We start from the raw sequence: 144,179 nt of genomic DNA, 5'->3' as shown, positions 1-144,179 counted from the left end.
CAGGCCCTTCAGCCCACAAAGTTGTGCCGAACATATCCCTACCTTAGCGATTACTAGGCTTACCTGTAACCCTCTATCTTACTAAGTTCCATTTACTTATCCAAAAGTCTCTGAAAAGACCCTATCGAATCCGCCTCCACCACCGTTGCCGGCAGCCCATTCCACACACCCACCACCCTCTGAGTGAAAAACTTACCCCTGACATCTCCTCTGTAGCTACTCTCCAGCACCTTAAACCTGTGTCCTCTTGTGGCAACCATTTCAGCCCTGGGAAAAAGCCTCTGACTATCCACTCGATCAATACCTCTCAACATCTCATACACCTCTATGAGGTCACCTCTCATCCTTCACCTCTCCAAGGAGAAAAGACCAAGCTCTCTCAACCTATCCTCATAAGGCATGCCACCGAATCCAGGCAACATCCTTGTAAATCTCCTCTGCACCCTTTCTTTGGCTTCCACATCCTTCCTGTAATGAGGCGACCAGAACTGAGCACAGCACTCCAAGTGTGGTCTGACCAGGGTCTTAAATAGCTGCAACATTATCTCACGACTCCTAAACTCAATTCCTTGATTGATGAAGGCTAGTACACCATACACCTTCTTAACCACAGCCTCAACCTGCACAGCTGCTTTGAGCGTCCTATGAACTCGGACCCCAAGATCCTTCTGACCTTCCACTCTGCCAAGAGTCCTACCATTAATTTTATATTCCGCCATCCTACTTGACCTGCCAAAATGAACCACCTCACACTTATCTGGGTTGAACTCCATCTGCCACTTCTCCGCCCAGTCTTGCATCCTATCAATGTCTCGCTGCAACTTCTGACATCCCTCCACACTATCCACAACACCTCCAACCTTTGTGTCATCAGCAAACTTACCAACCCATCCCTCCACTTCCTCATCCAGGTCATTTATAAAAATCACTGGGCACTCCACTGGTGACCGACCTTCATGCAGAATATGACCCATCTATAACCACTCTTTGCCTTCTGTGGGCAAGCCAGTTCTGGATCCACAAAGCAATGTCCCCTTGGATCCCATTCCCCCTCACTTTCTCAATAAGCCTTGCATGGGGCACCTTATCAAATGCCTTACTGAAGTACATATATACTACATCTACTGCTCTTCCTTCATCAATGTGTTTAGTCACATCCTCAAAACATTCAATCAGGCTCGTAAGGCATGATCTGCCTTTGATAAAGCCATGCTGACTATTCTTAATCATATTATACCTCTCCAAATGTCCATAAATCCTGCCTCTCAGGATCTTCTCCATCAGCTTACCAACCACTGAGGTTAGACTCACTGGTCTATAATTTCCAGGGCTATCTCTACTCCCTTTCTTGAATAAAGGAACAACATCTGCAATCCTCCAATCCTCCGGAACCTCTCCCGTCTCCATTGATGATGCAAAGATCATCGCCAGAGGCTCAGCAATCTCCTCCCTCACCTCCCACGGTAGCCTGGGGTACATCTCATCCAGTCCCGGCGACTTATCTAACTTGATGCTTTTCAAAAGCTCCAACACATCCTCTTTCTTAATATCTACATGCTCAAACTTTTCAGTCCACTGCAAGTCTGCACTACAACCACCAAGATCCTTTTCCATAGTGAATACTGAAGTAAAGTATTCATTAAGTACCTCTGTTATTTCTTCCGGTTCCATACAAACTTTCCCACCGTCACACTTGATAGGTGCTATACTTTCACGTCTTATCCTCTTGCTCTTCACATACTTGTAGAATGCCTTGGGGTTTTCCTTAATCCTGCCTGCCAAGGCCTTCTCATGACCCCTTCTGGCTCTCCTAATTTCCTTCTTAAGATCCTTCCTATTAGCCGTATACTCTTCAAGATCTCTAACATCACCTAGCTCCCTGAACCTTTTGTAAGCTTTTCTTTTCTTCTTGACTAGATTAATTTCATTACAGCCTTTGTACACCATGGTTCCTGTAAACTACCATAACTTCCCTGTCTCATTGGAACATTGCTATGCAGAACTCCAGACAAATATTCCCTGAAAATTTGCCACATTTCTTCCGTACATTTCCCTGAGAAAACCTCTTTCCAATTTAAGCCTCCAATTTCCTGCCTGATAGCCTCATAATTCCCCTTACTCCAATTAAACACTTTACTAACTTGTCTGATCCTATCTCTCTCCAATGCTATTTTAAAGGAGATAGAATTATGATCACTATCTCCAAAATGCTCTCCCACTGAGAGATCTGACACCTGACCAGGTTCATTTCCCAATACCAAATCAAGTACAGCCTCTCCTCTTGTAGGCTTATCTACATACTGTGTCAAGAAACCCTCCTGAACACACCTAACAAACTCCTCCACATCTACACCCCTTACTCTAGGGAGATTCCAATCAATATTTGGGAAATTAAAATCTCCCATCACAACAACTCTGTTATTATTACACCTTTCCAGGATCTGTTTCCCTATCTGCTCCTCAACATCCCTGTTACCATTGGGCGGCCTATAGAAAACACCCAGTAAAGTTATTGACCCCTTCCTGTTCCTAACCTCCACCCACAGAGACTCCGTAGACAATCCCTCCATGGTGTCCACCTTTTCTGCAGCCGTGACACTATCTCTGATCAACAGTGCCACTCCCCCACCTCTTTTGCCTCCCTCCCTGTCCCTTCTGAAACATCTGAAACCCGGCACTTGAAGTAACCAGTCCTGTCCCTGAGTTATCCAAGTCTCTGTAATGGCCACCACATCATATTTCCAAGTAGTGATCCACGCTCTAAGCTCATCCACTTTGTTCACAACACTCCTTGCGTTAAAATAGACACATCTCAAACCTTCGGTCTGAGCACCCCCCTTCTCTATCACCTGCCTATCCTCCCTCTCACACTGTCGACAAGCTTTCTCTATTTGTGAGCTAACCTCCTCTCTCCCAGTCACTTCAACTTGATTCCCACCCTCCAACCATTCTAGTTTAAACTCTCCCCAGTAGCCTGAGCAAACCTCCCCGCCAGGATATTGGTCCCCCTGGATTCAAGTGCAACCCGTCTTTATTGTACAGGTCACACCTGCCCCAAAAGAGGTCCCAATGATCCAGAAACCTGAATCCCTGCCCCCTGCTCCAATCCCTCAGCCACGCATTTATCCTCCGCCTCATTCCATTCCTACTCTCACTGTCGCGTGGCACAGGCAGCAATCCCGAGATTACTGCCTTTGCGGTCCTTCTTCTCAACCCCCTTCCCAACTCCCTATATTCTCCTTTCAGGACCTCTTCCCTTTTCCTACCTATGTCATTGGTACCAATATGTACCACCCCCTCTGGCTCTTCTCCCTCCCACTTCAGGATATCTTGGACGCGATCAGAAACATCCCGGATCCTGGCACCAGGGAGGCAAACTACCATCCGAGTTTCTTGACCGCTTCCACAGAATCGCCTGTCCGACCCCCTCACTATAGAGTCCCCTATCACTAATGCCTTCCCCATCCTTTCCCTACACTTCTGAGCTACAGGGCCGGACTCTGTGCCGGAGGCACGGCCACTGTTGCTCCCCCCAGGTAGGCTGTCCCCCCCAACAGCACTCAAACAGGAGTACTTATTGTTAAGGGGCACAGCCACTGGGGTACTCTCTAGTACCTGACCTTTCCCCTTCCCCTTCCTAACCGTGACCCACTTGTCTGCCTCCTGTGGCCCCGGTGTGACCACCTGCCTGTAACTCCCCTCTGTCACCTCCTCATTCTCCCTGACCAGACGAAGGTCATCGAGCTGCAGCTCCAGTTCCCTAACGTGGTCCCTTAGGAGCTGCAGCTCGACGCACCTGGCACAGATATGGACGTCCGGGAGGCTAGGAGACTCCAGGACCTCCCACATCCGACATTGAGAACAACAAACTGGCCTCACACTCATAATTCCCCCTTTCTTCAAATAACACAGGAAAAACTAAGAACTAAACCTACCTGCCTCGCCCATTTCTGCCTAAGCCCGTTGAGCCAAAGCCCTTCAGCCTTCACTCTGCTCCCTCTCACTCCGCCGCCCGCTCACAACGCTGCCCGCTGGATATCATCCCTTGAGTGGCCAAAAGATTTTGTTTCTTGTCCCATTTCCACGCTCTCTCCCTTTGCACCATGAAACCTTTTGTCATTTAATCTCTCCTGCCCTCTGTCCTATCCTTTGTTTTGTTCTTCTGCCCATCCTCCCCCTTTCACCTGCTCAAAATCTATTGCATTTCTCACTTTTCTCAGATCCAACTAAAGACCCCAGGCCTTCAACGTTGGCCCAGTTTTTCATTCCCAGGTCAGGGGAATTTAGCATGGCCAATGCACTGACCCTGCAAGTCTTTCCCACTGTGGGAGGAATCCAGAGCACCCGAAGGAAGCCCACGCAGACACAAGGAGAATGCACAGACAGTGACCCAAGCCGGGAATCAAACTTGGATCCCTGGCGCTGTGAGGCAGCAGTGCTCACCACTGTACTACCATAGTGCCCCAACATTACAGGTTAGTGAGAGAATAGATGGGTTACGATGTATTGTGGGTGCAGAATTAATTAGATATGGACAGTGGCCACAGAGATTTATTGCTATTCTGATGCAATACTGTGTTCGACTCTTTTCTTAGCAGCAAAAACCAGGACCAACGTGTTCAGGAAATTCAGACCAGTTCAATTCACAGAGGCATCTGCTTCTAGTGCCCAATGAACTGGACCATAAATCCTTGTTCCCTGATTCTTGGCACTGAAACTTGCCATCAAAGAAGACAAGGAAAGAACCCTATAAAAGTAAATATATTTCACAAACTACATAAGGAGCATTCATTATTTAGCAAATAATTTGTTCTTCCATGTTTACCATTTTCATTGCACAGAGTGGAATTACAGGAAAACGAATGCTTTCATTACTGCTCTCAGCTTAATTCCCCAAAATTGTTTCCAGTAACTCAAGGTAATTTGAACAAAGTTAAACTAACTTCGCTGCAGATAATGGAACACAATTATCAGACAGTGCTGCAGGGGTTGCTAAACCTGAAGTACTCGTGGGGTTTCTGTTGTTTTAATTATGCTTTTGGATGCTTATTCAGTTGTCAATAATAACTCAATATAAGAAAAAAAACCTGCTCTGTTTGTAACTGTCCAGTAGCAGACTCTGCCAGTGACAATTGCAATGTATTTGCTGTGTTGGGTGCTACTTGGTTTGGTGGCCTGTGTGTTTGCCAAAGACAATCCAAATTGCAGACTTCAAGGAAGATTTAATTTGCCAGAACTCGCACAAGATGGGGACATCATCATCGGTGGCATTTTTGCCATTCATTATCGAGGAGTACCTGCTGAGACTTCCTACCAAATGCGACCAGAGACACCGAGCTGCTTAGAGTGAGTGTGATCTTCTTGATGATGTTATTGAGTAAAAATGGAGAAACAGATAGAGACTCAAAGAGATTTCAGGAAAGAATTCCACAGAGTCGGTCCAAACTGGCTGAAGGCAGAGAAGGAAAGGAATGCATTGAGGTAGGAGTCAGAGCCACAGACCTGAAGCCAAAGGAGATGTTGTTATGAAGGGGAAGCAATGAATGTACATTTCAGTTGTCTCCAAATTAATCTCTCAATCAAATAGTTGGAAATTCGCATCTGACACGGTACATAATGTGTTGCACTATTTACGTATCGTTTCATTAATAGGTTGTTGTCACCCTAATACCCTTATGCCTTTATTTCTTGAGAGATTGAAAAATGTCATTGTATAAATGTATGTTCTCAGTATGTCTTGCTGGGGTAACAGTGTATGAAAGACCTTGCTGCATAAATACTTCCGAACATGTGCCTTTTTCATGTTTTATTTCTAACAGTTTTAACCTGAGAGCTTTTCGCTGGGTTCAACTGATGATCTTTGCTATTGAAGAAATTAATAATGACCCGATGCTTCTCCCCAACATCACGCTGGGCTATAAGATTTATGATTCCTGTGCCACCCCAACTTTGGCAATTCGAGCGGCCCTGACAGTTCTTAATGGTCAAGAGGAAAATGTTACATTTTTGAAATGTAATGAAGGCTCATCAGTGCATGCAGTGATTGGTGATTCTGGTTCAACGCAATCCATAGTAATTGCCAGGGCAGTGGGTATGTTTGGAATACCATTGGTAAGCAACAAAACATTTCACATGAAACTTTTTGTCAGTAGCATGGAGGTCAAGTGTAGCAGAAATATAGAACTCATTCCCCCCAAAAGGCTGTGGATACTAGGATAATTGACGCTTGAAGACTGACATTTAGCATTTTTGTTCAAGCTATGGACTAAGACAGTTAAATGCACTTGAGGTGCAGATCTATTGAATATGAGCCAGGTGGATTTAAGAAGTTTGAATGGCCTTCTCCTGAGTCTAATATTCCTCAGTCATTCTGAGCCACATCAACAAAGAGACATCAAGTTTTGATCACTTTATTCTGAGTTAGTTAAGCTGAGCTTGGGCAGAACTAGGGACTACAGCAATAGTCATGCTGGCACTGTGTGAAGAAAATAAATATTGCCAAGACTTACATTACTGAACCTGCCAGAAGGGACATGAGCTGATGTTGGGAAAGATGGGCTTGCATTCAGCTTTGATGCACTTCAGAGTCTCACAGCCTGCACTGAAGGTCAATCAAGCTGAGATATTGGAGGCCACCTTTCTGGTTTGGAATTGTATTTTCAGAATGAGGTGGAAGCGAATTTGAGAGAAGGAGAGAAAGCTATACAAATTATGAAATTAGATGCAGGCAATGTTCAGTTTAAAACAATTCTACATTCTAAATTCCTCTCATAATGTTGTTACTGGGTATCAACACTCAAATGAATTCTTAAAGTAGAGAAATGAACACGTCCAAGTCCTGCTAAATAAATTTGTGCCTTTGTGTACAAATGGACTCAGTGACAAAGTAAAGTTAATTTATTAGTCACAAGTAAGGCTTTCATTAACACCAATGAAGTTACTGTGAAATTCCCCTAGTTACCACACTCCGGCACCTGTTCAGGTCAATGCATTTAACCAGCACATCTTTCAGACTGTGGGAGGAAACCGGAGCACCCCGAGGAAACCCATGCAGGCACGGGGAGAATGTGCAAACTCCACACAGGCAGTGACCCAAGCCAGGAATTGAACCCAGGTCCCTGGCGCTGTGAGGCAGCTGTGCAAGCCAATGTGCCACCATGCCATCCAAAGTGCAGCAACGGTTGTGAAATCTGTATTCAAGCCGAATACACAGAAACAGAATTAATGTCTTCCCTCTTTTCTGGGTGTCAGCATTCTGTGTGAAATTGATTAGTTTCTTAGTTTCAGTTCTGAGTGTGATACAACCCACAGTCCACATTGACACCGATTGACATTCACGTGTAATCTGGCACTGGGAATAAAAGGGGTTAGACTGGTTTGTTGATCTTTGAAGGTTTGCACCAAGGTATAGTGTTAAGGCAAAGCAGAGTGAGCTTCAGTCCGCATTTAACCTGAGATCTTGACACTGCCAAAGCATTTCTAAAAGGAAAAGTTCATTTATTTCCACATGCCGACATCAATCTCATTGCTACCTGTAAAAAGTCCGACTATCACAGAACCATCGAGTCTGCATCGACACATTAGAAACATCTGAACTCCCACCTAATCCCATCTGCCAGCACTTGGCCAGAGCTCTGAATGTTATGATGTGCCAAGTGCTCATCCAGATACTTTTGAAAGGATGTGAGGCAAAACACTGATGCCGTGGACTGCATGACAGGACCCTGATGGATTTTACTCCCATTGAATTCAGGGGAAATTCAATGGGATGAGACCATTTATCAGCCGGCCAATCCGCAATGCCAGTTTTATGTTGTGGCAGCAAATTGAAAACCTGTTTCTTCGTGAATGAACAGTTTGAAGGCTGGGCTTTTTAGAAGATAGTATAAGTATTGAAATAAAAGTTAAATCTCTTCTTGATGTTTTCACAGATTAGCTATTTTTCTTCGTGCGTGTGCCTGAGCGATAAAAAGGAATTTCCCACTTTTTTCCGAACTGTACCCAGCGATTATTTTCAAGTCGCAGCGTTTGTGCAGCTGGTGAAACATTTTGGTTGGACCTGGCTGGCAGCGTTCGGATCCGATGATGATTATGGCCACCTGGGAATTTCAGCCTTCGTGGAACAAGTAACTAAAATTGGAGCCTGCGTTGCTTTCTCGGAATATCTTCCCAAAGTTTATGACAAGAAGAAAATCTTGCACCAAGTCGAGCTCATTAAGAAGTCAAAAGTCAAAGTTATTCTTGTCTTTTCTCCCGAGATAGACCTGAACTTCTTGGTGGAAGAACTTGTCCACCAGAATGTCACTGGATTGCAATGGTTGGCAAGTGAAGCCTGGATCACAGCAGCACTGCTCTCAACAGCAGCCAATTCTGATGTTATGGGTGGGACATTGGGCTGGGCAATTCGTAGAACTGATATTCCAGGGATTAAACAGTTCCTGGTTAGGCTCCATCCAAATAAGTATCCAGGCAATGAATTCATTAAGCAGTTTTGGGAAGCTGTGTTTCACTGCACATGGACAGCATACAACAGCACGGGGAAAGCAAGGCTTGGGCCTTTAGAACATGAGTGCACTGGACAAGAAGATTTAACAGTTGCCCAAAACGTATTTACTGATATATCACAATTGCGAGTTTCGTATAATACGTATAGAGCTGTTTATGCTGTGGCCCATTCCATACATAATATGTTACAGTGTAAAAACGGCCAAGGGCCATTTGTCAATAAAACATGTCCAGATGTTTCAAAACTTAAACCTTGGCAGGTAAGTTATATTCTATTTAAACTTACATTCACCCACTCTATCAATTACATGAGGTTAAAATTCCATTCAATGTACCTAGCAATGCCCTGTCAGATTACACAGGATTACATAGGATATAGAACACAGAAACAGACCATTCAGCCCAACCAGTCTATGCTCGTGTTTATGCTCCACATGAGCCTCCACCTATCTTTCGTCCTCTAAATCTGCCATCGTAACCATCTGTTTCCTTTGCCTGCATATTCCTGTCCAGTTTAATCTTAAATGCTTCCAAAACTTTTGCTTCAACTACTGTCTTGCAGTAGTGAGTTCCACATTCTTTTGATTTGATTTGATTTGATTTATGATTGTTAAATGTATGGGATACAGTGAAAAGTATTGTTTCTTGCCCGCTATACAGACAAAACACACCGTTCATAGACTACAAAGGCAAAAAGGAAAGGAGAGCGACTATGATGTTGTGGGCATTATGGAGACATGGTTAGAACAGGGACAGGAATGGTTGTTGGAAGTTCCAGGGTATAGATGTTTCAGTAAGAGTAGGGAAGGTGGTAAAAGAGGTGGAGGAGTAGCATTGTTAATCAAGGATAGTTTAACAGCTGCAGAAAGGCAGTTCGAAGGGGATCTGCCGACTGAGGTAATATGGGCTGAAGTTAGAAATAGGAAAGGAGTGGTCACGTTGTTAGGAGTTTTCTATAGGCCCCCAAATAGTAATAGAGATGTGGAGGAAGAAATTGCAAAGCAGATTATGGATATGTGTGGGGGTCACAGGGTAGTTGTCATGGGGGACTTTAACTTTCCAAATATTGATTGGAACCGTTATAGGTCGAATAGTTCGGATGGGGCAGTTTTTGAACAGTGTGTGCAGGAAGGTTTCCTGACACAATATGTGGATAGGCCAACAAGAGGTGGGGCTACTTTGGATTTGGTACTGGGTAATGAACCGGGCCAAGTGTTAGATTTGTTTGTGGGAGAGCACTTTGGAGATAGTGACCACAATTCAGTGTCTTTCACTATTGCATTGGAGAGGGATAGGGCCATACGGCAGGGCAAGGTTTATAATTGGGGGAGGGGTAATTATGATGCAATTAGATGGGAATTAGGGAGCATAAGATGGGAACAGAAACTGTCAGGGAAAAGCACAAATGAAAAGTGGAGCTTGTTCAAGGAACAAATACTGCGTGTCCTTGATAGGTATGTCCCTGTCAGGCAGGGAGGGAATGGACGAGTGAGGAAAGCATGGTTCACAAAAGAGGTGGAATGTCTTGTCAAGAGGAAAAGGGAAGCATATGTAAGGACGAGAAAACAAGGTTCAGTTGGGTCGCTTGAGGGTTACAAGGGAGCGAGGAATGAGCTAAAAAAAGGGCTTAGGAGAGCTAGGAGGGGGCATAAGAAGTCCTTGGCGGGTCGGATCAAGGAAAACCCCAAGGCCTTTTACTCTTATGTGAGAAGTAAAAGAATGACCAGGGTGAGGTTAGGGCTGGTCAAGGTCAGTAGTGGGATCATGTGCATGGAGTCAGAAGAGATAGGAAAGGCGATGAATGAATACTTTTCTTCAGTGTTCACCAAGGAGAGGGGCCATGTTTTTGAGGATGAGAGTGTGATATAGGCTGGAGGAGGTAGATGTTCTGAGGGAAGATGTATGAGCAATTTTGAAAAATCTGAGGGTCGATAAGTCCCCTGGGCCAGATAGGATATATCCTAGGATTCTTTGGGAGGCAAGGGATGAGATTGCAGAGCCTTTGGCTTTGATCTTTGTGTCCTCACTGTCCATGGGGATAGTGCCAGAGGACTGGAGAGTGGCGAATGTTGTTCCTCTGTTCAAGAAAGGAAATAGGAATGACCCTGGTAATTATAGGCCAGTTAATCTTACTCCGGTGGACGGTAAGTTAATGGAAAAGATCCTGAGGGATAGGATGTATGACCATTTGGAAAGATGCAGCTTAATCCGGGATAGTCAACACGGATTAGTGAAGGGTATGTCTTGCCTCACAAATTTGATTGAATTCTTTGAGGAGGTAACTAGGTGTGTAGATGAAGATAGAGCAGTTGATGTCGTATACATGGATTTTAGTAAGGCTTTTGATAAGGTTCCCCATGGTCGGCTCATGAAGAAAGTAAGGAGGTGTGGGATAGAGGAAGATTTGGCTGATTGGATAAGTAACTAGCTATCTCATAGAAGACAGAGGGTGTTGGTGGATGGAAAATTTTCAGACTGGAGACCAGTTAACAGCGGTGTACCACAGGGATCAGTGCTGGGTCCTCTGCTATTTGTGATTTTTATCAATGACTTGGAGGAGGGGGCTGAAGGGTGGGTCAGTAAATTTGCTGATGACACCAAGATTGGTGGAGTAGTGGATGAGGTGGAGGGCTGTTGTCGACTGCAAAGAGACATTGATAGGATGCAGAGCTGGGCTGAAAAATGGCAGATGGAATTTAACCCTGATAAGTGCGAGATGATTCATTTTGGTAGGACAAATTTGAATGCGGATTACAGGGTCAACGGCAGGGTTCTGAGGAATGTGGAGGAACAGAGAGAGCTTGGGGTTCATGTCCACAGATCTCTGAAGGTTGCCATTCAAGTGGATAGAGCCGTGAAGAAGGCCTATAGTGTGTTAGCGTTTATTAACAGGGGGTTTGAGTTTAAGAGCCGTGGGGTTATGATGCAACTGTACAGGACCTTGGTGAGACCACATTTGGAATATTGTGCGCAGTTCTGGTCACCTCACTATAAGAATGATGTAGAAGCATTGGAAAGAGTGCAAAGGAGATTTACCAGGATGTTGCCTGGTTTGGAGGGTAGGTCTTATGAGGAAAGGTTGAGGGAGCTAGGGCTTTTCTCTTTAGAGCAGAGGAGAATGAGAGGTGACTTAATAGAGGTTTATAAGATAATGAGGGGGATAGATAGAGTGGACGTTCAGAGACTATTTCCTTGGGTGGATGTAGCTATTACTAGGGGCCATAACTATAAGGTTCATGGTGGGAGATACAGGAAGGATGTCCGAGGAAGGTTCTTTACTCAGAGAGTGGTTGGGGTGTGGAATAGACTGCCTGCTTTGATAGTGGAGTCGGACACTTTAGGCACTTTCAAGGGGTTATTGGATAGGCACATGGAGCACACCAGAATGATAGGGAGTAGGATAGCTTGATCTTGGTTTCGGACAAAGCTCGGCACAACATCGAGGTCCGAAGGGCCTGTACTGTGCTGTATACTGTTCTGTGTTCTATGTTCTATGAGAGGCTGCAGAATTTAGTGTTACAGCCATCACTAGGGTGTGGAGAAAGATCAACTTAATGTATGGTAGATCCATTCAATAGTCTGATGGCAGCAGGGAAGAAATATTCTTGGTATGTGATCTCAGATTTTTGCATCTTTTTCCCGATGGAAGAAGGTGGAAAAGAGTATGTCTGGGGTACTTGGAGTCTTTGATTATGCTGGTACTCTTCCAACGCAGCAGGATGTATATGAGTCAATGGATGGGAGGCTGGTTTGCATGATGCACTGGGCTATGTTCACAACCCTTTGTAGTTTTTGGCGGATAGGGTTAAAGAGAATCCTAAGGCGTTCTATAGGTATGTCAAGAACAGAAGGTTGGTTAGGGCAAGTTTAGGGCCAGTTATAGATGGCAGAGGGAAGTTATGTGTGGAACCGGAGGAGATTGGTGAAGCATTGAACCAATATTTCTCTTCGGTGTTCACGCAAGGGGACATGAATATAGCTGAGGAGGACACTGGGTTGCAAGGGAGTAGAATAGACAGTATTACAGTTGATAAGGAGGATGTGCAGGATATTCTGGAGGGTCTGAAAATAGATAAATCCCCTGGTCCGGATGGGATTTATCCAAGGATTCTCTGGGAGGCAAGAGAAGTGATTGCAGAGCCTCTGGCTCTGATCTTCAGGTCGTCGTTGGCCTCTGGTATAGTACCAGAAGATTGGAGGTTAGCGAATGTTGTCCCATTGTTTAAGAAGGGGAACAGAGACTTCCCCGGGAATTATAGACCGGTGAGTCTCACTTCTGTTGTCGGCAAGATGTTGGAAAAAATTATAAGGGATAGGATTTATAGTTATTTGGAGAGTAATGAATTGATAGGTGATAGTCAGCATGGTTTTGTGGCAGGTAGGTCGTGCCTTACTAACCTTATTGAGTTTTTTGAGAAAGTGACCAAGGAGGTGGATGGGGGCAAGGCAGTGGACGTGGTATATATGGATTTTAGTAAGGCGTTTGATAAGGTTCACCATGGTAGGCTTCTGCAGAAAATGCAGATGTATGGGATTGGGGGTGATCTAGGAAATTGGATCAGGAATTGGCTAGCGGATAGGAAACAGAGGGTGGTGGTTGATAGTAAATATTCATCATGGAGTGCGGTTACAAGTGGTGTACCTCAGGGATCTGTTTTGGGGCCACTGCTGTTTGTAATATTTATTAATGATCTGGATGAGGGTATAGTTGGGTGGATTAGCAAATTTGCTGATGACACCAAAGTCGGTGGTGTGGTAGACAGTGAGGAAGGGTGTCGTAGTTTGCAGGAAGACTTAGACAGGTTGCAAAGTTGGGCCGAGAGGTGGCGGATGGAGTTTAATGCGGAGAAGTGTGAGGTAATTCACTTTGGTAGGAATAACAGATGTGTTGAGTATAGGGCTAACGGGAGGACTTTGAATAGTGTGGAGGAGCAGAGGGATCTAGGTGTATGTGTGCATAGATCCCTGAAAGTTGGGAATCAAGTAGATAAGGTTGTTAAGAAGGCATATGGTGTCTTGGCGTTTATTGGTAGGGGGATTGAATTTAGGAGTCGTAGCGTTATGTTGCAACTGTACACAACTCTGGTGCGGCCGCACTTGGAGTACTGTGTGCAGTTCTGGTCCCCACATTACAGGAAGGATGTGGAGGCTTTGGAGAGGGTGCAGAGGAGGTTTACCAGGATGTTGCCTGGTATGGAGGGGAGATCCTATGAGGAGAGGCTGAGGGATTTGGGATTGTTTTCGCTGGAAAGGCGGCGGCTAAGAGGGGATCTTATTGAAACATATAAGATGATTAGAGGTTTAGATAGGGTGGATAGTGATAGCCTTTTTCCTCTGATGGAGAAATCCAGCACGAGGGGGCATGGCTTTAAATTGAGGGGGGGTAGTTATAGAACCGATGTCAGGGGTAGGTTCTTTACCCAGAGGGTGGTGAGGGATTGGAATGCCCTGCCAGCATCAGTAGTAAATGCGCCTAGTTTGGGGGCGTTTAAGAGATCCGTAGATAGGTTCATGGACGAAAAGAAATTGGTTTAGGTTGGAGGGTCACAGTTTTTTTTTTTAACTGGTCGGTGCAACATCGTGGGCCGAAGGGCCTGTTCTGCGCTGTAATGTTCTATGTTCTATGTTCTATGTTCTATGTTTCTCACCACTCTGGGGGAAGCGGATTCTTTGCAATTCCAACCTGGATTTCTGGTGACTGTCTTTTATTGATAGCACCGAGTTATACTGAAAGATAATAAGGCGTGTAATTGGTGAATGTCACAACTAAATGCAATTCATGTTTGACTGTTGCTTTACAGAAAAGAAATGGAGATTTAAATTGAGAAGGTGAATAACTTTTACAGCAAGTTGTGGTTAATGCCATGCATTTATCTTTTGAAACTACTTGTCTATCTGGTATGATGTAGTTTACTGGAATTTGAGGATGATGCGCGATTAAATCACTCGGGAGGCTGGATCGTACCCGGGAAATAAAGGCTTTTATTAGTAACAAGAATGGAGCATACTGCTTAACAATACAATCCCAGACTAAAGGGTCACCAGGCAGTGCAGTGACCTTTATACTCCTACAGGTAGGCGGAGCCAACCGGAGTGTACCACAGAACAATACCAACAGGTAGAACACCCCAACCCTAACCCCAACAGTGACAACAGTAACATATGTACAAGTACCCATAGTGCTAACCATCTATGGTTCAGTACCCATAGTGGTAACCATCTATGGTTCACCACAGAGGATATGCTGCTTTAACAGATAAGATGTGTTTGGAGCCTGCCTCTAATACTGTAAACAGGTACATTGAGCATCAGATGAGACATTAAACCAAGGTACATCTCCCCTCTTAGGTTCACATAAACAACCCTATGGTATTATTCATCTTGGTGTCCTGGACAACATGTAACCCTTATTGAACATCGAGAACAAATAAGAACAAAACCTCAGCAGGTCAGGCAGCATTCAAGTTAAGAGACTGGTGAGAGCTCATTGACCTGAAGTGTTGGCTCTGTCTCTCTTCACAAATGCTGTCTGACCTGCTGAGTTTTTCGAGCTTTTTTCTGAATTCTTCCTTCGGCTGCGGGCATCACTGGCAAGGTCAGCATTTGTTGCCTATCCCTAATACTGCTTAAACTAAATTGGCTTGCAGGAACATTTCAGAGGGTAGCTGAGAGTCAACCAAATTGCTGAGGATCTGAAGCAATCTCCCAGAATTAGGAAAGGAGTAAATGACCTGAGCATCGCTTTCAGTTATTGGTTGAGGAATACATATTGCCATGGCATCAGGGGAAATCATCTGCTCTTAGTCAAATAGTGTCATGTGATCATTTACTTCCACTTGTGAGGATCGATGTCCATCTGAAAGATGACATCGCCAATGGTGATACATCACTGGAGTGTCAGCTGAGGTTATGTGGTCAGCCTTTGGAGTGGGACTTGAAGCAGTGAACTTGTGAGAGGCAAATATCCAAGACATACCTACAGCCACTCCAAACTCAGATGTAATTTACAGCATACTCTCAGCACTGTAGTGAATTCAAATAACACAATGTTGGTTTTAAATATTACAGGTATCGCAGTGAGAGCATAAGAATGTTCTGTGATTTCTTTGCAAAGGTCCTTCATTACTTAAAGAAGGTGGAATTCACAACTGCATTTGGAGATGAAGTGAGATTCGATGCCAATGGTGATCCTCTAGCAGTCTATGATCTCGTGAACTGGCAGCTGACAGAAAATGGGAACATAGAGTATGTGAAAGTCGGCCAGTATGATGCATCTGTCGGTGCAGGGAAAGAACTTGTTCTCGAGGAAGAACGTATAGTGTGGAGCGGAGGACAAAAAATGGTAAGGCGCAATTGTGCAACTATCTTATTGAATGCTATTAAAAGTTTGCATTGCAAAAGCTATTCTGTAATCAATATTATCAGCTTATTTTTGTACACATGACGGGTAATGAAACAAATGTCAGAATTTCTCTCCAGGTTAAACAAATCTTATTTGTAAACCAGCATAAAATACACATGTAATAAAATGGAATCTTACTGTTCATTTCACATCCAGGTCATTGAGTCAAAGTGTAGTGAAACCTGTCAACCTGGAACAAGGAAAGGAGCCAGAGCTGGGCAGCCAATTTGTTGTTACGATTGTATACCCTGTGCTGAAGGTGAAATCAGTAACCAAACTGGTGTGTATATCTATCTGTATACCTATCCATACATGATTGTCTATCTATCCATTTATCTACATCTATTTAGCTATGTATCTATATTTATCTATCTATTTCTGTCAGTCTGCCTAATCACATATCTGTGACCTTGAGGGCAAGCTATATGTTATTTGGTTTCATGATATATCTGCTTGGATCAGTGATCTTATGGTCTTAACGGCTGCTCCTTAGCAGTGTCATAATACATCATGTGGTTCTTACATTCACCCTTTTATTAAAAGATATGAGGATGAAATTACTCTTCAGAAATGGAGCAGAATAAATTGGCAGTCTGTTTTCCACATCACTCTAATCCTTTCCAATGCCTCCTTAATTGCCCTGTTACATAAGAACAAAAGAAATAAGAAATAGGAGCAAGAATCAGGGTGGCACATTGGCACAGCGGTTAGCGCCATTCCCTCACAGCACCAGGGATCTGGGTTCGGTTCCCAACTTGGGTCATTGTCTGATTGGAGTTTGCACGTTCACCCTGTGTCTGCGTGGGTTTCCTCCGGGTGTTCCGGTTTCCTCACACAATCCAAAAAATGTGCTGGTTAGTTTGATTTGCCATGCTAAATTCTCCCTCAGTGTAACCGAACAGGGGCTAGTGTGTGGTAGCTAGGGAATTTTCACGGTAACTTCATTGCAGTGTTAATGTAAGCCTACTTGTGACTAATATGTGAATAAATTTTAACTTTACTGAGAATTGGCCATATGATCCCATGAGCCTACACTACCATTCAATGACATCGTGGCTGATCTTCAATCTCAACTGGGGGAAGGGGGGGGGGGGGGGTAGGAACCAAAGCAAAGGTGAACTCACTGAAAGGGAACTAGAGAGTTGGGCCAGTAACACTCAGAGGAAGAGCAGGCAGGGTGTGGTTGCTGATAAAAGACGGTCTCATGGACTGAAATGCATTTGTTTCAATGTGAGAAATATAACAAGTAAGGCAGATGAACTTAGAGCTTGGATTAGTACTTGGAACTATGATGTTGTTGCCATTACAGAGATTTGGTTAAGGGAAGGAAGGATTGGCAGCTTAACGTTCCAGGATACAGATTTTTCAGGTGGGATAGAGGGGGATGTAAAAGGAGTGCGGGAGTTGCACCACTGGTGAAGGAGAATATCACAGCTGTGCTGTGGGAGGACACAGCGGAGGACTCATACAGTGAGGCAATATGGCTAGAGCTCAGGAATAGGAAGGATATAGTTACAGTGTTGGGGGTTGACTATAGGCCTTCCAACAGCCAGCAGGAGATAGAGGAACAAATATGTGGACAGATTTTGGCAAGGTGTAAAAGTAACAGAGTTATTGTAGTGGGTGATTTTTAACTTCCCCTATATTGGCTGGGACTTACTTAGTGCTCGGGGTGTGGATGGGTCAGAGTTTGTAAGGAGCATCCAGGAGGGCTTCTTGAAACAGTATGTAGATAGTCCAACCAGGGAAGAGGCCATACTGGACCTAGTATTGGGGAATGAGCCCAACCAGGTGGTCGACATTTCAGTAAGGCAGCAGTTGGCGAACAGTGACCATAATTCAGTAAGCTTTAAGGTACTGATAGATAAAGATAAGTGTAGTCCTCAGGTAAAGGTGCTAAATTGGGGGAAGGCTAAATACAACAATCTTAGGCAGAAACTGAAGAGTGTAGATTGGAGGCAGATGTTTGAGGGCAAATCAACATCTGGCATGTGGGAGGGTTTCAAATGTAAATTGATAGGAATTCAGGACCAGCACATTCTGGTAAGGATGAAGGATAAGTATGGCAAGTTTCGGGAACCTTGGATAACAAGAGATATTGTGAAACTATCAAAAAGAGAAAGGAAGCATTTGTCAAGACTAGGAGCCTGGAAACACACAAAGCTAGTGTGGAATACAAGAAAAGGTGGAAAGAAACTTAAGCAAGGAGTCAGGAGGGCTAAAAGGAGTCCGGAAAAGTCATTGGCCAGCAGGATTAAGGAAAATCCCAAGGTTTTTTTTATACATGTATAAAGAGCAAGAGGGTAGCCAGGGAGTGGTTGGCCTATTCAAGGACAGGGGAGGGAATCAATGCGTGGAGCCAGAAGAAATGCGTGAGGTATTAAATAAGTACTTTACGTCAGTATTCACCAAAGACAAGGACTTGGTGGATAATGAGTCTAGGGAAGGGTGTGTAGATAATTTGGGTCATGTTGAGATCAAAAAGGAGGAGGCATTGGGCGTCTTGAGAAACATTCAGGTAGAAAACTCCCCAGTACCTGATGGGATGTATCCCAGACCACTGAGAGAGGCAAGGGAAGAAATTACTGGGGCCTTGAGAGAAATCTTTGTATCCCCACTGGCTACAGGGGAGGTCCCAGAAGATTGGAGGGCCAATGTTGTTCCTTTGTTTAAGAAGGAGAGCAAGCATAATCTAGGTAATTACAGGCTGATGAGCCGTAGGAAAATTATTGGAGAGGATTCTTCAAGACAGGATTTACTCCTACTTGGAAATAAATTGACGTATTAGCGAGAGGCAACATGGCTTTGTGAAGGAGTGGTCATGTCTCACTAACTTGATCGAGTTTTTCGAGGAAGTGACAAAGATGATTGTTGAGGGTGGGACAGTGGATGCTGTCTACATAGACTTCAGTACAGCCTTTGACAAGGTCCCTCATGGCAGACTGGTACAGAGGTGAAGTTGGAGGGGATCAGAGGTGAACTGACAAGATGGATACAGAACTGACTCGGTCACAGAAGACAGAGGGTAGCAATGGAAGGGTGCATTTTTGAATGGAGGGCTGTAACTAGTGGCGTTCCTCAGGGAATTATGCTGGGACCTTTGTTGTTTGTAATATATATAAATGATTTGGAGGAAAATGTAACTGGTTAGAGAGTAGAGGCATTGGTCAGCTTCCTGAACTATAGTGTCAGCAAGGAGGGGAGCAGGACATTTTATTGGTGATCGGGACACCTAAAATGTTGAAGCTCTCGACCATTTCTACTTTGTCCCCATTGATGTAGACAGGGGCATGCCCTCCATTATGTTTCTTGAAGTCGATGACAACCTCCTTTATTTTGTTGACATTGAGGGAGAGATTATTTTAGTCACACCAGTTCACCAGATTCTCGATCTCATTCCTGTTCTCTGACTCATCATTGCTTGAGATCCGAAACACTACGGTGGTGTCATCAGCAAACTTGAAAATCAAATTGGAGGAGAATTTGGCCACACAGTCATGGTGTGTAAGGAGTACTGTAGAGGGCTGAGGATGCAGCCTTGTGGAAAATCCGGTGTTGAGGATGATCGTGGAGGAGATGTTGTTGCCTATGCTTACTGATGGCGGCCTGTGGGTGAACACCAGGGGTGGGGGAATGTAGTCGTTAAGTGGCATTAACTGCCTATTAACAGTCTCAAGAAGCAAGAAGGCAGATGGGCCTCCACCTATCCCCTCCCACGCAATTAAATAGCACCCCCCCGACCCCCCCACCACCCTTACCACCAGCAAACTGGCCTGGGAAAGGGCATTAAATTCCGCCCCTGTTTTCAGCTCCCTCATGCCACCGATTTTGCTCCAATGTATTTCATACTGAGCCATGTGGGATGGATACAAATAGGATTAATTTCATTTGTGAAACGCTCAATTGTGCGCGAAGAAACTTAGAGGAGGTTCATATCAGCTCAGAGGACAGGAAATATTGCAGAATGTAGATGAAAATGATCAATTTAAATGCCACAATACATAGATATTTCCAGATCATAGAACCCTACAGCGTAGGATGCGGACAATCAGTCCATTGTGTCTCTGCTGGTTTTTTGAAGATTTATCCAAATAATTACACACACTTGCTCTATCATCAAGCTCTGAATTTCCCCCGCTAAGTATTTACCCAAGTCTTTGGGAAGTTAATATTGAATCTAATTTCAGACAGTGCATTACCGATCATGATATATATTGTCACATTAAATAATTCAGCTGGCATGTGTTTTTGTCAAATCCATCCAGTCTGCAGATGTTGAGGAGTGTTAACTCCCAGTGGGAACAGTTTTTCCTTCTTAAATCCACCAAAACTTTTCATGATTTTGAACACCTGTATTAAATCTCCTCCTAATCTCTCTGCTTGAAGGAGAACAATCCTAGGTTTTGCAAATCTCTCCATGTAACGAAAATATTTGAGCAGATAAGCCTGTACTTTGCATTGATGAGATTTGGGGACCAGCTGAATGAGTAACCTGCCAGCATCTAAAAGCCACAAAAAGGTTTCGCAATCCCATCCGATTATGTGTAACCAGTTGAAGTTGCAGCTGATCAGTGGAAGAACAAACCAATTCCAAACTGACAAATTTGAGTAAAGTTTGTAAACTTCCAAGTGAGTCTTGGGGTGTTCTGTTTCCAAGGTAAAATGCTGGGCAAGTCAGGTGAAACAGTCAGATAAAATTGGGGAAAATTCTTTCAAGTCCTATTCATTATAGGCTTAATGGACCGAATGGCCTCCTTCTGTGCTGTAGGATCCTATACTTCTACATATCACACATCCTGATTGTTGAATCGGAAACATTGAGTAATTGGTAAAAGTTCTTCAGAAAGAATTACCAAAAGGCACGAAGGGAAGTAGGCGTTTTCAGGCAGTTTGTGTCTCCTGTTTGATAAATAGAGTTAGGTTTGTGTTGAAATTTGTTGGAAAATATTCTGTGTTGTCTTCTGCAGATTCAGTGGACTGTTTGGCATGTCACTCAGATTACTGGCCAAACCTAAAAAGAGACACATGCATTCTCAAGGAAATTGAATATTTGTCATTTGGAGGCACCATGGGAATCATATTAACAACACTATCCTCAGCTGGTACTTGTATATCACTGGCTGTTATTGCTGTTTTCTACCATTACAAGAATACACCAATTGTCAAAGCAAACAATTCTGAGTTAAGCTTCCTTCTTTTATTTTCATTGGTACTCTGCTTCCTCTGCTCCCTTCTCTTCATGGGTCAACCAAACATCTGGTCCTGCATTTTGCGACATACAGCATTTGCTATTATATTTGTCCTTTGCATATCTTGCATTCTTGGGAAAACTATGATGGTATTAATGGCATTCAATGCAAGGCGTCCAAACAATGATGTGGCGAAATGGTTTGGCCCTCTACAGCGAAGACTGTCCATATTTTCTCTGCCATCAATTCAAGTTGTGATATGTATTCTTTGGTTGACCTTATCACCCCCATATTCTGCAAAGAATACTGAACACAACAGTGCAACCATTATATTAGAATGTGATGTGGGGTCAGCAACAGCCTTCTATTCTGTGTTGGGCTACATAGGTTTACTATCTGCCATGTGCTTTGTTCTTGCATTTCTAGCGCGTGAGTTACCAGATAGCTTCAATGAAGCAAAGTTTATCACCTTCAGCATGCTGATTTTCTGTGCCGTTTGGGTCACTTTCATTCCAGTTTATATCAATTCTGGAAAGGATACAGTAGCTGTTGAGATATTTGCCATATTGTCTTCCAGTTTTGGTTTGCTTACCTGTATATTTGCTCCTAAGGTTTATATCATTCTGGTGAAACCGGAACTGAACACCAAGAAAACTTTAATGGGCAGGCCACCCTCTAACAAATTTTGAATGCGAGAAGATTAATAAACTTTGGTATGTCCAAAAACCGAATTATACAAGTGTCCTGACTTATGTACTACAATGCTAAAGTTAGTATTTGTCACTTTTACATCATGGCTGTAGAATTGAGAAGATTCCTTGGAAAATGTATGAGTGCAAATAAACAGTAATGTACACATGTGAGTGCTTGTTTAGTCTTCCCTTTATCAATCCTATTTAAGCAGTTTCCTGGCAGGGTGATTTCTGGCAGCTCTGTGACTAGCATCTTCATTCCTGTCTATAGCTGTAAAAATTTAAATTGGACTGCAAAATTAGTGGGCTGCAAAAGAAGAAGTGAGTTTGAAGAAACCACAGCTATCAATCAGGCTTAGAGTTTTTGTAAACAATGTGATTAGGAACAATGGGGTACTTGAGATGCATTCAAGCATGAAGGGAAAGGTAAATACACACAGCAAACAGACTGAACTGTTAATGAAAGCCTGTTTCAAATCACTGCGCTATGAAAATGTAAGACATTAAGGGTTTTCATTGGAGTAAAGAGGATTTCAAAGTCCAAAATTTCTAGGAAGGCTCGGAGGCATCAAATCAAAGCAGTCAGAATACATTTGGCCGAAGTGACAGCTGAGGAGAAGGGAACCTGCCCTCCCTCCTCCTCAGGGACATTAACATTTCCTCTGTGTCAGAGGACTTCAAAGGAGTCTGCTCACATCTGCAGCTTCTGACAGAGAGAAAGGGAAATCCCTGTTGCAGAATGGAGTGCTGGTGTGATCTGAAAGCCTGCTAAATGTCCAAGGGGTTTGGATATTTAAGTGACCACGTGGCAGGCAGGCAGGAATGAAGATATTAATCACAGAGCTGACTGAAATCACCATGGCATAGGTGATCATCAGGTTTGCCAGCTTTGCTTCCAGGCAGGGCAAGGGGTTCGAGTTCCCTGCTCTCCTGTATTGTTCAGGCCTAAGGATGTCCTCACTGGATATTCCACTTGTGGAAGCCAGAGATGTCGTTTCAGAGTCAACTGAGGACAGCAGTGCCTGTAGCAGTGGAAGTGACACTTATGCATCTGCCTCCTTGCAGATTGAATCAGTTGATCCCATTTTGTGATCCATTGTTGCATTAGATAAGTCACTGAATCTCTGCATTCCGAGGGTTCAAGTTTATTCACTAGTGTCACAAGTAGGCTTACATTAACACTGCAATTAATTTATTGTGAAAATCCCCTAAGGGGTTGAATAAGTTTGATTCTCCCTTGCCAGAGATAAGCAGATAGGGTGAGTGCTATGTATACAGGATGTAGCCCCTTTAACAGGATGGGTCAGGTGGCTCGGGGCATGGGGTAACCTGCTCAGGAAACCTCCCCTACAGCCACTCAGGGGATGGAGTGCGAGAAGTACAGTTCTTCAATAAACCCTATTGTTCCTGTGGCTTGACATTCCAAGTAACTTCTTTGGAGCTCCCTCCCCGGTACTGTAAGTCTTAACAGTGAGGGGACAGCTCTGTGAGGATTGCATGCTTCTCTATGATGCAAGGTGCCATTGACGGGATGCTTGTCACCTTGCGGGCATCACATATCAACTCTTCACAATACTGTACTAGAAATGGACTCCACTCCATCAACGTCCAACTGCTGTGTGAACATATCCAGTGCATCATACAGATCAGTGCCCAGTATCCTGGCAAGAGAGCTGATATACTGGATTTATCCTCAAGGCGGGTAACAGGAGTTGGGAAAATTCCCAGCTCGGCCAGCCCCCGCTCCAGAGAAAATATCGATAGATAATAGAGTAAGGGTGTGTTATGAGCCAGGTTTAATGAATCGCTAAATTTCCATTTTAAAAAGTATTTGCCTTGCAGTGGTCAACAGACAGAGCTAACTAACAGATCAGATCTAAGCTCTGCAGTCCTTCCACATCCAGTCATGAATAGTGGTGGACAATTAAACAACTCACTGGAGGAGGAGGCTCCACAAACATCCCCATCCTCAATGATGGGGGAGCCCAGCACAACAGTGCAAAAGATAAGGCTATTTGCAGCAATCTTCAGAAGGGCCGAGTGGATGATCCATCTCCTCCTCCTCCAGTGGTCCCCAGCATCTCAGATGCCAGTCTCCAGCCAATTCGATTCACTCCATGTGATATCAAGAAACGGTTGGAGTCGCTGGATACTGCAAAGGCAATGGACCCTGATAACATCCCGGCAATAGTACTGAAGACTTGTGCTCCAGAACTTGCTGCTCACCTGGCCAAGCTCTTCCAGTGCAGTTACAACACTGGCATCTACCCAACAATATGGAAAATTGCCCAGTTATGTTCTGTACACAAAAAGCAGGACAAATCCAACCTGGCCAATTACTGCTCAATCAGTCTACTCTCAATCATTAGTAAAGTGATGGAAGGGGTTATCAACAGTGCTATCAAGCAGCACCTGCTTAGTAATAACCTGCTCAGTGACACCCATTTTGGGTTTCGCCAGGGTCACTCAGCTCTTGACCTCATTACAGCCTTGGTTCAAACATGAACAAAAGGGCTGAATTCCAGAGGTGAGAGTGACTGCCCCTGACACCAAGGCCACATTTGACCGAGTGTGGCATCAATGAGCCCTAGCAAAACTGGAATCAATGGGTATCAGGAGGCAAACTCTCCGCTGGTTGGAGTCATATACTTAGTACATAGGGAGATGGTTGCGGTTGTGGAGGGTCAGTCATCTCAGCTTCATGATATCTCTGAAGGAGTCCCTCAGGGAAGTGTCCTAAGCCCAACAATCTTCAGCTGCTTCATCAAAGACTTTCCCTCCGTCATAAGGTCAGAAGTGGGGATGTTCACCAATGATTGCACAATGTTCAGCACCATTCATGACTCCTCAGATACTGAAGCAATCCATGTTCAAATGCAACAAGATCTGGTCAATATCCAGGCTTGGGCTGACAAGTGGCAAGTAACATTTATGCCACACAAATGCCAGGAAATGACCATCACCAATAAGATACACTCTAACCACCGCCCCTTAACATTCAAATCCCCCACTGTCAATATCTTTGGGGTTACCTTTGGCCAGAAACTCAACTGGACGCACCACATAAAAACAGTGGTTACAAGAGGAGGTCAGAAGCCAGGAATACTGCGGTGAATAACTCACCTCCTGATTCCCCAGAGCTTATCCACCATCTACAACGCACAAGTCAGGACTGTGATGGAATACTCCCCACTTGCCTGGATGGGTACAGCTCCAACAACACTCAAGAAGCTTGACACCATCCATATATCACCGTTTCTTCGCAGTCGCTGGGTCTAAATCCAGGAATTCCCACCCTAACGGCATTGTGGGTCAACCCACAGAACATGAACTTCAGCGATTCAAGAAGGCAGCTCATCATCACCTTCTCAAGTACAATTAGGGATGGGCAATAAATGCTGGCCAGCCAGCGGGAGTTTCAAAATGAATCTCCCACACTCATGAATCATTGGAAAGTCAGGGGGCGGGGCCCATTCCTACTGGAGAGGCCGGCTGAGTGAGCCACTGCGCATGCGCCAATCTATCAGCGCCAAGACCAGTGCATGCGCAGTAGTCTCGCACTGCCGTCATCCTGATTGCTGGACAGCTGAATCGCTGGCCAGCCTCAAGACCCCACATCGTTGCCACTCAGACCACCACAGGCTCTGATCACTGCACCCCCATGTCCGGGCCAGCCTCCACTCCCTAACACCCCCAGTCCACCTCGATCTCCCCCCTCCCAACTGTCCCGATCATCAGGCACCCCCATCACCTACCGGCAGCTCCGACCCCCCACCCCACCCATTCATGTCTCCCCCTGCCCGGCAGTCCAACCCCACCCCCGCCATGATGTCCAGCCCCGATCGCTGGCCTCCCTCCCTCTGTCACTGCAGGGTGCAGAGTGGCAACAGGGCACCCACCCCCACTGATCTACCTCCCAGAAGCCCCCCATTATGTCCCACCTCCTATTAGGCCACACCCCCTTGGCATGCCCAATGCCCGTTGGCCAGTGCCAAGATGCCCCCTTGGGCATTGCCACTTTGCCCCTTAGGCAGTACCGGGGGTGCAGGCTGGCACTGCCAGGCTGGCAATGCCCAGGGGGATTCCTCCTTACTCTCAGTGGTGTGGGAGGCCTCAATGGCCCACCTTCACTCCAGCAGAGATGAGCTGCCAACTCTCTGCATGTGGGGAGCTGTTGTAAACCCCATTGGAGCGAAACACTCCTGGCGGGTGGTAAAGGCTAGCAGGCCCGGAGATTTCAGTCCTGGGCTGATAATGGGACTCAAATTGTATTTAAATGAGAATTTGAATAATTTATGCAGGTCCACGCCAGCAATCAGCACAGAACTGACAGCAGCAGAATTCCGATACTTGGAGACTCACAGAGGCCATGGTGCCCAATGGGAAGCCCATTACACAGCCTTCGCTTGAGACTCCTGTTCCGCTGCGCTGCTAAAGCCCCCATCAATTATCTGGAAGAATTGATTCTGTGTTATCAGATCAGTTTGAAAAGGAAAGTGCTGAGTTGTGTTGTTTCTGCAGTCAGACTGCTGTTTTCTTTGGGATTACCTCGAAGAGGACATGCTGAGTCATCATTGCCAAATCAAAGAGGTAATTTTTTTAAATCCTGCCTTGAATATCTCAGTCAATTTGATGAACTTCTCAAAGAGCATTTGAAAAGTTATCAATATGGTGGCTCAGGGGAGATCAACTTTTTAATGCACCAAACCTGTGATGAATTCACGACTATACTGACAGAGCGGTTCAAAAACCAATTCACTAAAGAACTAAAAAATGCCAAGTACTATTGGTTCAACACCAGCTTTGAGGCATGTGACCAGCGATGGTGAAGCTACAATCTCACACTACTGAGTGTCTGGAGACAACTGTCTTGGAAATTATTGCAAATTTAAATTGTGGGCAAAGCTTTGATAATGCCGCAAATGTGGCAGATCTATAAGCAAGACTGAACAATGTAAGCCACAAATTATTCATTGCATGCTCCAGTCACTCCTTGAATTTAACCTGCAATGCTGCGGCTGAATCCTGTGAGTGCGCTGTACATTTTATTGACTTTGTTCAAAATGTGTGTGCCTTTTCTTTTGAATTCCACGCATTGGTGGAATATATTGCAATCACATTTGGAGTAGGCAATTGGAAAAGATTTGATTGCCAAAAGAATTTGTGACACCAGGTGGTCCACTCATGCAGATGCTGTTCAGGCTTTGAAAATGAATTTTGCTGATATAAAGGAAACATTATTAGACACAGCTGCATCAGTTCAGAAACATTATGTGTGAAAGCTGAAGCAAAATCCTTAGCAGAGAAATTTGAAAAGCATGATACTGCTGTTTTGGAGGGCCGAAGGGCCTTTTACCTGTGCTGTACTGTTCTCTTTGTTTTTACTCCTTTGTGGAACCATTTACATGAAAGAATTAATTCCCTAGAAAATCACTGCAAAATGTTGATATGACTTTTTGAATGCTGCACAATTGTTAAGCTCAGTTGAAAAGTTTTGTCATAGAAGTCCAAAGTGACTATGGCTCGGTCGAAGATGATGCACTAGCATCAACAAAAAATACATGTCCCTCTGATGATGGGAAGCCAACAAGCTGCTGGAAGTTATTTTTTAATGCAATGAGGTACAATGAAATTACTTTAAAAGGGAAAGAGAAGATCATCATTGAGACTGCCAATGTTACTAATGACACAATAATGCTGCAATTGCAGAGTAGAAATGAATCTCTGAAGAAAACAGTTGATTTATTTTACATGTTTTTTGAAAGAAGTTTGGATGAGGGTTCTAAAATACACCGTAATTAAATGTATTCTATCAAGAGAAGATAAACAAAATTGTTCTGAAGGTGAAGTGAAGCAATTCATTCATTTCATCAATAATGATTCGCTCTGAGCTTCAAGATCATCAGCGGATTTGTACAAACTAGTAAGTGATTGTTTGCTTTGCTTTGCTTTGATTTGATTTGAATTGATTTATTATTGTCACATGTATTAGTATACAGTGAAAAGTATTGTTTCTTGTACGCTATACAGACAAAGCATACCTTTTATAGAGAAGGAAAGTAGAGGGTGCAGAATGTAGTGTTCCAGTCATAGCTAGTGCATAGAGAAAGATCAACTTAATGTAGAGTTTAGAAAAGTTAGAATGAATCAGGCAACATTTCCAAATGTAGACATTTTGAAAATATTTCTCGCAATACTTATCACCGATGCTTCTGCAGAATGTTTAAAAAATTGTAAAAATTATTTGCAAAGAACGATGAGTTAGGAACATTTGGTAATGGTAATGCAATAATGGCAATGCAATTGATAATATTATGAAAAAAAGTATAGAACAAAAAGCTATCTAAGTTGCCATGCCAACATGGGATGAAGCAAGAAAATCCTAAAAGCCCTGTCCATCTTCCATATCCTCTTGTTCAGTAAGCAATCTTCTTTGGATAGCCTCCTTTTGGAGATGACAAACTGGACAATCATGAAGAGTATCTTCCAATGTCTCACCAAACTCACAGTGTTGTGCCAACCTTTTTACTTCCACTTGATTCCTTCTGTGGAATCTGAACTGTTCCGTGATGATCAATGGTCTTGGAGAGTAATGATCTTCAAGGATGCTTGTCAGTAATTGTAAGTTTTGGTTGCTGCCTTTGCTGGATGAATCAAATTCTGGAGCAAATTGAAGTTTTTACATCCTGCTGTACTGAGGAAAGCTGTTATAAGCAACTTGTTTGCAATTTTATTCACTTGTACAAAGTACTCCAAATGCTTGGCATAAGAACTCCATGATCATTTTCCTTATTGAAAGGGTCCAAGGATTCTAATTCACCTGCCATTTGTAGGTACTAGTGACTCGAGACTGCTCAGTAAGGATATATATTGGAAAATAAATGATGTTAATAGTTCATGCAAATTCACAAATAGAAGGGTTGTGAGTGGTGGTAATAATCTTTTGAGGTGTGTCTATTTCAATGCCAGGAGTACTGTGGGGAAGGCAGACGAGCTGAGGGCGTGGATTGACACATGGAATTATGACATTATAGCCATTAGTGAAACTTGGCTACAGGAGGGGCAGGACTGGCAGCTCAATGTTCCAGGGTTCCGATGTTTCAGGCAGGATAGAGGCAGAGGGAAGAAGGGTGGGGGGGGTGGCATTGCTAGTCATGGAAAATGTTACAGTAGTGCTCAGGCAGGACAGATTAGAGGGCTTGTCTACCGAGGCCATATGGGTGGAGCTGAGAAACAGGAAAGGTATGACCACATTAGTCAGCGAGAATTGGAGGAGCAAATCTGCAGAGAGATAGCAGACAACTGCAGGAAACATAAAGTTGTGATAGTAGGGGATTTTAATTTTCCACATATAGATTGGGACTCCCATACTGTTAAAGGTCTAGACGGGTTAGAGTTTGTAAAATGTGCTCAGGAAAATTTTCGAAATCAATATATAGAGGTACCAACTAGAGAGGATGCAATATTAGATCTCCTATTAGGAAACGAGTTAGGACAAGTCACAGAAGTGTGTGTAGGGGAACACTTTGGTTCCAGTGATCATAACGCCATTAGTTTCAACTTGATCATGGATAAAGATAGATCTGGTCCTCGGGTTGAGGTTCTAAACTGGAAAAAGCCAACTTTGAAGAAATGAGAAAGTATCTAAAAAGCGTGGATTGGGACAGGCTGTTCTCTGGCAAGGATGTGATTGGTAAGTGGGAGGCCTTCAAAGGAGAAATTTTGAGAGTGCAGACTTTGTATGTTCCTGTCAGGATTAAAGGCAAAGTGAATAAGAATAAGGAACCTTGGTTCTCGAGGGATATTGGAACTCTGATAAAGAAGAAGAGAGAGATGTATGACATGTATAGGCAACAGGGAGCAAATAAGATGCTTGAGGAGTATAAAAAGGGCAAGAAACTACTTAAGAAAGAAATCAGGAGGGCTAAAAGAGGACATGAGGTTGCTTTGGCAGGCAAGGTGAAGGATAATCCTAAGAGCTTCCTCAGGTATATTAAGAGCAAAAGGATAGTAAGGGATAAAATTGGTCCTCTTGAAGATCAGAGTGGTCGGCTATGTATGGAACCAAAAGAAATGGGGGAGATATTAAATGGGTTTTTTGCATCCGTATTTACTAAGGAAACTGGCATGGAGTCTATGGAAATAAGGCAAACAAGTAGGGAAGTCATGGAACCTATACAGATTAAAGGGGAGGAGGTGCTTGCTGTCTTGAGGCAAATCAGAGTAGATAAATCCCCAGGACCGGACAGGGTATTCCCTCGGACCTTGAAGGAGACTAGTGTTGAAATTGTAGGGGCCCTGGCAGATATATTTAAAATGTCGGTATCCACCGGTGAGGTGCCGGATGATTGGAAGATAGCTCATGTTGTTCTGTTGTTTAAAAAAGGATCAAAAAGTAATGCAGGAAATTATAGGCCGGTAAGTTTGACGTAAGTAGTAGGTAAATTATTGGAAGGAGTACTAAGAGATAGGATCTACAAATATTTGGATAGACAGGGACTTATTAGGGAGAGTCAACATGGTTTTGTGCATGGTAGGTCATGTTTAGCCAATCTATTAGAGTTTTTCGAGGAGGTTACCAGGAAAGTGGATGAAGGGAAGGCAGTGGATGTTGTCTACATGGACTTCAGTAAGGCCTTTGACAAGGTCCCGCATGGGAGGTTAGTTAGGAAGGTTCAGTCGCTAGGTATACATGGAGAGGTAGTAAATTGGATTAGACATTAGCTCAATGGAAGAACACAGTAAGAGTTTTAACAACACCAGGTTAAAGTCCAACAGGTTTATTTGGTAGCAAATGCCATTAGCTTTCGGAGCCCTGCTCCTTCATCAGATGGAGTGGATATCTGCTCCCAAAACCATTTGGTTTTTTCTGCTCCCAAAACCATTTATAATTACCATTAACAATTATAATTTTGTTTCTATTTACATTGCCTTCACATTTTTTTTCTTGTCCCATTCCCACACTCTCTCCCTTTGCACCATGAAACCTTTTGTCATTTAATCTCTCCTGCCCTCTGTCCTATCATTTGTTCCCACCCTCCCCTTTTCACCTGCTCAAAATCTGTTGCATTTCTCACTTTTCTCAGTTCTAATTAAAGATCCCAGACCTTAAACATTGGCCCAGTTTTTCATTCCCAGGTCGGGTGAGGAGACACAGGGGAAATCTGGGCCATTAACTCTCTTCTTCTCCCTACACATGCTGCCAGACCTGCTGGGCATTCCCAGTCTGTTCTGAATTTGAAATGTGGGCTGGAGTTTTCCAGCCATTCCGGCCCCACTGCCGCTGCAAACAAGGACATTGAACTTGACGCTCAGCCAAATCTCCGTTCACTGCAGCGGGACCAGAGAATCCCACTGGCGTGATCAGCCAGAACATTCCCACCCTGTTGTCTGTCGTTGCATTGATAAACATTTTGGGTCAACAAATAGCAGTGGGATAATCCATCAGTTTTTAGGTGATATGATCAAGGGAGGAGTGCTAAGCAGGATAGAACACCCCACAGTCTTTAATTATCTATCAACTAGCGTCAGCGATATATCCCAAGGATGGAACATACGAGGGAGCAAGCTATCCTAGATCTGGTCCTGTGTAATGAGACAGGAATAATTAATGATCTTACAGTTAGGGATCCTCTCAGAAGGAGCGATCACAGTATGGTTGAATTTAAAATATAGATGCAGCATGAGAAGGTAAAATCCAATACCAGTGTCTTGTGCTTAAACAAAGGAGACTACAATGGAATAAGAGAGGTGTTGCCTAAGATAGACTGGGAGCAAATACTTTATGGTGGGACAATTGAGGAACAGTGGAGGACTTTCAAAATGATAGTGTTCAGCAGAAGTATATACCAGTGATAAGGAAGAACAGTAGGGAAAGAGATAATCAGCCATGGATATCTAAGGAAATAAAGGAGAGTGTCAAATTGAAAGAAAAGGCATACAAAGTGGCAAAGATTAGTGGGAAACTAGAGGATTGGGAAATCTTTAAAGGTCAACAGAAAGCCACGAAAAAAGCTATAAAGAAAAGTAAGATAGATTATGTGAGTAAACTAGCTCAGAATATAAAAACAGATAGCAAAAGTTTCAACAAATATATAAAATGGAAAAGGGTGGTTAAAGTTGACAATGGTCCTTCAGAGGATGAGAAGGGGAATGCAATATGTAATAAGAATTTACACTTTGGAAACTGAGGGAGCAGACAGGAAATGGCCAAGGCATTGAACAGGTATTTTGTGTCGGTCTTCACAGTGGAAGACACAAAAAACATCCCAAAAATTGATGGCAAGAAGGCTATGGTAGGTGAGGACCGATAAACTATCATTATCACTAAAAAGGTTGTGTTGGGCAAGCTAATGGGGTTAAAAGTAGGTAAGGCTCCTGGCCCTGATGGAATGCATCCAGGGGACTAAAAGAGATGGCGGGGTAAATAGCAAATGCACTAGCGGTAATTTATCAAAATTTGCTGGACTCTGGGGTGATTCCCGCAGATTGGAAAACACCAAATGTGGCACCACTCTTTAAAAAAAGAGATGGACAAAAGGCAGGAAAATATAGGCCAGTTAGCTTAGCTTCTGTCGTAAAGAAAATGCTTGGATCTATCATCAAGGAAGAAATAGCGAGACATCTGGACATAAATTATCCCATTGGGAAGACGCAGCATAGGTTCATGAAGGTCAGGTCATGTTCGACTAATTTGGTGGAACTCTTTGAGGACATTACGTGTGCGGTGGACAATGGGGTACCTGTGGATGTGGTGTATCTGGATTTGACCAAAGGTTGCTCCATAACATAAAGGTGCACAGTGTTATGGGTGATGTATTAGCATGGATAAAGGATTGGTTAACTAACAGAAAACAAAGAGTGGGGGTAAATGGGCATTTCTCTGGCTGGTGATCAGTGGCTAGTGGTGTGCCTCAGGGATCAGTGCGGATTTGGAGTTGGGAACCACATATAGAGTGTCAAAATTGGCAGATGACGCTAAGATAAGTTGCGGAGCAATGTGTGCAGAGGAAGCTGAAAGTCTGCAAAGGGATCTAGATAATCTAAGTGAGTGGGCAAGGGTCTGGCAGATGGAGTACAATGTTGGTAAATGTGAGCTCATTGATTTTGGGAGGAATAACAGCAAAATGGACTATTATTTAAATGGTAAAAAACTGCAGCATGCTGCTGTGCAGAGGAACCTGGGTGTCCTTGTACATGAATCACAAGGAGTTGGTTTGCAGGTGCAGCAGGTAAATAAGAAGGCAAATGGAATTTTGTCCTTCATTGCTAGAGGGATGGAGTTTAAAAACAGCGAGGTTATGTTGTAGCTGTATAAGATACTGGTGAGGCCACACCTGGAGTACTGTGTACAGTTTTGTTCTCCTTACTTGAGAAAGGATATACTGACACTAGAGGGGGTGCAGAGGAGATTCACTAGGTTGATTCCGGAGTTGAGAGGGTTGGCTTATGAAGAGAGACTGAGTAGACTGGGGCTATATTCATTGGAATTCAGAAGAATGAGGGGAGATCTTATAGAAACATATAAGATTATGAAGGGAATAGATAAGATAAAAGCAGGGCGCTTGTTTCCACTGGCAGGTGAAACTAGAACTAGGGGGCATGGCCTCAAAATAAGGGGAAGCAGATTTCAGACTGAGTTGATGAGGAACTTCTTCACCTGAACGGTTGTGAATCTGTGGAATTCCCTGCCCAGTGAAGCAGTTGAGGCTACCTCATTGAATGATTTTAAGGCAAGGAGAGATAATTTTTTGAACAGTAAAGGAATTAAGGGCTATGGTGAGCGGGTGGGTAAGTGGAGCTGAGTCCACAAAAAGATCAGCCATGATCTTATTGAATGGTGGAGCAGACTCGAGGAGCCAGACGGCCTACTCCTGCTCCTAGCTCTTATGTTCTTATGGCACTTGCATCCTTTAAGCGTTGGATGGGAGTTGTGGCTACCTTCCACCCTCAAGCACAAGAATAGATTTTAAGCTCACATAATGGGATTTCCCGGCCACACTCGCCCAAGGCCAGAAATTCCCGGGTCCTCCCCGCACCCGCTAATGCCCAATGAACTAGACCTTCAATTCTTGTTCCCTGATTCTTCACGCTGAAACTTGCCATCAACGAAGAAAACAAGGGAAAAATCCTATCAAAGTAAATATACTTCACAAACTACATATGGAGCATTCATTATTTAGCAAATAATTTGTTCTTCCATGTTTACCATTCTCATTGCACAGAGTGGAATTACAGGAAAAAGAATCCTTTCATTACTGCAATCAGCTTAATTCCCCAAAATTGTTTCCATTGACTCAAGGTAATTTGAACAAAGTTAAAACTAATTTAGGTGCAGACAATGGAACACAATTATCAGACAGTGCTGCAGGGGTTGCTAAACCTGAAGGACACGTGGGATTTCTGTTGTTTTAATTATGTTTTTGATGCTTGTTCAGCTGTCAATAATAACTCAATATAAGAAAAGAAACCTGCTCTGTTTGTAACTGTCCAGCAGCTGACTCTGCCAGTGACAATTGCAATGTATTTGCTGTGGTGGGTGCTACTTGGTTTGGTGGCCTGTGTGTTTGCCAAAGACAATCCAAATTGCAGACTTCAAGGAAGATTTAATTTGCCAGAACTCGCACAAGATGGGGACATCATCATCAGTGGCATTTTTCCCATTCATTATCGAGGAGTACCTGCTGAGACTTCCTACCAAACACGACCAGAGACACCGAGCTGCTTAGAGTGAGTGTGATCTTCTTGATGATCTTATTGAGTAAAAATGAAGGGACAGATAGAGACTCAAAGAGATTTCAGGAAAAAAGTCCACAGAGTAGGTCCAAACTGGCTGAAGGCAGAGAAAGGGAAGGAGTGCATTGAGGCAGGAGTCAGAGCCACAGACCTGAAGCCAAAGGAGATGTTGTTATGAAGGGGAAGCATTTACAATGAATGTACATTTCAGTTGTCTCTAAGTTAATTTCTCGATCAAATAAATGGAAATTCATATCTGACACAGTAAAGAAATGAGCTGCACCATTTATTTTTCATTTCACTAACCGGCTTTAGTTACTCTCATACCCTTACTTCATTATTTCTTGAGAGATTGAGAAACATCATTGTGTAATTACATTGTATAATGGGCGGCACAGTGAGACAGTGGTTAGCACTGCAGCCTCACAGCGCTAGGGACCTGGGTTCAATTCCCAGCTTGGGTCACTGTCTGTGTGGAGTTTGCACGTTCTCCTCGTGTCTGCATCGGTTTCCTCCGGGTGCTCCGGTTTCCTCCCACAGTCTGAAAGACGTGCTGGTTCAGTGCATTGGCCATGCTAAGTTCACCTTTAGTGTGCCCGAACAGGCGCCGGAGTATGGCGACTAGGGATTTTCATAGTAACTTCACTGCGGTGTTAATGTAAGCCTACTTGTGATAATAATGCATAGAAAATATAAAATAAAAATTAAATGTATGTTCTCAGTATGCCTTGCTGGTGTAACAGTGTATGAAAGACCCAGATACATAAATACTTATGCGTATGTGCCTTTTCCATGCTTTTGTTTCTGACAGTTTTAACCTGAGAGCTTTTCGCTGGGTTCAACTGATGATCTTTGCTATTGAAGAAATTAATAATGACCCGATGCTTCTTCCCAACATCACGCTGGGCTATAAGATTTATGATTCCTGTGCCACCCCAACTTTGGCGATTCGAGCGGCCCTGATAATTCTTAATGGTCAAGAGGAAAATGTTACATTTTTGAAATGTAATGAAGGCTCATCAGTGCATGCAGTAATCGGCGACGCGGGCTCCACACAATCCATAGTAATTGCCAGGACAGTGGGGCTGTTTGGAATACCAATGGTAAGCAACAAAACATTTAACATGAAACTGTTTGTCAGTTTGATTTGATTTGATTTGATTTGTTTTGATTTGTTTTGACTTGATTTGATTTGATTTGATTCGATTCGATTTATTATTGTCACATGTATTAGCATGAAGTGAAAAGTATTATTTCTTGTGCGCTATACAGACAAAACATACCGTTCAATGAGAAGGAAACGAGAGAATGCAGAATATAGTGCTACAGTCATAGCTCGGGTGTAGAGAAAGATCAACTTAATGAGAGGTAGGTCCATTCATCAGTCTGCGGGCAGCAGGGATGAATCTGTTCTTGAGTCGGTTGGTATGTAATCTCAGACTTTTGTATCTTTTTCCCAATGGAAGAAGGTGGAAGAGAGAATGTCCAGGGTGCGTGGAGTCCTTAATTATTCTGGCTGCTTTGCCAAGGCAGTGGGAAGTGTAGACAGAGTCAACGGATGGGAGGCTGGTTTGCGTGATGGATTGAGCTACGTTCATGACATTTAGTAGTTGCTTGCGGTATTGGGCAGAGCAGGAGCCAAACCAAGCTGTGATACAACCAGAAAGAGTTCTTTTTATGATGCATCTGTGAAGGTTGGTGAGAGTCATAGCTGACATGCCAAATTTCCTTAGTCTTCTGAGAAAGTAGAGGCATTGGTGGGCTTTCTTAACTATAGTGTCGGCATGGGGGGAACCAGGACAGGTTGCTGGTGATCTGGGTACCTAAATCTTGACGCTCTCGACCCTTTCTACTTCACCCCCATTGATGTAGACAGGGGCATGTTCTCCTTTACACTTCCTGAAATCGATGACAATCTCCTTCATTTTGTTGAAATTGTGGGAGAGATTATTGTTACCGTACCAGTTCACCAGATTCTCTATCTCACTCCTGTACTCTGTCTCGTCATTGTTTGAGATCCGACCCACTACCGTGGTGTGGTCGGCAAACTTGAAAATCAAGTTGGAGGGGAATTTGGCCACACAGTCATAGGTGTATAAGGAGTATAGCCAGAGGCTGAGAACATCGCCTTAGGGGCACTGGTGTTGAGGATGATCCTGGAGGAAGTGTTGTTGCCTATCCTTACTGATTGTGGTCTGTGAGTTAGGAAGTTCAGGATCCAGTTACAGAGGGAGGTGCCAAGGCCCATGCCATGCAGTTTGGAGATGAGTTTCGTGGGAATAATGGTGTTGAAGGCTGAGCTGTAGTCAATAAATAGGAGTCTGATATAGGTGCCTTTGTTATCTAGGTGTTTCAGGGTTGAGTGCAGGGCCAGGGAGATGACATCTGCTATGGCCCTGTTGCAGTGGTAGGCAAACTGTAGTAGATCCAGGCAAGTTGGGGAGGCTGGAATTGATTCATGCCATGACTAGCCTTTTGAAGCACTTCATAATGACGGATGTCAGAGCCACCGGATGATATTCATTAAGGCACGCTGCTTGGCTTTTCTTAGGTACTGGGATTGATGGTCGTTGTCTTCTTGAAACAAATAGGGACGTCAGATTGTTGTAAAGAGAGATTGAAGATGACTACAAATACCCCCGTAGCATAAGATTTTTCCAGTAGCATGGAGGTCAAGTGTAGCAGAAATTTAGAACTCATTCCCCCAAAAGGTTGTGGATGCCCGGATAATTGAAGCTTGAAGACTGACATTTAACTTTTTGTTAAAGCCATGAACCAAGACAGTTAAATGCACTTGAGGTACAGATCTATTGAATATGGACCAGGTGGCTCTGAGAAGTTTGAATGGCCTCCTCCTGAGTTTAATATTCCTCAGTCCTTCTGAGCCATATCGACAAAGAAACACCAAGTTTTGATCACTTTGATCTGAGTTAATAAGAGGTATGGATAAAGTAGATGTGGAGCAGATGTTTCCTCTCGTGGGGCATTTGAGGATGAGAGGTCATAGTCTTAGGATAAGGGGTAGCAAATTTAAAACTGAGTTGAGGAGAATCTACTTCTCCCAAATAGTTGTGAATCTGTGGAATTCGCTACCCCAAAGTGCAGTGGATGCTGGGACAGTGAGTAAATTTAAGGAGGAGTTAGACAGATTTTTAATTGGTAATGAGTTGAAGGTTTATGGGGAGAAGGCATCACATGGGGATAAGGAGCATATCAGCCATGACCGAATGGCAGCGCTGACTCAATGGGCTGAATGGCCTACTTCTGCTCTTATATCTTATGAATTTATGATCTATAATCAAGCTGGGCTTTGGCAGGGCGAGGGGCTGCAGCAATAGTCATGCTGGCACTGTTTGTAGAAATGATATATTGCCCAGACTTGCATTACTGAGCCCTGCCAGAAGGGACAAGAGCTGATGTTGGAAAGATGGGATTGCATTCAGCTTTGGCGTCTCACAGAGTCTCACAGCCTGCACTGAAGCTCACACAAGCTGAGATATTGGAGACCACCTTTCTGGTTTGGAATTGTATTTTCAGAAGGAGGTGCAAGAGAATTTCAGAGAAGGAGGGAAAGCTATACAACTTATGAAATTAGATACAGGCAATATTCAGTTTAAACAATTCTACATTCTAAATTCCTCTCATAATGTTGTTACTGGGTATCAACACTCAAATGAATTCTTAAAGTAGAGAGATGAACACGTCCAAGTCCTGCTAAATAAATTTGTGTCTTTGTGTACAAATGAATTCAGTGACGAAGTGAAGCAACAGCTGTGAAATTTGTATTCAAATCGAATACACAGAAACAGAATTAATGTCTTCCCTCTTTTCTGGTTGTCAGCATTCTGTGTGAAATTGAATAGTTTCTTAGTTTCAGTTCCTGGTGTGATACAACCCAGAGTCCACACTGGCGCCTATTGCTAATCTCACGTGTTATCTGTTACTGGAAACAAAAGGGGGTCAGACTGGTTTGTTGATCTTTGAAGGTTTGCCCTAAGGTATAGTGTTAAGGCAAAGCAGAGAGAGCTTTAATCTGCACTTGTTGACACTGCCAAAGGATTTCTAAAAGAAAAAGGTTATCTATTTCTAGATGCGAATATCCATCTCACTGATACCTGGAAAAATTCCAACTGTCAGACATTTTTTGATAGACTATAGCTGCCAAATTACAATAATTAATAATAGCGACAAAGGACAGAAAGCATTCATTTGACACTCCTTTCTCCACTGGTCAGAGTTGATTAGGATCTTCTTAAAATAAGGAAAGGACCAACAAATCTGATATGAGAGAAAACATTTTCACACAGCAAGTGGTTCAGGTCTGGAATGCACTGCCTGAATGTGTGATAGAGGCAAGTTCAATGGAAGCATTCGGGGGGGCATTAGATTATTATTTGAATAAAAACAATGTACAGGAGTATGGGGAAAAGGCAGAGAAATGGCACTAAGTCATGATGCTTGTTTGGAGAGCCAGTGCAGACATAATGGACCAAAGGCCTCCTTCTGCTCTATAACAATTCTGTGATTCTGTGCCATCATCACATTATCCTTCATTGCAAATTTGGCAAATTTGAGGCTCATTATTGTTACAAATGTGGATGTGAGCTAATCGGTTAGGGATGCTAAGATTAAATTTTCCCACAGGTCCATAGAATCATAGAATCACAGAACCATGAAGCCCAGAAGAAGCACTTCGGCCCATCGAGTCTGCACCGACACATTACAAACATCTGAACTCCCATCCAATCCCATCTGCCACTACTTGACCCAGAGCTCTGAATGTTATGATGTGCCAAGTACTCATCCAGATACTTTTTAAAGGATGTGAGGCATAACACTGATGCCGTGGACCGCATGACAGGACCCTGATGGATTTTACTCCCATTGAATTCAGGGGAAATTCAATCAGGTGAGATCATTTATCTGTCGGCCAATCCGCAATGCCAGTTTTACGTTGTGGCAGCAAATTGAAAATCTGCTTCTTCACGAATGAACAGTTTGAAGGCTGGGCTTTTTAGAAGATAATATAAGTATTGAAATAAAAGTTAAATCTCTTATTGATGTTTTCACAGATTAGCTATGTTTCTTCGTGCGTGTGCCTGAGCGATAAAAAGGAATTTCCCACTTTTTTCCGAACTGTACCCAGCGATTATTTCCAGGTCGCAGCGTTTGTGCAGCTGGTGAAACATTTTGGTTGGACCTGGCTGGCAGCGTTCGGATCCGATGATGATTATGGCCACCTGGGAATTTCAGCCTTCGTGGAACAAGTAACTAAAATTGGAGCCTGCGTTGCTTTCTCAGAATATCTTCCCAAAGTTTATGACAAGAAGAAAATCTTGCACCAAGTCGAACTCATTAAGAAGACAAAAGTCAAAGTGATTCTTGTCTTTTCTCCAGAGATAGACCTGAACTTCTTGGTGGAAGAACTTGTCCACCAGAATGTCACTGGATTGCAATGGTTGGCAAGTGAAGCCTGGAGCACAGCAGCACTGCTTTCAAAAGCGGCCAATTCTGATGTTATGGGTGGGACATTGGGCTGGGCAATTCGTAGAACTGATATTCCAGGGATTAAACAGTTCCTGGTTAGGCTCCATCCAAATAAGTATCCAGGCAATGAATTCATTAAGCAGTTTTGGGAAGCTGTGTTTCACTGCACATGGACAGCATACAACAGCACAGTGAAAACAAGGCTTGGGCCTTTAGAACATGAGTGCACTGGACAAGAAGATTTAACAGTTGCCCAAAACGTATTCACTGATGAATCACAATTGCGAATTTCATATAATACGTATAGAGCTGTTTATGCTGTGGCCCATTCCATACATAATATGTTACAGTGTAAAAACGGCCAAGGGCCATTTGTCAATAAAACATGTCCAGATATTTCAAAACTTAAACCTTGGCAGGTAAGTTGTATTTTCTATAAAATGATAACTTACATTCACAAATCATGTGAGATCTGAAGTGTTGGCTCTGTCTCGCTCCACAAATGCTGCCTGACCTGCTGAGTTTTTTGAGCTTTTTTCCTAATTCTTCCTTAGGTTGCAGGCATCTCTGGCAAGGCCAGCATTTGCTGCCGATCCCTAATTCTGCTTCAGCTAAATTGGTTTGCTGGACCATTTCAGAGGATAGTTAACAGTCAACCAAATTGCAGTGGATCTGGAGTCACATGTAGGCCGGAATGTTAGATTTCCTTCCCTAAAGAGACAGATACATTTTTACAGCAGTAAATGATAGCTTCATAGTAACAATTACTGAAACTAACTCTATATTCCTGATTTATAAATTGAATTCCAACAGCTTTCTTAGTGGGATTTGAACTCAGGTTCATAGTGCATTTAAGTTAGGTGCCTGGATTATTAGCTCACTGACATTACCACTACACCATCATCCAGCCTACTATTTCATAGCTCAGATTTCTAGTATCCACAGTGTTTTGCTTTTGTACTACTGTATTATCCAAAATTAATAATCTGGTTATTTACCTCATTGCTACCTATGGGAGTCCACTGGACTCAAATTGTCTCCCTTGTTTCTTACATCACAAATTGAACAACATTTCAAAAGTTTGTAATTGATTGCAGAGAATCTAGAGAAATCCTGGCCGGAATTTGCCGCTGGATTATCACGCCAGCTGGTTTATCCCATCCCAATGAGCGGAGATTTGCCTTGTTACCAAAATCTCCATCTTTGTTGCAATGAGAGCGTGGCGTAATGGGTGGAAAGATAGCACCCAAAAACCTTGGGAGAGGCACTATAGAAATGGGAAGCTTTCTTTATTGTGAGACCAATTAAGTATCAATTACTGTCAGGTGGCACCATGGCATCAGGGGAACTCATCTACTCTTATTCAAATAGTGTCATGTGATCATTTACTTCCACTTGAGAGGACAGATGTCCATCTGAAAGATGATGTCGCCAATGGTGAAGCAGTCCCTTGATACATCACTGGAGTGTCAGCTGAGGTTATGTGGTCAGGCTCTGGAGTGGGGACCCAGAACTCATAACAGAGGCAAGTATCTAAAAGACACCTACAGCCACCCTCAGCATACTCTCAGCACTGTAGTGAATTCAAATAACACAATGGTGGTTTTAAAAATTACAGGTATCGCAGTAAGAATATAAGAATGTTCTGTGATTTCTTTGCAAAGGTCCTTCATTACTTAAAGAAGGTGGAATTCACAACTGCATTTGGAGATGAAGTGAGATTCGATGCCAATGGTGATCCTCTAGCAGCCTATGATCTCCTGAACTGGCAGCTGGCAGCAAATGGGAACATTGAGTATGTGAAAGTTGGCCAGTATGATGCATCCGTCGGTGCAGGGAAAGAACTTGTTCTCGAGGAAGAACGCATAGTGTGGAGCGGAGGACAAAAAATGGTAAGGCACAATTATGTAAATACTTTATTCAGTGTGGCATGAAGTTTGTGTGGCAAAAGTCACCATAGATGTAAGGATTATGTTCAGCAACAACTAATATTCACCACTGTAACAATGGGAAAGGTTAAGAGATGAACAAGCAAATGCTGTTCACATAGTGTGAGAGACAGAGATTGTGGATTCTCATCATAATGAGAGGGACCCAATGAGAGAAAAGACGGAAACATTCAGGCAGATATAAAGACAAAAGGAACAGATTTGGAAGTCGTACAGAGTGTCGTTGGATCTTGACTTTATGCAATATTATAAATCAGGTGGAAGTGAGTTGGCAGCCCAGTTTGCAACTCTCCCTATTTTGATGGACCTAAGAATCGATACCAATCTGCCAACTCGCTGCCTCCAATCTGCATCACACAAAGACGAGGTCTACCCCAATGAGAACCAGAAACAAAATGAATCTGAACAAAAGACGAATGCAGATAGAGAGATGATGGCAAGAGAGATTTTGATTAGTCAATTTCTGGTGTTTCTAATGATTACTGCAATCTGCAACATACAACAGCAAAAGCTATTCTGTGTCAATATACCAGTCATCAGTTTATTTTTGTACACATGACAGGTAATGAAACAAATGTCAGGTTAAACAAATCTTATTTATAAACCAGCATAAAATACACACGTAATAAAATGGAATCTTACTGTTCATTTCACATCCAGGTCATTGAGTCAAAGTGTAGTGAAACCTGTCAACCTGGAACAAGGAAAGGAGCCAGAGCTGGGCAGCCAATTTGTTGTTATGATTGTATACCCTGTGCTGAAGGTGAAATCAGTAACCAAACTGGTGTGTATATCTATCTGTATACCTATCCATACATGATTGTCTATCTATCCATTTATCTACATCTATTTAGCTATATATCTATAGTTACCTCTCTGTCTCTATCTGTCTGCCTCATCACATATCTATGACCTTGAGGGCAAGCGATATGCTAAGTTGCTTCAAACTCAGTTAACGTTCTGGGGACCCAGGGTCAAATCCAGCCATGACAGAGGGTGGAATTTGAATTCAATAAAAATATCTGGAATTAAGAACCTACTGAAGACCATGAAACCATTGTCGATTGTTGGAAACACTCACCTGGTTCACTAATGTCCTTTCGGCGAGGTATTAAATGAGTACTTTGTGTCAGTAGTCATCAAAAAGAAGGACTTGGTGCACAATACGTATGGGGGTGTGTAGATAGTTTGGGCCATGTTGAGATCAAAAAGGAGGCGGTATTGGGAGTCTTGAGAAACATTAACGTAGACAAGTCCCCAGGGCCTGATGGGATATACCCAGAATACTGAGAGAGGCAAGGGAGGAAATTGAAGGGTCCTTGAGAGAAATCTTTGCATCCTCACTGGCTACAGGGGAGGTCACAGTAAGAAGTTTAACAACACCAGGTTAAAGTCCAACAGGTTTATTTGGTCGCAAAAGCCAAAGAATTGGAGAATAGCCAAACTTGCTCCTTTGTGTAAGAAGGATAGCAAGGATAATCCAGGAAATTACAGTGGTCGGGAAATTATTGGAGAGGATTCTTCAAGACAGGATTTGCTCCCACTTGGAAATAAGTGGACGTATTAGCGAGAGGCAACATGGTTTTGTGAAAGGGAAATCGTGTCTCACTAACTTGGTCAAGTTTTTTGAGGAAGTGACGAAGATGATTGGTCAGGGTAGGACAGTGGATATTGTCTAAATGGACTTCAGTAAGAGCTTTGCCAAGTACTCTCATGGCAGACTGGTGCAGAAGGTGAAGTCACATGGGATCAGAAGTGAGCTAGCGAGATGAATACAGAACTGGCTCGATCATAGAAGACAGAGGGTAGCAGTGCAAGAGTGCGTTTCTGAATGGAGGGCTGTGACAAGTGGCGTTCCGCAGGGAACCAGTGCTAGGACCTTTGCTGTTTGTAATACATATAAATGATCTGGAGCAAAATGTAACTGGTTTGATGAGTAAGTTTGCAGTTGACACAAAGGTTTTGGATTTGCGGAGAGCGATGAGGACCACCAGAGGATACAGCAGTATATAAATCGATTGGAGACTTGGGCGGGGAGATGACAGATGGAGTTTGATCTGGACGAATGTGAGGTAATGCATTTTGGAAGGTCAAATACGGATGGGAAATATGCAGTAAATGGCAGAGCCGTTAAGAATATTGATAGGCAGAAGGATCTCGGTGTAGAGTTACACAGGTCACTGAAAGTGGCAACGCAGGTGGAGAAGACATATGGCATGCTTGCCTTCATCAGCCAGGTGATTGAGTTTAAAAATTGACAAGTCATGTTTCAGCTTTATAGAACCTTGGTTAGGCCGCACTTGGAATATATCGTTCAATTCTGGTTGCCACACTACCAGAAGGATGTGGAGGTTTTGGAGAGAATACGGAAAAGATTTACCAGGATGTTGCCTGGTATGGAGAGCATTAGCTATGAGGAGAGATTGGAGAAACTTGGTTTGTTCTCACTGGAATGATGGAGCTCGAGGGGCGACCTGATAGAAGTTTACAGGATTATGAAGGGCATGGACAGAGTGGATAGTCAGAAACTTTTTCACATGTGAAAGAGGACTGGGCTTCATTCATGACCCTTTGTAGATTCTTGCTGTCTTGGGCAGAGCAGAAGCCATACCAAACTGGGATAATGCTTTCTAAGGTGCATCCTTAAAGTTGGTGACAATTGTTACTGACATGCCAATGTTCCTTAGTCTCCTGAGAGAGTAGAGGCATTGATGGGCTTTCTTAATTATAGTGTTGGCATGGGGGGCCAGGACAGGTTGTTGGTGATCTGGACACCTAAAAACTTGAAGCTCTCGACCCTTTCTATTTCGTCCCCATTGATGTAGACAGGGGCATGTTCTCCACTATGCTTCCTGAAGTCGATGACAATCTCTTTTGTTTTTTTGACAATTGAGGAAGGGATTATTGTCGTCACACCAGTTCACCAGATTCCCTATCTCATTCCTGGACTCTGTCTTGTCGTTGTTTGAGATCCAACCCACTACAGTGGTGTTATCAGCAAACTTGAAAATCGACTTGGAGGGGAATTTGGCCACACATTCATAGGTGTATAAGGAGTATAGTAGGGAGATAAGGACACAGCCTTGTGAGAACACAGCCTTGTGGGGCGCTGGTGTTGAGGATGATTGTGGAGGAGTGTTGATGCCTATCCTTACTGATTGTGGTCTGTGGAATAGAAAGTTCAGGATCCAGGTGCAGAGGGAGGGGCCGAGCCCCAGGCCACGGAGTTTGGAAATGAGTTTCATGGGAATAATGGTGCTGAAGGCTGAGTTGTAGTCACTAAATAGGAGTCTGACATAGGTGTCTTTGTTATCTAGGTGTTCCAGGGTTGAGTGCAGGGCCAGGGAGATGGTGTCTGCTGTGCACTTGTTGCGGCGTTACGTAAAGTGCAATGGATCCAGCCAATCCGGGAGGCTGGAATTGATTCATGCCATGACTAACTTATGAATGATTCCCTATCCTAATCCATCCCACGTTCCCAAAATCCCACAAACAACCCAACAGGGTTTTTTGGGTTTTACGCATAGTGAGTCTTCACCCAACATTGGGTGAATGCAGTGGTGGGTGATGTGGTCATTAAGTGGCATTAACTGCCTATTAACTGTCTCAAGAAGCAAGAAGGCAGTTGGGCCTCCACCTATCCCCTCCCACACAATTCAATAGCACCCCCTCCAAACAAAAAATCCGCTTGAGAGAGGGCATTAAATTCCTGTTTCCAGCTGTCTCATGTCACTGATTTTGCTTCAGTGTATTGCATATTGAGCCATGTGGTGTGGATACAAATAGGATTCATTTCATTTGCGAAATGCTCAATTGAGTGGGAAGAAACTTAGAGGAGGTAAATATTGCACAGTTTATATCAGCTCAGAGGACAGGAAATATTGCAGAATGTAGATGAAAATAATCAATTTAAATGCCACAGTACATAGATATTTCCAGATCATAGAAGCCAACAGCGTAGAATGCGGACAATCAGTCCATTGTATCTCTGATGGCTGTTTGAAGATTTATCCAACTCATTACACACCCTTGTTCTATCATCAAGCTCTGAATTTTCCCCATTACGTATTTACTCAAATTCTTTGGGAAGTTAACAATGAATCTAATTTCAGACAGTGTATTACTGATCATGATATATATTGTCACATTAAAGAATTCAGCTGGGTTGTGTTTTTGTCAATTCCATTAAGTCTACAGATGCTGAGTCGTGTTAACCCCCAGTGGGAACAGTTTCTCCTTCTTAAATCCACCAAAACTTTTCATGGTTTTGAACACCTGTATTAAATCTCCTCCGAATCTTTTTACTTGAAGGAGAACAAACCTAGTTTTGCAAATCTCTCCACGTAATGACCACATCACCCACCACGCCACTTAATGACCACATCACCCACCACTGCATTCACCCAATGTTGGGTGAAGACTCACTATGCGTAAAAACCAAAAAACCCTGTTGGGTTGTTTGTGGGATTTTGGGAAAGTGGGATGGATTAGGATAGGGGATCGTTCTTAAGTTAGTCATGGCATGAATCAATTCCAGCCTCCCGGATTGGCTGGATCCATTGCACTTTACGTAACGCCGCAACAAGTGCACAGCAGACACCATCTCCCTGGCCCTGCACTCAACCCTGGAAAGGGTAAGACTCTTAGTACTGTAGAGGATCAGAAGACCTTGGGGTCCGGGTCCATAGGACTCTGAAATCGGCCCCGCAGGTGGAGGAGGTGGTTAAGAAGGCATATGGTGTGCTGGCCTTTATCAATCGAGGGACTGAGTTGAGGAGTCCGGGGATAATGATGCAGCTGTATAAGACCCTCGTCAGACCCCACTTGGAGTACTGTGCTCAGTTCTGGTCGCCTCACTATAGGAAGGATGTGGAAAAGATTGAAAGGGTGCAGAGGAAATTTACAAGGATGTTGCCTGGATTGAGTGGCTAGCCTTATGAGGATAGGCTGAGGGAGCTCGGTCTTTTCTCCTTGGAGAGACGAAGGATGAGAGGAGACCTAATAGAGGTGTGTAAGATGTTGAGAGGCATAGATCGGGTGGACTCTCAGAGGCTTTTTCCCAGGGTGGAAATGTCTGCTACGAGAGGACACAGGTTTAGTGTGCTGGGGGGTAGGTACAGGGGAGATGTCAGGGGTAAGTTTTCACACAGAGGGTGGTGGGCAAGTGGAATCGGCTGCCATCAGTGGTGGTGGAGGCGAACTCAATAGGGTCTTTTAAGAGACTCCTGGATGAGTACATGGAGCATAATAGGATGGAGGGTTATAGGTAGGTCTAGAAGGTAGGGATGTGTTCGGCACAACTTGTGGGCCAAAGGGCCTGTTTGTGCTGTAGTTTTTCTATGTTTCCATGTTTCTATGTAACTAAAATATTTGAGCAGATAAGCCTGTTCTTTGCATTGATGAGATTTGGGGACCAGCTGAGCGTGTAACCTGCCAGCCTCTAAAAGCCACAAATAAGTTTAGCAATCCCATCCGATTATTTGTAACCAGTTTAAGTTGCAGCTGATCAATGGAAGAGAAAACCAATTCCAAACTGACAAATTTGAGTAAAGTTTGTAAACTTTCAAGTGAGTTTGGGATGTTCTGTCTACAAGGTAAAACACTTGACAAATCAGGTTAAACAGTCAGATAAAATTGGGGGGAATGCTTTCAAATCCTATGCAACATAGGCTTGAACCTAGGGTGGGGTGTGTAGATATACTGAGTCATGTCGTTATCAAAAAGGAGGCGGTATTGAGCATATTAAAAAACATTAAAGTAGATAAGTCCCCGGGCCTGATGGGATCTGCCCCTGAATACTGAGGGAGGCAGGGGCGAAAATTGTTGGGGCCTTGACAGAAACCTTTGTATCCTCATTGGCTACAAGTGAAGTTCCAGAGGACTGGAGGATAGCCAATGTTGTTCAAGTGTTTAAGAAGGGCAGCAGGGATAATCCAGGAAATTATAGGCCGGTGAGATTTACATCTGTGGTAGGAAAATTATTAGAAAAGATTCTTAGGGACAGCATTTACTCAACTTTGGAAACAAATGGACTTATTAGTGACAGACAGCATGGTTTCGTGAAGGGGAGATCGTGCCTCCCTAATTTGATCGAGTTTTTTAAGGAAGTGACGAAGATGATAGATGAGAGAAAGGCAGTGGATATTCAAACCATAGAAAACCCCACAGCACAGAAAGAGGCCATTCGGCCCATCGAGCCTGCACCGACCACAATCCCACCCAGGCTCTACCCCCATATTCCTACATATTTACCCACTAATCCCTCTAACCTACGCATCTCAGGACACTAAGGGCAATTTTAGCATGGCCAATCAACATAACCCGCACATCTTTGGACTGTGGGAGGAAACCGGAGCAACCAGAGGAAACCCACGCAGACATGTTGTATACATGGAGTTCGGTAAAGCCTTTGACAAGGTGCCTCATGGTAGACTGGTACAAAAGGTGAAGTCACACAGGATCAGAGGAAGGCTGGCAAGATGGACACAGAACTAGCTTGGCCATAGAAGACAGAGGACAGCATTAGAGGGGTGCTTTTCTGAATGGAAGGCTGTGACTAGTGGTGTTCCATAAGGATCAGCTCTGCGACCTTTGTTGTTCGTAGTAAATATAAATGGTTTGGAGAGAAATGTAGCTGGTCTGTTTAGTAAGTTCGCAGACAACACAAAAATTGGTGGAGTTGCAGAAAGTGAAGAGGATACAACAAGATATATATTGTTGGAGGCTTGGGCAGAGAAATGGCAGATGGAGTTTAATCTGGACAAGTGTGAGATCATGCATTTTGGAAGATCCAATGCATGTTGGAATTATATAGTAAGTGGTAGAACCCTTAGGAGTATTGACAGACAGAGAGATCTGGGCGTACATGTCCACCGGTCACTGAAAGTGGCAACGCAGGTGGATAATGTTGACAAGAACGCATACGGTATGCTTGCCTTCATCAGGCAGAGCATTGAGTATAAAAATGACAGGTCATGCTGCAGCTGTATAGAAACTTAGTTAGATCTCATTTAGAATATTCTGTACAATCCTAGTCGCCACACTACCAGAAGGATGTGGATGCTTTGGAGAGAGTACAGAAGAGGTTTACCAAGATGTTGAATGGTCTGGAGGGTATTAGCTATGAGGAAAGGTTGGATAAACTCGGTTTGTTCTCACTGGAACGACGGAGGTTGAGGGGTGACCTGATAGAGGTTTACAAGATTATGAGGGGCATGGACAGAGTGGATAGTCAGGTGCTATTTTCTGGGGTAGAAAAGTCAAGTTCTAGGGGACATAGGTTTAAGGTGCGTAGGGAAAAGTTTAGAGGAGATGTGCGAGACAAGTTTGTTACACAGAGGGTGGTGAATGTCTGGAACGCGCTGCCCAGGGAGGTGATGGGAGCGGGTACGATAACGGCATTTAAGGGGCAACCAGATAAATACAAGAATAGGATGAGAATGGAAGGATTATGGACTCCATAAGTGCATACGGTTTTAGTTTAGGTAGGCATCATGATCGACGCAGACTTGGGGAGCCGAAGGGCCTGTCCCTGTGTTGTATTTTTATTTGTTCTTTGTTCTTTGATGGACTGAATGGCCTCCTTCTGTGACGTAGGATCCTATACTTCTACGTATCACACATCCTGAATGTTGAATGGGAAACATTGAGTAGCAATTTACAATGTTAAAAGTTCTTCAGAAACCATTACCAAAAGGCATGAAAGGAAGCAAGTGTTTTGGGGCTGGTTGTGTGTCTCCTGTTGATAAATAGAGATAGAGTTATGTTGAAATTTGTTGAAAAATATTCTGTGTTGTCTTCTGCAGATTCAGTGGACTGTTTGGCATGTCACTCAGATTACTGGCCAAACCTAAAAAGAGACACATGCATTCTCAAGGAAATTGAATATTTGTCATTTGGAGGCACCATGGGAATCATATTAACAACACTATCCTTAGCTGGTACTTGTATATCACTGGCTGTTATTGCTGTTTTCTACCATTACAAGAATACCCCAATTGTCAAAGCAAACAATTCTGAGTTAAGCTTCCTTCTTTTATTTTCATTGGTACTCTGCTTCCTCTGCTCCCTTCTCTTCATGGGTCAACCCACCATCTGGTCCTGCATTTTGCGACATACAGCATTCGCTATTATATTTGTCCTTTGCATTTCTTGCATCCTTGGGAAAACTATCATGGTATTAATGGCATTCAATGCAAGGCGTCCAAATAATGATGTGGCGAAATGGTTTGGCCCTCTACAGCGAAGACTGTCCATATTTTCTCTGCCATCAATTCAAGTTGTGATATGTATTCTTTGGTTGACCTTATCACCCCCGTATCCTGCAAAGAATACTGAACATAACAGTGCAACCATTATATTAGAATGTGATGTGGGGTCAGCAACAGCTTTCTATTCTGTGTTGGGCTACATAGGTTTACTATCTGCCATGTGCTTTGTTCTTGCATTTTTAGCGCGTGAGTTACCAGATAGCTTCAATGAAGCAAAGTTTATCACCTTCAGCATTCTGATTTTCTGTGCTGTTTGGATCACTTTCATTCCAGTTTACATCAACTCTGGAAAGTACACAGTAGCTGTTGAGATATTTGCCATATTGTCTTCCAGTTTTGGTTTGCTTACCTGTATATTTGCTCCTAAGGTTTACATCATTCTGGTGAAACCGGAACTGAACTCCAAGAAAAATTTAATGGGCAGGCCACCCTCTAACAAACTTTGAATGCCAGAAGTTTAATAAGCTTTGGTCTGTCCAAAAACAAAGCATACAAGTATCCTGACTTTTATTTACTACAATGCTAAAGTTAGTATTTGTCACTTTTACATCATGGCTGTAGCTTCAAGAAAATTCCTTGGAAAATGTATGAGTGCAAATAAACGACAACCGACAAATGCGAGTGTTTATTTACTCTTCCGTTTATCAATCCTATTTAAGCACTGTCTTGGCACAGTGATTTCTGGCAGCTCTGTGACTAACATCTTATAAGTTCATAAGTTCACTAGATATAGGAGCCGAATTAGGCCATTCAGCCAATCGAGTCTGCGCCGCTATTCAATCATGGCTGAAATGCTCCTTATCCCCATTTTCCTGCCTTCTCCCCATAACCCATTACCAATTAAAAATCTGTCTAACTCCTCTTTAAATTTTCTCACTGTCCCAGCATCTACCGCACTTTGGGGTAGCAAATTCCATAGATTCGCAACCCTTTGGGAGAAGTAGTTTCTCCTCAACTCTGTTTTAAATTTGCTACCCCTTATCCTAAGACTATGACCTCTCATCCCAGAATTCCCCACAAGAGGAAGCATCCGCTCCACAGCTACTTTATCCATACTATTTACCATCTGATATACCTCAATTTGATTCCCCCTTATTCTTCTAAATTCCAGAGAGTCTCAGCCTAAACTGTTCAATTTCACTTCATATGACAAACCCCTCATCTCTGGAATCAATCTAGTGAACCTCCTCTGAACTGCCTCCAATGCCACTACATCTTCCCTCAAATAAGGGAACCAAAACTGTGCACAATACTCCAGGTGTGGCCTCACCAATGCCATGTATAGTTGCAACAATACTTTCGTACCTTGATATTCTATTCCTTTAGCTATAAATGCCAACATTCCATTCACTTTCTTTATTATCTGCTGTACCTGCTGCTAGTTTTCTGTGACTCATGAATGAGGACACCCAGATCCCTCTGCACCGGAGCACCCTGAAGTCTCTCCCCAATTAGATAATAAGTCGCCTGTTAGGAATGGGTTAACGGACCTTCCAAGTAAGTCCTAATTTGATGTCAATTGTTCAATTGAAGTGACTGATATATAAAGGGGTTACAGGTGGCACTGAGTGTTGAAGGAGAATTGTATGTGGAGTTGGATCAAAGAAATAAAGGTAGTTTATGAAGAAGATAAACTCTTGTCTCCTTTACTGAACTATAACTGAGAGACTCAAACATCGCCTTCACATTTCTCCCACCGAAATGCATGACCTCACACTTATCCATGTTAAACTCCATCTGCCACATTTTGACCCACTCTCCTAACCTATCTCTATCCATTTGTAAGGTTCTTATTTCCTCATTGCAACTTACTGTCCCACCCATTTATGTGTCAGCTGCAAATTTGGCTATAGAGCCTTCTATCCGTGTATCCAAGTCGTTAATATAGATTGTAAATAGCTGGGGCCCAACAACCAAACTCTGTGGTATCCCATTAGTTACTTTTTGACATCCAGAGAAAAAAACATTTATCCTGACTCTCTATCTTCTGTCCATCAGCCAGTCACCTATCCAAGGTGATCTAACCTTGTGAAGGTTAATTCACAAGATTAGATCACCGCTAGTCCCATGTGATCTAACCTTGTGAATTAACCTTTTGTGCGGCACTTTATCAAATGCCTTCCGGAAGTCCAGATATATTAGATCTACAGGATCCCCATTATGCACTTTGCTTGTCACACCTTCGAAGAGCTCCCAAAAATTAGTCAAACCTGATTTGCCCTTCATAAAACCATGCTGACTCTGATGTACAGCGTTTTGACTTTCCAGATGTCCTGATATTGCTTCCTTGCTAATTGATTCCAACACTTTCCCAACAACTAACTGGTCTGTAATTTCCCACATTTTGCCTCCCTCCCTTTTTGAATAAGGGTGTTACATTAGCATTTTTCCAATCCACTGGAATTTTTCCTGTGTCCAGGGAGTTTTGGAATATTATAATCAATGGAACCACTATTTCCGCCGCCACCTCCTTTAATACCCTAGGATGTAGGCCACCAGGGTCGGGGAACTTGTCCACCCTCAATCCCAATAGTTTGCTGAGTACCTTTTCCCATTTGATGTTGATTGTTCTAAGTTCTACCTTTTCTATTACCTCTGATTTGCCTGTTCCTATAGGAATGGTACTAGTGTCCTCCACCGTAAAAAACTGAGACAGAGTATTGATTTAGCATTTCTGCCATTTCAGTTTTTCACACTATTAACTCTCCGTTTTCATCTTCCAAAGGACCAACATTCATCTGAGTGACTCACTTCCCTTTTATATACCGATAGAAGATTTTGCTATCATTGTTGATATTTTGCGCTAGTTTTCTTTCGTACTTTACCTGTCTTTTTATTACATTTTTAGTATCCCTTTGTTTATGTTTGAAAGTTTCCCAATCTTCCAGCCTGACACTGGCCTTCGCAATATGGTATACCTTAGTTTTTGTCTTTATATTGTCCTTGACCTCCTTGTTTAGCCGTGGATGTTTTTTCACCCCCCTTACCATCTTTCTTCCCACTGGGATATATTTTAGTTATGAGGAATTGAGCATCTCCTTAAACAACTGTCGCTATTTATCCACTATCCTACCTTTTAGCCTTCCTGCCCACCCTACTCGGGCCAAATCTGTCCTCATGCCTCTGTAATTTCCTTTGCTTAATTCCAGAACGCTAGTGTGGGACTCCACTTTCTCACCCCAAACTGAATTTTGAATTCTATCATACTATGGTCACTATTCCCAAAAGGATCCTTAACTATGAGGTCATCAATTAATTCCTCCTCATTACACAATACCAAATTGTTTTTTTAAATTATTTAACTTTTTTTTTAACTCTTTGCTTATTATCTCAATCTGAATGCAACATATAACCAGTAATTTAACGCAATTTCAAATTTAACACAAATTCAAATTTAGCAGATTCCCTATGAGTCAATCAACTCAAAGCCTTCCTGTGACATCACTTTTCAGTCTCCCCCCCGTCAAAACACACAGAATCGGAATCCTGCAAATCCCCGAGGTAAGTTTTTTATATCTCTTACCTTCCCAGCCTGCTCTCCGGCTAGCTCCCACTCAGCTCCCACTGAAATGAAGGCCGCAAATCCCCGAGGTAAGTTTTTTATATCCCTTACCTTCCCAGCCTGCTCTCCAGCTCACTCCCACTCAGCTCTGCTCCTGAAGTGAAGACAATTCAGAACTAAATAGTGATCCATGCTGATGGAGCCAGACAAAGACAGGAAACAGTGGAGGTAAAATCAAACTTGGGCGAGAGGCACAAAATGGTCAGTAGTGGAAATGGTCCCCAAATTTGCGCTTCACCTTATCTTTTTTGGGGGGAACTTCAGTATAATGACCAGTGCACAGTGGTTAGCAGTACTGCCTCCGCCAGGGCCTGGGGTTCGATTCCTGAAAGAAGTAGCAGGAAATTTTGAATGAACACACACATTGCTTTAATATGAGCTTTGGAAGTTTGATGATCAGGAAGAAACCTTCCAACATTTCTCCAGTTATGAGTTTTGATGAGTGTCTGGATTACAGGGAATTCTCTCTCTTTACACACACCTGAGTGGGATTTGTTTATTTCTCACCATCACTGGAACATGGCCTTGCACTTTTCAGCAGTTTGCTCTGTTTAAGTTTAAGTTGCAAAATTTCCACTCATTTGAAAGCTGGAAAATGAATTTTTCAAAAATAAAGGGGTGTAACCTTGTAAGGAAATGAAAGTTCTGTTTCTTTCTTTCTGTCTTTTTCTTTTCTTTCTTTTTGAAATGAACTTCCCAAACAATTTCTCGGCAGTTCTGATAAGAAATCATCGACCTGCAGCATAATTTGTTTCTTTTTCCGCAGATGCTGCCAGACTTGCTGCAGTTTGGGCGCGATCTTACTGGCCGTTCACACCATGCTCCCGTTGCAGTGAAGTCGGAGAATTTGGCGCCCAGCCAATTCTCTGTTCACTGCAGCGAGATGGGAAAATCCCGCCGGCGTGAACGGTGGTAACACTGCAGCCTTTGTGTTTCAAACTTTCACATATTCCTCTGTTGACAGATATTCAAAATCTATCACTGGATTGACCACTGCATGGCAACTACTTCTTAAAAATGGAAATTTAGTGACTCATTAAACCTGGCTCATAACACACCCTTGCTCTATTATCTATCGATATTTTCTCTGGAGCGGGGACTAGCCGAGCCAACTCCTATTACCCTCCTTGAGGATAAATCCAGTATATCAGCTCTCTTGCCAGGATACTGGGCACTGATCTGTATGATGCACTGGACATGTTCACACAGCAGTAGGACGTTGATGGAGTGGAGTCCATTTCTATTTCAGTATTGTGAAGAGTTGATATGTGATGCCTGCAACATGACAAGCGTCCCGTCAATGGCACCTTGCTTGGAATGCTCACAGAGCTGTTTTCTCACTGTTAAGTCTACCGGGAAGGTTGCTCCAAAGAAGTCACTCGAAAAGGCAAACCACAGGAACCAGAGGGTTTATTGAAGAACTGTACTTCTCGCACTCTATCCCTCAAGTGACTGTAGGAGAGGTTTCCTGGGAAGGTCACCCCTTGCCCCGGATCACTTGACCCATCCTCTTAAAGCGGCTACACCCTGTAGACATAGCACACACCCTACCTGCTTATCTCTGGCAAGGGAGAATCAAATTTATTCAATTCCCTCGGGGATTTTCACTGTAAATTAATTGCAGAGTTAACGTAAGCCTTCTTTTAACATGAATGAATAAACTTAAACTCTCGGAATGCAGAGGCTCAGTGACTTGTCTAATGCAACAGTGGATGACAAAATGGGTTCAACTGTTCCAGTCTGCAAGGAGGCAGATGCATAAGAATTCGTGGCCACAATCACTTCCACTGCTACAGGCACTGCTGTCCTCAGTTGGCTCTGAAACTACATTTCTGGCTTCGACAAGTGGGATATTCAGTGAGGACTTCCTTAGGCCTGAACAATAGAGGGGAGCAGGCAGCTTGAACCCCTCGCCCTCCCTGGAAGCAAAGCTGGCAAACCTGATGATCACCCCTGCCATGGTGATTTCAGTCAGCTCTGTGATTAATATCTCCATTCCTGCCTGCCTGCCACCTGGTCACTTAAATATCCAAACCCCCTGGATATTTAGCAGGCATTCAGATCACACCAGCACTCCATTCTGCAACAGGAACTTCTCTTTCTCTCTGTCAGAAGCTGCAGATGTGAGCAGACTCCTTTGAAGTTCTCTGATAGAGAGGAAATGTCAATGTCCCCATGGAGGAGGGAGGGTGGGTTCCCTTCTGCACAGCTGTTCACTTTGGCCAAATGTGTTCAGACTGCTTGTATTTGAAATCTCTGAGCCTTCCTAGAAATTTTGGACTTTGAAACCCTCTTTATTCCAATGAAAACCTTTAATCTCTTTCATTTTTATAGTGTGGTGCTTTGGAACAGGCTTTCCTTGACAGTTCAGTCCATTTCTACTCAGCCTCCAGTCTGCTGTGTTTATTTACATTTCCCTTCATGCTTGAATGCATCTCTCAAGTACCCGATTGCTCCTAACCACATCGTTTACAAAAACTCTAAGCCTGATTGATAGCTGTGGTTTCTTCAAATTCAATCAGTGGCTACACTTCTTCTTTTGCAGGCCACTAATTTTGCAGTCCAATTTAAATTTTTACAGCTATAGACAGGAATGAAGATGCTCGTCACAGAGCTGCCAGAAATCACCCTGCCAGCACACTGCTTAAATAGGATTGAGAAAGAGAAGACTAAACAAGCACTCACATATGTATGTTGTTGTTTATTTGCATTCATACATTTTCCAAGGAATCTTCTCAATTCTACAGCCATGATGTAAAAGTAACAAATACTAACTTTAGCATTGTAATAAATGAGTCAGGACACTCGTATAATTCGGTTTTTGGACATACCAAAGTTTATTAATCTTCTAGCATTCAAAGTTTGTTAGAGGGTGGCCTGCCCATTAAAGTTTTCTTGGTGTTCAGTTCCGGTTTCACCAGAATGATATAAACCTTAGGAGCAAATATACAGGTAAGCAAACCAAAACTGGAAGACAATATGGCAAATATCTCAACAGCTACTGTGTCCTTTCCAGAATTGATATAAACTGGAATGAAAGTGACCCAAACGGCACAGAAAATCAGCATGCTGAAGGTGATAAACTTTGCTTCGTTGAAGCTATCTGGCAACCCACGCGCTAGAAATGCAAGAACAAAGCACATGGCAGATAGTAAACCTATGTAGCCCAACACAGAATAGAAGGCTGTTGCTGACCCCACATCACATTCTAATATAATGGTTGCACTGTTGTGTTCAGTATTCTTTGCAGGATATGGGGGTGATAAGGTCAACCAAAGAATACATATCACAACTTGAATTGATGGCAGAGAAAATATGGACAGTCTTCGCTGTAGAGGGCCAAACCATTTTGTCACATCATTGTTTGGACGCCTTGCATTGAATGCCATTAATACCATGATAGTTTTCCCAAGGATGCAAGAAATGCAAAGGACAAATATAATAGCAAATGCTGTATGTCGCAAAATGCAGGACCAGATGGTGGGTTGACCCATGAAGAGAAGGGAGCAGAGGAAGCAAAGTACCAATGAAAATAAAAGAAGGAAGCTTAACTCAGAATTGTTTGCTTTGACAATTGGGGTATTCTTGTAATGGTAGAAAACAGCAATAACAGCCAGTGATATACAAGTACCAGCTAAGGATAGTGTTGTTAATATGATTCCCATGGTGCTTCCAAATGACAAATATTCAATTTCCTTGAGAATGCATGTGTCTCTTTTTAGGTTTGGCCAGTAATCTGAGTGACATGCCAAACAGTCCACTGAATCTGCAGAAGACAACACAGAATATTTTTCAACAAATTTTAACATAAATCTATCTCTATTTATCAAACAGGAGACAAACAACCAGCCCGAAAACACTAACTTAGAATCATAGTATCCCTACAGTGCAGAAGGAGGCCATTCAGCCCTTCGAGTCTGCACCGACCACGATTCCACCCAGGCCCTATTTCTGTAAGCTCACAAATTTTACCTGCTAATCCCCTGACACTAGGGTCAATTTAGCATGGCCAATCAGCTTAACCCGCACATCTTTGGACTGTGGGAAGAAACAGGAGCACTCGGAGGAAACCCACGCAGACACAGGGAGAATGTGCAAACTCCACACAGACAGTGACCCGAGGCCGGAATTGAACCCGGTCCCTGATGCTGTGAGGCAGCAGTGCTAACCACTGTGCCACAGTGCTGTCCCAAACAAATAGCCTGGTTATTAAGTTTAAGTTTATTTATCAGATACAAGTAGGCTTACATTAACACTGCAATGAAGTTACTATGAAAATCTGCATGTCGCCACACTCCAGTGCTTGTTTGCTTACACTGGCCAATGCACCTCACCAGCAGTGCTAACCATTGTGCCACCGTGCCACCCATGATTTCCCTTCATGACCTTTGATAATGCTTTGTGAAGAACTTTTACCATTGTAAATTGCTAATCAATGTTTCCCATTCAACAATCAGGATGTGTGATGCGTAGAAGTAAAGGATCCTACAGCACAGAAGGAGGTCATTCGGTCCATCAAGTCTATGTTGAGTAGGGTTTGAAAGCATTTTCCCCAATTTTATCTGACTGTTTAACCTGATTTGTCAAGCGTTTTACCTTTTAGGCAGAACACCCAAAAACTTACTTGAAAGTTAACAAACTTTACTCAAATTTGTCAGTTTGGAATTGGTTTGCTCTTCCATTGATCAGCTGCAACTTAAACTAGTTACAAACACTCGGATGGGATTGCTAAACCTATCTGTGGCTTTTAGATGCTGGCAGGTTACTTACTCAGCTGGTCCCCAAATCTCATCAATGCGAAGTACAGGCTTATCTGCTCAAATATTTTTGTTACATGGAGAGATTTGGAAAACTAGGATTGTTCTCCTTCAAGCAGAGAAATTAGGAGGAGATTTAATACAGGTGTTCAAAACCATGAAAAGTTTTGGTGGATTTAAGAAGGAGAAACTGTTCTCACTGGGAGTTAACACTACTCAACATCTGCAGATTTAATGGAATTGACAAAAACATAAGCAGGGTGTATTATTTAATGTGACAATATATATCATGATTGGTAATGTACTGTCTGAAATTAGATTCAATATTAACTTCCCAAAGAATTAGGTAAATACTTAACGTGGGAAATTCAGGGCTTGATGATAGAGCAAGAGTGTGTAATGAGTTGGATAAATCTTCAAAAAACCAGCAGAGACACAATGGACTGATTATCCACATTCTACGCTGTAGGATTCTATGATCTGGAAATTTCTATGTACTGTGGCATTTAGTTTGATCATCTTCATCTACATTCTGGAATATTTCCTGTCCTCTGAGCAGATATAAACTGTGCAATATGCACCTCCTCTAAGTTTCTTCCCGCTCAATTGAGCATTTCGCAAATGAAATGAATCCTATTTGTATCCACCCTACATGGGAAAATGGAGTTGAGATTGAAGATCAGCCCTGATATTATTGAATGGTATTGTAGGTTCATGGGGCCATGTGACCAATTCTTGCTCCTATTTCTTACTTCTTCTGTTCTTATGTAACATTACACGTGAAAATTAAGGAGCCTTGGGAAAGGGATTATGATGGTGTGGAAAACAGACTGCCAATTTATTCTGCTCCATTTTGCTATATTTTCCAAAGAGTAATTTCACCCTCATACTTTTCAATAAAAGGGTGAATGTAAGACCCACATGATGTATTATGACACTGCTAAGGAGCAGCCTTTAAGGCCATAAGATCACTGATCCAAGTAGATAGATCATGAAATCAATTAACATATAACTTGCCCTCAAGGTCATAGATATGTGATTAGGCAGACAGATAGAGATAGATAGATAAATAGGGATACATAGCTAAATAAGTGTAGATAAATGGATAGATAGACAATCATGCATGGATAGGTATACAGATAGATATACACACCAGTTTGGTTACTGATTTCACCTTCAGCACAGGGTATACAATCGTAACAACAAATTGGCTGCCCAGCTCTGGCTCCTTTCCTTGTTCCAGGTTGACAGGCTTCACTACACTTTGACTCAATGACCTGGATGTGAAATGAACAGTAAGATTCCATTTTATTACGTGTGCATTTTATGCTGGTTTACAAATAAGATTTGTTTAACCTGGAGAGAAGTTCTGACATTTGTTTCATTACCCGTCATGTGTACAAAAATAAACTGACGACTTGTATATTGACACAGAATAGCTTTTGCTGTTGTATGTTGCAGATTGCAGTAATCATTAGAAACACCAGAAATTGACTCATCAAAATCTCTCTTGCCATCATCTCTCTATCTGCATTCATCTTTTGTTCAGATTCATTTTGTTTCTGATTCTCATTGGGCTAGACCTCATCTTTGTGTGATGCAGATTGGAGGCAGCGAGTTGGCAGATTGGTATCGATTCTTAGGTCCATCAAAATAGGGAGAATTGCAAAATGGGCTGTCAACTCACTTCCACCTGATTTATAATGTTGCATAAAGTCAAGATCCAACTACACTCTGTACGACTTCCAAATCTGTCCCTTTTGTCTTTATATCTGCCTGAATATTTCCATCTTTTTTCTAACTGGGCTCCTCTCATTATGATGAGAATCCACAATCTCTGTCTCTCACACTATGTGAACAGCATTTGCTTGTCCATCTCTTAAGCTTTCCCATTGTTACAGTGGTGAATATTAGTTGTTGCTGAACATAATCCTTACATCTATGGTGACTTTTGCCACACAATCGTCAAGTCGCAGTGAATAAGGTATTTACATATTTATGCCTTACTATTTTTTGTCCTCCGCTCCACACTATGCGTTCTTCCTCTAGGACAAGTTGTTTCCTTGCACCGACGGATGCATCATACTGGCCAACTTTAACATACTTAATGTTCCCATTTGCAGCCAGCTGCCAGTTCAGGAGATCATAGGCTGCTAGAGGATCACCATTGGCATCGAATCTCACTTCATCTCCAAATACAGTTGTGAATTCCACCTTCTTTAAGTAATAAAGGACCTTTGCAAAGAAATCACAGAACATTCTTATGCTCTTACTGCGATACCTGTAATTTTTAAAACCAACATTGTGATGTAGCTGAGGTTATGCTGTAAATTACACCTGAGTTTGGAGTGGCTGTAGGTGTCTTTTCGATATTTGCCTCTGTTACAAGTTCCGGGTCCCCACTCAACAGCCTGACCACATCACCTCAGCTGACACTCCAGTGATGTATCAAGGGACTGCTTCACCACGGGCAATGTCATCTTTGCGATGGACATCTGTCCTCTCAAGTGGAAGCAAATGATCACATGACACTATTTGAATAAGAGCAGATGAGTTCCGCTGATGTCATGGCAATATTTATTCCTCAACCAATAACTGAAACCGATGCTCAGCTCATTTATTCTGTTGCTCTTTCTGGGAGATTGCTGTGCTTGTGTTGCTACATTACGCAAGTAACTTTACTTCAATGGTACTTCATTGGCATGAATAGTGCGGCATCAACACAGGTTCTTTCTTTCTTTGAAACACAAAAATAGTCAGGTCTGTTTTTAATCCTAAAATGCATTAAAGCCCAGTGATCTGATAGCCCAAAGCTGGAACTCCTGGCAACTTTCTAAACTCATTTTGGAGAATATTTAATGTTGTGTGAAGAGTAGGATGCTTCGATCCACATTTTGTTAATGAATGGAGCTAAAATTTGGTTGCTGCCAAATCCAACTAGACTCCTCTTCCCCTCTCTCTTCTATTTGTTTCGGATCAGTAAATTAGTCTGGCTGCAGCCTAATCTGAAAGTCGAAAAGTTTTCAAATGTATCTTAAGGTATCATAATTGGGCGCCCAGGCAGAATATTTATTTCAAATTTTAAGTTGTAAGAGAAAGAAAATCAGTTATTTCCTGCTAATTTTAGAGAAACTGAAATACCTGACAGTAATTGGTATCTAATTGGCCTCATAATAAAGAAAACTTCCCATTTCAAAATTCCTCTCACAAAGTCTTCGGGTGCGATCTTACCGTCCGTTCACGCCATGCTCCCATTGCAGCGAAGATGGAGATTTTGGTGACAAACCAAATCTCCGTTCGCTGCAGCGGAACAGGAAATTCCTGCTGGCGTGAATGGTCGGAAAGTTCTGACCAGGATGTCTCTAAGTGCTCTACAATCAATTACACACTTTTGAGGTCTAGTTGGATTTGTAATGTGAGAAACAAGGGAGGAATTTGAGTACAGTGGACTCCTACAGGTCGCAGTAAGGTAAATAACCAGGTTATTTATTTTAGACAATACAGTGATACAAAAGCAAAAACTGTGGATGCTGGAAGTCTGAGCTATGGATAGCGGGCTGGGTGGTGGTGTAGTGGTAATGTCAGTGTGCTAATAATCCAGGCACCTAGCTTAATGCACTGTGGACCTGGGTTCAAATCCCACCAGTGGAGCTGTTGGAATTCAATTTATAAATCAGGAAAATAGATTTAGTTTCAGTTATGGTCACTATGAAGCTATCATTTTTTTGTGCTGTAAGCTCATCTGTCCCTTTAGGGAAGCAAATCTACCGTTCTGGCCAACATGTGACTCCAGATCCACTGCAATTTGGTTGATTCTTAACTACCCTCTGAAATGGTCCAGCAAGCTAACTTAGTTGAAGCAGAATTAGGGATAGGCAACAAATGCTGGCCTTGCCAGAGATGCTCGCAGCCTAAGAAAGAATTCAGAAAAAAGCTCCAAAAACTCAGCAGGTCAGGCAGCATTTGTGGAGAGAGACAGAGCCAACACTTCAGGCCAATGAGCTTTCACCAGTCTCTTAACCTGAGTGCTGCCTGACCTGCTGAGTTTTTGTTCTTATTTGTTCTAGATGTTTGTTTAGATTTACATGTTTTCCAGGACAGAATAATATCATGGGGTTGTTTATGTCAACCTAAGAGATGTACCTTGGCTTAATGTCTCATCTGATCCTCAAAGAGTCTGTTTACAGTATAAGGAAATAGACAGGCTCCAAACACATCTTATCTGTTAAAGCAGCATATCCTCAAATTCCAGTAAACTACACCACACCAGATAGACAAGTAATTTCAAAAAATGAATGCATGAAATTGACTGCAAAACCAGCCTCCCATCCATTGACTCCATCTATACTTCCTGCTGCCTCGGAGAAGCAGCCAGCATAATCACGGACCTGGACTTACTCTCTTCCACCTTCCTCTGTCAGGAAAAAGAGGTCATGCAGCAGCTGATTCAAGAACAGCTTCTTCACTGCTGCCATCAGACTATTGAACGGACCTACCTTATATTAAGTTCATTTTTCTGTACACCCGAGCTATGACTGGAACACTTTATAATGCTTTGTCTGTATAGTGTTCAAGAAACAATCCTTTTCACTGCATCCCAATACATGTGACAATAATAAGTCAAATCAAATCAATCAAAAGAATCTGGAACTGACTACCACGAGGTAGTGATTGAAGCAAAAGGTTTGGAAGCATAAACACCAGCATAGACTGGTTGAGCCGAATGGTCTATTTCTGTGTTCTATATCCCATGTAATCCTGTGTAATCTGACAGGGCATTGCTAGGTACAGTGAATGGAATTTTAACCTCATATCATTTGTAGAGTGGGTGAATGTATGTTTAAATAAAATACAACTTACCTGCCAAGGTTTAAGTTTTGAAATATCTGGACATGTTTTATTGACAAATGGCCCTTGGCCATTTTTACACTGTAACATATTATGTATGGAATGGGCCACAGCATAAACAGCTCTATACGTATTATACGAAACTCGCAATTGTGATTCATCAGTGAATACGTTTTGGGCAACTGTTAAATCTTCTTGTCCAGTGCACTCATGTTCTAAAGGCCCAAGCCTTGCTTTCCCCGTGCTGTTGTATGCTGTCCATGTGCAGTGAAACACAGCTTCCCAAAACTGCTTAATGAATTCATTGCCTGGATACTTATTTGGATGGAGCCTAACCAGGAACTGTTTAATCCCTGGAATATCAGTTCTACGAATTGCCCAGCCCAATGTCCCACCCATAACATCAGAATTGGCCGCTTGTGAGAGCAATGCTGCTGTGCTCCAGCCTTCACTTGCCAACCATTGCAATCCAGTGACATTCTGGTGGACAAGTTCTTCCACCAAGAAGTTCAGGTCTATCTCGGGAGAAAAGACAAGAATAACTTTGACATTCGACTTCTTAATGAGCTCGACTTGATGCAAGATTTTCTCTTTGTCATAAACTTTGGGAAGATATTCCGAGAAAGCAACGCAGGCTCCAATTTTAGTTACTTGTTCCACGAAGGCTGAAATTCCCAGGTGGCCATAATCATCATCGGATCCGAACGCTGCCAGCCAGGTCCAACCAAAATGTTTCACCAGCTGCACAAACGCTGCGACTTGAAAATAATCGCTGGGTACAGTTCGGAAAAAAGTGGGAAATTCCTTTTTATCGCTCAGGCACACGCACGAAGAAAAATAGCTAATCTGTGAAAACATCAAGAAGAGATTTACCTTTTATTTCAATACTTATATTATCTTCTGGTCATCCTATTTTTGAAATGATATTATTAAACTAGAAAGAGTGCAGAAAAGATTTAGTAGGATGCTACCAGAGCTTGATGGTTTGAGTTAAAAGGAGAGGCTGGAAAGAATGGGATTTTTTTCCCTGGAGCTTGGGAGGCTCAGGGGTGATCTTATAGAGGTCTATAAAATAATGAGGAATATAGATAGGGTAGAGAGTCAACTTCTTTTCTCAAAGGTAGGGGAGTTTAAAATGAGAGGGCATAGGTTTAAGGTGAGAGGTGAGAGATAAAGAAGGGCAATTTTTTCACACAGAGGATGGTGAGTGGTAGGAACGAGCTGCCAGAGTCAGCAGTAGAGCGGGGGTACATTTTTGTCTTTTAAAAAGCATTTAGACAGTTACATGGGTCAGATGGGTATTGAGGGATATGGGCTAAACGCGGGCAATTGGGACGGGTTTAATGGTCAAAACTGGGCGGCATGGACAAGTTGGTCCAAATGGCCTGTTTCCATGCTGTAAACCTCTATGTGAAAATACATAAACTTTTCCTTTTCGAAGTCCTTTGGCTTGTCAAGATCTCAGGCTAAACACAGACTAAAGCTCTCTCTGCTTTGCCTTAACACTATACTTTAGCGCAAATCTTCAAAGATCAGCAGACCAGTCTGACCCCTTTTGTTTCAAGTACCAGATAACATGTGAGATGAGCAATAGGCGCCAGTGTGGACTGTGGGTTGTATCACACCAGGAACTGAAACTTAGAAACTAATCAATTTCACACAGAATGCTGACAACCAGAAAAGAGGGAAGACATTAATTCTGTTTCTGTGTATTGAGTTTGAATACAGATTTCACAGCTGTTGCTGCACTTTGTCATTGAATCCATTTGTACACAAAGACACACATTTATTTAGCAGGACTTGGACGTGTTCATCTCTCTACTTTAAGAATTCATTTGAGGGTTGATACCCAGTAACAACATTATGAGAGGGATTTAGAATGTAGAATTGTTTTAAACTGAACATTGCCTGCATCTAATTTCATAACTTGTATAGCTTTCCCTCCTTCTTTCAAATTCTTTTGCACCTCCTTCTGAAAATACCATTCCAAACCAGAAAGGTGGCCTCCAATATCTCAGCTTGTGTGAGCTTCAGTGCAGGCTGTGAGACTCTGAAGTGCATCACTTGACCTCCATGCTACTGACAAACAGTTTCATGTTAAATGTTTTGTTGCTTACCATTGGTATTCCGAAAAGACCCACCGTCCTGGCAATTGCTATGGATTGTGTTGAACCGGAATCACCAATCACTGCATGCACTGATGAGCCTTCATTACATTTCAAAAGTGTAACATTTTCCTCTTGACCATTAAGAACTGTCAGGGCTGCCCTAAGCGCCAAAGTTGGTGTGGCACAGGAATCATAAATCTTATAGCCCAGTGTGATGTTGGGGAGAAGCATCGGGTCATTATTAATTTCTTCAATAGCAAAGACCATCAATTGAACCCAGCGAAAAGCTCTCAGGTGAAAACTGTCAGAAACAAAAACATGAAAATGGCACATACTCATAAGTATTTATGTAGCAGGGTCTGTCGTACACTGTTACACCAGCAAGTCATACTGAGAACATACATTTAATTTAAATTTTATATTTTCAATGTATTATTGTCACAAGTAGGCTAACATTAACACTGCAATGAAGTTACTGTGAAAATGTCCTAGTCGCCACACTCTGGCACCTGTTCAGGTACACTGAGGGAGAATTTAGCATGGCCAATCCACCTAACCAGCGCGTCTTTCAGACTCTGGGAGGAAACCGGAGCACCCGGAGGAAACCCACGCTGACATGGGGAGAACTTGCAGATTGCACACAAACAATGATCCAAGCCAGGAATTGAACCCGGGTCCCTTGCACTGTGCAGCTGCAGTGCTAACCACTGTGTCACCGTGCCGCCCATTATACAATGTCATTACACAATGACATTTTTCAATCTCTCAAGAAATAATGAAGTAAGGGTATGAGAGTAACTAAAGCCGGTTAGTGAAATGAAAAATAAATGGTGCAGCTCATTTCTTTACTTTGTCAGATGTGAATTTTCATTTATTTGATCGAGAAATTAATTTAGAGACAACTGAAATGTACATTCATTGTAAATGCTTCCTCTTCATAACAACATCTCCTTTGGCTTCAGGTCTGTGGCTCTGACTCCTGCCTCAATGCACTCCTTCCCTTTCTCTGCCTTCAGCCAGTTTGGACCTACTCTGTCGATCTTTTTCCTGAAGTCTTTTTGAGTCTCTATCTGTTTCTCCATTTTTACTCAATAACATCATCAAGGAGATCACACTCACTCTAAGCAGCTCGGTGTCTCTGGTCGCATTTGGTAGGAAGTCTCAGCAGGTACTCCTCGATAATGAATGGGAAAAATGCCACCGATGATGATGTCCCCATCTTGTGCGAGTTCTGGCAAATTAAATCTTCCTTGAAGTCTGCAATTTGGATTGTCTTTGGCAAACACACAGGCCACCAAACCAAGTAGCACCCACCACAGCAAATACATTGCAATTGTCACTGGCAGAGTCAGCTGCTGGACAGTTACAAACAGAGCAGGTTTCTTTTCTTATATTGAGTTATTATTGACAACTGAACAAGCATCAAAAAACATAATTAAAACAACAGAAACCCCACGTGTCCTTCACGTTTAGCAACCCCTGCAGCACTGTCTGATAATTGTGTTCCATTGTCTGCACCTAAGTTAGTTTAACTTTGTTCAAATTACCTTGAGTCACTGGAAACAATTTTGGGGAATTAAGCTGAGAGCAGTAATGAAAGGATTCTTTTTCCTGTAATTCCACTCTGTGCAATGAAAATGGTAAACATGGAAGAACAAATTATTTGGTAAATAATGAATGCTCCTTATGTAGTTTGTGAAGTATATTTATTTTGATAGGGTTCTTTCCTTGTTTTCTTTGATGGCAAGTTTCAGCGCGAAGTATCAGGGAACAAGAATTTACGGTCTAGTTCATTGGGCACTAGAAGCAGATGCCTATGTGAATTGAACTGATCTGAATTTTCTGAACAAGTTAGTCCTGGTTTTTGCTGCTAAGAAAGTAGCTGGACACAGTACTGCATCAGAATAGCAATAAATCTCTGTGGCCACTGTCCATATCTAATTAAATCTGCACCCACAATATATAGTAACCTGTCTGTTCTCTCACTAACCTGTAATGTTATTTCCAAGACTTTCTATTCTTATTTGTTTCTGCATTTGCAGTTTTCCCTTTGTTGTTTTTGATTCAAATGTACCATTTCACTGAATTTTATTGTAAAATATCCAAAACGGAGTGTACAATTGGAGACACTGAAATCATAAGAGCTACAAAGAGGGGATTGGAGAGTAGGCCTGAGCTGGTACAGGAACAATGGGCTGAATAGCCTTTAGTGCAATTTGGTCCCATAATTTGAAGCAACAGTCAGGTTGGCTAAGTTAGTAGCCTTGCTGCTTCTAAGTTGTGAGATTGTGGGTGGAATTTTCCTGTTCTGCCCGCCATGGGAAACATAGCCGGCAGTTGGAGGACCATAGAAAGGTCCATTAACCTTGGGTGTGTATTCTGGCCTTGTGGCGAGTGGGACTAAGGAATCTTGCTCTGTGTGTTTAAAATCCATTCTTGTGCTTGAGGGTGAAAGCAAGCCACAAATCCCATCCAACACTTTAAGGGTGTTGCTGCGAGTGCCATCCCTGAGAAAGATCGCTGATGCTGGTTGTGTGGATAGTTAAACACTCCTCCCTTGACTGTACCGCCTAAAAGCTGATGAACTATCTCACTGCTATTTGCTGATCCAAAGTATTTATCAAAGTTAATGAAGTTTTTACATCCTTTGAACTGAGAAAGGCTGGTATGGCCAACGTGTTTGCAATTTTATTCGCTTGTACAAATCAACATGCTATCATAGCAACTCCATGATTCACTTTCTTCATTGAAAGGGTCCATGGATTCTAATTCACCTGCCATTTGTCTTGCAGGGACTAGTGACTCGAGACTGCTCAGTATAGATATATATATATTTTTTTTTACTGTCTTCCCAATATCACCCAGGAGACCATTGACTTGATGTATTCTTTTTTTGAAAAGGCCCCAGCTGCACAGCAAAGTGGTCAAATATGCCAAATACTGCCTGGAATCTCACCTTTCTCTGATTGGAAAAGAAACCCTCTTTTAAACCACACAGGGGGTGGCACAGTGGTTAACACTGATGCCTCGCAGTGCCAGGGACCCGAGCTCAACTCCTCTTTGGGTCATTGTCTATGTGCAGTCTGCACGTTCTCCCTGTGTCTGCATGAGTTTCCTCTGGGTGCTCCGGTTTCCTCCCACAGTCCAAAAGACGTGCTAGTTAGGTGCATTGGCCATGCTAAATTCTCCCTCAGTGTACCCAAACAGGCGCCAGAGTGTGGCGACGAGGGGATTTTCACAGTAACCTCATTGCAGTGTTAATGTAAGCCTACTTGTGACACTAATAAATAAACTTAAAACTTAAAAACTTGAGAGCTATTTCTTACTTGTGTCTTACCTCACTGGCACTTCAATCCTTAATCCTGTTGTTGCTTCTCCCCATTGTGTGAGGACCCACGATGATTTTGCCTTCTCTGCAGGATCTTTTCTCAATGTTTTCAATGAAACAAAATCCCGACTCGGCACCAGTTTACTCTCTGTAATGTCCTAACTATCTTAGGGGTTGTGGGTTTTACACAGAAAGAAAAGAATAGACTTGCATACATAGTTTCAAACAAACAACAACAGGTTTATTCCAGGAGGTGTTGCCTGTACAGCGTATCAACTGCATCTAAAACAGTCACCTGTGCAAACACTCTAATGCCATCACCATCAATTTATTTTTGTTCATTTGTGGGACATGGGCGTCGCTGGCTGGCCAGCATTTATTGCCCATCCCGAGCTACCCAAGGGCAGTTGAGAGACAACTACATTGCTGTGGCTCTGGAGTCACATGTAGGCCAGGCCAGGTAAGGACAGCAGATTTCCTTCCCTGAAGAACATTAGTGAACCAGATGGGTTTTTTCCGACAATCGGCAATGGTTTCATGGTCATCAGTAGATCATGAATTCCAGATTTTTTTTATTGAATTCAAATTCCACAATCTGCCATAGTGGGATTTGAACCTGGGTCCCCAGAACATTAGCTGAGTTTCTGGATTAATATTCTAGCAATAATACCATCGGCCATCGCCTCCCCCCCATCATGTGATCAGCTCTTAAAGTAAACTGCAATCCCTTACAATGCTCTCTTTGATTCTTTTATTTGATTCTTCAATTCCCTCTGAACTTTCCATATTCAGCCTGGTTCTCAGTTGTATTATCCACCAGCTGCTGTCAGACATTTTCCTGCTTTTGGTTTCTCTTGATCTCTCTCTCTATCATGGTCTGTACCATAGTTAAACATTTCCACAGCTGAAATAGAATTAGAAACAAAATTATAATTGTAACATGATGGCTGTTACACAATGCACTATTATTTAATTTTTAACATGCAACTTTCTTAGAGTTTAATTACATTGATTCCCTAAAATGTGATGTGCTCAAGCCATGAAATTTGTTAATGTAGCTTCAACTTCTGCTACAGTTCTTTTCCCATTGATCTGACATATAACACCACCATGACATTGAATGGACATTTGAGTAATTACTTTGATAAAAGCAAGCAGTTCATATCTTGAGCATTGCCTAAAAAAGAGACATGCTATCAAAGCTTTTTATCATGCACTCAACAGGACAGATAACAAGATCAATCAACAGTAAAGGAAACAACAATTTACACTGCCTGAGAAGAGAGATCTTTGGTTGGAAAGTGGACTCTGATTGGAAAAGGTGTTGCCATGGAGAATGCAACAGAGATCAATTAACTATTTATTGTTCCCTTTATAGTTGGGTTATGTTCCGCATATGTCGTGATGAGTACAAGATGAATAGCTTTGATAGCATGTCACTTTTTTCAGCAATCTGCCAGTTCTCTGGTACCAAGCAACTATTTGTTTATACATAATATCAGTATGATTTGACAGTTTTAAGTCACCTTTTCTCTTCTGTCCCACTTCCAATCCAGGCTTTGACACATTAGATCATTGAAAGGTTCATGAGTGGGCTGCATGAGTGGCCCTCCTTCATCTCAGTGGGCTGCAAGTTTGAAATCGGACTTGTTAGGTGTCCAGATCACCAACAACATGTCCTGGTCCCCCAATGCTGCCACTATAGTTAAGAAAGCCCACCAATGCCTCTACTTTCTCATAAGACTAAGGAAATTCGGCATGTCAGCTACGACTCTCACCAACTTCAAATGATGCAGCATAGAAAGCATTCTTCCTGGTTGTATCACAGCTTGGTATGGCTCCTGCTCTGCCCAAGACCGCAAGGAACTACAAAAGGTCGTGAATATAGTCCAATCCATCACGCAAACCAGTCTCCCATCCATTGACTCTGGTTACACTTTCCACTGCCTCGGCACGCACCCTGGACATTCTCTCTTCCACCTTCTTCCGTCGGGAAAAAGATACAAAAGTCTGAGGTCACGTACCAACCGACCCAAGAACAGCTTCTTCCCTGCTGCTATCAGACTTTTGAATGGACTTACCTTGCATTAAGTTGATCTTTCTCTGCACCCTAGCTATGACTGTAACACTACATTCTGCACTCTCTCGTTTCCTTCTCTATGAATGGTATGTTTTGTCTGTATAGCGCGCAAGAAACAATACTTTTCACTGCATGTTAATACATGTGACAATAATAAATCAAATCAAATCAAATCAAATCATTCATTAACTATGACTCCATGAATAAGATTAAATACATTTAATAAATGCCAAATATTTCATAGCAAGTTATGGAAATGCTTAATGATTTGTATATATTAATAGAGCTGTCATCAAATCCAAATAGTAAAAACAAGAGAGATATTTAGAGTTTGGACACTGAGGGGGTGCACGGCTCTCACAGTCAGTTTTGTGAGCAATCAGCACGCATCACTTCACTTGATTTGATTTGATTTATTATTATCATGTGTATTAGTATGTATTGTTTCTTGCATGCTACACAGACAAAGCATACCATTCATAGAGAAGGAAAGGAGAGAGTGGCAGCAGGTTGGGATGCAAGCTAAATAAGCAATACTAAACCCCAGTTGGGACACTACTGGAGAGGAAAGGCAAGAATGGCCAGATACTATCCACAGCCAGCCTCGGACGTGGGATGAACGGAAGCGAGATAAACCTCAGCTTGACCTTCAGCAGCTCGACAGTGAATGGATATATTACATCCCCAGAAAAATAAAATCTCTCAGACGGTGTCCTAGACACGGTCTGTGGATCGATATATGTTCACCTTAATCAATGGGGTATTCCGAAACACATGGGAACCTATTAGAACCCTATCAAAATCATCCACTCAGAAAAGCGTAAAACCTAAAGCAAAAATATAAATCTGTAACTTTTCAAGCAAGATATAAAATGGAGGAAACACTGGCCACATGGCGACTCTGTACACTCCACAGGCAGGCCTAGGTAAAACACAGATCTTTAAGTATTCGATCACTGGAAACAATAGGAGAAACCTGGACACAGGATAGGTTGTCACAATTATACTCCCTGAATCACCTTGAGCAATGGAAAGAACCCTGAAAGAAGTCTCACAACACCAAGTTAAAGTCCAACAGGTATATTTGGTAGCTCAAGCCACAAGCTTTCGGAGCGCTGCTCCTTCATCAGGTGAGTGGGAGTCTGTTCACAAACAGAGCATATAAAGACACAAACTCAATTTACAAGATCATGGTTGGAATGTGAGTCTTTACAGGTAATCAAGTCTTAAAGGTACAGATAATGTGATTGGAGAGAGGGTTAAGCACAGGTTAAAGAGATGGCATTGCTGCAACTGCCTCAGTGCTCAACGCCGACAACTGCCAATCTCCAGATGCAATTTTACAACTCATCCACTTCATCCTGGCCCACAACATCTTCACCTTCAACAACCAATTCTTCATCCAGACACATGGAACAGCCATGGGGACCAAATTTGCACCTCAATATGCCAACATCTTCATGCACAGGGTTGAACAAGACCTCTTCACCGCACAAGACTTTCAACCGACACTACACATTAGATATATCGAAGACATTTTCTTCCTTTGGACTCATGGTGAACAATCACTGAAACAACTATATGATGATATCAACAAGTTCAATCCCACCATCAGACTCACCATGGACTACTCTCCAGAATCGGTTGCATTCTTGGACACACGCATCTCCATCAAGGACGGTCACCTCAGCACTTCACTGTACCGCAAGCCCACAGATAACCTCACGATGCTCCACTTTTCCAGCTTCCACCCTAAACATGTTAAAGAAGCTATCCCCTACGGACAAGCCCTCCGTATACACAGGATCTGCTCAGGCGAGGAGGATTGCAACAGACACCTCCAGACGCTGAAGGATGCCCTCATAAGAACAGGATGTGGCGCTCGACTCATCGAACAACAGTTCCGATGCGCCACAGCGAAAAACCGCACCAACCTCCTCGAAAGACAAACACGGGACACGGCGGACAGAGTACCCTTCATCATCCAGTACTACCCCGGAGCAGAGAAGCTACGACATCTTCTCCGGAGCCTTCAACATGTCATCGATGAAGACGAACATCTCGCCAAGGCCATCCCCACACCCCCATTTCTTGCCTTCAAACAACCGCACAACCTCAAAGAGACCATTGTCCGCAGCAAACTACCCAGCCTTCAGGAGAACAGTGACCATGACACCACACAACCCTGCCACAGCAACCTCTGCAAGTAGTGCCGGGTCATCGACACAGATGCCATCATCTCACTTCGGAACACCATCCACCAGGTACACGGTAAATACTCTTGCAACTCAGCTAACATTGTCTACCTGATACATAAGAACATAAGAACATAAGAAATAGGAGCAGGAGTAGGCCATCTGGCCCTTCGAGCCTGCCCCACCATTCAACAAGATCATGGCTGATCTGAAGCGAATCAGTTCCACTTACCCGCCTGCTCCCCATAACCCCTAATTCCCTTATCGATCAGAAAACTATCTACCCATGATTTAAACATAATCAACGAGGAAGCCTCCACCACTTCAATGGGCAGAGAATTCCAGAGATTCACTACCCTCTGAGAGAAGAAGTTCCCCCTCAACTCTGTTCTGAACCGGCCCCCCCTTATTTTGAGGCTGTGCCCTCTAGTTCTGGTTTCCCTTCTAAGTGGAAAGAATCTCTCCACCTCTACCCTATCCAGCCCCTTCATTATCTTATATGTCTCTATAAGATCACCCCTCATCCTTCTAAACTCCAACGAGTACAGACCCAATCTGTTCAATCTCTCCTCATAAGCCACACCCCTCATCTCCGGTATCAACCTGGTGAACCTTCTCTGCACTCCCTCCAAGGCCAATATATCCTTTCGCAAATAAGGGGACCAAAACTGCACACAGTACTCCAGTTGCGGCCTCACCAGTGCCCTGTACAGTTGCAGCAAGACCTCCCTGCTTTTATATTCTATCCCCCTCGCGATAAAGGCCAACATTCCATTCGCCTTCTTGATCACCTGCTGCACCTGCAGACTGAGTTTTTGCGATTCGTGCACAAGGACCCCCAGGTCCCTCTGCACAGTCGCACAATGTAATTTTTCTCCATTTAAATAATATTCCAATTTACTATTATTCCTTCCAAAGTGGATAACCTCACATTTGCTAACGTTATATTCCATCTGCCAGATCCTCGCCCACTCGCTCAGCCTATCCAAATCTCTCTGCAGACTTTCCGCGTCCTCCACGCAATTCGCTTTTCCACTCACCTTCGTGTCATCAGCAAACTTGAATACCCTACATTCAGTCCCCTCCTCCAGATCATCTATGTAAATGGTAAACAATTGAGGCCCCAGCACCGATCCCTGCGGCACGCCACTGGTCACCAACTGCCAACCAGAAAAGCACCCATTTATCCCAACTCTCTGCTTCCTGTTAGATAGCCAATCCCCAATCCACGCCAACACCTTACCCCTAACTCCGTGTACCCCAATCTTCTGCAGCAACCTTTTGTGAGGCACCTTATCGAACGCCTTCTGGAAATCTAAAAACACCACATCCACCGGTTCCCCTCTGTCAACCGCACTAGTGACATCTTCATAAAAGTCCAGTAGATTCGTCAAACACGACTTTCCCTTCATGAATCCATGCTGCGTCTGCTTGATCGAACCATTCTTATTCAGGTGCTCTGTTATTTCCTCTTTAATAATGGACTCTAGCATCTTCCCAACTACGGACGTTAAGCTAACCGGCCTGTAGTTACCCGCCTTTTGTCTACTTCCTTTTTTAAACAGCGGCGTAACAGTAGCTGTTTTCCAGTCAGCCGGCACTACCCCAGAGTCCAGCGAATTTTGATAAATTTTGATACACTGCAGGAAAGGATGTCCCGAGGCATGGTACATTGGGGAGACCATGCAGACACTACGACAACAGATGAATGAACACCACTCGACAATCACCAGGCAGGAGTGTTCTCTTCCTGTTGAGGAACCCTTCAGTAGTCACGGACATTCAGCCTCTGATCTTCGGGTAAGCGTTCTCCAAGGCGGCCTTCACGACACACAACGCAGAGTCGCTGAGCAGAGACTGATAGCCAAGTTCCACACACATGAGGACGGCCTCAACCGGGATCTTGGGTTCATGTCACACTATCTGTAACCCCCACGATTTGCCTGGGCTTGCAAAATCTCACTAACTGATCTGGCTGGAGACAATACACATCTCTTTAACCTGTGCTTAACCCTCTCTTCACTCACATTGTCTGTACCTTTAAGACTTGATTACCTGTAAAGACTCGCATTCCAACCATGATCTTGTAAATTGAGTTTGTGTCTTTATATGCCCTGTTTGTGAACACGACTCCCACTCACCTGATGAAGGAGCAACGCTCCGAAAGCTTGTGGCTTGTGCTACCAAATAAACCTGTTGGACTTTAACCTGGTGTTGTGAGACTTCTTACTGTGCTTACCCCAGTCCAATGCCGGCATTCCCACAAGAACCCTGAACACACTGACAAAAGAAACTCTCTGAAGAAAGGCAACAACTAACCCCTGGGATCACTCTAAAATAATATGATATATGTGAAATCATTAATTTATGGTCCGGCGCAAGGGCACATTGGTTAGCACTGCTGCCTCACAGCGCCAGGGACCCAGGCTGAATTCCCAACTTGGACCACTACCTGTGTGGAGACTGCATGCTCTCTCCATGGCTTTGTGGGTTTCCCCAGGTGTTCGAGTGTCCTCCCCCACTCCAAAGATGTGTAGTTTAGGTGGATTGGACATGATAAATTCTTCCTTACATTGTTGATGTAAGCCTACTTGGGACACTAATTAATAAATAAATGGTCAAAGAAGTCATCTTTGTACTGCCAACTAAAATTCTTGCCTCCTGCCAAACCCATAAACCATCCAAATAAACGAGGATGCCCCTACACCCCCTTGTTCCGCCAACTAGTGCCCCCACAACAATCCGATACATACTACCAGAATCCACCCAACACCATCCCGCCATCACAACATAAAACACACACAAATAAAAAGTCACCCCCTCCCACCAGCTCCAGGAGCCCCCCCTCCCCCCCCCACCCCACCCACCTTAACAGAACACACAGGGGAGGCAAAAGTGCTAAGACATGGGAAAGCAAAAAACCACCTTTCAACCCACAACCTACCCACCAACATCCCTATCAGGGAACCCACAGGGCTTTTTCCCCCCACCGTCTGATTCCCCCCCCCCCCCCCCCCCCCCCCCACTGACCTCCCGTATCCCACCTGATACCTCTCTCCCCGGGAACAAAATGGAGTCACACTCACACAACAGACACAAAACCTCCCCAGCCAAGAAACCCCCCCAAAAATCGCTCCAACACACACACTTCCTTGACATCCACCCCAGCTCCAAAAACACATAAACCCCCAAACTAACAGCCTCCTCCCCCTAACACACACCACCTCAACAACCACCTCCCCCAACCACCTAAAATACGGCAGAACCAGACCATCAACCTGTTTTCCTCTTCCCCTCAGCCTTTCTTCCTCCACCCCCACCCCACATGAGGGTAGCCCACATTGACCACCCCGCACAAGAAAAAAACTACCACAGGCGGCAACAAGGGTTGGACATGAGCCGAAAGAAAAGTTGCAGAGCACGAAGAAAAGGGGACATGTCCAATTTCTGTCCGACCCCAAAAATCTCTCCCTTTGCACCATGAAACCTTTTGTCATTTAATCTCTCTGCCATCTTCCCTATCCTTTGTTTTCTTCTACTTCCCACCCTCCCCCTTTCACCTGCTCAAAATCTGTTACATTTCTTACTTTTCTCAGTTCCAATTGAAGATCCCAGATCTTAAACATTGGCCCAGTTTTTCATTTCCAGGTCGGGTGAGGAGACACAGGGGAAATCTGGGCCATTAACTCTCTTCTTCTCCCTACACATGCTGCCAGACCTGCTGGGCATTTCCAGTCTGTTGAGAATGTGAAATGTGGGCTGGAGTTTTCCAGCCATTCCAGCCCCGCTGCAACTGCAAGCGAGGACATTGAACTTGACGCTCAACCAAATCTCCGTTCACTGCAGCGGGACAAGAGAATCCCAGAGGCGTGATCAGCCAGAACATTCCCACCCTGTTCCCTGTCGTTGCATTGATAAACATTTTGGATCAGCAAATAGCAGTGAGATAATTCATCAGCTTTTATGTGATATGGTCAAGGGAGGAGTGCTAAGCAGGAAAGAACACCCTGCTACAAAACTACAAAAGGTGGTGAATGTAGCCCAATCCATCACGCAAACCAGCCTCCTATCCATTGACTCTGTCTACACTTCCCGCTGCCTCGGCAAAGCAGCCAGCATAATTAAGGGCCCCACGCAACTCGGAGGTTCTCTCTTTCACCTTCTTTCATTGGGAAAAACATACAAAGGTTTGAGGTCATGTACCAACCAACTCAAGAACAGCTTCTTCCCTGCTGCTGTCAGACTTTTGAATGGACTTACCTTGCATTAAGTTGATCATTCTCTACACCTTAGCTATGACTGTAACACTACATTCTGCACTGTCTCGTTTCCTTCTCTATGTATGGTATGCTTTGTCTGTATGGTGTGCAAGAAACAATACTTTTCACTGTATACTAATACATGTGAATAATAAATCAAATCAAATTAAATCAAATCTTTAACTATCTATTCAACTGGCATCTGCGATGTATCCCAGGGATGGCCCTTGCAGCCATCCTGCAAGTGTAAGATGGGAGTTGTGGCTACCTTTCACCCTCAAGCGCAAGAATGGATTTTAGACTTACAGGTTTTCAAGGTGAATGGACCTTTGCATGGCCCTCACCCACCCTCTATGATTCACGTGGCGGGCGGGACAGGAAAATTCCACTCACAATCTCACAAATTAGAAACAACCTGGCTGTTGCTTCAAATTATAGAACCAAACTGCACTAAAGGCTATTCAGCCCATTGTTCCTGTACCAGTTCAGACCCACTCTCCAATCCCCTCTTTGTAGCCCTTATGATTTCAGTGTCTCCAATTGTACACTCAGTTTTGGGTATTTTACAAAATTCAGTGAAATGGTACATTTGAATCGAAAACAACAAAGGGAAAACTACAAATGCAGAAATCTTAAATAAGAATAGAAAGTCCTGGAAATAACATTACAGGTTAGTGAGAGAACAGACAGGTTACTATGTATTGTGGGTGCAGAATTAATTAGATATGGACAGTGGCCACAGAGATTTATTGCTATTCTGATGCAGTACTGTGTGCAGCTACTTTCTTAGCAGCAAAAACCAGGACCAACTTATTCAGAAAATTTGGATCAGTTCAATTCACATAGGCATCTGCTTCTAGTGCCCAATGAACTAGACCGTAAATTCTTGTTCCCTGATTCTTCATGCTGAACCTTGCCATCAAAGAAAACAAGGAAAGAACCCTATCAAAATAAATATACTTCACAAACTACATAAGGAGCATTCATTATTTATCAAATAATTTGTTCTTCCATGTTTACCATTTTCATTGCACAGAGTGGAATTACAGGAAAACGAATCCTTTCATTACTGCTCTCAGCTTAATTCCCTGAAATTGTTTCCAGTGACTCAAGGTAATTTGAACAAAGTTAAAACTAACTTAAGTGCAGACAATGGAACACAATTATCAGACAGTGCTGCAGGGCTTGCTAAACGTGAAGTACACGTGGGATTTCTGTTGTTTTAATTATGTTTTTTGATGCTTATTCAGTTGTCAATAATAACTCAATATAAGAAAAGAAACCTGCTCTGTTTGTAACTGTCCAGCAGCTGACTCTGCCAGTGACAATTGCAATGTATTTGCTGTGTTGGGTGCTACTTGGTTTGGAGGCCTGTGTGTTTGCCAAAGATGATCCAAATTGCAGACTTCAAAGAAAATTTAATTTGCCGGAACTCGCACAAGATGGGGACATCATTATCGGTGGCATTTTTCCCATTCATTATCGAGGAGTACCTGCTGAGACATCCTACCAAATGCAACCAGAGACACCGAGCTGCTTAGAGTGAGTGTGATCTCCTTGATGATGTTATTGAGTAAAAATAGAGAAACAGATAGAGACTCAAAAAGACTTCAGGAAAAAGATCGACAGAGTAGGTCCAAACTGGCTGAAGGCAGAGAAAGGAAAGGAGTGCATTGAGGCAGGAGTCAGAGCCACAGACCTGAAGCCAAAGGAGATGTTGTTATGAAGGGGAAGCATTTACAATGAATGTACATTTCAGTTGTCTCTAAATTAATCTCTCGATCAAATAAATGGAAATTCACATCTGACAAAGTAAAGAAATGAGCTGCGCTATTTATTTTTCATTTCACTAATAGGCTCTAGTTACTCTCATACCCTTACTTCATTATTTCTTGAGAGATTGAAAAATGTCATTGCGTAATGACATTGTATAATGGACGGCACGGTGAGATAGTGGTTAGCACTGCAACTGCACAGTGCAAGGGACCCAGGTTCAATTCCTGGCTTGGGTCACTGTCTGTGCAGAGTCTGCACGTTCTCCCCGTGTCAGCGTGGGATTCCTCCGGGTGCTCCGTTTTCCTCCCAGAGTCCGAAAGACGTGCTGGTTAGATGTATTGGCCATGCTATATTCTCCCTCAGTGTACCCCCCGAACATGCGCCAGAGTGTGGTGACTAGGGGATTCTCACAGTAACTTCAGTGCACTTCATGTAAGCCTATTTCTGACAATATTACATAAAAAATATAATATATAAATTAAATGTATGTTTTCAGTACGTCTTGTTGGTGTAACAGTGTACGAAAGACCCAGCTACATAAATGTGGCTTTTTCATGTTTTGTTTCTGACAGTTTTAACCTGAGAGCTTTTCGCTGGGTTCAACTGATGATCTTTGCTATTGAAGAAATTAATAATGACCCGACGCTTCTTCCCAACATCACGCTAGGCTATAAGATTTATGATTCCTGTGCCACCCCAGCACTGGCGCTTAGAGCGGCCCTGACAATTCTGAATGGTCAAGAAGAAAATGTTACACTTTTGAAATGTAATGAAGGCTCATCAGTGCATGCAGTGATTGGTGATGCTGGCTCCACACAATCCATAGCAATTGCCAGGACGGTGGGTCTTTTCGGAATACCAATGGTAAGCAACAAAACATTTAACATGAAACTGTTTGTCAGTAGCATGGAGGTCAAGTGATGCACTTCAGAGTCTCACAGCCTACACTGAAGCTCACACAAGCTGAGATATTGGAGGCCACCTTTCTGGTTTAGAATTATATTTTCAGAATGAGGTGCAAGTGAATTTGAGAGAAGCAGAGAAAGCTATACAAGTTATGAAATTAGATGCAGGCAATATTCAGTTTAAAACAATTCGACATTCTAAATTCCTCTCGTAATGTTGTTACTGGGTATCAACACTCAAATGAATTCTTAAAATAGAGAGATGAACACATTCAAGTCCTGCTAAATAAATTTGTGTCTTTGTGTACAAATGGATTCAGTGACAAAGTGAAGCAACAGCTGTGAAATCTGTATTCAAACCGAATACACAGGAACAGAATTAATGTCTTCCCTCTTTTCTGGTTGTCAGCATTCTGTGTGAAATTGCTAGTTTCTTAGTTTCAGTTCCTGGTGTGATACAACCCACAGTCCACACTTACGCCTATTGCTAATCTCACGTGTTATCTGGTACTGGAAACGAAAGGGGTCAGACTGGTTTGGTTATCTTTGAAGGTTTGCGCTAAGGTATAGTGTTAAGGCAAAACAGAGAGAGCTTCAGTCTGTTTAACCTGAGATCTTGACACTGCCAAAGGATTTCTAAAAGGAAAAGGTTATCTGTTTCCAGATGCGAATATCCATCTCATTGAACATAGAACAGTACAGCACAGAACAGGCCCTTCGGCCCACGATGTTGTGCCGAGCTTTATCTGAAACCAAGATCAAGCTATCCCACTCCCTATCATCCTGGTGTGCTCCATGTGCCTATCCAATAACCGCTTAAATGTTCCTAAAGTGTCTGACTCCACTATCACTGCAGGCAGTCCATTCCACACCCCAACCACTCTCTGCGTAAAGAACCTACCTCTGATATCCTTCCTATATCTCCCACCATGAACCCTATAGTTATGCCCCCTTGTAATAGCTCCATCCACCCGAGGAAATAGTCTTTGAACGTTCACTCTATCTATCCCCTTCATCATTTTATAAACCTCTATTAAGTCTCCCCTCAGCCTCCTCCGTTCCAGAGAGAACAGCCCTAGCTCCCTCAACCTTTCCTCATAAGACCTACCCTCAGCATCCTGGTAAATCTCTTCTGCACCCTTTCCAGCGCTTCCACATCCTTCTTATAGTGAGGTGACCAGAATTGCACACAATATTCCAAATGTGGTCTCACCAAGGTCCTGTACAGTTGCAGCATAACCCCACGGCTCTTAAACTCCAACCCCCTGTTAATAAAAGCTAACACACTATAGGCCTTCTTCACAGCTCTATCCACTTGAGTGGCAACCTTTAGAGATCTGTGGATATGGACCCCAAGATATCTCTTTCCTCCACAGTCTTCAGAACCCTACCTTTGACCCTGTAATCCACATTTAAATTAGTCCTACCAAAATGAATCACCTCACATTTATCAGGGTTAAACTCCATTTGCCATTTTTCAGCCCAGCTTTGCATCCTATCTATGTCTCTTTGCAGCCTACAACAGCCCTCCACCTCATCCACTACTCCACCAATCTTGGTGTCATCAGCAAATTTACTGATCCACCCTTCAGCTCCCTCCTCTAAGTCATTAATAAAAATCACAAAGAGCAGAGGACCAAGCACTGATCCCTGTGGCACTCCGCTAGCAACATGCCTCCAATCCGAAAATTTTCCATCCACCACCACCCTCTGTCTTTGATCAGATAGCCAGTTACCTATCCAATCGGCCAACTTTCCCTCTATCGCACACCTCCTTACTTTCATCATAAGCCGACCATGGGGGACCTTATCAAACGCCTTACTAAAATCCATGTATATGACATCAACTGCCCTACCTTCATCAACACACTTAGTTATCTCCTCAAAAAATTCAATCAAATTTGTGAGGCACGACTTGCCCTTCACGAATCCATGCTGACTATCCCGGATTAATCTGCATCTTTCTAAATGGTCATAAATCCCATCCCTAAGGACCTTTTCCATCAATTTACCAACCACCGAAGTAAGACTAACTGGTCTATAGTTACCAGGGTCATTTCTATTCACTTTCTTAAACAGAGGAACAACATTCGCCACTCTCCAGTCCTCTGGCACCATCCCCGTGGACAGTGAGGACGCAAAGATCAAAGCCAAAGGCTCTGCAATCTCATCCCTTGAATCCCAAAGAATCCTAGGATACATTTCATCAGGCCCAGGGGACTTATCGACCTTCAGTTTATTCAAAACTGCCAGTACATCCTCCCTCCGAACATCTATTTCCTCCAGCCTATTAGCCTGTAACACCTTCTCTTCCTCAAAAACATGGCCCCTCTCCTTGGTGAACACTGAAGAAAAGTATTCATTCATCACCTCGCCTATCTCTACTGACTCCATACACAAGTTCCCACTACTGTCCTTGACCGGCCCTAACCTCACCCTGGTCATTCTTTTATTCCTCACATAAGAGTAAAAAGCCTTGGTGTGTTCCTTGATTTGACCCGCCAAGGACTTCTCATGTCCCCTCCTAGCTCTCCTAAGCCCCTTTTTCAGCTCATTCCTTGCTAACTTGTAACCATCAATCGAGCCATTTGAACCTTGTTTCCTCATCCCTACATAAGCTTCCCTCTTCCTTTTCACATTCCTTCTCTTTCGTGAAACATGGTTCCCTCACTCAGCCATTTCCTCCCTGCCTGACAGGGACATACCTATCAAGGACACCCAGTATTTGTTCCTTGAAAAAGTTCCACTTTTCATTAGTGCCTTTCCCTGACAGTTTCTGTTCCCATCTTATGCCCCCTAATTCTTGCCTAATCGCATCATAATTACCTCTCCCCCAATTGTAAACCTTGCCCTGCCGTACGGCCCTATCCCTCTCCATTGCAATAACAAAAGACACCGAATTGTGGTCACTATCTCCAAAGTGCTCTCCCAAACCAAATCTAACACTTGGCCCGGTTCATTTCCCAGTACCAAATCCAATGTGGCCTCACTTCTTGTCGGCCTATCCACATATTGTGTCAGGAAACCCTCCTGCACACACTGCACAAAAACTGCCCCATCCGAACTATTTGACCTACAAAGGTTCCAATCAATATTTGGAAAGTTAAAGTCCCCCATGACAACTACCCTGTGACCCCCACACATATCCATAATCTGCTTAGCAATTTCTTCCTCCACATCTCTATTACATTGCTAACTGGAATAACTCCGACTGCCATAAATTTTTTGATAGACTATAGCTGACAAATTACAATAATTAATAATAGCGACTAAGGACAGAAAGCATTCATTTGACACTCCTTTCTCCACTGGTCAGAATTGATTAGGATCTTCTTAAAATGAGAGGACCGACAAATCTGATATGAGAAAAAACTTTTTCACACAGCGAGTGTTCAGGTCTGGAATGCACTGCCTGGAGGTATGGTGGAGGCCGGTTCAATGGGAGCATTCGGGAGAGCATTAGATTATTATTTGAATAGAATCAATGTGCAGGAGAATGGAGAAAAGGCAGGAAAATGGCCCGAAGTAATTATGCTCGCTTGGAGAGTCAATAAAAACATGATGGGCCAAGTGGCCTCCTTCTGCTCCATAATAATTTTGTGATTCTGTGACATTATCACATTTTCCTTAGTTGCAAATTTGGACAAATTTGAGGCTCATTATTGTTACAAATGTGTGTATGTGAGCCAATCAGTTCGGGATGCTGAGATTAGATTTTCTCACATGGTACAACACGGATGCCGTGGACCACATGACAGGACCCTGATGGATTTTACTCCCATTGAATTCAGGGGAAATTTAATTGGGGGAGACCATTTATCAGTCGGCCAATCCGCAATGCCAGTTTTACATTGTGGCAGCAAATTGAAAATCTGCTTCTTATTGAATGGACAGTTTGAAGGCTGGGCTTTTTAGAAGATAATATAAGTATTGAAATAAAATGTAAATCTCTTCTTGATGTTTTCACAGATTAGCTATTTTTCTTCGTGCGTGTGCCTGAGCGATAAAAAGGAATTTCCCACTTTTTTCCGAACTGTACCCAGCGATTATTTTCAAGTCGCAGCGTTTGTGCAGCTGGTGAAACATTTTGGTTGGACCTGGCTGGCAGCGTTCGGATCCGATGATGATTATGGCCACCTGGGAATTTCAGCCTTCGTGGAACAAGTAACTAAAATTGGAGCCTGCGTTGCTTTCTCGGAATATCTTCCCAAAGTTTATGACAAAGAGAAAATCTTGCATCAAGTCGAGCTCATCAAAAAGTCAAAAGTCAAAGTGATTCTTGTCTTTTCTCCCGAGATAGACCTGAACTTCTTGGTGGAAGAACTTGTCCACCAGAATGTCACTGGATTGCAATGGTTGGCAAGTGAAGGCTGGAGCACAGCAGCACTTCTCTCAACAGCAGCCAATTCTGAAATTATGGGTGGGACATTGGGCTGGGCAATTCGTAGAACTGATATTCCAGGGATTAAACAGTTCCTGGTTAGGCTCCATCCAAATAAGTATCCAGGCAATGAATTCATTAAGCAGTTTTGGGAAGCTGTGTTTCACTGCACATGGACAGCATACAACAGCACAGTGAAAACAAGGCTTGGGCCTTTAGAACATGAGTGCACTGGACAAGAAGATTTAACAGTTGCCCAAAACGTATTTACTGATATATCACAATTGCGAGTTTCGTATAATACGTATAGAGCTGTTTATGCTGTGGTCCATTCCATAGGTAATATGTTACAGTGTAAAAATGGCCAAGGACCATTTGTCAATAAAACATGTCCAGAGATTTCAAAACTTAAACCTTGGCAGGTAAGTTGTATTTTATTTAAACTTACATTCACCCACTCTACAAATGATATGAGGTTAAAATTCTATTCAATGTACCTAGCAATGCCTTGTCAAATTACATAGGATTACAGAGGATAAAGAACACAGAAATAGATCATTCAGCCCCACCAGTCTATGCTGGTGTTTATGTTTCACATGTGCCTCCTCCCATCTTTCCTCATCCAAACTTGCCATCATAACCATCATAACCCTTCTCCTGCATATTCCTGTCCAGTTTACCCTTAAATGCTTCCAAACCTTTTGCTTCAACCACTGCCTTACGGCCGTGAGTTCCAGATTCTTTTGATTTGATTTGATTTTTTTTATTAGTTTCACATGTATTGGGATGCAGTGAAAAATATTGTTTTTTGAACATTATACAGACCAAGTGTTACGTTCATAGCTAGGGTGTACAGAAAGATTAACTGAATATAAGGTAGGTCCGTTCAATAGTCTGATGGCAGCAGGGAAGAAACTGTTCTTGAGTCGGTTGCTGCATGACCTCAGCCTTTTGTATCTTTTTACCGACAGAGGAAGTTGGAAGAGAGTAAGTCCAGGGTGTGTGAGGTCCGTGATTATGCTGGCTGCTGCTCCTAGGCAGCAGGAAGTATAGATGGAGTCAATGGATAGGAGGCTGGTTTTGCAGTCAATTTCATGCATTCATTTTTTGAAATTACTTGTCTATCTGGTGTGGTGTAGTTTACTGGAATTTGAGGATATGCTGCTTTAACAGATGTGTTTGGAGCCTGTCTATTTCCTTACACTGTAAACAGATACACTGAGCATCAGATGAGACATTAAGCCAGGGTACATCTCCCCTCTTAGGTTGACATAAACAACCCCATGATATTGTTCTGTCCTGGAAAACATGGAATTCTAAAAAAAAATCGAGAACAAATAAGAACAAAATCTCAGCAGGTCAGGCAGCACTCAGCTTCAGAGACTGGTGAAAGTTAATTGACCTGAAGTGTTGGCTCTGTCTCTCTCCACAAATGCTGTCTGACCTGCTGAGTTTTTCGAGCTTTTTTCTTAATTCTTTCTTGGGCAAGGCCTGCATTCGTTGCCTATCCCTAATTCTGCTTCAAGTTGGCTTGCTGGACCATTTCAGAGGGTAGTTAAGAGTCAATCAAATTGCTGTGGATCTGGAGTCACATGTTGGCCAGAACGGTAGATTTCCTTCCCTGAAGGGACAGATGAGTTTTTAACCACAAAAAAAATAATAGCTTCATATAACCATTATTGAAACTAAATCTATATTCCAGATCTTTAAATTGAATTCTAACAGCACCACTGGTGGGATTTGAACCCAGGTCCTCAGTGCACTAAGCTAGGTGCCTGGATTATTAGTGCACTGACATTACCACTACACCACCTCCCAGCCTGCTCTGCACAGCTCAGATTTCCAGGATCCATAGTTTTTTGCTTTTGTACCACTGTATTATCTAAAATAAATAACCTGGTTATTTATCTCATTGCGACCTGTGGGAGTCCACTGTACTCAAATTGTCTCCCTTGTTTCTCACATTACAAATCCAACTAAACCTCAAATGTGTGTAATTGATTGTAGAGCACTTAGAGACATCCTGGTCAGAATTTTCCGACCTTTCATGCCAGCAGGATTTTCCCGTCCCGCTGCAGTGAACGGAGATTTGATTTGTCATCAAAATTTCCATCTTCGCTGCAATGGGAGCATGGCGTGAATGGACGGTAAGATCGCACCCGAAGACTTTGTGAGAGGAACTATAGAAATGGGATGTTTTCTTTATTATGAGGCCAATTAGATACCAATTACTGTCAGGTATTTCAGTTTCTCTGAAATTAGCAGGAAATAACTGATTTTCTTTCTCTTACAACTTAAAAGTTTGAAATAAATATTCTGCCTGGGCGCCCAATTGTGATACCTTAAGTCAGGTAGATACATTTGAAAACTTTTAGACTTTCAGATTAGGCTGCAGCCAGACTAATTTACTGATCCGAAACAAATAGAAGTGGGAGGGGAAGAGGAGTCTAGTTGGATTTGGCAGCAGCCAAATTTTAGACAAAGCTCCATTCATTAACAAAATGTGGATCAAAAATTCTCCAAAATGAGTTTAGAAAGTTGCCAGGAGTTCCAGCTTTTGGCTATCAGATCACTGGGCAGAATTGAAAATAGACTAAACTATTTTTGCGTTTCAAAGAAAGAAATAACCTGCATTGATGCCGCACTATTCATACCAATAAAGTATTATTGAATAAAGTTACTTGCGTAAAGTAGCAACACAAGCACAGCAATCTCCCAGAAAGAGTAAGGGAATAAATGACCTGAGCATCTCTTTCAGTTATTAGTTGAGGAATAAATATTGCCATGACATCAGCGGAACACATCTGCTCTTATTCAGATAGTGTCATGTGATCATTTACTTCCACTTGAGAGGACAGATGTCCATCTGAAAGATGATGTCGCCAATGGTGAAGCAGTCCCTTGATACATCACTGGAGTGTCAGCTGAGGTTATGTGGTCAGGCTCTGGAGTGGGGACCCAGAACTTACAACAGAGGCAAATATCTAAAAGATACCTACAGCAACTCCAAACGCAGGTGTAATTTACAGCATAACCTCAGCTACAACCTCAGCTACATCACAATGTTGGTTTTATAAGTTACAGGTATCGCAGTAAGAACATAAGAATGTCCTGTGATTTCTTTGCAAAGGTCCTTCATTACTTAAAGAAGGTGAAATTCACAACTGCATTTGGAGATGAAGTGAGATTCGATTCCAATGGTGATCCTCTAGCAGCCTATGATCTCCTGAACTGGCAGCTGGCTGCAAATGGGAACATTAAGTATGTTAAAGTTGGCCAGTATGATGCATCCGTCGGTGCAGGGAAACAACTTGTTCTAGAGGAAGAACGCATAGTGTGGAGCGGAGGACAAAAAATGGTAAGGCATAAATATGTAAATACCTTATTCAGTGCGACTTGACGATTATGTGGCAAAAGTCACTACAGATGGAAGGATTATGTTCAGCAACAATCTAATATTCACCACTGTAACTATGGGAAAGCTTAAGAGATGGACAATCAAATGCTGTTCACATAGTGTGAGAGAGACAGAGATTGTGGATAATGAGAGGGACCCAGTTAAAGAAAAGACAAAAACATTCAAGCAGATATAAAGACAAAAGAGATAGATTTGGAAGTTGTACAGAGTGTAGTTGGATCTTGACTTTATGCAACATTATAAATCAGGTGGAAGTGAATTGGCAGCCCATTTTGCAACTCTCCCTATTTTGATGGACCTAAGAATCGATACCAATCTGCCAACTCGCTGCCTCCAATCTGCACCACACAAAGATGAGGTCTACCCCAATGAGAATCAGAAACAAAATAAATCTGAACAAAAGATGAATGCAGATAGAGAGATGATGGCAAGAGAGATTTTGATTAGTCAATTTTTGGTGTTTCGAATGATTACTGCAATCTGCAACATACAACAGCAAAAGCTATTCTGTGTCAACATACCAGTCATCAGTTTATTTTTGTACACATGACGGGTAATGAAACAAATGTCAGAACTTCTCTCCAGGTTAAAGAAATCTGAGGGGCAATTCTCCCAAAAGTGCTGAATTGGTGTGAAAACTATTCTAGATCACGACTGTTTTCTCAGTTCAATTTCTCACTCGAATCTCCCCACTCTGTGCACTGCAGATGTCCCAATCGTAAATCTGATTAAAAACCGGGGGGGCGGGGCCTATTCGCATCGGAGTCTGACAGTTCTGGAGCTCTGCGCATCCGCAGTGGCCCGGATCTGTCTGTCTCCCCGTTTGCTGGCCACCTCGATCGCTGGCCAGCCCAGGACCCACGCAGAGCTGCCCCTGCAGCCACCCGTCACGGCCCAATCGCTGCCCCCACAACAATTCCCGGGCCAGCCCTGATCCCCCCCGACTCGGAGCGCTCCGATGTCGAGCCCACCGTGACCCCCCCCCCCCCCCACCCTGGTGATGATACTCCCCCTCACCCCGGCAGAAGTGCCCCCCGCTGACCCCCCCTGGGAGGCAGGCCCCCACCCACCCCTGGCAGAACACCACACCCAGCCCGCCCCGATCGCTGGCTCCCTCCGGCCCAGACCAATCCCCATGCAGAATGGCAGTGGCAACCCCCACTAATCGCCCCTCGGCCCTGCCCACAATAGGCTCCACCCCCTTGGCACTGCCTGATGCTCCATGGGCAGTGCCAAAGTGCCCCCTGAGCATGGGCACTTTGTCACTTGGGCAGTGCCAGGGGGCACTGCCTGACACGCTGGGAGGTCTCGATTGCCCCCCCCCCCCTTCATTCCAGCAGGGTCTCCCGCTCATTCCCCGAACATGGCGAGTGACTCTAAACCCCGCCAGAATGAAGTACTCCTGGCGGGGCGAGAGATTCAATCGTGACTGGTAAGTTCCCGATAATGACATTTAAAATATATTTTAAAAAGATTCAAATGACTTTTACCTGCCTTCCCATCTGTTTCCAGCATGGTCTGGTCTCTGACTGTTCTCCGGATCTGGGAAATGCACATGCATTCCCGGCACATGCACAAATCCCGGAACAACACCGGCGGCGCGCATCTCCCACCCCGAACCACCAGAAAAGTTGCGGATCGGGAAGGGAGAATCACCCCCCCTTATTTGTAAACCAGCATAAAATACACACTTAATAAAATGGAATCTTACTGTTCATTTCACATCCAGGTCATTGAGTCAAAGTGTAGTGAAACCTGTCAACCTGGAACAAGGAAAGGAGCCAGAGTTGGGCAGCCAATTTGTTGCTATGATTGTATACCCTGTGCTGAAGGTGAAATCAGTAACCAAACTGGTGTGTATATCTATCTATATAACTATTCATATGTGTCTGTCTATCGATTCATTTATCTACATCTATTTAGCTACATATCCATATTTATCTATCTATCTGCATCTGTCTGCCTGATCACATATCGATGACCTTGAGGGCAAGCTATATGTTAATTGGTTTCATGATCTACCTACTTGGATCAGTGATCTTATGGCCTTAAAGGCTGTTCCTTAGCAATGTCATAATACATCATGTGGACGTTACATTCACCCTTTTTTTGAAAAGTATGAGGGTGAAATTACTCTTGGGAAAATATAGCAAAATGGAGCAGAATAAATTGGCAGTCTGTTTTCCACACCACCATAATCCCTTTCCCAAGGCTCCTTAATTTTCATGTGCAATGTTACATAAGAACAGAAGAAATAAGAAATAGGAGCAAGAATTGACAACATGGCCCCATGAACCTACCATTCAATAATATTATGGCTGATCTTCAATCTCAACTCCGTTTTCCCTTCAACTTCCCATATCCCTCAATCCCTTAAAATCTAAAATCTAATATACTGATATATACTAATTGCCTGAGAATCCACAACTCTCTGGGCCAGTGAACTCCAAAGACTCCTAACCCTTGCAGTGAAGAAAATTCTCCTCATCTCATGGGAGTTTCGCCAATCAAGGCAGAAGAAAGTTCTCAGTTGCCCTCCTTCCCAAAGCTAGCTCGCTCAACCAGGCAGTGTGTGTAAGTTGAATAAGTGATCCCCTACCCCAACCCACCCCACTTTCCCAAAGTCCCATAAACTATCCCAACAGGGTTTGTTTTTTGTGCTTTATGCATGTTCAGTCTTCACCCAACACTGGGTGAATACCAGCTGTGGTCGTTAAGTAGCACTGACTGCCCATTAACTGTTTCAAGAAGCAACAAGGCAGCTGGGCCTCCATCCATCCCCTCCCCCACAATTAAATAGCACCCCCTCACCACCAAACCCACCTGGAGAAGGTCATTAAATTCCATCCCTGTTTCCACCTCCCTCATGCCATTGATTTTGCTCCAGTGTATTTCATATTGAGCCATGTGGAGTGGATACAAATAGGATTCATTTAATTTGTGAAACACTCAATTGAGCGGGAGGAAGCTTAGAGGAGGTAAATATTGCACAGTTCACATCCGCTCAGAGGACAGGAAATATTGCAGAATGTAGATGAAAATAATCAATTTAAATGCCACAGTACATAGATATTTCCAGGTCATTGAATCCTACATGTAGAATGTGGACAATCAGCCCATTGTATCTTTGTTGGCTGTTTGATGATGATGCTCTATCATCAAGCTCTGAATTTCCCCCGTTAAGTATTTACCTAATTCTTTGGGAAGTTAATATTGAATCTAATTTCAGACAGTACATTACCAATCATGATATATATTGTCACATTAAATAATACACCCTGCTTGTGTTTTTGTCAATTCCATTAAGTCTGCAGATGTTGAATAGTGTTAACTCCCGGCGGGAACAGTTTCTCCTTCTTAAATCCACCAAAACGTTTCATTCTTTTGAACATTTGTGTTAAATCTCCTAATCTCTCTGCTTGAAGGAGAACAATTCTGGTTTTGCAAATCTCTCCATGTTACTAAAATATTTGAGCAGATAAGCCTGTACTTTGCATTGATGAGATTTGGGGACTAGCTGAGTAAGTAACCTACCGGCATCTAAAAGCCACAAATAGGTTTAGCAATCCCATCCAATTATTTGTAACTCGTTTAAGTTGCAGCTGATCAATGGAAGAGCAAAACAATTCCAAAGTGACAAATTTGAGTAAAGTTTGTAAACTTTCAAGTGAGTTTTGGGGTGTTCTGTCTACAAGGTAAAACACTTGACAAATCAGGTTAAACAAATAAAATTGGGGAAAGATTTTCAAACCCTACTCAACATAGGCTTGATGGATCGAATGGCCTCCTTCTGTGACGTAGGATCCAATACTTCTACGCATCACACATCCTGACTGTTGAATGGGAAACTTTGATCAGCAATTTACAATGGCAAAAGTTCTTCACAAAACATTATCAAAGGTCATGAAGGGAAATCATGGGTGGCATGGTGTCACAATGGTTAGCACTGCTGGTGAGGTGCATTGGCCATGTTAAATTCTCCCTCAGTGCAAGCAAACAAGTGTCAGAGTGTGTCAACAAGCGGATTTTCACAATAACTTCATTGCAGTGTTAATGTAAGCCTACTTGCGACTAATAAATAAACTTAAACTTAATAGCCAGGCTATTTGTTTGGACCGGCACAATGGTTAGCACTGCTGCCTCACAGCATCAGGGACTGGGTTCAGCTGCGGCCTCGGGTCACTCTCTGTGTGGAGTTTGCACATTCTCGTTGTGTATGCGTGGGTTTCCTCCGGGTGCACCCGTTTCCTCCCACAGTCCAAAGATGCGCAGGTTAGGTTGATTGGCCATGCTAAATTGACCCTAGTATCAGGGGATTAGCAGGTTAAATTTCTGGGGTTACGGCAACAGGGCCTGGGTGGAATTGTGGTCGGTGCAGACTCGATGGGCTGAATGGCCTCCTTCTGCACTGTAGGGATTCTGTGATTCTAAATAAGTGTTTTCGGGCTGGTTGTGTGTCTCCTGTTTGATAAATAGAGATAGATTTATGTTGGAATTAGTTGAAAAATATTCTGTGTTGTTTTCTGCAGATTCAGTGGACTGTTTGGCATGTCACTCAGATTACTGGCCAAACCTAAAAAGAGACACATGCATTCTCAAGGAAATTGAATATTTGTCATTTGGAAGCACCATGGGAATCATATTAACAACACTATCCTCAGCTGGTACTTGTATATCACTGGCTGTTATTGCTGTTTTCTACCATTACAAGAATACACCAATTGTCAAAGCAAACAATTCTGAGTTAAGCTTCCTTCTTTTATTTTCATTGGTACTCTGCTTCCTCTGCTCCCTTCTTTTCATGGGTCAACCCACCATCTGGTCCTGCATTTTGCGACATACAGCATTTGCTATTATATTTGTCCTTTGCATTTCTTGCATTCTTGGGAAAACTATCATGGTATTAATGGCATTCAATGCAAGGCGTCCAAACAATGATGTGGCGAAATGGTTTGGCCCTCTACAGCGAAGACTGTCCATATTTTCTCTGCCATCAATTCAAGTTGTGATATGTATTCTTTGGTTGACCTTATCACCCCCATATCCTGCAAAGAATACGGAACATAACAGTGCAACCATTATATTAGAATGTGATGTGGGGTCAGCAACAGCCTTCTATTCTGTGTTGGGCTACATAGGTTTACTATCTGCCATGTGCTTTGTTCTTGCATTTTTAGCACGTGAGTTGCCAGATAGCTTCAATGAAGCAAAGTTTATCACCTTCAGCATGCTGATTTTCTGTGCTGTTTGGATCACTTTCATTCCAGTTTACATCAACTCTGGAAAGTACACAGTAGCTGTTGAGATATTTGCCATATTGTCTTCCAGTTTTGGTTTGCTTACCTGTATATTTGCTCCGAAGGTTTATATCATTCTAGCGAAACCGGAACTGAACACCAAGAAAAATTTAATGGGCAGGCCACCCTCCAACAAACTTTGAATGCCAGAAGATTAATAAACTTTGGTCTGTCCAAAAACAAAGCATACAAGTGTCCTGACGTTTATTTTCTACAATGCTAAAGTTAGTATTTGTTACTTTTACATCATGGCTGTAGAATTGAGAAGATTCCTTGGAAAATGTATGAATGCAAATAAACAAATAAATGTGTGAGTGCTTCTTTAGTCTTCCCTTTATCAATCCTATTTAAGCAGTGTCCTGACAGGGTGATTTCTGGCAGCTCTGTGACTTGCATCTTCATTCCTGCCAGTAGCTGTAAAAATTTGAAGTGGCCTGCAAAATTAGTGGTCTGCAAAAGAGGAAGTGAAACCAATTCTTGCCTTTGAAGAAACCACAGCTATCAATCAGGCTTAGAGTTTTTGTAAACAATGTGGTTAGGAACAATGAGATGCATTTAAGCATGAAGAGAAAGGTAAATAAACACAGACAATAAAAGCAAATTACTGCAGATGCTGGAATCTGAAACCAAAAGAGAAAATGCTGGAAAATCTCAGCGGTTCTGACAGCATCTGTAAGCAGAGAAAAGAGCTGATGTTTCAAGTCCAGATGACCCTTTGTCAAAGCTAAGAGGCATAGAAAGAGGGAAATTTTTGTACTATAGGGTGAGGGAATGAAAGATGAATCATAGCCACAAAAACAAGGGGAAAGACATAATGGCCATTCACACCTTCTACTCTCTCTATAGACTGCGAGAAGTACAGTTCTTGAATAAACCCTATTGTTCCTGTGGCTTGCCTTTCCAAGTGACTTCTTTGGAGCTACCTTCCCAGTAGTGTCAGACTTAACAGTGAGGGAACAGCTCTGTGAGGATTGCAAGCTTCTCCATGATGCAAGCTGCCATTGACGGGATGCTTGTCACCTTGCGGGCATCACATATCAACTCTTCACAATACTGAAATAGAAATGTTTAAAGTTAAAAGTTGTAAACTTTTAAACTTTCTATTTATTAGTCACAAGTAAGGCTAACATTAACACTGCAATGAAGATTACTGTGAAAAAAATGGACTCCATTCCATCAACTTCCAACTGCTGTGTGAACATATCCAGTGCATCATACAGATCAGTGCCCAGTATCCTGGCAAGAGAGCTGATATACTGGATTTATCCTCAAGGCGGGTAATGGGAGTTGGGAATATTCCCAGCTGTGCCAGCCCCTGCTCCAGAGAAAATACCCACAAGGGTGGGATTTTCATTGTGAGAGTGTGTGTGGGTCCTGGATTGGGTCAGCCAACCCAGGAAAAAGTTTGGAGACAGCCACAGGGGCCACTAGTGTTCGAAGTGGGCTGTTTAAAAGGTCCACCCCAGTGATTGGGACTTTGTCCCAGTTATAATAAGAACAGAAAGATCCTCCAACCCTTACCCACCCCATGCATCATCCATACCACCTCATGCCCCAGCACCCACCCCCTATGGCCCTCATGCCCCATGCCATCCCTATGGACACTCATGAAAGGACAAATCAATCATGTTTATTGCCCACTCTGCCCTCTAATGGTCTCAGCTGCATAATGTTTATGTTTGGTTGTCAGGAGAGGGCCATCATTGTGGGATTACACCATAAAACTCACATATCTGGGGCTCATACATGATGAAAGACCATCCAGAATGAGATAGTGGTCCATGCTGATGGAGCCAGACAAAGACAAGAAACAGTGGAAGTAAAATCAAACTTGGGCGAGAGACACAAAATGAGCAGTAGTGGAATTAGCCCCAAATTCGCACTCCATCTTATCTTTATTTTAGTAACCTCACTACAATGACCAGTGCACAGTGGTTAGCACTGCTGCCTCACAGCGCCAGGGCCCTGGATTTGATTCCTGACTTGGGTCACTGTCTGTGGGGAGTTTGCACATTCTTCCCATGTCTGCCTGGGTCTCCTCCGGGTGCTCCGGTTTCCTCCACAGTCCAAAAGACGTGCTGGCTAGGTGCATTGGCCATTCAAGGATTGTGGCGACTAGGGGATTTTCACAGTAACTCCATTGCAGTGTTAATGTAAGCTTACTAATGACACTAATAAATAAACTTATACTTTAAGTCTGCTACGGATTGTCTTGTAGTGTCTTCATGTTAGATTTTTAACCACTGTTTTCAGGAGGGAGAGCGTTGGAGAGACATACATATATATACATGTGGAATGGATCTATGCCACATGTAAAATAAGTACGCATTTCTGGAAATGTTTCAAATGCTTTAAACAATTCAAGAGGAATAAATGTAACATGTTCAAAAATAAAGCCAATTAAATATGCTGCCTATCTCACAAGTGAAATTGAACTCACTGAGAGTACATTAGATTCCTTCACTGAAAACTGCCCGCAGTGATTTATAATGGATATTTCATTATGCTGTTTCTGCATAATATTCGCATTGTTATGAGCCAGGTTTAATAAGTCACTAAAGTTGTATTTTTAAGAAGTATTTGCCATGCAGTGGTCAATCCAGTGATAGATTCTGAATATCTCAACAGAGGAATATGTGAAAGTTTGAAACACAAAGGCTGCAGTGTTACCACCATTCACGCCGGCGGGATTTTCCCAACTCGCTGCAGCAAACAGAGAATTGGCTGGGCGCTAAATTCTCCGACTTCATTGCAACAGGCGCGTGCTGTGAATGGCCAGTAAGATCGCGCCCAAACAGAAAATGCAGCAAGTCTGCAAAGTCTGCGGAAAAAGAAACAAAGTCGCTGCAGGTCGATGGTTTCTGATCAGAACTGCCGAGAAATTGTTTGGGAAGTTCATTTTAAAAAGAAAGAAAAGAGAAAGACAGAAAGAAAGAAACAGAATTCTCATTTTGTTACAAGGTTACACCCTTTTCTTTTTGAAAAATTCATTTTCCCGCTTTCAAATGAGTGGAAATTTTGCATTTTAAACTTAAACAGAGCAAACTGCTGAAAAGTGCAAGGCCACGTTCCAGTGATGGTGAGAAATAAACAAATCCCACGCAGGTGTGTGTCAAGAGAGAGAATTCCCTGTAATCCAGACACTCATCAAAACTCATAACTGTCCAAGGGAAATACTGGAGACTGAAACAACGGCTGCCACAGACAGATCTACAAAACTGTTTGGAAATACACAATGGGTGAAGTATTTCTAGGCACGACTGCTAGCCACTAGAGAGAGATTGTACACAGGTGGTGTCAAGAAAGCCTTCAGCACAGGACAGAAGCTGAAGGCTGTTCTCTCTCTTTCTCTTTTGGAATAAGTATGTCACCTGGTTGGAGAAGTCAGCTCTACCAGAAATCTACCAGCAAACCGAGATCTCGTAATAATTGCAATATCCTCAGCATCTGACAGCATCCAAAAAAACCAGCTAACCTATGTCGGCCACAACAGTTAAAAGTTATCCCTCAAGGGCAACCAATGGGCAATTAACCTGATGTTATTTCACCTTTTGTTGTTGGAATTGTGTGTGTGTGTGTGTGTGCATGACCAGAGAGGAGTTTCCCTTCCCAGATCTTCCATCTTTGTAACATCAGCTGCTTCAGCTTGGAAAAGGCATATCCTGGTAAAAGAAAACAAGAGAGTTGGCTCTCCCCTTCTCACCTGGTGGTAACAATTTCTATTACAAGTTTCAGATCCTCAGAATGAGCCAAAGTGCTGCATAGCCAACGTAGGACTTCTGAAATGTAGACCCACTTCTGAAGTGAGTCAACAAGGCAGCAGATGTGCACTCAGCAAGATTCCACAACAGCAATGGAATAATGAGCAGGAAATATGTTTTAGTGAATAAGGTTAAGAGAGTGCATGGAAGTGAATATGTTTTTTTGTTTCGTGTTTTTTTAAACCTTGTAATGAAATGAGGATGAATGTCATTTCATTTCTTTGGAATGGGGAGGTGTTACGAGGCTATGCCACTTTATTTTTGAAAAAAAATGTGTTTGGCTTTCAGCTGACTGGAAATTTTGCAATTTGTACTTGGGCAGAGCAGTTGCTTAAAATACAAGGCTGCATTCAAAGATTGGGGTGAAAAACCAACAAATAACCCTCAGGGGAGTGTGAAGAGAGAGGCATTTACTATAATCTGGACATCCATCAAAACTCAGAACTGTCGAAGGAAGAGACATTAAAAACACAAAGTATTGGATGTTGTTTTAGTGACATTGTTTAAAGGATACTTTTTAACCAGGACACTAAAGACATTTTTATACAGCAAGGAGAAGATATGTCCTGATTATCAATTGCAGTAATATTGTAACTGTCTTTTATTTAGGTATCCTCTGTCCATGAGATGGACCAATAGGTGATTACAAATTGGTTAAAAATACAGGACGAAGGAATTTTTTTATATTTTCACAGTTCTACAGCCAACAATCAGAGCGTATTCTTCCACTGGGAGTGGAAGCCAGTATCTGCATGGATTGGTGTTCAGTTATCAGACTCAACCTATGCTTCCAGATCCAAGGGCAGGGTTTTGCAGCCCTTCCCACCTCACCAAAGGTGACCCCCCCGCCCCCCCCCCCCCCCCGGTGGGCTCCCCAGCACTGGGACAGACGAGCCACGCAAAACGCTGTAGACATTGCCGAACCAGGAGATCTTACCCACAGCTCATGGCAAGGCCATCTCTACTGCCAGAAAACTCATCGCTGGGCTGGGGGCGGGGAGCGGACCTGCCTATGTGTCTGTTTGACCATGAATAACACAGCCCTGTGCATGTTGGTTAAAAGGTTATCTATAATGGAGAACCACTCTTCTTGTGGCCCCTTGCCAACATTAAGCCAGTCAACTTCATCAGGGCATTGGCAGAGGAGTAGGGCGTTAACCCCTATGAGCTTGTTTCAGCGGTCAATTCGATTATGGCTGCTCCATTTGCCTCTACTGCAATTTCCTGCCTCTAATTTTAAGGTTATGCCCCCTTGTTCTGGCCTCCTCACCATCTGAGGAAGTCATTTCCCTCTATATATAAAATCCTTTTAATCTTCTTAAACATTTCCTTAGGCTCATTACTTGATCTTTTATATTGGAGAGACTGCAAGTCTAGTCTATGCATCCCGTCCTGATAATTTGGCAATTTTTTTCCCAGAACCATTCTGGTGAAATATCTCTGCATGGCGGAATATCTGTCAAATGCTAATTTACACTCAGGGTCATAATTTCCAGGAGAAGGAGACAGTGTCAGCTGTGCTAAAAATTGTGCTTTCATTGTGTTGGCGAAATTGCAAAGCATTGATTGCCTATAGTTGCCCTGAAAGGTTATTGCGGTCTCTTTGAGCCACCGTGTGGTGATTGTGCTTCTAGCTGTGATGGTGTGAGATAAGGAATTCCCAGATCTTGAGCCAATAACATATGAAAGGTCACTTGTAGAGGCCAGTCAGAATGCATTGTGATCGGGAGAGAATTTGAAGATGATGGAGTTGTTGCTGCTTTTGTCTTCCTTTTTTTCCATTAAACCATAAGACCATAAGACATAGGAGCAGAACGAGGCTACTTGACCCATCGAGTCTGCCCCGCCATTCAATCATGGTTGATATTTTTCTCATCCCCATCCCACTGCCTTTTCCCCATAAACTTTGATCCCTTATTAATCAAGAACCTATCTCTGTCTTAAAGACACTCAATGACCTGGCCTCCACAACCTTCTGCAGCAAATAGTTCCACAGATTCATCACTCTCTGGCTGAAGAAATTCCACTCTTTGTTTTAAAGGATCGTCCCTTTAGCCTGAGGTTGTGTCCTCTGGTTCTAGATTTTCCTACTAGTGGAAACATCCTCTCCACGTCCACTCTATCCAGGCCTCGCAGTATTCTGTAAGTTTCAGTCAGATCCCCCTTTATCCTTCTAAACTCCAACGAGTACAGACCCAGAGTCCTCAACCATTCGTCAGAGGACAAGCTCTTCATTCCAGGGATCATTCTTGTGAACCTCCTCTGGACCCTTTCCGAGGCCAGCACATCCTTCCTTAGATACAGGGCCCAAAATTGATCACAATATTGCAAATGGGAGTTTGTTGTGAGACTGAGACAAGCCCTTCAGGTATGCAACTCAAGAAAAAATATTGCTATTCTTTTACAATTAGGGCAACACATTTGGAAACATATAGACCATAGACTTAACAAGGCAACATTCTTACAGCCCCTAGATATGCCAAGCTGCAGGTGGATAGAAATCTGTTAACATTTTGAACATTCTGAGATCACTTCTTGACCACTCCATTTGTGTAGATCCCTCATTGAATAAGATTCAAAATTAACCTTTTGAGGTTCCAGTGGGCTGTCAAGGAAACTCACTTGTGCAATATTTGCCTAGATTGCAACAGTCATTATGATGGGCAAAGTCAATTCATTTTGCCTGAAATGCTTTGAGATGCTTTTAAGGGAATAATGTATAATAATGAAAATCTGCATCTTCCTGGCTAACCACCGCCTTGGCTAGGATTACAAATTCAGTACAGATCCAATCTGGGTTCTCTTTTCATGATTAAACTGCATATTGTGTAAACCAACTGAGCCTTCTGAAAGGAGGGCAGGGTTTTCTATCTCTGATTTTAGAAGATGTGGGCATTCAGAAGCAAAGACAAGTTTCCATTGCATTTGTCCACGGAGATATAAATTATATCAATGTGCATTCTTCAGCTAACATCTATTCTCAGGTGGGAAAGAAGGCTTTCGTGGTTTGGGCAGTGTTGAGGTACACAGATTGGTTTGCTCGTAACATTCAATCATCCATCTATTCACTTGACAATAGTTAATCTGCTGAGAGCATATAAATAGGGATGGAAAGGAACAAGAGGCACAATTGCTGAATGAGAAATATGGGAATGTGCTTCCCGTTGTGTTTGAGTTTGTTTCTGCTGAAGTCTGTTACTGCTGGAACATTTGAAACAATGTGCAGTCATCAAGGGAAATTTGATCTTTCTGGAGTTTCTATGGAGGGTGATGTTGTCCTGACTGGCTTGTTTCCTATTCATTTTCGAACAATTCAACCTAACCGGTCTTTCCGCACAGAACCAGCACCACCAGTCTGTGAAGGGTAAGTCAGAATGCAAGGATGTTCTGTACTTACTTAGACTGGAACACACTTCAAATGATTATAGTGATTATTTTCACATATGATTAAAATCATTAACATTATCGCAATTATCTAAACCACAGGCTAAGACTTAATTTTTACGAATTGTCAGTAAACATTTAATAACAATAGAAAGTTTTTATTTTTGCACAGATGTTAGGATATGAAATTTTACCAGATGTGGTTGTTAAATTTGGAACCGATTACTACAGCAAGTAAGTAAATATTAAGTTGAAAGAGCATGCGAATATGATGAGGATTGGTAGTTTTCCTGAGGAGGTGAAAAAGCTACAGACACCAATGTGCAAAATTTCTATCACTCAATAATAATATGATTCAAATGCTTATTAAGGAACCATAGTAATGAAATAACCAACAATATATTAGTATGCATCAACTTGATCAACATAGTTTATGTTTAGTGTCACAAGTAGACTTACATTAACACTGCAATGAAGTTACTGTGAAAATGTCCTAGTCACCACACACTCAGGTATACTGAGGGAGAATTTAGCATGGCTAATGCAGCAAACCAGCACACCTTTCGGACTGTGGGGGAAAACTGGAGCACCCAGAGGAAACCCACGCAGACACGACGGGAATGTGCAGACTCTGCACAGCCAGTCACCCAAGTCGCAAATCAAATCCGGGTCCCTGCACTGCGAGGCAACAGTGCCAATCATTGTGGCACTGCGCCGCCCAAATAATCATAGGAATCTCAGGGCATCAGCATTATCATTACAAAAATGTTGAAGGTAGCCATGATTTGGAGATGCCGGCGTTGGACTGGGGTGGGCACAGTAAGAAGTCTCACAACACCAGGTTAAAGTCCAACAGGTTTATTTGGAATCATGAGCTTTCGGGGCGCTGCTCCTTAATCAGTTGCTCCTTCTCACCTGATAAAGGAGCAGCGCTCCGAAAGCTCATGATTCCAAATAAACCTGTTGGACTTTAACCTGGTGTTGTGAAACTTCTTATTAATAATGTTGAATACCAGGAAAAGAAAAAATTCCTTCATTCTTTTAAGTGTAGTTTCATTGTCCATATTATGCACTTGTGAAAAATGCTCAACGGATTGTCCTGTAGCACATAGTTGGCAGACTTAGCAAATGGTCACCTCATGTCAATATTTTTGCATTCTTTTGAGAAATGGGCTGACTACAAAGTGTTCTCAATTTCTAGGGGAAAATGAATGTATCTGGAACTTAGTAAATTAACATTTAAAGAGCCATTTTTCCATCCAATTCCTCCAATCTTTGCCTTACTTTACAACAGTGATGACACTATAAAGCTGTTACTTTTATAGCAGGTGATTGGATGCTGTTGCACCCATTTTGTGTCTTTGCATAAGTCGGATTTCACACCCCATAAATTGTTTCGCATAATTTTCATGTCACAGAATGTTCAGATCATGTAAGCAACATCAACCAAGGTTGAAAAGTCAAAGCCAATTTTCTGGCCACAGGTAAAGGGACATTATTCCACTACATTTTTGAATTAAATATTGCATATCTATCTTTACTATTATGCTGTAATTTAGATTTAATTTAAATTAAATAAAACATTCTCCTTCTTTATGACGCCTATGAACGAAGATCAGGTTTATTGGGATAGAAAGCTTCGTATCACTTACTGCCTCAGGATTTTGTTCATTTTGTTGTCTCCTAGGAGACATTAACAAATTAGTGCCAAGTAGTGCTGAATATAAAGCTATCCTAAATTATACAAAGCAATCTACTGGGAAATAAATTCAGATGACAGATTATATTGCACTTGGAGAAACAAGTGATTGGGAAAAATTTAAGAAACAACAAAGAGAGACTAAGAAAGCGATAAAGAAAGGAAGGATAGACTATGAAGCTAGGCTAGCAATTAATATAAAAAATGATAGTAAAAGTTTTTATAAATATATAAAAAGGAATAGAGTGGCTAGAGTGAATGTTGGACCCTTGGAGGACGAGAGGGGGGAGTTAATAGTGGGAAATGAGGATATGGCTGAGTCTTTAAATAAGTTTTTTGTGTCGGTCTTCACGGTGGAGGACACAAATAGTATGCCAAATATTAACGATAGAGGGTTGGCAGCAGGAGAAATACTTAATACGATTAATGTTACCAGAGAGGCAGTGCTGGGTAGACTAATGGGACTGAAGGTGGACAAGTCCCCGGGTCCGGATGGAATGCATCCCAGGGTATTGAAAGAAATGTCAGAGGTAATAGTGGATGCGTTAGTGATTATTTATCAAAACTCGTTGCATTCTGGGGTAGTGCCGGTTGATTGGAAAACGGCTAATGTTACGCCGCTGTTTAAAAAAGGAAGGAGACAAAAGGCGGGTAACTATAGGCCAGTCAGCTTAACGTCTGTAGTAGGGAAAATGCTGGAATCCATTATTAAAGAGGAGATAGCAGGGCATCTGGATAGAAATGGTTCGATCAATCAGACGCAGCATGGATTCATGAGGGGAAAGTCGTGCTTGACGAACATGTTGGATTTTTATGAAGATGTGACTAGGGCGGTTGATGGAGGAGAACCGGTGGATGCGGTATTTTTGGATTTCCAAAAGGCGTTTGATAAGGTGCCCCATAAAAGGCTGCTGAAGAAGATTAGGGCACACGGAGTTGGGGGTAGTGTGTTAAAGTGGACTGGGGACTGGCTATCCGACAGGAAGCAAAGAGTTGGAATAAATGGATGTTTTTCCGGTTGGAGGAAGGTAACTAGTGGCGTGCCGCAGGGATCGGTACTCGGGCCGCAACTGTTTACCATTTATATAGATGATCTGGAGGAGGGGACGGAGTGTAGGGTAACGAAGTTTGCAGACGACACAAAGATAAGTGGAAAAGTGAATCGTGTGGAGGACGGAGAAGATCTGCAGAGAGATTTGGACAGGCTGAGTGAGTGGGCGAGGATATGGCAAATGGAGTATAACGTTGAGAAATGCGAGGTTATACACTTTGGAGGAAATAATAACAAATGGGATTACTATCTCAATGGAAACAAATTAAAACATGCTACCGTGCAAAGGGACCTGGGGGTCCTTGTGCATGAGACGCAAAAGCCCAGTCTGCAGGTACAACAGGTGATCAAGAAGGCAAATGGGATGCTGGCCTATATTGCGAGGGGGATAGAATATAAAAGCAGGGATGTCTTGATGCGCCTGTACAGGGCATTGGTGAGGCCGCAGCTGGAATACTGTGTGCAGTATTGGTCCCCTTATATGAGGAAGGATATATTGGCATTGGAGGGAGTGCAGAGAAGGTTCACCAGGTTGATACCGGAGATGAGGGGTTTGGATTATGAGGAGAGGCTGAGGAGATTGGGTTTGTACTCGTTGGAGTTTAGAAGGATGAGGGGGGATCTTATGGAGACTTATAAGATAATGCGGGGACTGGATAGGGTGGAGGCGGAGAGATTCTTTCCACTTAGTAAGGAAGTTAAAACTAGAGGACACAGCCTCAAAATAAAGGGGGGTCGGTTTAAGACAGAGTTGAGGAGGAACTTCTTCTCCCAGAGGGTGGTGAATCTCTGGAATTCTCTGCCCACTGAGGTGGTGGAGGCTACCTCGCTGAATATGTTTAAAGCGCGGATGGATGGATTCCTGATCGGTAAGGGAATTAAGGGTTATGGGGATCAGGCGGGTAAGTGGTACTGATCCACGTCAGATCAGCCATGATCTTATTGAATGGCGGGGCAGGCTCGAGGGGCTAGATGGCCTACTCCTGCTCCTATTTCTTATGTTCTTATGTTCTTATTACTGTAAGTTAAAGTAGTGGCGAATTACTTTATCAGCATGGATTTGCCATTTACTCAGTGCTTACAAACAAGATGTACTGCCAGGAGTGTGTTATAGAATTTTAGAATCCCACAGTGCTGAAGGAGGCCATTCGGCCCATCGAGTGTGCACCGACCACAATCCCACCCAGGCCCTATCCCCATAACCCCAAGCATTTACCCTAGCTTGTCCCCCTGACACTAAGGGGCAATTTAGCATGGCCAACCTACCTAACCCGCACATCTTTGGACTGTGGGAGCTAACCGGAGCACCCGGAGGAAACCCATGCAGGCATGGAGAGGATGTGCAGATTCCACACAGACAGTGACCCAAGCCAGGAATTGAATCCAGGTCGCTGGTGCTGTGAGGTAGCAGCACTAACCACTGTGCCACCATGCCACCAGGTTGAGGTGGAACAGTTTCATTTTTACTTTGATGCCAATATATGCTCTAATTTCCAGGTGCCAAGACTCACATTCAGGGAAATAACAACAGAAATAGCGGAAAATACATGGCAGGACAGACTGTGGAGAGAGAAACAGTTCACTTTTCAGGGCAATGACCTTTCATTTGTACTGGAAGCTGTTAGCGATGAACAGCTTTTCATCAAGTTCAGAGTGAGAATGGGGACAGGAAAAGGACAATAGGGGAGGAATGTGTTAGGATGGAAGGCAGGAATGATTATGGGACAAAGGTGTGCTGGTGATGATGATGATGATGATGATGGTGCAAGGCAAAGGAAATGGAAATGGAGCAAACATAGTGCTGGTTTGAAGTTAATCCTGATGCCCACCTGCCAACCCTGACTTGCCTGAAATTTTGCAGGGGGCTGGGGAAACAGGAGGGGTGGGAAAGAGGCGCCAGACAGCCAGCTCACCAGTGGGCCTAGTTATGACCTTAAGTAGCAAATCAATGGCCAATTATGGGCTTCATCCATCCCTCTACTATTTTAGCTATGGCAGTGTGAGACCACTCTATACGAGAAGCTCAACGGCTTTAGCTGCGTGGTCTGCTCTCTTGGACAAGGGTGGCAGCTGCCTTTGGCAGTCCCTTAGGCCCATTGCAGGCATCCCCTTCTTAGATCACCACCCTTAACTCTCCTTCCTGCCTTTTGAACCCAACCCCTGCTCCCTGCCCCCTGCTGCCCTTGCCAAGACACTCAATCCCGAGTTATCTGGTCTCCTCAGCATGGGAGGACTGCCGGTAGTCCCAACAATGGTCACCACTCTTGGTTGGCATTGTTGGCACTACAGAGTTGCCAGTCTCCCAATTGGTTGTCATCTCTCTAATGCTTCTGACATTAAATTGCTCTGGAACAGGCTTTGGGATCACGGCAACCATCCTCAACTTTTTAGTCAGAGGGATGCACACAATAATGCCCCATAAAACCCATCCCATAATCTTCTGAATCAGAGATCAGAGCCTCATTAACTAAACCATGATAACATTATCAATATAATTAATTTGATTTGATTTATTATTGTCACATGTATTAGTATAAAGTGAAAAGTATTGTTCCTTGCGCGCTATACAGACAAAGCACACCATACATAGGGAAGAAAAGGAGAGGGTGCAGAATGTAGTGTTACAGCCATAGCTAGGGTGTAGAGAAAGATCAACTTAATGCGAGGTAGATCCATTCAAAAGTCTGATGGCAGCAGGAAAGAAGCTGTTCTTGAGTCGGTCGGCACGTGACCTCAGAATTTTTTTCCCAACAGAAGAAAGTGGCAGAGAGAAGGTCCGGAGTGCGTGGGGTCCTTAATTATGCCGGCTGCTTTGCCAAGGCAGTGGGAAGTGTAGACAGAGTCAATGGATGGGAGGCTGGATGGTCTGCGTGATGGATTGGGCTACATTCACGACCTTTCGTAGTTTCTTGCAGTCTTGGGCACAGCAGGAGCCATATCTGGTGATACAATCAGAAAGAATGCTTTTTGGCAGTTATAGTTTTGATTATTTTAGTAGGTACTGATATTGTTCATTGTCCAGCAGGCTGCAAGCAAATCATTTATTTTCCAGTTAAATTGATGATGGTGTTTTATTTATATATGAATTTTATTTATCTGATATGTAAAATTTTCAAAGCTTTGAATTTGTAAACAGCAACTAACCAATGAACATATATTTCTCAGTTTCAATTCCAGGTCTTTTCGTTGGCTGCAGACGATGATCTTTACATTGCAAGAAATAAACAAAGACCCGATGCTGCTGCCAAATATAACATTAGGTTATAATATTTACGACACCTGTACCACACCGACTCATTCACTAAGGGCAGCATTAACATTAGCCAGTGGACCGTATGAAGATATCTCCAATTACAGCTGTGAGGGAACTTCCTCCATCCCTGCGATTGTTGGTGACTCAGGGTCAACACAATCTTTGGTCGTGGCAAGAACCATGACATCCTTCAATATTCCAATGGTGAGATCATGGGTTATCAACATCAACTTCAGATCACAGTTCATGAAAGAAAGAACAAAAGAACTTGCTTTCATGTCTTTAGGACACCCAAAGCACTTCACATTTGAAAAATTATTCTTGACGTGTAGTCGTTGTTGACAAATTTGCAGACAATTTGGCTCACGGCAAGATCCCAAAAACAGGATTATTTCTTGAATGAGAAATTAATTTGTTTTTGCTGGTCTGTTAAAGTTTTAAAGTTGATTTATTGTTGTCACAAGCAGGCTTACATTAACACTGTAATTAAGTTATTGTGTAAAGAAGGAATGCTGTTCAAGATTTTAGGTGTGCACCCTATTCTTCCTCAAATGTTGCGTTTTTAAATTTATTCTTTCAGGGGATGTGGGTGGCACTAGCCAGCATTTATTGCCTATCACTAACTCCACTTGACAAGGTGGTGGTGAGCCACCTTCTTGAACCACTACAGTCTATACAGCTACGTAGACCCACAGTGCTATTAGGGAGGAAGTTCCAGGATTCTGACCCAGTGACAGTAAATGAACAGTGATATAGTTCCAAGGCAGCATGGTGCGTGGTTTGGAGGGGAACTTGCAGGTGACGGTTTTCAAGGTGGTTGAGGAGGTGCTACCACAGGAGCCTTGAGGAGTTACTGCAGTGCATCTTGTAGATCGGTGGTGGAGGGAGTGAATGTTTGGTTAAGAGGGTGACAATCAAGTGAGCTGCTTTATTGTGAATGGTGTTGATCTTCTTGAATGTTGTTGGAGCTACACCTATCCAGTGAAGTAGAGAGTATTCCGTCACACTCCTGACTTATGTTTTGTTGATGGTGGACAGACTTTGGGGTGTCAGGAGGTGAGTTATTCTCTGCAGGATTCCCAGCCTCTGACTTGGTCTTCAAGTCACAGAATTTATATGGCTGAGTAAGTTCAGTGTCTGGTCAGTGGTAACTCCAGAATATTGGCAGTGGGGGACTCAGTGATGGCAATGCCACTGAAGTTCAAGTGGAGATGATTCAATTCTGTCTTGTTGGAAATGGTCAATGCCTGGTGCTTGTGTGGCGTACATGTTACTTGTCACCTATCAACCCAAGCCTGAATGTTACCCAGGTTTTGCTGCATATTGGCATGGACAGTTTCAGTATCTGAGGAATTTCAAATGGTGCTGATTATTGTGCAATCATCAGTGAACATCCCACTTCTGACCACATGATGGAGAGAAGATCATTGATGAAACAGCTAAAGTTTGTTGGACCTAGGACACTACCCAACCAGTTCCATCAATTCACATTGGGCATCCATGAGGTGCTATGAGCCATCAGAAACAGCAGAATTGTATTCAACCACAATCTATAAGCTCATGGCTCATCAGAACCTTCACTCTACCATTATCATCAAACCAGGGGATAAACCCTGGTTCCATGAAGACTGCAGAGGTGCAGGAGCAGCAGCAGGCATATCTAAAAATGAGGTGTTAACCTGGTGAACCTGCAGCACATGACTACATGTCAAATAGTGGACACAACCTAAGCAACTCTGCAACCAGCAGATTAGATCTAATCTCTGCTGTCCTGCCACATTCAGTCGTGAATTGCAGTGGAAAACTAAGCAACCAACTGGAGTAGGAGGCTGCACAAATAACATCATCCTCAATGATAGGGGAGTCCAGCACATCAGTCAAAAGACAAGGCTGAAGTATTTGCAACAAGTGCCAAATGGATGATCCATCTCGACTTCCTCCGACTGATTCATTCCAAGTGATATTGAGAAATGGCTGAAGGCACTGGCTAAGAATCGGAGTAAGCCATTTGGCCCATCGTGTCTGCTCCAACATGGCTGATCATCCACCTCAATGCCACTGTCCTGCACCATTTCCATATGATGTCATTCATTTTCAGATATCAGTCAATTTCTGTCTTGAACATGCTCAATAATTAAGCTTCTGCAGCCCTCTGGGGTAGTAAATTCCAAATATTCACTGCTCTCTGAGTGAAGAGATTCCTCCTCATCTCAGTCTTAAATGGCCTACCCCTTATTCTGAGACTGGGAGCTCTGGTTCTAAACTCACCAGTGCAGGGAAACCTTGCATTTACATCTGCCTTACCACACCCTTGTAAGAATTATGTTAGTTCCATTGAGATTTCCTTTCATTCTTTGAAACTTCAGAGAATGCTGACATAATTTCCTCAATCTTTCTTCCTAAAACAACCCTGTTATCCCAAAGATCAGTCTGGTGTACTTCTGTTGCAGTCCCTCTATGGCAAGTATATCCTTCTTTACATAAGGAGACCAAAAACTGTACACAATACTCCAGGTATGGTCTCACCAAGACACTCGCTATACAAGTGCAGCAAGACATCTTTACTCCTGTACTCAAATCCTTTGTGATGAAGGCCAACCTACCTTCTTAATTGCTCACAGCACTGGATGCTAGCTTGTAGAGAGTCATGAATAAGGACACCCAAGTCCCTTTGAACATCAACACATCCCAATCTCTCACTATTTCGGAGATACTCTGCTTTCTGGGGTTTTTTTAAACAGAAGAGGAGAACTTTGCTAAATGGATCCCACAAAGTCTTTGGCCTTAATAACATTCCTGCAACAGTTTTGAAGACTTGTGATCCAGAGCTAGCTGTGGTCCTGGTAAAGCTATTCCAGTACAATTACAACATTAGAATCTACCTGACAATATGGAAAATTTAGCAGGCATGCCCTGTCAACTAAAAGTAGGATAGGTCTAATCTGGCCAATTACCACCCCAGAAGTCAATCTCAATCATCAGCAAAGTGTTGGAAGGTCTCATTAACAATTCAATCAAGCAGCTCTTACTCAGGAGTAAGCTGCTCATTGATGTTCAATTTGGGTTCCACCTGAGCCACTCAGCTCCTGACCTCATTGCAGCCTTGGTCTAAACTTGGACAAAAGAGCTGGTCACAAGAGGTCAGGTGAGGGTGATGACAACAATCGTTTGATCAAGGAGCCCTACCAGAACTAAAGTCAATAGGAATCAGTGGGAAATCCCTCCACCAGTTGGAGTCATACCTTGTGCAAATTTAAGATTTTACATCCTATTGACCAGCGAGACAAGGTCAAGCTTTAATAGCTCATTCAGAAAATGAAATAATTTGCTGTTGAGTTACTTTATTAATTTCCGATGTTAGCCGGGTTCACATCTCAGCACCAGATGTTAGCACTGTGACAGAGGCCTATCGGTGCCTGAGGATAGAGAATGTGGGCAGTCACTTGTGTCAGAGGCCATTTACTGAGGCTCACCATTGACAGGTGCTGTGTATTTATGCAAATTATCCAAGTTCTCAATGGAAAAAAGATTGCAAAATGATATAATTGTTGTTTCAGCATTCAAAAGGCAGTTGATGACATTCACCAAGTCAAACTCTTTCACCTTGTCCTCTACAGTAGAAACAAGGGACAAATGGTCTGCCCTTGCAGAGGTGGAGAGGGGTTCAGCTAAAAACCCTCACTGAATCTCATTGAGAGGAGGGTCAGCCTATGGAACAGACTCATGTGGGTGATGATGGAGGCAGTTTGCATTGACTCCTCCAGAAAATATTACTTGGGATACATGCATAAAGTAATTTACGATTTGTTCCATAACCTCCGGTCTCTGTGGCATTGTACTTGTGGGATTACCCCAAAGATGGACTGGGAGCACTACTCAACAATTCCTGTCCCCCACCTCCTGCCTCGCCCCCATCCCCACACCCCTACCCCCATCCCCACACCGCTCCCCCCCTCCCAATCTGGAATTCTCCATGAAAGGATTGCACAACAATTGCATGAGAAGTTCAAACTTCAGATGAGAAATTGCCCTGTAATAGGAACGATCCAACAATGCAATTTAAAAGGCAGTCTCCCGATGGTTCTGACTGCCTTACAAGGGTAGTCTCCCAGAAAAACTTTGAAGGATTAAAACCACTTCCAACTCTTGGGTAACTATAATTATTCCCCCCAACCCACCACCCACGACTCCCCAACCCCCAACTACCCTGCTGACCAGCCAGGGGAACACCAACTACCCTCCCTGTCCCACTGACTCATACCACCCCCAAACCTCACCCCCCACCCAAACCCTTCCCAACCTCATGACTGCACACCCACCATACCCATCTCCCCTCTCTGTTCCCAGACTACACGCCACCCCCAACTACCCTCCCCAATTCCTGACTACCTCCACCCCACCCCTCCCCCCCCCACCCCCCCCCAAAACCCTCAACATCCTTTACTAGCCTGCACACCCCAACAAATATCCTCCCAAACCCACACCGGACCACTTGACCATCCTCTCAATTATGCCCAACTCCTCACCTACCCTCCCCATCCCCAGACCACTCTCCTGACGACTCTCTCAACTCCTCCCAGCTACCACCCCTACACCTGAATTACCCTGCCACCCATCCTGACTACCCTCCCCAATACACAGCAACTACCCTCCCCCCTGATCAATCAGCCGCCCTCACTGTCCACCCTACTATCCCCACTGAATACCTCCACTCACTGAGCACCCAAGCAATCTCCGACTGACATCAACACCCACATTAACATTGCCCAAACCCCCACTGACCAACCAACCCTCCACAACTGACCACCAACTCCCAAAACTGACCTCCTTCAATAATCTCCAATCCCTCCCCCTGCCCCGCCCCCCCTCCCTCCCTCCACGCCCCCATCCCACACCCCCACCATCATGCTACACACTTACCTTCTCCCTGGCTTCTTAAATTCTGAACCTTACCTTCTTTTTTTTATTCATTCACAGGAATGGGTGTTGCTGGCTGGCTAGCATTTATTGCCCATCCCTAGTTGCCCTTATAAAGGTGGTGGTGAGCTGCCTTCTTGAATCGCTGCGGTCCTTGTTCTGTGGGTTGACCCACAATGCCGTTAGGGAGGGAATTCCAGGATTTTGACCCAGCGATGACAAAGGAACAGCGATATATTTCCAAGTCAAGGTAGTGAGTCAGGGTAGTGAGCTTTGACAAAGCGTCGTCTGGACTTGAAACGTCAGCTCTTTTCTCTCCTTACAGATGCTGCCAGACCTGCTGAGATTTTCCAGCATTTTCTCTTTTGATTTCAGATTCCAGCATCCGCAATAATTTGCTTTTATTCAGGGTAGTGAGTGGCTTGGAGGGGAACTTGCAGGTGGCGGTGCTCCGATGTATCTGCTGCCCTTGTCCTTCTAGATGGAAGTGGTCGTGGGTTTAGAAGGTGCTGTCTCAGGGTCTTTGGTGAATTCTTTACGCTATAAAACAGGGCAGGTGTTTTCCTTACCCTAACTCGGTGTCCAACAGAAGGCCTTGGGAACCCACCACACTACATCTTTCTCAACCGGCCTGAGTCGGAAGATCAGGTGTGAAAGGTGTGGCTGCATTTCAGTGTAACGAAATGGGAGTAGCAATCTGACTGTTATGACCAGTTCTGACCCAACTGTGGTAAGCATAGCATGCTGTAGTAGACAAGTTACATTGGACCTTTAGTTCCCATGGCTGTCCACCATTGGGGTTTTCCTTATCTAATGTTTAATTTAGATAAATGTGAGGTAATGCATTTTGGTAGATCAAATTGGGGCAGGACTTATTCAGTAAGTGGTAGGGCACTGGGGAGAGTTATAGAACAAAGACCTCCGGGGGTCCATGTTCATAGCTCCTTGAAATTGGAGTCACAGGCGGACAGAGTGGTGAAGAAGGCATTCGGCATGCTTGGTTTCATTGGTCAGAACATTGAATACAGGAGTTGGGATGTCTTGTTGAAGTTGTACAAGACATTGGTAAGGCCACACTTGGAATACTGTGTACAGTTCTGGTCACCATATTATAGAAAGGATATTATTAAACTAGAAAGAGTGCAGAAAAGATTTACTAGGATGCTACCGGGACTTGATGGCTTGATTTATAAGGAGAGGCCGGAGCATAGGAGGCTTTGGGGTGATTTTATAGAGGTCTATAAAATAATGAGGGGCATAGATCAGCTAGGTAGTCAACATCATTTCCCAAAGGTAGAGGAGTCTAAAACTAGAGGGCATAGGTTTAATGTGAGAGGGGAGAGATACAAAAGGGTCAAGAGGGACAATTTTTTCACGCAGAAGGTGGTGAGTGCCTGGAATGAGCTGCCAGAGGCAGTTGTAGAGGCGGGTACAATTTTGTCTTTTAAAAAGCATTTAGATAGTTACTTGGGTAAGATGGATATACAGGGATATGGGCCAAATGCAGGCAATTGGGACTAGCTTAATGGTAATAACTGGGCGGCATGGACAAGTTGGGCTGAAGGGCTTGTTTCCATGCTGTAAACCTCTATGACTCTGTGACTCTATGTCTGGCAGTGTTGTAGAAAATGATTGCTATGATTGGTAAACAACGTCATTATTGTTGCATCATCTAACTGCCAAAATGACGGAGGACTGAAATACAATGCTCTTTTCCTGTCCAACAATATTCCTCCCTCTGTTTTGAATTGACCACTGCTTATGTGAAAGCTTTGACATTTTGTGTTATCAGACTATTTAATCTTGAAGATGGAGTTGTGGGATATCACCTTTAACCAGGTAGGATGCACGAAACAGTGATCTTGGTCAATTTCCCTGCCGTTGAGTAGACCTGTGAGGCTGACCAGAATTTCACAAATATCCTTAATTGTGTATGTTGCAGTCAGGGTGTTTATCAGTGTAAGTGTTGTGAGAATTGTAAAGGGTATGCTTTTGCAATTTCCACTTTTCTCTTTTCTCATATGCAAAAGAAGGGAATAAGATCACACATTGCATAATTAAATCCAACTGATCTGAGCAGTTCTAAAGGACAAGACAAACCTGACTTCCTGACCTGGTCATGGATGTGGGTATAGACAGTGCTGAATGGTTAACAAGGTGAGAAAGTTTAGACATCCCAATATATCCCCTTTCCCAAGTTAATATTGTTATGGTTCAAGTCAGAAACTCCAAAGTAATTTATGGAGCCCACCTGGATCATAAGTTTTGCATCTTGAATTTGGCTAGGATAAGCATGATATGGTTCACTTCAGGTATGATTCAAATGACCCACTAGGGAGCTTTTCTCAAACAAAGTTTATTTTAAAATATAGTTAACGTGTATGGAAAGAAAATTAGCAATAGCTTTTATCGATTACAAACAAGAAACAAACAATCTTGCTGTCGTATACCCCATAATGAATATAGGAGCAGTCCCAATCAAATCAATCTCTTAAACAAACCCTTTCCACAGATTTGAAACAGCAAAGACTAATGCTCACATGATACTGGAACGGAGTCCTTTGGTTGGAGAATTGAAACCCTGACCTCTCAGCCTTTATGCACCCAGAACAGTTTGAAGTCAGAATAGCTTCCCAGAACACCAGGGAAATGCTCTGGTCAATCCACCAACAGCAGATTTTCTATTCCAGGAAAGCTTTCAAGTAACCAGCTGAATTTCCCAAACCAGGGAGAGAGAGAGAGAGAGACACTACTTTCCAACTTGATGTCCCTTCTAAAACTAAAACCTGCAGCTCAGAACTGAAAATGAAAGAGCTCCAGTCACCTGACCTGCAAACATTTTTCCTCCTGAAAACTAATTCCCAAAGTAAAAATAAACAACCCCCATTTAAGCCACTTAAGGAGCAATAAAAGGACTGCTCGTAGACGATCTGGTGCCACAATGAGATCAGCTGAGCCTGTGAGCTACAGAGAACATGATTTTTTAAAAGAACTCTTAAAGGTACACTGACGCCACAATATGGCCTGGCTTAAATAGAATTACACAGAATATATAGCACAGAAACGGACCAGTCAGCCCAAAAGGCCAATGTCTGTTAACAGGAGATACCTCCACCTTTCTTCATCTTACTCTATGAACATATTCTCGCATTCTGAACCAGTTTCCCTTTGCATTCATACTATTTGCGTCAACTATTAATCCATGGGTAAAATAATGTGGTTTCTGCATCTGCATTCATTCTTTGTCCTGGTATTAGCCCTGTTCCTATTTCTTCATTTTTTAATGAAACATTATAAATCTTTGCTTTGCTTCCCCATAGGTCAGCTACTTCTCATCTTGTACCTGCCTCAGTAACAGAAACGAGTTCCCAGCCTTTTTCAGAACAATGCCAAGCGACGCGTACCAGGCATTGGGTGTTGCCCGACTGGTGCAGCGGTTCGGCTGGACCTGGGTTGGATCGATCGCAGGAGATGATGACTACAGTCACAATGCAATTCAAGCATTCAGCGATGAAGTCAGAAAACTTGGTGTTTGCATTGCTTTCACTGAAGTCATTCCAAAAGTGTACTCCAGGCAAAAGATACTTCAAATAACAGAGACCATCAGGACATCGACTGCGAGGGTCATTGTCATGTTTGCTCTTGAGGGAGATGTGTACCCTTTAATCAGAGAAGTTGTAAAGCAAAATATCACTGGTAGGCAATGGATAGCGAGTGAGGCCTGGGTTACATCTGCTCTGATTGCCACCAAGGAAAATTTCCTCTCTTTGAGCGGGACAATAGGATTCGCAATCCACAGAGCAGAAATTCCAGGCCTGAGAGGTTTCCTTCTTCAAGTGCATCCTTTCAAAACTCCAAATAATCTCTTTGTGAAAGAACTGTGGGAAACAATATTTAATTGTTCTTTTGGGATGGAAGTTGAACAGAAAGGATGGCCAACATCAATATTATCTCAGAAAAAATGCACTGGATCAGAAGAGCTAAAAAATACTTACAATATATATTCCGATGTCTCAGAATTGAGAATTTCATATAATGTGTACAAAGCAGTGTACACAATCGCTCATTCTCTGCATAATTTATATTCGTGTGAAAATGGTAAGGGACCCTTTGATAATCAGACTTGTGCCAACATCTTCAACTTCCAACCTTGGCAGGTAAAGTACTTCAGGAATTTCAAACAATTTAAGATCTATGACCTCAATTGTGCTGCAGGTTGGTGGGCCATGTCAACTCTGACATTCAAAAGAGACAGGGAGACAAAGAAGATAAATATTCGATGGGAAATCACCAAGAAATATTTTCCTTTTTTCTTTTATGGGATTATGGCATCACTGGCATGGCTAAGACTTGTTGCCCATTGTTAATTTCCCTTAAATTGAACAATTTGTTAGGCAATTTCAGAGGACAGTTCAGAGTCAATTACATTGTTGTGGGTCTGGAGTCACATGTAGGCCAAATCAGATGGCATATTTTCTTCCCTTAAATATATGAATGAACCACAATTGATGATAGTTGCCATGGTCACCATTACTGAGGTTAGTTTTCAGTTCCTTGTTTCTTAATTTAGATCTCGCTGGCTGCCATTGTAGGATTGACCTCAGAGCATTAGCGTAGACCTCCAGATTACTAGTCCAGTGGCATTACCACTGCTTCACCATCTAGGCTTAATGGTCAGGTGGTCATACTGGGATCATAACTGCTGATGCCATCATGTCCTGTTCCATCCAGAGTTAGAGCACCTCACTTGGATGAGTTTGCTGGGCATGTGCTGATTTGTACCATGGGGCTGGAATGCCGACAGCTTGCCACCATCAAGGAGGAGTGCCCAGTGCCTTCTCACTTCAGGATTCAACTACTTCTCCTTTGATTCCCGTGTAAAGGGAGGGATCACAATCCAAATTTGTTTGCATTTTCAAGACTTGTAGGATGGGCAGAATGGTATTTTCTGTTACTAGAGCATTTTCGATTTATTTATCTCATTCATGGGATAGGGCATCACTGGCTAGCCCAGTATTTATTGCCCAACCCTTATTTCCTTTGAGAAGGTGGTGGCCTTCTTCAATTGCTGCAGTCCATGTGGTGTAGGTACACCCACAGTGCTGTTAGTGAGGGAGTTTCAGGATTTTGACCCAGTGACTGTAAAGGAATGATGAAAAATTTTCAAGTCAGAATGATGAGGAGAACCTTCAAGTGGTGGTTTTCCCATGTGTATGCTGCTCTTGTCCGTTGAGAAGGTAGCAGTCGGTGCAAGCAGAGTGGGCCGAATGGCCTCCTGCTGCATTATAGGGATTCTATGATTCTATGAAAGTGGTGGCCTTCTATAATTGCTGCAGTCCATGTGGCTCCTCAGATCAAGCTTAGGGCGGGGAACATAAGAACATAGGAGCAGGAGTAGACCATCTGGCCCCTCGAGCCTGCTCCGCTATTCAATAAGATCATGGCTGATCTTTTCGTGGACTCAGCTCCACTGACCCACCCGCTCACCATAACTCTTAATTCCTTTACTGTTCAAAAATGTATCTATCCTTGCCTTAAAAACTGGGAAGGGTGCAAGGTGACCTTTCTACCCAGAGGCTAATTGAAGTCTGGAAGTTAATATTCAACAAGAGGAAGGTGGGGGAATTTGCAATGAGGGGAAAAAGGCCCAACACAGCCTCTCAGGTTTGTAGCAGCCTACCATGTGGGTCTGTCATTCACAGGTACTCAGTTCCCAATTGAGAGACTTCGCATCATGAAGAGGCTGAAGATCCCCCCACACTTGCTCTCACCTCTCATCCCCACACTCACTGATGACCCCTCCCTGTGACCCCACCCCTCCCACATTCACCTTGATCTTGGGATGCAGCATTGATGCTCAAGGTAGGCTGGAGTGTTGCAGCAGCAGGGGTCACAATACCTGGTGAGGTTGCTGGCGTTGGGGAGCTGCCGGCCACTGATTGGCCAACATCTCTTGGGGCAGGATTTCTGCCCTGTTTTGGACTCTATCGTGTGGGAGGCCCTATGATGTCCAGGTAAGTACCTAACTGCCTGGTAATTGTGTTGGGCTGCTCGGAGAGAAGCGACACGAGGTTCCCACCATTTCTCCAACCGATGGATGGGAACTCCATCACACACATTAAATTCATCCATTGTGTGAGGTGTCAGATGGGCTGTTGATTTGCTATTATCCATTTTCTGTCACCTCCCCTCTATCTCTGCAAATGTATATCAATTAACATGCAATCTAAGGAATGGCAGAAATTTGAAATAATTATCATAGAATAGAATCCCAGTCAGCCCATTGAGTTTGCACTGACAACAATCCCACCCTGTCCCTGTAACCCCATGTATTTGCCCTGCTAACCCCCCAAAACCTAGGGTCAATTTAGCATGGCCAATCAACCTAACCCGCACATCTTTGGACCGTGGGAGGAAACCGGAGCACCAGAAGGAAACCCACAGACACGGAGAGAATGTGCAAACTCCACACAGGCAGTGACCCAAGCCGGGAATTGAACCCAGGTCCCTGGCACCGTGAGGCAGCAGTGCTAACCACTGTGCCACCGTGCCACCCAATTCATTAATTCATGAAAGAGACGTAAAACTGATAGTTTGTGATGACTTTGTTAGGTAGTTCTAGAAGGATGTAATTGCACTAGAGGGGGTACAGAGGAGATTCACTAATCCGTTTCCAGGGATGGAGCATTTGAGCTATAAGGAGAGACTGGATAGGCTTGGATTGTTTTCTCTAGAGCAGAGAATACTGAGGGGAGACATGATTGAGGTGCATAAGACTATGAGGAGTATGGACAGGGTGCAGTGGAAGCAGCTGTTCCCCTTGGTTGAGGGGTCAATGACGAGGGGTCATAGTTTTAGGGCAAGGGGCAGGAAATTCAGAGGAGATTTGAGAAAACAGTTTTTCACTCACAGGGTGGTGGGAATGTGGAATGCACTGCCTGGAAAGGCAGTGGAGGCCGGAAACCTTCCAACCTTTAAAAAGTATTTGGATGAGCACTTGAAATAACATAGCATTCAAGGGTATGGGACAGGTGCTGGAAAATGGGATTAGTGCACCTTTAGTGGCAATTATTGTTGACGCAGACTCAATGGGCCGAAGGGCCCTCTCTGCGCTGTATGACTCTTTGACTCAATGATGTTGACAGATGTTCTAACCTCTAAATTTTCACTAAGCTCTTACATTATTTGAAAGAAGTAAAATATGCCACTAAATTGGGAGAAGAGATCTACTTTGATGAGAATGGAGACATTGCTGCAACATATGACATTGTGAACTGGCAGAAGAATGAAGATGGTTCAGTCAAATTCGTGCATGTGGGTCATTTTGATTCAGCCACAGATTCAGACCAAGATATTGCAGTAAAAGAAAAGACAATCATCTGGACTGGTGGCCAAGTTGAGGTAAATCACTGCACTTGTTTGTCTATTTTGAATGTGTGTTATTATCATTCCTACTATACAGAGTAAATTTGTGAGTTCCATCAGATCTAAGAATCCAATGTTTTCCATCGGCAGCAGTCATTTTCATTCTACTGTCCCGACAAGTAAAACTTGTAGAACCTTCAAATATCTTGATTTTTTAAAAATCCATTTGGGGGGCATGGGCGTCACTGGCTGGCCAGCATTTATTGACCATCCCTAGTTGCCCTTGAGAAGGTGGTGGTGAGCTGCCTTCTTGAATCGCTGCAGTCCACGTGCTGTGGGTTGACCCACAATGCCATTAGGGAGGGAATTCCAGGATTTCGACCAGCAACTGCGAAGGAACGGAGATATATTTCCAAGTCAGGATGGTGAGTGGCTTGGAGGGGAACTTGCAGGTGGTGGTGATGTTCCCATGAACTAACTCGAGAACTTGGTCAGGCAATTACTCAATGAGATATGAAAGCAAGCAATTTGATCATCTCTGATGCTCATCATAATATAGGTATAATATCTAGAAAGAATCTTGGCAAAAAAATATGAATGACACTGAATGATTTTTCTAATTACTAAAAATGCTAGAAAACCTGTTCTGGCTCCTCGGTGCTGGGAACAGTGGCTGACTATAACAATGTAATCCATATGAGATTAGCCAAATTTTAGTGCAAACAATTGAGAAACGTGGTGAGTTATTTAAGCTAGTGTTTTCCACAACTTTTTTGCTCTGATCCCTGAGCCAATTTGACTGAGAAAAGGCTCTGCCCACAACTCTGACTATGCTTCCAGGTTGAAATTGCGAGCCTCAATAAATTGTGTAGGTTTGGGGCGGTCTTCAAATTGTTTCTTCGGTGCACTGCAGGTAGCAGCAGGCATATTTTGAATGGTTTTGCAAAACAAAGAAGAAACCAATTTGCTAAAACAAAACAACAAAACTATGACATGGTTCAGTCTAGTTTTTAAGTCATTATCAGTTATTGTAAATGTGGTCACTCACAGCACTGGACACCTGATCTAAAAAAAGTTAAAGTTTATTTACCAGTGACAAGTAAGCTTACATTAATACTGCAATGAAGTTACTGTGAAAATCCCCTGGTCACCACACACCGGTGCCTATTCGGGTACACTGAGGGAGAATTTAGCATCACCTATGCAACTAACTAGCACGTCTTTTGGACTGTGAGAGGAAACCAGAGCGCCCAAAGGAAACCCACGTAGACACGGGGTGAACATGCAGACTCCACACAGACAGTGACCCAAGCTGGGAATCGAGCCCACATCCACGGCGCTGTGAGGCAGCAGTGCTAACCACTGTGCCACCGTGCTTACATATTTTCTGTGATAAATCTATTATTAGCCGTATCAGGTTGTCACTTTCAAATGCATTCGCGATAGTTTTTAATTGAAAGGTGAAAAGAAAGAAACAATTGCGTTCTATTATGTTTTACTGATTCATGGATGAGTTTCCACCTGTGATTCTGCCGTTTTAAGCAGTAACTTGAAGTGTAATCCAACCAGTGCAATTACAAAGACATTTTGGGTGCAATTTCACAATGCCCAAAGCAGAAACCCCAACAGTAGAGACTACAGTGGGAGCATTTCTACTGATCTCAGCTGCCAGTGAAATTATAGTGCAGTCTTTTGTAATTTTGCCAGACGCAGCAAACATGGGGAATATGGCTACCATTTTACAATGTCAGTAACATAATGCAACCAGAGGAAATCTTCCCTCACAATTTACTCAGTTCCTCATAATGAAATTATATGCACACTTTGTCCTTTCTTTTTAAAATGCCAGGTCCCAGAGTCATTATGCAGTAAAAGTTGCCTTCCTGGAACAAGGAAAGCTATTCGAACTGGAGAACAGATCTGCTGCTTTGACTGTTTACCATGTGCTGATGGTGAATTCAGTAATGAAACAGGTATGTATATTTATTTATTTTACGATTGTCTGTTACCATGATTAGGGTTACCGTGCCATGGGTGGCACGGTAGCACAGTTGGACAGCACGGTGCCACAGTGGTTAGCACTGCTGCTTCACAGCGCCAGGGACCTGGGTTCAATTTCCAGCTTGGGTCACTGTCTGTATGGAGTTTGCATGTTCTCCCCCCGTGTCTGCGTGGGTTTCCTCCGGGTGCTCTGGTTTCCTCCCACATTCTGAAAGACGTGCTGGTTAGTGGCATTGACCCGAACAGGCGCCGGACTCTGGCGACTAGGGGAATTTTACAGTAACTTCATTGCAGTGTTAATGTAAGCCTTACTTACATGACTTAATGACTAATAAATAAACTTTAACTTTAAGAATTGAAAATAATTATTTGCTTCAATTCATTGGATAAGAGGGGAGATGAGGAGAATTTTTATTTTGCAATGAATCACTATGATCTGAAATGCCCTGCCTGCATGGCTGGTGGAAGTAGATTCAATAATAACGTTCACAATGGAATTAGATACATTGATGAAAAGGGAAAGTTTGCAAGGTTTTGGGGAGACAGCAGGGAGGTGGGCAAATTGGGTAGCTCTTTCAAAGAGCCAACACCGGCACAATATACCAAATGTTCTCCTTCTGTGCTATGCAATACTTCAATTCTAATGATGACAAAATGGATAAAAGCAGTGCCATGCTGGAGAAACCTAGAAGTTGGCTCTTGTTGTGTCAGCTTCATTATATTAAAGCAAATAAAGAGGCAACTGGTAAGCACTCATGAGTCATAGAATACGTACACTCCAGAAGGAGGCCATTTGGCCCATCGCAGCTGCACTGGCCTCAATTCCACTCAGGCCCTATCCCCATAACCCCAGGCATTTACCCTGCTAATCCCATGATACTAAGGGACAATTTAGCATAGCCAATCAACCTAACCCGCACATCTTTGGAGTGTGGGAGGAAACCGGAACTCCCGGAGGAAACGCACACAGACACAGAGAAATATGCAGACTCTGCACAGACAGTGACCCAAGCCAGGAATTGAACCCAGGTCCCTGGCGCTGTGAGGCAGTAGTGCTAACCACTTTGCCACCCGCTACATAGTTCATACATAGGATGTCTGTTGAGTGTCGCGTTAGATTCAGTTCCTTACCTCACTTATAGTCCTATCCCAAACTCACACATAGTGAACGGTAACTTGGGAGCTCCAAGTGAAGCTGAGTGTTCTAATCCCATTCTTCCAAACCTTTCACTAAATCCTTCAATGTTCTTATTCTTCAAATACAAATCCAACCCTATTTTGAGTAATATGATGCAGTGTTCAGAAAAATGCTATTTCAAGGCAGGTTTTGAGTCAAGTCTGGGTTTGGAGAAAAGTATTTTCTCTTGGTAAGTATATGAGAAATTTTCAACCTAATTCCTGAGGGACATTTGCCTGCTATCTTTCACGGTTCCCTCTAGTTCAGTTCAAATTGACAGCATAATAGCAGTATCACTCAGAGATGCCACAAACAGGTGCTTCATTGCAATAGGGTGGTGTACATAATGGGCAGAGGCTCAAGACAAAAGGAGCTTTGTTGTGTGCTTTTCCTGGCCTGGCCCAACTTGATGCTGGCATTGAATGTTTGCAGAGAAAAAGTAGTGTATTTCCTAGTACTTCTGTCACACACTTGTTAAAACTAATTCAAATCGACTGAAGTTGTTCTAAGATAAAAGCAAAATACAGCAAATTCAGAGCTGAAAACATGGTGCCACAGTGGTTAGCACTGCTGCCTCACAGCAGCAGGGACTCAGGTTTGATTCCTGGCTTGGGACACTGTCTGTGCGGAGTCTGCACATTCTCCCCACATCTGCGTGGGTTTCCTCTGGGTGCTGCGGTTTCCTCCCACAGTCTGAAAGATGTGCTTGTTAGGTGCATTGGCCATGTTAAATTCTACCCGAACAGGCGCCAGAGTGTGGCAGCTAGGGGATTTTCACAGTAATTTCATTGCAGTGTTAATGTAAGTCTACTTGTGACACTAATAAATAAATAACAACAAAGGGTCATCTAGATCGAAACATTGGCTCCATTCTCTCTCCATAAATGCTTTCTGACCTGCTGAGATTTTCTAGCATTTTCAAGTTAGAGGAGAAGTTGTTCTATTGGACTGAAATGAATCCAAGAAAGAAAAATAAGGGAAATGTTTGAATGTGTGTAAATTAATGTTGTTGTGGATTGAAAGCAGTTTATAACAATATTTTTGAAATGATCTTAGATTCACTGAACTGTATCCCATGTGCATTGGAAGACTGGCCCAATCCACAAAGAAATGGCTGCATCCCGAAAGAAATTGAGTTCCTCTCATTTGAAGAAGCAATGGGAATTACACTGGCCACCACGTCACTGCTGGGGACAGCCAGCACAGTGTCTGTTGCAGGGATCCTCTGGTATTACAGGAAGACTCCGATCGTTCGAGCCAACAATTCCGAGCTCAGTTTCCTCCTCCTCTTTTCCTTGATGTTGTGTTTCCTGTGCTCGCTGACTTTTATCGGCCAGCCATCAGTGTGGTCCTGCACACTGAGGCACACACTGTTTGGGGTCAGTTTCGTTCTCTGCATCTCGTGCGTGCTGGCCAAAACTCTGGTTGTGCTGATGGCGTTTAAAGCCACTCTCCCCAACAATAACATGATGAAATGGTTTGGGACTCTGCAGCAAATCCTCAGCGTGCTGCTTTGCACGGTTGTCCAGGTTGTAATCTGTGTTGTCTGGCTCCTTGTGTCCTCACCACTCCCAGTGAGGCAGACCAAATATTACAACGAGAAGATTATTTTTGAGTGTGATTTGGGCTCGGTGACAGCATTTTGCTGTGTGCTGGGTTATATCGGCTTTCTCTCCTGCATGAGCTTTGTTCTTGCATTCTTAGCTCGAAAGCTGCCAGATAATTTCAACGAGGCTAAATTCATCACCTTCAGTATGTTGATTTTCTGTGCAGTTTGGTTGACTTTTATACCAGCCTACGTTAGTTCCCCTGGAAAATACACTGTCGCTGTCGAGATCTTTGCCATATTGGCATCGAGCTTTGGTCTGCTTGTCTGCATATTTGCTCCAAAATGTTATATAATCCTATTCAAACCAGAAAGAAACACTAAGAAATATCTTATGGGTAAAACATGTCCCAAAAAGTCAACTTAAATTCATGTGCCTTCGTACTTCACTGATTCTAAGTTACACGCTTCCTACAATGTGAGGAGGATGAGAGATGTAGACTGATGTAGCAAAACTGCACATTTACTTCCAAAGAATAGAAGATGTAATCTATGCAATCCATAGAGCAAACCTTTGCATGTGGAATGATACTGTTCAGTCTCCACTTGTAAATGTAATGGGTCTTTGGTGTAGCACATGTCCTGGGCAGCAAGCTAATGGGGTCAGAATTTATCAGTTTGACCTACATAATAATATTGTATGCTCCTTGGTGAAATCGCCCTTTATTTGGTTTCCCAGCTTAAATTGTAAATCCTTACTCACGTATTGTCCCTGCTTTGACAGTTATTGAATCACATGAGCACAATTAGAACAGGGAAATTGAGTGGGGAGTGCAGGCTGTTAAGGGAGTCTACCTGGGTTTTGCTACCCATTTCAAATAATAGCCAAAATATTCTTAGAATCATAGAATCCATACTGTGCAGAAGGAGGCTATTCAGCCAATGAGCCTGCACTGACAACAATCTCACCCAGGCCCTCTCCATGTTACCCTGCTAATCCCCCTGACACTAAGGGGCAAGTTAGCATGGCCAGTCCACCTAACCTGCACATTTTTGGAGTATGGGCGGAAAGCAGAGCACCCGGAGGAAGCCCATGCAGACACAGGGAGAATGTGCAAACTCCATAGACAGTCACCCGAGGCAAGAATTGAACCCGGGTCCCTGATAGTTGTGAGGCAGTAGTGCTAACCACTGCGCCATTGTGTTTGCATTGCTCTCCACCTTATTTTCGTATAGTCCCTGCTTTCAAACAAATCAGACCAACTGGCCCATTAAGCCACTTCCAAAATATGTCATGCCTAATTCCCCCCTTTACTTAATTCTATATTGTGAAATGTTCTCTCTCTTCTTTGGATGTATCATTCTTGCACCTAGTCATACATCTCTTGAACTATATTTGCTTCAACCCCAATTGTTTTTTTTCTATTATTTTAGTAACTAGTTTGTCTTTGTGTGTTTAATTTGTAAAGAGTCAAGGAAGTCATCTGACATCTGTATTTGCTGACTTCAATAGTCCATTTTTTTGTTGTACATACATTAAAATAAAAAAAACTGGCCGCAACAATTTCCCTCCGTGAACTGTCTATCTGCCATTAATTTAAACACCGGAATGATGTTAAAGTTCCTTGGAAGTGTATCAGTATTTGGAGAATGTTCCCAGAGGTGTAGACAAATGGGGGCAATCTTAACAAAAATATTCTAAGTGCCGCACGAGCATGAAAACAAGAGAGAATCACATCCATTTTTTGGGTGAGCTCCCCAATGCAATCATATGGCACTTAGAAAAAAAAGAGGCAAAACGTGATTCTCTGCTGCAGGGGGAGTGAATGGAGCCTATTCGTGCCAGAAAGCCGGTAACTGGCTCTAGGAGCACCATTTCGCATGCACCCCAGCACCCACAGGACATCGCACCCCCATACCCACCATCATCTCCCTGATCTCACTGCCCTCCTGGACATTGCCCCCCCCCCCCTCCCTATTGCCACCCCAGCTGATCCCCAATTCAGAGTACACCCTCCCAACCTTTCTGCCATGGCCCTGCCCCCACCATGGACTCACTCCCTTCAGACCCCACCCCTTCCCCAATTGACCAGCATGACAAGCTGGTAGGATCACCCCATTATTTCTTTGGAGGCAGTTCAGAGAAAGTTCACTAGGTATGGAGGGATTATCTTATGAGGAAAGGCTAAACAGGTTGGTACTCTATTCATTGGAATTTAGAAGAATGAAAGCTGATCTCATTGAAACATATAGGATTCTTAAGTGGTTTGATAGGGTAAATGCTGACAGGACACTTCCCCTCAAGGGAGAGTCTGGGACCAGAGGGCAAAGTCTCAGAATAAAGGGATGCCAATTGAAGAATGAGATGAGGAGGAATTTCTTCTGTCGGAGGGTTAAAAGTATTTGGAATTCCTTGCCACAGAGAGCTGTGGGGGCAGAATCCTTGTGTATATTTAAAACTGAGATAGCTGGACTGTTGATCAGTAAGGGAACCAAAGGATACGGGGAAAGGGCAGGAAAGTGGACGTAATGGATGTTGGATCAGCCATGATCCTACTGAATGGTGGAGCAGGCTCGATGGGCCAAACGGGCTACTCCTGTTCCTATTTCTTATAGTCTTAAATGTTACAGTATTTGGACAGGGACCCAGGGGGGCTTGTCCAAATTTGCAGAGGCTGCCTGGAAGTGTGTTGACAGTTGTAGACCCTCTCCAAATGTGTGCAAATGCTTGCAAGCTTTACTGAGAGTATGAGAAGGGCGTCAAAGTATGACATTGTGACCCAGCCAGCAATGCCACATCCCATGAATGAATAATAAAAAAGATACTTGAACTTAAGATAATATAATATGCAAAAAAAATGATTTCAGATAGCAAAGTTGGGAAAATAAGTAAACAACGTAAGCACGGTTAAAATGCATACATTGTTCTGTTTATATTTTCACAGAGAATTAGAATGGCTTTAATTCCAATTAATTAAAACAAGATTATACATGGAATTCAATGTATTGTGTCCAGTCTGTTGTGTTTAATTGAATCTGGGGAAGCAGATGGAAATTTTGCTTGATATCCCACTGACAATTGATAAATGTTTCCACCTTGGTACAAAAGTTCACACATCATTGTCAAAACACCACAAAGTCTCAGGTGTCAGTAACAATAACAGCAAAGTTCTGAATCATTGGAGGATATTAATCAAATAAATCGACATCGAGGGCACAAATTGCTTCAAGGGTGATTGTCACAGAGATTGTTTTTGCTTTGATAGTTTCTGAGCCCTTCCTTCCTGAGCTCCTTAACAAAGCGTATGATTTATAGAAATGGAAACATCATGGATTTCATGGTGAATTTATGGGATTTTTTTTCTGTTTACTTCAGTTTTGCAAACATTTTGCTGTGAGCCTCAGAGGGAAATAGCCCGCATACAATATTTCCTTAATTTCCACCCAAACCAGACATTGGGCCCGATATTACCATTGTGTTGCGCCCGTTTTCGGGCACGAAAACATGGTAAAGGTGGGCATGAGGCCATTAACGCAATCTGCGCCCGCGTCCGCGCAGGTTGCCACTTTACCGAAACCCGGGAATGGCGGCGATCCGCTTCATGCCCAAAATGGGCGCAACAGCGATTTAAATACATTTGCATGCATTTAAATTGAATTAATGAACTGCCCACCCAACTTTATCAGCATTTCCCCCTTTATCACCACGTTTGCCGATCCGGAACCGCACCGTAATGGACTTGCGAAATAAACGTCTGAATTGTACGCTCCAGCTGCTGAAGAGCACGTTCCGAGCTTCCAACGGCTCTCTGGCTCAGACCAGTGGTGGGGGAGGGAGGCGGGTCAGGTCATTCTCTGGTTGGTGGGGCAGGGGGGGGGGGGGGGGGGGGGGGGAAGGGGAGTGAGGCCAGATCGTTGTCTGGTTGGGGGGGAGGGGGAGGAGGAGGAGGCGGGTCAGATGTTCCTCTGGGGGGAGGGGGGTGAGTGAGGCCAGACCATTCTCGGGGGGTGGATGAGTGAGGCCAGATCGTTGTCTGGCGGTGGGGGTGGGTGGGTGAGTGGGTCCAGATTGTTGTCTGGTGGCGGGGGGGGGGGGGGGGGAGAGGGCTGAGTGAGGCGAGATCATTGTCTGGAGAGGGGGGGCGGGGGGGGTGAGTGAAGCCAGATCGTTGTCTGGAGGTGGGGGGAGGGGTGTGGGGGGTGAGTGAGGCCAGATCATTGTCTGAAGGTGGGGGGGTGGGGGTAGGAGGCCCGATCGCTCACTGGTGGGGGGAGGAGGCAGATGGACCTCTGGTGGGGGGGGGGGCAGATGGATATGTGGGGGGGGGGCAGATGGATATCTGGTGGGGGGGCAGATGGATCTCTGGCGGGGGTGTGGGGGGACAGGGGGGTCCGCTGCCACTCTGCGGGCGATCGGTGGGGGGGGAGGGGGGCAGGGGTGGTGATCGGTCTGGGTAGCAGGGGGGTGGATAAGGGGGACAGCGATGTGTGTGCGTAGTGGGGGGGTGGATATGGGGGACAGTGATGTGTGTGGCTAGTGGGGTGGTTGGATAAGGGGAACAGTGATGTGTGTGGGTAGTGGGGGTGGTGGATAAGGGGGACAGTGATGTTTGTGGGTAGTGGGGGGTGGATAAGGGGGACAGTGATGTGTGTGGGTAGTCGGGGGGGGGGTGGATAAGGGGGACAGTGATGTTTGTGGGTAGTCTAGTGGGGTGGATAAGGGGGACAGTGACGATTGTGGGTAGTTGGGGAGTGGATAAGGGGGGCAGTAATGTGTGTGGGTAGTGGGGGGGTGGATAAGGGGGACAGTGATGTGTGTGGGTAGTGGGGGAGTGGATAAGGGGGACAGTGATGTGTGTGGGTAGTGGGGGGGGGGTGGATAAGGGGGACAGTGATGTGTGTGGGTAGTGGGGGGGTGGATAAGGGGGACAGTAATGTGTGTGGGTAGTGGGGGGGTGGATAAGGGGGACAGTGATGTGTGTGGGTAGTGGGGGGGGGGGGTGGATAAGGGGGACAGTGATGTCTGTGGGGACAATCGCTCCCGCTTTTCACTCCCGAGCCGCTTTCTCCACTTTCTGCGGCCCGGGAGCGATCTGACACGGGCGCGCTTTTTCAATTTTTTTTCTAACTGCGCACGCGCAGTTCAGAGCTCCGATCGTTCCGGCCATGCTAAGCCCCGCCCACAATGTGAATGGGACTGGAGATATTTTTTTCAGGCTGAGTGTGTATGTGGGCGCCTGAAAGCAGGTTTCTAAGTCGGATCTGCATTACGCCCAGATTCAGCACTTAGAATGAAAATGGTAAAATCGGGCCCAATGTGCATTGCCGGCTGATGAAACTATTCCCCAATGAAGTTTGTCCAATTACTTCCTTCTAATCAGAAAGACACTCACCCACTGTTTGTTTCCTCCCAACTGTGATCTATGAACATTGCAACACCACAACGTTCAACCTCTGGGGCCTCTAACACTACTTTAATAGCCAATATTTGCCCCACTCTCTCAGCTTGGATAGCATATTGTCCAGGATTTTCTTACCTAACATCTCAAAGCTACATTTCCTGTTACCAAAAATCTAAATGAAGCCAAAGCATTTCCTGCAATGACATTTAAAGCAAAGATCAGTAACACAATAAAAACATATTAAAAATTAACAGTAACATAATTAGGTTTCTCTTCAACATACAAACAGAACAGTTACAAGCAGGAGTAGGCCACTCAGAACCTCAAGCCTACTCCATCATTCAGCAAAATCATGGCTGAGCTGCTTGTCACCTCCGCCTACCTCAGATAACCTTAAACATGACCTTCATGTCTTTAAGTACCTTCCTTAATGTTTTACTTGGAAACCTCAACCTGCATCAAGATCATGGGCTTGAATTTCATATTTGTTTTCCACCTATTGAAGGCAGATGAAGAAATCTGAGCATGTGCCGTGTGCGTTATAACGAAACATGCATCGTTTGGATTCTTTCATGGAAATTGGGAGATTACTTCCCACATTATCTGCCTGCATCAATTACAGTTCCTTCTGCCGAACAGAAACTGATTGGTCAGAGATAAAATGGCCTCAGAAATCATATAACTCCATTCCCATTCCACTTCTGCACACTGTCACTGTACACAGGGATCTGAGGCCCTCACTAACACATGAATGCTTCAGATTGGAGTCCTATAATGTCATTACCACTCTGATGGCATTTTAACCACCAGCTGAGTATTGTATCCAAAGCAAATGCCACATTCAGTGAAACATGGCCTGCAGGAAGAAGAGGCCCTGTAAGGTAAGGGTTACGTTCTCTTCAATGAGATCAAGTGGTCCAGAAGACTTCTGGCGCAGGCTTCTTCTCTGTCCAGGTGTGAGGCCAAGCAGAAATCCTCCAATGTTACTTCTCTGTGCACTGGAGATTGGCCTCCAGGTCACCTGGGGCATGATCCACCCTCCGCCCCCCCCCCCCCCCACCCCCCGCGGCATAATTTACAGCAGTGGAGGCGACCTGCTTTGGCTGGCATAGGGATCTTCCAGTCCCGCCACAGACAACGGGGTTTCCCATTGTTCCCACCCTCTGCCACTGGAGAACAACACATGGCAGGAGAATCACTATCAGCAACACCGGAAGATCCCGTCAGCAGGACCAGCTGGAAAATCCCACCCCTGGTCTTTCCACGCATGGTAGCAGGCCAGCTGTTTTGTTGCCCATTTCAGGCAGGCAACTGGTCAGCACCAACCACAACAATTTTTATATATTTAAAACACCTCTAATGTAATAAAGCATCTCAAGGTGCCTTTCAGGAGTATTGTCGAACACTGAACCACATAAGGAGAAATTAGGACAGGGTATCAAAAGCTTGGTCAAATAGGTGGGTTTTATGGCACAACTTAAAGGAGAAAAAAGAGACTGTGAGGTGGAGAGGTTTAAGGAGGGAATTCCAGAGCTGAGGGCCAGACAACTAAAGGCACAGCCACCAAGGGTGGAATGGTTAAAATTGAGGTTGTGCAAGACACTATAATTGAAGGAGCACAGATATCTCAAAGGGTTTAAAGTTTATGTATTAGTGTCACAAGTTGGCTTACATAAACGCTGCAATGACATTACTGTGAAAATCCCCTAGTCGCCACACTCCAGCGCCTGTTCAGGTACACTGACGGAGAATTTAAGATGGCCAATATACCCAACCAGCACGTCTTTCGGACTGTGGGAGGAAACCGGAACACCCGGAGGACGCCCACACAGACACGGGGAGAAAGTGCAGACTCCGCACAGATGGTGACCCAAGCTGGGAACCGAACCCGGGTCCCTAGCGCTGTGAGACAGCAGTGCTAACCACTGTGTCACCATGCCATCCCATAACAGCCTGGGGACCAAGGTTCGAATCCGGGTTGTGGGGCTGGAGGAGATTACAGAGAAAAGGAGGGGTAAGGCACTTTGTGAAAAAAGATGAGAATTTTAAAATTGAGGCTGGAAAGGGGGAATTGTACATCAGTAAGCAAAGGGGTGATGTAAATGGGACTTGGATTTTTGGAATGCGAGCAGCAGGAATTAAGTGAGGTCCAGGAGTTAAAATACTTTGGGCCATAAATCATTGATATGTGACAGGGGACAAAGAGGGGTTTGAACCAAATCCCAATCTCCTGCCTGCCCAAACAATTTCTGAGTGTGATGACAGGATAAATGGGTGAACAATTTTACTTTTAATCAATTTTACTTTTACCTGAAACAATTGAAAAATCTATTCTCATCTGTGCTACAAAGAAAGGAAAGAAATATCAACATGTAGCTGTTTGTGGGGAACTGTGCAACAATCAGACAACCATTTCTTATGTAAGTGTCTGCACCTCACGGAACTTCAGCTAAGCATTATTGAGATGGAGCCTGGCCTTCGAACATTATGGGGCATCAGAGAAGAAGAAAATTACCTGGATGCTTTGATCCAAGATGCAGTCACATTCCTTAGGTCAGAAAGTGGTACAGGTCTGGGACGTGATCAGGACAGGAGGGTGTGATTGGAAAGAGGAGGTAAGGGGACACCATGTGCAATGTTGAAGGACCTTAGCCAACAAGGCGAAGGTTCTAGCTGCCTGTGTGGTTAAGGGCAAAATCTGCAGGTGGTTCTGGAGGCCTTTCACTCTGTGGTAGGGTTGTAAGGGAGTGTAAATTCAGGGGGACAGATACTGCTCTCTGCAGCTGAGTTTCCTGTTTCATAACCTGGTTCCAGGGTTAAAGACATCTCCTTGTAGCTGGAGAACCGAACATGGGAGAAAGGGAATTCAGTGATCATGGTCCATACAGTAAACAATGACATAGGTAGAATGAAGAATCAGTTTCTGCTCAGGGAGTTTGAGGAACTAATGTCCAAATTAAAAAGCAGAACTTCAATGGTGATAATCTCTGGATTACTACCTGAGTCACATGCAGGTCAAAATATTTGAATTAAACAAAATATTGTTTTATTCTTTAATGGGCTGTGGGCATCGCCGATTGGGCCAGCATTTGTTGGCCATGCCTAATTGCCCCTGGAACTGAGTATCTCGCTCGACCATTTCAGAGTGGCAGTTGAGAGTCAACCACATAGTGGTCTGGATCTGGAACCAGACTGGGTAACGATGGCAGGTTTCCTCTCTAAAGGGCGTTAGTGAACCAAATGGGATTTTATACCAATTGACAATCTCTTTCATGGTCATTATCAGACATTTGATTCCACAATTTATTTATTGAATTCAATTTTCACTGTCTACTGTGATGGGATTCAAAACATGGTCCCCAGAGCATTACCCTGGGTTACTGGATTACTAGTTCAGCGACAATAAGATTATGCCATTGCCTCCCCCTACATGTTGATGCATTGCTCAAAGAATGGTGTGGGAGGCAGGGATTTTTGGTTCTTTCACATGGCTGACAGTTCAGCAGTACTGGACCATGGCCTTTCCAATTTTCACCATCTGCTGCTCTGATCCTTCCCCTCCTTCCCAGAACCATAATATGGGTCTTTTGTCCTCGCCTCCCAGCCCACCAGCCTCTATATTCAATACATCAACCACCACCTTTCCCATCATCTTCAACATGATACCACCACAAATCACACCTTGTTGTCTGTTTCCCTTTTGATCTGAAGGGACATTTTCTGCTGAGAAACCCTAGCCTTCTCTTCAATCACCTCCAGCAACCCATCCCATTTCCTCAACACCATCCTGTGCACACGCAGGAGATGCAACACCACCCCTTCCACCTCTTCTCTTCCCAGCATCCTGGTCCCCAACACTCCTTCCAGGTGAAATAGTGGTACAGTTGTGCTCCTTTCAATTTAGTTATGTTCTTGAGAAAGCTTCCTCTACACTGGGGAGGCTAAACACAGATTGGTTGGTTACTTTCCGGAAGACTTATGGACAATTTGCAAGTATAAACCTGAGTTTCCTGTCACATTGGAGGCACGGTGGCGCGATGGTTAACACTGCTGTCTCACAGCATCAGGGACGTGGGTTCAATTCCTGGCTTAGGTCACTGTCTGTGCGAAGTCTGAATGTTCTCCCCGTGTCTGCGTGGATTTTCTCCAGGTGCTCCGGTTCCCTCCCACAGTTCGAAAGACGTGCTGGTTAGGCGCATTGGCTATGCTAAATTCTCCCTCAGTGTGCCCGAACAAGCGCCGGAGTGTGGCGACTAGGGGATTTTCACAGTAACTTCATTGCAGTGTTAATGTAAGCCTACTTGTGACACTAATAAATAAACGTTAAACATGTCACTATGTCAACTTGTGGCGCAACTTGTGGGACGAAGGGCCTGCTTGTGCTGTAGCTTTTCTATGTTCTATTATATTTTCCACCCACTCCCAATCTGACCTCTCTGTTCTTGGTCTCTTACGCTGTTACAATGAAGCTCAATGTAAGTTTGAGGAACAGCATCAATTTCCAGCTTTCTGGACTCAACGTTAAGTTCAACAATTTCAGATCATGACCATCACTCCCATTTATTCAGAGAGAAGCTGTTGGGAATGATTCTGCTATTTGCCGTGACACCTCCTCCAGACCTGTCCTTGACTCTTTGCTGCTCCCCTTTTCCATTCCCTTTCATCTTGCATGATTATTTAATCTCTCCTGCTTCCCATCCAATCACAGACTTTCCCTTTTGCTTTTTCTGTTCCTCCTCTCCCCAGCCCACCCCTCGCTGCCTCTGCTCCGTCTGCAACTTCTTCCAGTTCTGATGATCGACCTGAAGCGTTGACTTTGGTTCTCTCCACGCAAGCTGCTGAGTATTTCCAGCAAGTTCTCCTTTTGCCAAAAGGGGTATTTAAGCTGAATAGCATCAGAAGATTTAAGGTGATGGTAGATTTAAACAAAATGGAGAAAGGAAGAGAAGGATATAGTGATGGGGTTAGACAAAGGTGTTCAGGGTGAATTGAAGAGGAGTGGGAGGGGGTTCTTGTGGAGCAGGAATGTCAGCATTTTTGATTTTAATTTGATTTATCATTGTCACATGTACTAGTATACAGTGAAAAGTATTGCTTCTTGCGCGCTATGCAGACAAAGCATACCATTCATAGAGAGGGAAAGAAGAGAGTGCAGAATGTAGTGTTACAGTCATGGCTAGGGTGTAGAGAAAGATCAACTTAGTGCGAGGTAGGTCCATTCAAAAGTCTGATGGCAGCAGGGAAATAGCTGCTCTTGAGTCGGTTGGCACATGACCTCAGACTTTTGTATCTTTTTCCCAACGGAAGAAATTGGAAGAGAGTATGTCGTGGGGCCCATTGGGACAAACAGCCTGTTTCTTGTAAGTAATAATTAGTAATCCTGTTCCATACAAAGATACGTATGAACAACAGACAAACATACATATTAGGAGCAGGAGTAGGCCATTTGGCCTCTCGAGCATGCTCCGCCATTTAATAAGATCATGGCTGATCTGATTGTGACCTCAAAGCCACATTCCACTTACCCTAACAACCTTTCACCCCTTTGATAATCTGGAATCTATCTACCTCTGCTTTAAAAATGTTCATTAACCCTGTCTGCACTGATTTCTGGGGAAGAGAATTCCAAAGATTTGTCATCCCCTTAGAGACCCCTGATCTCCACCTTAAATGGGAGACTCTTATTTTTAAACTGCGTCCCCTAGTTTTAGTCTCTCCCACAGGGGGAAACATCTTTTCCTGATCCACCTTGTCAACATAAGAGCATAAGAACAAGGAGTAGGCTATCTGGCCCCTCGAGCCTGCTCCGCCATTCAATAAGATCATGGCTGATCTTTTCGTGGACTCAGCTCCACTTACCTGCCTGTTCATCATAATCCTTAATTCCTTTACTGCTCCAAAATTTATTTTTCCTTGCCTTAAAAACATTCAACGAGGTAGCCTCAACTGCTTTACTGGGCAGGGAATTCCACAGATTCACAATCCTTTGCATGTAGAAGTTCCTCCTCAACTCAGTCCTAAATCGGTCCCCCATTATCTTGAGGCTATGCCCCCTAGTTCTAGTTTCACCCGCCACTGGAAACAACGCCCCTGTTTCTATCTTATCTATTCCCTTCATAATCTTATATGTTTCTATAAGATCTCCCCTCATTCTTCTGAATTCCAATAAGTATAGCCACAGTCTACTCAGTCTCTCCTCATAAGCCAACACTCTCAACTCCGGAATCAACCTAGTGAATCTCCTCTGCACCCCCTCCAGTGCCAGTATATCCTTTCTCAAGTAAGGAGACCAAAACACAGTACTCCAGGTGTGGCCTCACCAGCACCTTATACAGCTGCAACATAACCTCGCTGTTTTTAAACTCCATCCCTTTAGCAATGAAGGACAAAAATTCCATTTGCCGTCTTAATTACCTGCTGCGCCTGCAAACCAACTCATTGTGAGTCTTGCACAAGGACACCCAGGTCCCTCTGCACAGCAGCATGCTGCAATTTTTTACCATTTAAATAATAGTCCATTTTGCTGTTATTCCGACCAAAATGGATGACCTCACATTTACCAACATTGTACTCCATCTGCCAGACCCTCGCCCACTCACTTAGACTATGTATATCCCTTTGCAGACTTTCAGTGTCCTCTGCAAACTTTGCTCTGCCACTCAACCTAGTGTCATCTGCGAATTTTGACACACTACACTTGGTCTCCAACTCCAGATCATCGAAGTAAATTGTTAACAATTGTGGTCCCAACACTGATTACTGAGGCACACCACTAGTCACTGATCGCCAACCAGAAAAACACCCATTTACCCCCACTCTTTGCTTCCTGGTGGTTAACCAATCCTCTATCCATGCTAATACATTACCTGTAACACTGTCCACTCTGGATCTTATATCTGGGACTCTCTGACCTCGCCGGCAGCTGGGATTCTCCGGTTTTGCTGCTGTGAATGGAGATTTGGCTCAGTGCCAAATTCTCCATTCTCATTGGCAGCGGTGGCGGGGCGTATGACATTAGAGAATCTGGGCCTGTATGTTTCAGTAAGATCACCTCGCACGCTTCCAAACATGAACAGCTGCACGTATTTCACGCGCCATGCAGAGGGGCGTGGTTTCAACATGCCAGCAAAGCCAGGCTGCACTGAGAAACATGGCATTCCAATCAAAGCAAAAAGTAATCTTCCCCCTCACCCAACCATGGAGGTCCCCCCTCCTCACGTCCCGGTGATCAGAGCCGTCATTCATCCTGCCCCCGATCAGAGCTAACACTCATCACCTCCCCACCTCTGATCGGAGCGAGCATTTCTCCCCCCTCTCCCCACCCCAGCAGTCAGTGCCGGCACCTGCCCCCTCCCTTTCTCCATGAATATCGGTCCCCTTCCCCTCAACCCCCCACCCAAACAGCCATCACCATCATGTCTAGCTTCCATATCCACTCCTGCCCACCAGCATATATAAATGAATTCCCCCCCTCCCCTCCCCCCATGAGGCTCCCACCTGGAGTCCACTCCTGGCACTGCTCCCTGGCATAGATTGGCACTGCCGGTTGGCTGTTACATTTTATGTAAGACCAATGCCAGTAGCTACAAAAAGATTTCTACACTACAGAAACCGTGGGGAGTCATCATCGACAGATGGCCTAATTCCTTTCAGCGTGTCTACAAACACCAGCTTCAACTTTAGGCTGGTGGGCCGATTGAAGTTCCTGTGGGAAGCCCAAAATTAATCCATTAATCCTGAGGTGGGAAGCAGCAGAGCACACCTCCAAGCAGCCTGGTGACCTCTAGGCCTCCCACCCCACGCCCCTCGCGAATCCCGCTATCCCCACTCGCAACCCCCCAAACCCTCCCTCCTTAAACACCCCAACTTCACCATAGGAACACTGGAAATTGGAGCAGTAGAAGGGCATTCAGTCCTTTGCGCCTGTCCCAACATTCAACATGATCATGGAGGATCCTCTATTCAACATCATACTCCAGCACTCTCCCTACAACCATGACATCTTTGGGATCTACAAATCTATGTCTTTCATTTTTAATTAGATTCAGTGACTCTTTATTTGGTCTTCACAACCTTCTGTGGAGAGAATTCCATAGGTTCACCACCCTCTGAATGAAGAAAATTCTCATCCTCTCGGTCCTAGATGGCCTACCTATATCCATGTATTCAGCTGATCTTTCTCTGCACCCTATCTGTAACTGTAACACCATATTCTGCATCCTATCCATCCCTTCTCCATATGTACTCTAGGAATGATATGTTTTGTCTGTATAGCGCACAAGAAACAATACTTTTCACTGTATCACAACACATGTGACAATAATAAATCAAATCAAATGTAATAAATCCCCATTATGTATCGTAAATAGTTATCCTGCTTTGGAAGGGGAAATGTATCTTTAAAAAGAAAGGAGGATGTTAGAATATGCTTTTAAGGGAAATCAGCATGACAGCACTAGAAGGGAAACATCTCGTATGATCTGGTCTTAGTTTCACTTTTGTTTTGAGCAGAGCCTGCACACAGTTCTGATGTCTTCAAGCTTTATAACTATGTATAATTGGTGTCATGTGTCAAGTCGTAATAAATGAAACCACAATGTGTTTACCCACTTCCTTATGCTTTGTACTGTACTATATTAGATTATAATTTTATATCATTGATAACTGACAATGGCAACTCCATGTGACACCTGATGTGTGAATACAATAAACCTGCATCAATCAAAAGGTAAGTCTTTTTTTTATTTTGCAGGAATAAAGTTAAATACATGTAGATTCTGTCAATAATATCTTGACCATAAACTTAAATGCCGACTTAGTATGAACTATTCATGTTGCAATTACTGAATTCATTGAAAGATATTGGTTTTGTTTTGGTGTTGAAGAATAGCCATTCCAATTCTGTTTGTTATGACATGAATATGATTCATTAAATGGCTAAATCATTTTAGATGACGGATCAATCATTATAATAGTATATTATTATGCATAATAGTTACTATTACTGTTTTGAAATATTCTTATAATTGGTGTTGATTGGATAGGATATGAAATTTCAACTAAATAAATCATCATATCACTGGAAATGATGCACATTCCAATTCCAGCACCTTTTCCAAAGTTTAAAATAGTAATTGATGCCAGTTCTTTCTGAAAGTGAAGCTTCTTTGCAACCCAAAATGTAATCCCTGATGTCTGGTGAGGAGATTTCCATATTGGGAATTTCATTGGCTCTGCAACTCAGTTCTCTGGACACTGAGGTTAACCACCTGGAACTCCAAGATATTGCCCTGATGTGCCAGTCTTCCTGTAATATTAACACAGTTGTGAAGAAAATCAAGCACACACCACTGGAAAACAGGTCCAGGTTTGTGGTGGCGCTAAAAAATTTAAAGCAATTTGCCAGCCTGTTTTTCCCATTCGTCTCCCCTTCCCATCCCTCATTCTGATGGCTCAGGTACTTAGGTATTATGTAACTTCCCTTGACTGATCAGAGACCATTGGTCACCATTATGTCTCTCTCCAGTCACTTGAGCAAACAATTGTACTGTCAGTGCCAATTCAGCCATTTGGTAAGCAGGCAAAGCTATTAAACAGACATTAGGTTGTCTACCGTTTCTACATGTGCAGCTCTCCCTCTCTCTATGTAAATCTGCTTGTTTAGATCTCATCTTGCCCTGCTGTTTTCCTCCTGCTCATGACTAGGGAATTTTCATAGTGGCTTCATTGCAGTGTTAATGTTAACTTGTGACACCAATAAATAATCTTCAAACCTTACTCTTTCCTTGTTTTCCTCATCAACGTTCTCCTGTCAGTTTCTCTTCAGAAGATGATAATTACATAATGGGTCCATGGGCACAGTCCATTCTTGGTTACATGAGTCTATTTGTTTGTGGAAAGGGACATCATACCTAAACTTGGTTTTAACTCACCTAACATCCAGGGAGAGTCTTTGGATAAAGATCAAGAGTAGGAACCCGAACAACTTTTTGCTCCTTGGCCCAGAGATCCTGAGGTCAAATCTAGCACCTTTGTTGCTCTCCTGACAGTGATGAGCTGATGAGCACAATCAGATGATCAAATTTGGATGTTCCAGTGTTTGGCAGCTTTAGGTTCTGGATGAACTCAACAAGACATCGGGGAATCCAATATTATTAGTTCCCCACCCCCCAGTCCATCATTGTTACTGATGCAGGATATTACCCAAATGATCCTTCCTCCTACTTTGATAGTTTTGCTTTGACTCTTTGATGGTCCATTGAGCTATGTGGTGGATTCCACAGTTAGCACATTTTTACAAATCTTTAGCTTTGAGTGATAGTTGCATGTCAGCCGCAGACAGCACTGCAATTTGGATCATTCACAAGCCATTAACTAATCATTAGTTTCCATTTTAAGAGACTTATTTAGTGTGGCTGCTGTTTTCCCTGTTCCTCTTTTACACAGGGTTACTTTGGGTATATGGCACAGGCAAATGCCATTCGACCCAACCAGCCCACACTGGCATTTAGTATCATAGAATCATAGAATCCCTACAGTACAGAAGGAGGCCATTCAGCCCATCGAGTCTGCACCAAACACAATCCCACCCAGGCCCTATTCCCGTAACCCCTCATATTTACCCTGCTAATCCGCTGACACTAGGGTCAATTTAGCATTGCCAAGCAACCAAACCTGCACATCTTTGGACTGTGCGAGGAAACCGGAGCACCCGGAGGAAACCCACGCAGACACGGGGAGAACGTGCAAACTCCACACAGACAATGACCCGAGACCAGAATTGAACTCGGGTCCCTGGCGCTGTGAGGCAGCAGCGCTAACCACCGTACCACCGTGCCACCCCACGGTGGCACAGTGCACTATTCAAACCTCATCTCAGTTTCCCTCATCTAAATAAATAATCACAACCCTTTAATCATTTCTCTCTGATAGGCTTATCTAGTTTCCCTTTAAATGCAGCAGGATGGCACAGTGGTTAGCACTGCTGCCTCACAGCACCAGGGATCCGGGTTCGATTCCCGGCTTGGGTCACTGTCTGTGCGGCGTCTGCACGGCGTCTGCACATTCTCCCAGTGTCTGCATGGGTTTCCTCCGGATGCTCCGGTTTTCTCCCACAGTCTGAAAGACGTGCTGGTTAGGTGGATTGGCCATGCTAAATTCTCCCTCAGTGTACCCAAACAGGCACCAGAGTGTGGCGACTGGAGGGTTTTCACAGTAACATCATTGCAGTGTTAATATAAGCCGACTTGTGACACTAATAAATAAACTTTAAACCATTTGCTTCAAACATTCCCTGTCATAATGAGCTCCACATTCTCAATCTTCTTTGGGTAAATAAGTTTCTTCTGAATTTCCTATTGGATTAATGTGTCCATCCAGCAAACTTATAACATCATCCGGTTGCAATGCTCCTCAATATTGATTATCTTCCCAAACGCATCCCCACCTCTTGGCCATCAAATTTGGTGTCATCGACAAATTTAAAAATTGTGCTGTTGATTCCAAAGTCTAAATCATTAAAGTAAGTTGTGATTAGCAGTGGTCCCAGCACTGGACCTTGTGGAACACCACTTCTCAACTTCCACTCTCTGCTTTCTGCCTTGAAGCCAGCTCCATTCTCCACTTGTCCCCTGACTCCATATACCCTGACCATTTAATTTGTCTGTTACGAGACAAAAGCTGTTGGAAAATCCAGAAAAATGCAACATCACTACATTACCATTATCTACTGTCTCTTCTCCCTCCTCACTAAGTTTGGGTAAGCAAGATATTCCTTTCTGAAATCTATGATAAATATTCTTTTCTTTTGCTGGATGTTCTTCGGATCGCTCTTTTAATAGGAATTTTTCCAAACCAATGTCAATTTGACAGATTTATAATTCCCTGGGCATGCTCTGCAAGAATGACATTTGCTATCCATCAGAGATCTGGTTCTATGCCTTATTCAGTATAATTATTAATTTTGTGTAACATTCCTCTGTTAGCTCTTTCCTTGAATATTTAAAATAAAATGCAATCTCTCCAGACCAAGAGCTCTACCCCTTTGAGTTTGATTAGGTTATTCAGGGCAATTCTCTTTTTGTTCATTTTAAATGCACTTATCTCATTATTTTCATCTCATCATTCCATGTCATGTCTACGTATTCTATCTCCCTGGCAAATACTGAAGTAAATAAATATTTAATATATTCACTATCACTTTATCAGTACCTGTGGCATTGGCCGGTCTCTTAATGATCCTGTTCCCATCCCAACCTTTATTTTTTTATAGATGTATTGATAAATTCTTGTACTGTTTTGCTTGATAATTGAAGTTCATAACTCATCTTTGCCTTCCCAATTGCTTTATTTTACTCAATATCAATGCATGTAGTAAATCTCAATATTATTTCAAACTGTGCCTTACCACTCTGTTGCACATGGCAAAGGACATACAGCATTCAGTCATTTGAAATGCAGATAAAACAATTAAAGTTTGGAAGGGTAGTCTTCAGGGTATAGTAAGAGCTTGACTTGATGGTCACTATGAAACCGTGCCAATGTGTATTCCTTAAAGTTTTTTTGAAGGTAATTTCCCCATCAGACTCTGCTTTGTGTTTTTCTCTGGTCTGAAGACGATAATGTAGCATTTTGGGCCAAAAATGCAGAAAAGCAAACCAAAGCTGGATGACAAAATAGCAAAGATTTCAACAGCAACTGTGTATTTGCCAGGTGAGCTTACATAGGCTGGAATGAACGTCAACCACACCGCACAGAATATAAGCATGCTAAACGTTATGAGCTTTGCTTCATTGAAATTGCCTGGTAGCTTTCTAGCCAGAAAAGCTAACACAAAACACAAGCATGATAATATGCCAATGTAGCCTAATACACAGTAGAAGGCTATTGGAGAGCCCACATTACATTCTAGAATAACCTTTGCATTATGATATTGCAAATATTTGGTTGGGAATGGGGGAGCCACAACAAGCCAAATAACACACATCAGAACTTGGATGAAAGTACCTGCACAAACAATGAACCTTTGTTGCAAAGGCCCAAACCATTTCATCGGATTATTTTGGGGGACAGTTGCCTTAAACGCCATCAGCACGACTATTGTTTTCGCCAGTATGCAGGACATGCAAAGGACAAATGTGATGCTGAACAAAGTGTGCCTTAGTACACAAGACCAGACTGAAGGCTTGCCTATAAATGTAAGTGAGCATAGAAAACAAAGTACCAATGAAAACAGCAACAGAAAACTTAATTCAGAGTTGTTGGCTTTAACTATGGGGGTATCTTTGCGATATAGGAATACCGAAGCAATAATCAATGTGATGAATGCTCCAAATAATGCAACCGTCATCAGGATGATTCCCATCGTATCTTCAAAGGAGAGAAACTCAACTTCTTTCAGTACACATCTTTGGCCATCATCACTGGACCAGTATTCCAGAGGACACTTTATACATTCTAATGAATCTAGAAGAAGTTAATCAGAAATAGATACTTTTTAATAATTAACTACAAGTTTCAGAATCAAAGAATGGTGCAGTACAGAAGGAGGCCATTCAACCTATTCTCCCTGTACCAGCTCTTTGTAAATTGCACTCACCTGTTCTGTGGGCATTACTTTGCAATCTTTTTGTTCCTTGTCAAGTTAAGATATTCAATTTCCTTCAGACAGTTGAATCTCCTTCCACTATCCCACTCAAGCATTTCCGATAATTGCAACTCCCCGGCTGGAATTCTCCGGCGGTTCACGCCCTGCCGCCACTGTCAGCATCAATGGAGAATTTGGCGCTCAACCAGAGCTCCGTTCACTGCAGCGGGGCTGGAGAATCCCAGCTGCGGGTGAGGTCGGAGAATCTGACCCCTGTGTAAAAATTAAAATTCTCTTCATCTCCCTTCTGATTGTTCTGCCAATTGCCTTCAATCTGTGACCTCTGGCTGTAACCCTCCAGCCAATGGGAACAATTTCCCCTTACTTACTCCGTCCAATCCCTTCTCAAGTTTTTCATTTTAATATATTTATCTTGATTTCAAATGCAATTATTGTAGTGAAGATTACATGCAATGAAAAATTTCATTTAATGGTAAAACGACATTTACTAACCTGTTGTGTTACTGATTTCACCTTCAGCACATGGTATGCAGTCAAAGCAGCAAATGTGTTGTCCATTTTGGGCAGCTTTCCTTGTTCCCGGTAGGCAGCTTTCACTGCATACTGACTGTGGGACCTTCATAATGAAAGAGAAAAAACACATTGAGATTTTGTCGCTGAAATTTTAAGGATGAAAACTTATGAGTGGTGGGGTTGGAGGGGGGGGATCTTTTCTTTACAGTACACATCAGTAGTCAGCTCTGAACTCCAAATGCAAGAAGGAGATAGGTATGTTTCGAATACAAAAGGGATAAGGGGATATGGGGAACAGGTGGTGAGGTGGATTTGAGACCAGGGAGAGATCAACCATGATCTGATTGAATGGAGGAGCAGGCTCAAAGGCCTGAATTTGCCTACTTCTGCTCCTGATTCCTACGTTCCTATGCACTGAATGGGAAGTTTTGTACCATTACCATCACCAGGCCTCATTTCAAAGAAATTGGCCAGCCACGAATGCTAACTCAATTCCCTATAGATAGCTCACTGTTTGGGAAGGCAGGAAATCATGCAAGCAGCACCTACTAGGGGATGTGCACATTGAAATGGTGGATATTGGACAGTGCTGCTTTAATATTGCAGGCAGCATGATTTTAGCAATGGCCCCTTGAACCATTGCAGTCCATTTGGTGTAAGCACAGCCACAATGGTCGTAGGAAGGGTGTTCCAGAATTCTAACTGGGTGGCAGTAAAGGAATGCTGATATAGTTCCAAATCCAAATGGTGTGTGTCCTGGAGGAGAGTTTGCAAGTGGATGCATCTCATAGAAATCATAGAAACCCTACAGTGCAGAAGGAGGCCATTCAGCCCATCGAGTCTACACCGACCACAATCCTACCCAGGCCCTACCCCCACATATTTACCCACTAATCCCTCTAACCTACACATCCCAGGACTCTAAGGGGCAATTTTTAACCTGGCCAATCAACCTAACCCGCACATCTTTGGACTGTGGGAGGAAACCGGAGCACCCGGAGGAAACCCATGCAGACACGAGGAGAATGTGCAAACTCCACACAGACAGTGACCCGAGCCGGGAATCGAACCCGGGACCCTGGAGCTGTGAAGCAGCAGTGCTAACCACTGTGCTACCGTGCCGCCCTGATCTGCTGTTATTCTCCCTCTAAGTGATAGAGGTCGCAGATTTGGAAGTTGTTGTTGAAGGAGGTTTGATGAGTTGCTGCAATGCATTGTGTAAGGGTACATTGGGCATTGATGGCGGAGGGAGAGAATGGGTGAGATGTTGGATGGGTGCCAATCAAGCAGGTTACTTTGTCCTAGATGGTGTTGAGCTTCTTGTGTGTTTTTGGAGCCACACTCATCCAGGCAAGTGACAG

General features: G+C 43.4%; 6 protein-coding genes across 6 annotated transcripts in view; 4 read left to right on the top strand and 2 right to left on the bottom strand.

Annotated features, from left to right (window-relative positions):
* Nucleotides 1–5,137: 5,137 nt before the first annotated feature.
* Nucleotides 5,138–21,785, top strand: LOC144485856 (extracellular calcium-sensing receptor-like). Its single transcript, XM_078203935.1, has 6 exons — nucleotides 5,138–5,346; nucleotides 5,820–6,111; nucleotides 7,932–8,765; nucleotides 15,620–15,847; nucleotides 16,064–16,187; nucleotides 20,875–21,785. The coding sequence occupies exons 1-6, from the start codon at nucleotides 5,138–5,140 to the stop codon at nucleotides 21,783–21,785; spliced, it is 2,598 nt and encodes an 865-aa protein (XP_078060061.1).
* A 13,583-nt stretch (nucleotides 21,786–35,368) lies between these two features.
* LOC144482947 (extracellular calcium-sensing receptor-like) lies at nucleotides 35,369–50,675 on the top strand. The gene is made up of 5 exons (XM_078201787.1): nucleotides 35,369–35,626; nucleotides 39,596–40,429; nucleotides 41,675–41,902; nucleotides 42,620–42,743; nucleotides 49,765–50,675. The coding sequence occupies exons 1-5, from the start codon at nucleotides 35,369–35,371 to the stop codon at nucleotides 50,673–50,675; spliced, it is 2,355 nt and encodes a 784-aa protein (XP_078057913.1).
* A 5,957-nt stretch (nucleotides 50,676–56,632) lies between these two features.
* On the bottom strand, nucleotides 56,633–65,771 carry LOC144482931 (extracellular calcium-sensing receptor-like). The gene is made up of 5 exons (XM_078201786.1): nucleotides 65,514–65,771; nucleotides 63,409–64,242; nucleotides 60,556–60,783; nucleotides 59,702–59,825; nucleotides 56,633–57,557 (listed from the first exon to the last, which is right to left on the bottom strand). The coding sequence occupies exons 1-5, from the start codon at nucleotides 65,769–65,771 to the stop codon at nucleotides 56,647–56,649; spliced, it is 2,355 nt and encodes a 784-aa protein (XP_078057912.1). The 3' UTR covers nucleotides 56,633–56,646.
* A 12,997-nt stretch (nucleotides 65,772–78,768) lies between these two features.
* Nucleotides 78,769–93,286, top strand: LOC144485847 (extracellular calcium-sensing receptor-like). The gene is made up of 6 exons (XM_078203926.1): nucleotides 78,769–78,908; nucleotides 79,715–80,006; nucleotides 84,017–84,850; nucleotides 87,559–87,786; nucleotides 89,576–89,678; nucleotides 92,376–93,286. The coding sequence occupies exons 1-6, from the start codon at nucleotides 78,880–78,882 to the stop codon at nucleotides 93,284–93,286; spliced, it is 2,397 nt and encodes a 798-aa protein (XP_078060052.1). The 5' UTR covers nucleotides 78,769–78,879.
* Nucleotides 93,287–100,122: 6,836 nt separating this feature from the next.
* LOC144485839 (extracellular calcium-sensing receptor-like) lies at nucleotides 100,123–123,724 on the top strand. The gene is made up of 6 exons (XM_078203915.1): nucleotides 100,123–100,268; nucleotides 106,204–106,495; nucleotides 114,529–115,365; nucleotides 118,382–118,609; nucleotides 120,423–120,546; nucleotides 122,808–123,724. Exons 1-6 carry the CDS (start codon nucleotides 100,123–100,125, stop codon nucleotides 123,722–123,724), a joined length of 2,544 nt encoding a protein of 847 aa, XP_078060041.1.
* A 17,525-nt stretch (nucleotides 123,725–141,249) lies between these two features.
* LOC144486765 (extracellular calcium-sensing receptor-like) overlaps nucleotides 141,250–144,179 on the bottom strand; it is a 9,596-nt gene continuing 6,666 nt past the window's right edge. Inside the window, exons 5-6 of the mRNA XM_078204805.1 lie at nucleotides 142,798–142,921; nucleotides 141,250–142,163 (exon numbers count right to left, since the gene is read on the bottom strand). Coding sequence (XP_078060931.1) covers nucleotides 141,250–142,163; nucleotides 142,798–142,921 — 1,038 coding nt within the window. The remainder of the gene's footprint in view (nucleotides 142,164–142,797; nucleotides 142,922–144,179) is intronic.

This window comes from Mustelus asterias, chromosome 3 (genome assembly GCF_964213995.1).
Source record: "Mustelus asterias chromosome 3, sMusAst1.hap1.1, whole genome shotgun sequence".
Taxonomy (NCBI): Eukaryota; Metazoa; Chordata; class Chondrichthyes; order Carcharhiniformes; family Triakidae; genus Mustelus; species Mustelus asterias.
Note: the sequence above shows the minus strand (reverse complement) of the source record. Positions and strands in the feature narration are given on the sequence as shown.

Coding starts and splice junctions, on each gene's coding strand:
- LOC144482947 (XM_078201787.1), top strand. CDS start 35,369: ATGATCTTTGCTATTGAAGAAATTAATAATGACCCGATGCTTCTTCCC. Junction 35,627..39,595: donor GGCTGTTTGGAATACCAATG/GTAAGCAACAAA, acceptor ATGTTTTCACAG/ATTAGCTATGTTTCTTCGTG. Junction 40,430..41,674: donor CAAAACTTAAACCTTGGCAG/GTAAGTTGTATT, acceptor TTCTTTGCAAAG/GTCCTTCATTACTTAAAGAA.
- LOC144485847 (XM_078203926.1), top strand. CDS start 78,880: ATGCAACCAGAGACACCGAGCTGCTTAGA. Junction 80,007..84,016: donor GTCTTTTCGGAATACCAATG/GTAAGCAACAAA, acceptor ATGTTTTCACAG/ATTAGCTATTTTTCTTCGTG. Junction 84,851..87,558: donor CAAAACTTAAACCTTGGCAG/GTAAGTTGTATT, acceptor TTCTTTGCAAAG/GTCCTTCATTACTTAAAGAA.
- LOC144485839 (XM_078203915.1), top strand. CDS start 100,123: ATGTGCAGTCATCAAGGGAAATTTGATCTTTCTGGAGTTTCTATGGAG. Junction 115,366..118,381: donor TCAACTTCCAACCTTGGCAG/GTAAAGTACTTC, acceptor ATTTTCACTAAG/CTCTTACATTATTTGAAAGA. Junction 118,610..120,422: donor GGACTGGTGGCCAAGTTGAG/GTAAATCACTGC, acceptor TTAAAATGCCAG/GTCCCAGAGTCATTATGCAG.
- LOC144482931 (XM_078201786.1), bottom strand. CDS start 65,771: ATGGTCTTTGCTATTGAAGAAATTAATAATGACCCGATGCTTCTCCCC. Junction 59,826..60,555: donor GGAGCGGAGGACAAAAAATA/GTAAGGCATAAA, acceptor TTTCACATCCAG/GTCATTGAGTCAAAGTGTAG. Junction 57,558..59,701: donor TGAAATCAGTAACCAAACTG/GTGTGTATATCT, acceptor TGTCTTCTGCAG/ATTCAGTGGACTGTTTGGCA.
- LOC144485856 (XM_078203935.1), top strand. CDS start 5,138: ATGTATTTGCTGTGTTGGGTGCTACTTGGTTTGGTGGCCTGTGTGTTT. Junction 15,848..16,063: donor GGAGCGGAGGACAAAAAATG/GTAAGGCGCAAT, acceptor TTTCACATCCAG/GTCATTGAGTCAAAGTGTAG. Junction 16,188..20,874: donor TGAAATCAGTAACCAAACTG/GTGTGTATATCT, acceptor TGTCTTCTGCAG/ATTCAGTGGACTGTTTGGCA.